General features: G+C 42.5%; 1 protein-coding gene across 2 annotated transcripts; it reads left to right on the top strand.

The window, feature by feature from the left end:
- The first annotated feature begins 17,004 nt into the window (after positions 1-17,004).
- On the top strand, positions 17,005-117,510 carry KIF26A (kinesin family member 26A). 2 transcript variants are annotated; one of them, XM_031592910.2, is made up of 16 exons: positions 17,005-17,134; positions 17,449-17,610; positions 19,297-19,548; positions 49,662-50,162; positions 67,855-68,021; positions 88,879-89,062; positions 101,609-101,818; positions 103,626-103,719; positions 104,202-104,464; positions 104,705-104,888; positions 105,174-105,333; positions 106,673-106,835; positions 107,384-110,756; positions 114,153-114,343; positions 115,222-115,372; positions 115,857-117,510. In XM_031592910.2, exons 2-16 carry the CDS (start codon positions 17,476-17,478, stop codon positions 116,030-116,032), a joined length of 6,204 nt encoding a protein of 2,067 aa, XP_031448770.2. In that variant the 5' UTR covers positions 17,005-17,134; positions 17,449-17,475; the 3' UTR covers positions 116,033-117,510. The 2 variants fall into 2 exon arrangements, with proteins under 2 accessions (XP_031448770.2, XP_089997843.1); XM_090141717.1 differs by lacking the exons at positions 17,005-17,134; positions 17,449-17,610 and adding an exon at positions 18,793-19,108.
- Positions 117,511-121,896: the final 4,386 nt, after the last annotated feature.

Raw genomic sequence — 121,896 nt, forward strand, 5'->3', positions numbered from 1 at the left:
GCTCCTGGAGCAACCTGTCTGCTCCTGCTCCGGTGGGAGTGCCTCAATCACATGCACTGGAGTCCCTTGCTGCTCTGCAATGCCTGTTCTTATGGGCATTTCCTCCAGGACCGGCTCGAGTTGCCTATATATTTATAAAGAGCCAAAGATCATAGGATCTGGAGTGCCAGAATTCATACACAGCACATATACAGCTCTTTAAACATGCAAAACACTCTATTAACATTAGTGAAGCCTCATAAGATGAGGCAGGTACACATTATCTCCTCCTCAAGGTGTGGTGAAGTGACTTGGTGAAGGCCTGAGGCTGAGTCACTGGCAGAGCAGGGCCAACCATCCACATCTTTCCTGCATCACACAGGCTGCCCTGTCCCAGCATGGCAAAGCAGAAGGCCTTCCTGCCCACCCCAGCAGCAGGGCTCCGAAAGCTCAGTGGGTTGTGTTTCATTCTTCTATAGACAAAGAGAGTGAAATTGTGAGGAATTAATGGAAGAAACTCAAAATTCAGAGAAAGCGACTCCCGGTGTTGTGGCAAGCAGCCTGATTTCTGGAAGTTCATAGAATCAAAGAATCGTTTGAGTTGGAAGGGACCCCTAAAGGCCATCCAGTCTGACCTCCCTGCAGTGAGCAGGGACACCTGCAGCTCCACCAGGTGCTCAGAGCCCCATCCAGCCTGCCCATGGCTGTCTCTAAGAACAGGGCATCCACCACCTCTCTGGGCAACCTGTGCCCGTGCCCTTATTGAAAGAAGCTTTTCCCTCGGATCCAAAAAGCCCCAGCGGTGGGGCTGTGGGGAAGATGGGGCACAGCCAGCCCTACTCGCTCAGCACGCACCACTTCACGGCATCCCTGAGCAAAAAAAGAAAACCACGCTCAGCAACATGGGGATCGCACCAAACCTGGGGGATTTTGCACGGGAGGGCATGGCAGCACACAGCAATGCCACCAGCCGATCCGGGGAGCCACGGCACCTTTCTAAAAGCGAGCATCCCCCCACCCCCCCCCCCCCCCATATTTGCTGAGGGGAAGGCGCCGAGCGGTGCCTCGACAACAACAAAAATCCCCCAGCGAACACGACAGGCCGGTTTACGACTTTATTATGATGATTATGATTATGATTATTTTAATCCCATCTGTGCGAGGCTGGCAGCCAGGCGGGGGGAAGCCGGGAGGGCGCCGAGGGCAGGCGGCAGCCGCTGTCAGGAGGGCGCTGGGTGGAGTCTGCTCCGCGCTCCCGCAGCCGCCACCTCCAGCTCAGGCGAAACCTGTTGAGCGGTTCCCCCCGGTGACAGGGGAGGAGGGCGGGAGGAAACGCCGAACAGGTTTGTCCTTTCTTCCCTGCTGACGTCGGGCCGCCCCAGATGATGATGATGGCTCGAAACAAAACCACCCCGTCAGGGAGAAGGCAGCCTGGAAAAACTGGTCCCGGCAGGGGCGAGGGCTGCATTCCTGGCCGCCGCGGCAGGGGACGGCTCGTGCCCGCGCGGGTATAAAAGCGTGCCCCGCACGCTGAGCCCGGCACTGGGGCGGGTGGTGGAAAGAGCGGCTGCGAGCTGAGAAGAATGGCTTTTTTTTTCTTTCTTCTTCTTTTTTTTTTCTTTTATAAAACTTTTGCTGTTGTTATCATTCCTTCCAAGCCCCAGCGCGAGGCCGGCGGGACGTTGGCCAGGAGTAAGTGGCAGCTCTGTGCGAGGAGCGGGGGGGGGTCCGGGTGCTCTCCAGCCCGACTGCCCCGTGTGTTTTGTCTCGTCCCCAGGTCCGCCGCGGCGAGAGGAAGAGCCGAGGCCGGCTGTTGGGAGAGAGGGGGAAGCGCGTCCCCCGCCCCGCGCCTCCTCAGCCTCCTTGGTGCAGTGGTTCTTAACAGTTCAACAGTTCTCTATCATAATTGTGAAATGTTTAGGACCACTTGACCAGCGAGGTCCGGGCATCGGGCGGCCGACGGAGAGCTGAAGCGCCGCGGGTCGGCGGCGGGGACGGGGCTGAGCCCTGAGGGATGCTCCGGCTCCGGGGGCTGCGGGGACAGGAGGCGAAGGGACAGCATCTGTGGTGTCCGTGGGGGTACTGAGAGAGGAGAAAAAAATGGTTATTGCTTGTACTGCGGCAATCGAGGGGTGTAATGTCTTTAAAGGAGCAGGTAGGGTCAGTCTGGCTCTGTGGGAGGCGTTATGCTATGTTTGATGTATAACCATTTGTTCTCTTTATTTTTTTACCCGTACATCCAGACTTAAAGGAAAACTCATGTTGGCTTTGACCATCAGCGCTGCACTTCAGAGGTTTACCACCTTTCCACTGTGATATACGTAATCAATGATGGCACTTCTTATATGCAAGTGTTTCTTTTTCTTGAATACCCTTTTATCAGGAGCAGTGCAAAGCTAAAGCTGTGGTGCTCCGTGCTTTATTCCCTGTATGTTTTTACTGCAGGCAGTTAAAGGATTATCCAGACCCCCATCAGAACGAATTCAGTGGGTTTATAATAGTTTTAAGACTGTTGCCTTGATGGTCTGATCAAAAGCTGTGGGCTTAACCAAGCCTGATGGACCTCCGATAAAAGTGGGTCTTTGAAAATACAGTTGAAGAACTTTGAGTTTTTTAAAATGGAATCTGGAAACAATGGTTTTACCAACTGTTTGTTTTCCTTTTAAAAGGATGACTTTGAAAAGTTTTTCCTACTTTCTTATTCTTCTCACGCTCGACCCACAAGCCAAATAGAATTAGAAACGTTTGGTTTTTTGTTTTCTTTTTAACCTTACATGTAAATAAAATGGTCAACAGACTAATTCATAAAGTAGAATTTTACTGCTTGAAATGTAAACTAAGAAATGTAGTGAGCCTGCCTATGTGTATCTCTTAAGCCTTTAGTGTACCTAAGCCTTAAATGTACGTAGTCTTGCCATCACTTCTGTTTTCTTCCAAAATACACTGTTTGGCATGAGATCGGGGCACAGGAATATAACAGCAGATGATCCTGGTCACGCTGAAGTCAAGAAGAGTTCTGGTGTTGCCTGCAGTCGAGTTGTGATCTTCAGAGGAGGAGCTTCCAGGAGAAGCTGAAATATTTGAATAGTAGGCAAGTCTGGTATGTAGAAGTGCTTCTCAGGGACAGTTTAGGCAAGGCATGATTTTTTTTTTTTTTTAACCTACTGCTGTAACTCAGAACAAGTTAGGCAAGGTTAATTACAGTGTAATAGGGTTTAATTTAGCTGGGAATGAGGGTATGGTGGCTGCTAGCAGTGTTTCTCAAACTGTGAGGCTGGCCTCCTTAGGCAAGCTTACACAAGCCCAAGGCAAATGGAAAAACACATTTTTGTCTGGGACTTGGCAAAGGTAGAACCCCCACATCTATTAATGATGATTCCTCATTTGCCAAGGCAAAAATTGAAATGTTCTCCCAAGGAAAAGATTAATGACCTGTCCCACTTAAGGGTCGGATGATTCAATACCATTCTGTCTCAGTTCTAATATATGGCACTCATTATCACAGTCTCTGAGCACCTCCCAAATATTTAAAAAGAAATAACACTAGTGTTCTGTACACACAGTTCTCATTAAATTCAGTGGGTGTTGTGAATGTTTAAACACAGCAAAGTAGAGCCCTGAAGAGTTGGAAATAGACTTGCAAAACATGCTGTGGGTTTGATCCACAGCTGGCTTGAATTGGCCCAGCTCTGTTAACTCAAGGGGAGTTGCACTCATTTACATCAGCTGGGGTTTGACCCAGTGCTTTTCTGCCCCGTGCCACCTCCAGCTGATAAGCCTGATCCTCCCATCTAGCTCTATCCAAACTTGTTGCTGATTTCAGGGGCAATGTGAGCTGTTTAAGGAAGGGTTTCCTGCTTCCAAGGTATTATCGTTGCTCTGTGTAGTGGAGTTCAAGGTGATGTAAGTAGTGGCTGTTTTTCCTTTGAGTCCAGTGTGCCCGTAAAAGTTTAAGATCTCTCTGATATGGGTCAGAAAATGTTTCTTTTTTTATTCAAGAATGGCCTCAGTAACTCTGAAAGAACAAACCTGGTGGGAAGGTTCTACTTAGGTGGAGAACAGAGCTGAATGTTCCTGCACTGGGGTTTGTCTGAGTCGTGGTGAAGCTATATTATGCTTGTATAGAAACTGATGCTTTGTTATAACTCTTCTATGAAATCAGAGGGCATCACAACATTTCTGAAACATCTTTGTGTGCTTTTTTTTCTGTGGTGCTTTAAAGGTATAGAATAAGGTTGACTTCTAACTGTTGTTTTTCCTCTCTCAGACTGGGTGAACTCCTGATGACAAAGCTTGTAGTTTTCATAAGCTGGCGGTAAGCCATGTCCATGAACAAACAAACAAAAATCCCCAACAAATATGCACTGAAAACCTCTGGGCAAACAGCCTTTCCTTGTGATATTGTCTAAGCTAAGCAAAAGCCTGAGGGTGTGAAGGGAGGAGACTTCTGCCAAACTTAGTCAAACGTTGCCCCGCAGTTGCAGAGCATGTCTTTAGCTCTTACTATTAACATTGCAGACAGCATTTAAGTTTCTTATCACTAGAATCTTGGCCTTCGTATAATAACACTTAATTTTTCTGCTCCCTTTAAAAATGAATAGCAAAGGTATTTTATGGTCAGACTGGAAGCAGGAATGAGTTAGTTAAACCTTTTGGTCCCCTGGTCAAAGAAGCCAGTCTCCTGTGTGTTGTGCCCAAAGAGCAGGAAGCAGCAGTGCATTCCTCCCTCCCCACCCTTTTCTGTAGACTGCTTCATGCTCTGGCAGCACCTTGCAGTTTCAGCACACGCACACAGACACACACACACACAGTGTGTTGGATGTGCTGCTGATTGGTCAGAAAGCCGGGTGGCAACACCTCATGAGAGATGCATTCAAATCAAATTCACATTTGAAATGAGGAAGGTGTGTTCAGCTTTGCTCCTTCTGTGTCATCTACTGGAGAACGCCTCTCTGTGTAGGAGTAATATGGGTTTGGTGCTGCTGAGTCCCAGTGGAATTGGGGCACTCTAGGTATCAGGCTGAAGTTCTTGTTCTTGATCAATTGGTGTTTCTCTAGAAATCCTTAACAGTAATAGCCTAAGAGCTGTTTTGTGACAAGCTAGTAACAGAAAAGGAAAAAATTCTAGGTGCTGATCTTCAGGTTTTTGTTCAGCTTCTGAGATGGTGCTTGCAATGGTATTTGCACAATATCAATAACTGGGAAACCAGTTATTGAAGCATGTCCAAATAGAGGATAACAAAGCTGGTGAACAATTTGGAACACAAATCTTATGAAGAGGGGCTTAGGAAACTTGTTTAGTCTGGAAGAGGCTAAGGGGAGATGTTACTGTGCTCTACAGCTCCCTGAAAGGAGGTTGTGGTGAGGTGGAAGTTGGCTTCTTCTCCTAGGTAACAGTAATAGCATGAAAGGCAATGGCCTTAAGTTGCAGCAGAGGAGGTTCAGGTTGGTTATTAGGAAACATTCATTCTCAGAAAGAGTGGTGAGGTACGGGCTGCCCAGGGAGGTGGTGGAGTCATCATCCTGGAGGTGTTCAAGAAAAGGGTAGATGTAGCACTGAGTGACATGGTTTAGAGCAGTCACAGGCATGAGTTGATGGTTGGACTGGATGATCTTAGTCTTTCCAACCTTAATGCTTCTGTGATTTGCTGCCAGCAGAAGAAACGTGTAGACCGGATCTGACTAAACTTTACTGACTGGGGGGGAAGAGGAAATTAACCCATCCCATAGTTGTGAATCAGTGGCCATGCTTTCAGCCTTTGTAAAATTGCTGTCTAGTCATTCATCTCTGCATAACTATACCAGCTTACCTCAATGAGGAAATCATTTCTCCTCACTAGTGTTTTTTCATCAGAACTGATGACGGAGAATTGCAGATAATTTTTGAAAATGTTTTTTCCAAATACAGCTAATTGTCCGTATTAGCAGTAATGACATCCCCATGAGATAAGTGAGGTGACAAAGTTTCTGCTTTAGACTATGAAGAAATGATTTTTTTTGCTAGCTGGTTTGTTTTTGATTTCCTTTCCTTGGCACAAGTCTATGAGAACCCATAATTTCAGAATGTGCACGACTTTCATTGTAAAAACTTCATGATTTTCAGCAGTTTATACTGGTAACTGATGAGTGCTGATGATCATTTCACCAACTGGTATTTATTCTGTTTCTGTCTGACAGACTGGTTATTTACATCTCCCCTTAGCTTACATGGTTTCATATAATCTTTTTGGTGTTTTTAGACCTAGTGCTTGGATAGTATCTTTACTGGTACTGGAGAGTACTGGTAAAGGTGCAAGTAAAGGTCTTTTGAGAACACTATCTTCTACAAGTGTATCCAGAAAGCTTGTTACTTCTAATGTTTGATCACGTTTCTTTCCTCACTTTGGTGTATGTTGAATTTGGATCTCAGGGTGGGGATGTAATGGCATTTGAAGATGGGGTAGTGATCTTCTAATTTACCTTTTATTGGGCACTTGGATAAGATTCTCCCGACCAAATGTAAAGGCAATACCTAGTTTTCTGTACTAACTTCATGGTTAGTGAAGGCAAATGGGCACTCAGGTATCTTACCATCTTAAAGTGGATGGCTGAAGACAGACTAATTCCACCCTAAAAGTACACATTTCCCACACACAGTTTGCTGTGGAGTGGCACAGCATCACTAAATCGGCCGTAGGCTTCTCCTTTGTGGGCTATAGGGACTCAAAGCCATCCTGAATCTCCCTGCAGTCCTAGTTCTGTAAAGAGCTGCTCAGTTTCTTGAGTTAGATGCATGCTCCTCCACTCCAGTTTTATTTGATTTATCTTTTTCTTGCTTCCTGGAGTGCAGCGGGAGGCATTTTTAGATCAACGGGCACTAAAATTAGAAATAATTCAGTGACACTTTTATAGTAGCCGCATGCAGGAGTGCTTGTTCTGTAGTAGTTTAACCTTCACACTATCATAAAACAGCTGTAGAGCTAGTTTTGGTGTCAGGATGAAATAAATTTATAGTAATGTTTAGTTACCATATCTCATGAGTTTTACACAGCAGTTTTTGCCGATAGGGTGTGGGTTTTATTTTTTTTTTTTTGCCTGACTTCATGAGAAATCAGAACCAAGAGAACTGACTCAAACCAAAAGTCTTTACTACTTGTTTTTTCTTTCCTTTGGGTTTTTTTAGAGAATGGTGATTGAAGTTGAAAGTGAACTCGTGGGGTCTTGTCCAACCCCTGCTGAAGCAGAGCCATTCAGAGCAGGTTTTGTTAGGAACACTGTGTATAGTTGATCTTGATTAACACATGACATGTAGTATATTGACATACTCATTTATATCAGGCAGTTTTAATCTGGTCTAGTGGATGTATCAGCTTTCCTGGGTCATACAGCCTAGCAACCCTTCTGAATCTGTTCAATATCAGTGGCTCATTGATGGCTCTGGAAAATCTATCCTGAATCCCTTCTTGTTTGGTTCCTTGTTAGCCTGTTTTTCTAGATTTTTTTTCCTTAAATCTTCAGCTTCAAGATTTGTGTGACTTAATTAAACATAACTGTAAATCTTTAGACAGTTACTAGCTCTCACTGTGGTAGAAGGGTTTGGAATAGTAATCTGATGGCACCAGCAGTACTCAGAAACTGGTAAACAAATGGAATCAAAGCCCTTTTTTTTCCTCTCGTGATTTTTGTTGTAGGGTGGGGATGAGTAATTCATTGTGCCTCTTATTTTCTTAGTGCTTGGAATCGGCAATATTACATTGTAATAAATCAGTAAAGATGTTCTCCATTAATATTATGACATCCAAATAGAAAGCCAAATCTTTTCTCTTTCACGTGGGCATAAGACAGGGAAATTCCAATTTATTTGTGTACACGGGTGGAATAGAATAAGCAAATAGAAGCTACTTATACTGCTACAACGGTCTGTGCCTTTGCCACTTCAAGTGAAACCAGAGATTCTCAGTCCCAAATGCTGTCTGGCCTAACCCATGCTCTGTTAATCCAAGTCAGAAGGCTTGTGAAGCTGCACTGGTATATGGAAAAACTACTTTTGGTAAAGTAGTAAACTTTTGGCAGTTTAAATTCTGGTAGGAGGAGGTCTGGAGAAGTGGCTCCCTGATATAAAAGATGCCTCTGTTGCTTGGGGAGGGAGAATTCACATGATGCAAGGGCAAATCTGGAATAATAAGAAGAGGATCTTTGTATGTGGTCTTTCCCTATGCAGTGTCTCCCATCTCCCTGTTGATGGACAGGGATCTAAATGATGATTTAGTTACAGAAAGAGAACGTCAAACATATTCCAGTATGTTCCTCCTACTCACTGCAGTGTGTATGTGAACTCACCTCATCAGGATGTATTTACCTGAACGTTTTCACAGGCTGATGTGGATTTGGTGACCATGCACGTTTCTTTGGGGACTGCTGTTGTCTTCATACCTCTACAGTGCACCCGCAAATACTGCAGGTTGAGGTGGTGGTACTGCAGGCTCCATCTAAGCAGATTCAGATATAAAATTGTAAAAGGCGGTTTTGTGCTCATGTCAAATTAAAGAATAGTGCTTTATTGTTTTCACAGTCTCAAAGTTTGTGAGAAGAAGAGGATATTCACATGACTCTAATTTTAGGCAGCATTTGTGAAAGCCTTATCTTCCAGGCATCTCCAGAGGGAGGACAGAACTGTAGTGAAGGGAGTATCTCCTTTGTTCTAGAGGGAGCATAGAGGACAGGCTTACAGTAAGTGCAAGTCTGTAGGCACCATGAATGCCTTTGGATAAGCTAGTTCCCCTTCTTGCATAACATGTCTAATAGGATGTCCCTGGAATATGTATGGTTTGGAGCGGAACACATCTTTTACAAAGACATGTGGTTCAATTGAAAATAATAAGGCAATTTCCAGACTCTCTAAAATAAACAGATTCATAACATATAATAATGTTGTTTGCATCTCCCCTCCCTATTTTTATTTTCCTAGTAAATACAAACATATTTTTCCCGACTTACGTGTTCTATTTTGTAATAAAGTCTTAAAGAAAAAAGAGTGACCATACTGCTTTATAAACAGCCACTGGATTTTATGTGTAAACTGTGTATTGAAAACCTACTATTCCAGGAAAGGCCACCATCTTGAGAAGTTGTGCCAGTAAACTTAGGTCCACAATCAGTATCTAAACTGAACAGTAAGTGGTCTAAATAGTCAACATGCAGGATGCTGCATCTGTCAGGCAGTTGGCATCCAGGAACGTGGATGTGTTGCCACTTGCAGTCTAGCAGTCATCATAAATTTGATCTGGTGTAAGTTTGACCAGGTTCATAACCATGTGGTTGTGAATTAGACTGTAAACCTGACAGTTTGGCTTGTTCAATCAAGTGTGTTCAATCACTGTGTTTCCCAGTTGAGTCGCTGATTTCAAATAACATGGAAACTCTCATCTTTGCAAAAATAAGTTTAGATGGCATAGATGAGGACCTTTTCTAATGCTGTCACCATCCATGTAGATGTGTAGTTACTTGACTTCAGAGTTTGGAGTGAGCATATGCAACCTTGTATAAGCTGGGGTTATTTCTGACTACATGGAAACTGAACAAGACCCATTAGGGAACTGAGAAAAATAGGCTTTTCTGGAGCGGGAAGAGCTGCTCTGTCTTGAGCCGAGCTGGGGCTCTTGCTGTTCATGACATGGGGAAATGGAGGCTTGGCAATTAGAATATCCTGCTGCATGACCTGCATAGTGAAGACCTGGCATAGGAGAGCAGGCAGCCAATGCATTGTGCCATCTTCTAGCCTACGTTTACAAAATCCTGTTCTGCTCTGACCTCTTCCTTTTGTCCCACCTGCCAGAAGGATCAACAGAGATGTAAATAACTTTTGATACTTAAAGCTGTTGCTTGTTTTTCCAGGTATGTCCCAGTAAAGGTTTAGTTAGCAAGATCAGTGGATCAGGAAGATTGTCCCTCCCAGTTATTGTTCCTTCTTCTGATGTTTCTGAATTCTTCCCTCCCCACTGGAAACAAGTTTTGCCTTTGTTTGAACAATCAATTCACATCTGGTATGTGATGGAATGCTTTGGCCTGATGTGTTCAGCAGGGCTGGCTTGGATCTTCTCAGCTATTCAGTGTGATTCATTGTCCTACAGATAATGACATGGGCCAGGTGCCTTCTGCCAGTAGAAGGAAGAATACTGGGGACTCTGGTTTGCTGTCCCTACCATTATGGGGGAGATGTGCCTGTATGAGAGAGCAACCTTTCAGCAGGGTCAGCAGCCTCCAGCTTGGCTTTGCTCTGGCAAAGGCAATAAAGGCCCTGAAGCTCATGATCTTTTTGCTATGTCTTTTTGCCTGCAGCTCTATCTAGTCAATATCTGCTTTCCCAGTATTGAGGCTGGTCAGTGTGTCCCTTTGCTTAGTTATATATAGTTATTGCTTACTGGTCCAGGATGGCCCAGAGATACAAATGCAAGGGTATGTGTTGTATTTGGTGGTAAGCATGCGTGAGCATTATGCACCAGTGAAGTATTGTAGCCTGAAAATGTCTGGGTATGAGTGGGTACAGAGGGAGTGCTTTTCCAGTTTTGTGAACCATTTATAGTTTTAAGTGTCATATTATGCAAGAATCTGTCATCACTTTTTGTGTCATAGGCTCTCCAGCAATGTTTTCCATGTGCAATACTGATGCTCCCACACGCCTTTCCCCCCTTGTTTCACAGAAAACTGCATTCATTCTGCTTTGCCTTCTTGGGCTGTCAGCGCCCTGACACTGATTCAGCTCTTCGTCTTTCATATCCTGGGACAGAGAATAAACAATACGTAGCCAACTTCAGTGCAGGCATTGAAAAACTGGAAAAAGAGAGCTTTCTGAAAAATAAAACCTTAATGAACCGGTTTGTTTAGCCACTTGATTTTGAAACTGTTTTGTTTTCTTTTGTTAAACACCCTCATGCAGGGGGGAGATGAAAGGAAAGCCATTAATGATCTATTCAGTAGTTTGTTCTGGTATGAATCTTATTGTGACTTTTTCTAATGTGCAAGATGCACAGTGATACGGCAGCATGCGTGGTGAAACTCCGATAGTTGCCGTGCATTGCCTGATACACTGGAATTTAAGTCTTCTTAGCAACTGACTTTTCTTTTGTGTCTCCCTCAGTCTGGGTTCTGAAAGAGCCTTGCAACAGCAGAAGAGTTCCCTCCTCTGGGAAGAAGTCTCCCAGGGCAGTTCCCGGCCTCGCAGTGCCATCTGCCGAGAGTGGAAAGCACAGCCCGGGAGCTGCGGGTCTGGAAGCGCTGCTCCTTTAGCGCTGCTAAATGCTCTTTGTTTTGAGTTTACTTGAGGTTTGGGATTCGAATTCCTCTGGTGTGGTCCCTAAGATCAGCAGTATTGCTGAGACAAAAAGGTTTCTGCCTGTTGCTGGTAGTGAAATCTGTTCTGAAGAGCCTCTAGGCTGGTGGGAAATTGTCACCTGCTCTGTTCTTTGTCTCAGCCTTGTTTTAGTTGAGATGTACAATTTGCTCTTTCCAATCAAGTGCCTTAAATACTGAGTTCAGAAGATGGAGTCTTTCTGCTTTGTTAAAGGATTAATAAAGCACTGAGCTCTGAATGGACTGGTGAGAAAAATACTCTCAGGATTCACTGAGGAGAAGGAAATAAATTAGCAACTTTACAGTAAGACAAGGCATCAGATGAGCTGTGAGGTGATACAAAAAGTGGAGCACTCCAAACTCTCTGGAGCATGTTGGGTGATTCTGTTCTCTATAATATAATTTTCATGTTGTATTCTCAAGTCACAAAAGCTCTAAGTGTTTCTGTGTGGCCAGCAGAGCTAACCTTTCCCTTTATGATATGATGCTCCTTTATCTTTGATGAAAAAAATGACCGCAGAGAACTTGATGTTTGCTTTTTAAATGAGTCGGTTGTCACAAAGTAGAGAAAGACCCTGGAAACGCCTGCTTGTGCACTGCTCTGGGCGGATGGGAGCTAGAAGCCAGGGCTGGGCTTTTCCCTCCCTCTTTGACCATCTCCATACATGAATCCTCCCCTAGGTCCCGATTTCTGCACTACAGGTCTTTATCATCCTGTTTCACTCCACCGACGTGAGAAAGCAGCATCAAGGGAAGATCAGGCTGGGCGTTAAGAAAAGATTCTTGACCAGAGGGTGGTCGGGCATCGGAGTGGCTCCCCAGGGCAGTGTTCAGGATCCCAGGCTGTCGGAGATCAAGGAGTTTTTGGACAAGGCTGTCCGCGCTCGGGAATCCCTTGGCTGACGCTGTACGCCCGAGGCCGGACTCCCCGCCGCTGTGCCCGCAGGAGCCGCCCGGCAGCGAGGCGGTGCGGGGGGGCGCTGTCCGTGGTGCTGAAGCGCTGCGCGCCTTCGACTGCCTCCCGACCCGCAGTCCCTTAAAGAACAACCAACATTAAAAGGAGGCAGAATTATTATTATTTTACATTCTGCGGCTTAAATATCTCTAGATAGTAAAATAGTATTAGAAGCGCAGATGTGTAGCACAAGTAAGACTGTATGTGAATGGGGGGGGCGGGGGGGGGAATGTTTCACAGAGGCAAGGGTGGCTGGGGCTTTGCATGAGAAACACCCAGGCAAGTGAGTGAGGGTTAAACTGGTATGATTAGGGTGACAAGGAATTAAGCAGGAGACCATGGATTGCATACCGTCTCTCTTTATGACTTGCAAATTAGAATGGAAATTAAAAAGCTGGAAGACACAGATCCCCACGCCTTGCAGACACGGACAACTGAGCATAAGATTGTCTGCAACTGTCTCTCATTAAATGGTGTCAGGCTTTCCTTCCCCTGACCTTCACAAGTTGTTTACAGAAGGAGGTTTGATCTGCTCTTGGAGAGCGAGGTCACAGGGAGGCAAGAGACTGAGCCAGAGCTGGGCCTGAGATCTGCTCCATGCCTGCAGGCCCAGGCAGGTTCAGCAGAACCCTTGCATCAGGTTGTTTTACCCAGCCCTGCCCAACAGGCAAGTTGTGACTCAGGGCTTGCTGAAGTCCCTGCTTTGCTGCAGGCTCATGGAATCCGCTCTGTGCCTTAATTGCCTCAAGTGCAGGAGAGAGACAGCCTTGCAGGGGCGGGGACGCCTCTGATAAAAAGAGGCTGGGCACCTCTGGGACCATGGGTGTGGAAGGGAAGTGGCAGTGTAATGAGCAGGTGGAAGAGCCCCAGCATCGCAGGGAAATATCTGAGTGCAGAGGGGGAGGAAAGCAGGAATGAGTTGGCAAGCCCCTCTCCTCCTGGAGAGAGAGTGAAAATCTACCTCAGGAGTGAATTTAGCCTCTCAGCTCCCATTTCCTGTCCTTTCTGGGCCCATCTGGTGCCCGTATATCCCACCCTGTCCTTTGGAGCCCTGAGGGAGTGGCTGGGGGCAGCTGGGGAGGATTCTCTGGGAGCCCCCCCCCCCCGGACACCAGGGGTGTCCACCCCCGCGTCCCCAGGGTGGCGGCAGCCACATCAGCATCTGAACACGTGCAAGGGTTGAGTGGGATGTGTTGGCTTTTCATGTTGGTTTCACAGATAAGATCATTATTTTCTCCACAGGCTGTGAGGGCTGAAGTTTCCCTTTATGGTCTTAACAGCCTGCCCCACAAATCAATCCCACCTAGCAGACCCGATAAAAATAAAGGTGAGGCCAAGCAAACAGCAAACAAACAAAAGCCCTCCACGCAGCCCTGGGTGGGCAGTGCCTGGTGAACGCCTCGAAACCTGCAGTGCCCTGCGGGAACCTGCCCGGGGCAGCGGGGCCGGTCCCAGGGCAGCGGGGTGGGCTCTGTAGGGTTTCCTCGGTGTAGCCTCTAAGTCGGGCCGTTCCTGCTATCGTTGTCTTTTAAGTCCCACTGATTTTTTCCTAATGATGTTTTCTTTGGCTGTTCATGAGCTCTCGGGTGTTGCAGCGCATAGGGCTATTCCTGCTCTGCTTTCCTTTCTCTGCCACCCCCCCTTTCCCTCGCATTGATGTTCGTTTGCATATTACACAAACAAGATCAAAAGCGGCTTTCCCACCTCCGCCCACCCCATGCTGCATTTGTTTGGGGCTGAGTGGGGCTGGGCCGGGTGCTGCTACCCAGCGAAACCTGGGGGGAGGCCAAGTCCGTGAACCTGAAAGTGAGCCCTATTACCACGTTATTTAAAGGTCTAATCGTGTCAGGTATCATACTGAAGAAAAATGTTAGGTCTGACAAAATGCTTATATTTTCCTGTGGTATTAATGAGAAGCTTGCCCTGGGCTATTTCCCCATCTCAGAGGGCAGCAGATGCAGAAAGTCCTTGGGGAGCAGATCTTTGAAATTTCATCAGCATTCATGGGTGACCTCGCCTTTTCAAGCACAATGATAGACATGATAAATCATCTTTACAACGAATTCTAATTATCCTCTATATGGCCGGATTGCCTCTTGAAAAGCAGAATTCTAGCACTTTTCCTCATTGCTTCCAGGTTTCTGGGAGGGCATCAGAAGTCTCGTGCTGTCCTTCCCTGCCGCGGCACGCATTGCGTGACATTAGCCCTAAACCCATGAGTGTGCAGGAGTCAAACTACTCTATTAAGTTACACGCTTGCCTGTATTGAACTAAATTTAATTCCTTTTCTCCCTTACCCAATGAAATTATGTGGCATGGTGTAAGATAGGATTAGAAGTGTATCATTATAGCAATTAATACTATAATGCCTCCATGATTAGTGTGCTACATTGAATTTCATGGATTTTTGCTCACTGTTGCCTAGATTTCCCTTGGGTCCTCTAGCCCAAACCATTGTATTCTTAGTAAATTAAATGTGAAATCACAGCAATATACTTAATAAATCCACTATCACCTGTATGGTACCTTAATGAACAAGTCCCGTGCAACCTGTGCAGCAGCACCTTGCAGCATGGGATGCTCACATTGGGATGAGCAAGGCTTTTTCACCACTGGATTCAACTGCCTGCTCTAGCCCTGCTCTTGTACTCAGCATCTCCCTGGCTGGCCCAGGGCAGTGGGACTGTGGGACCCCATCGCTCCCTGTCCCAGTGCAAGGTAGTGAGAGGATTTGGGGATTTTGGCTCACAGAGAGAATGCCTTGCCCCATGGTGATTTTTCTAGGGGGATGGGGATGCATTGCAGTGCAGTGTCCCCCACCCTGCCTGGAGATGGGAATGGGGTCCCCTGCCCTGCTTGGCTCCCCCAGCTCAGGGACTTCATGCCTTCCCTGCCTACCTTGGGGAGGGGTCTCTAAAGAGGAGCCTGTTTGAAGTGGCCCTGATGGAAATAGGTCATTTTAGAGGTAGGGTAATGGGTGTCTGGTTATCTTCAGCCAGGGCTCTGTGTCAGAGAGATAAGGTATTTATTAAGAGACCTGTTTTAATGCTTGAGGATCACTTTCAGAGGGCCCAAGAAAAATGGACTTTATCTAGACCATTATTATGTACTGTCACCCTGCTGATGTTTTACTTTAGCTGCCTTGAATAAAAGCTAATAACTTTTGCTTCAGCTGGCAAGACACCTGAAGGCAGCAGGCTGAAGTAATTTTCTCCCTTTGAGGGGTAACTGAAGAGAGACATCCCCACATTAGGGGTGAGGTTGAGGTGCACATGGACTACTGGTGCCTGCTGCTCAGTGCCCATCTAGACCCAAAACCTTGCTGGGGTCATTGCACAGAGCTGGGGAGTAGGGTCAGGGCAGAGTGGGAAAGGCAGAGCTCACAGGCAGGAGGGCAAGGGGCATAGAAGGGCCCTCTTCTTTGTCTAGCAGGGGGGCTGGAACCTCCAAACAGAGAATGTGGTAAATTTGGATTGAAAAGAAGACAAGATGTCCTTTTGTAGCCATAGAGAGTTCAGTTCTTCTCTTCTTATAGGGCAAGGGGAAATGGCTTTAAACTAAGAGAGAGGAGACTAAGAATTCTTCTCAGAGGGCACTGAAACCCTGGCTGCTGCTCTGGGTGCCCCATCCCTGGAGTTGCCCAAGGCCAGGTTGGATGGGGCCTGAGCTGGTGGTGGGCAGCCAGCCCACGGCAGGGGGTGAAATTCAAACATCCTTCCAAACGAAGCCAATCTGTGAATCTACGATCGTTTCCGTGTTCCTCCATCTCCACCCCGACGTGCCGGTCCCAGCGCAGCGCTCTCCCCGAGGCAGTGACAGCGGGGAAACGGACACGGGCCGGCAGCCGCCCCCCGGAGACCCGGCTAAACAGACGATTGATCTGACTTTCACTGCCGGCACTATGAAGGGGGATAATGCCTTTGTCAGGACGTGAGTTATTTGTTCAGCGGCAAAGTACACAGAAAGGGATTAACGCGCTGAGCGGAGCGTGCCCCTCCGGGGGGGGGCGGGTCCCCCCTGGGTCCTGAACCACCCCCGGGGCAAACGCTCGGCCCCGGGCTGGGACCTGCTTGCGGACCCTGTGTGTAAAGCAGTCGGGGGGGAGGGAGGAGGTGCGATCGGGGCTGCGATGCCCCAGTGGCAGCCGTGGGGCCTCGCCCTCCCCCAGGTGAGGAGCTCTCTTATATTTGTAGCTTTCTAGAGGAGTGAAAGGCCCAGCCCAGAGCTCCCCCAGGCTTTCCTCCCCCCCTTCTCTCCCCCCTTTAATTTCCTTTCCTCTTTTTTTTCCTTCTTATCCCCCCCCCCCCTTTTTCTTTCTTCTTTCTTTTCTTTTTCTTTCTTCTTTCTTTTCTTTTTCTTTCTTCTTTCTTTTCTTTTTCTTCATTCTTTTTCTTCAAGATCTTTTCTTCTTTTTCTCCCCCTTTCTTCCCTTTTCTCTTTTTCCCTTCTTTTTGCTTTCCATCGTCTTTTTGCCTTCTTCTACCCCTCCCTTCCCCCCCCGCCCCCTTTTTTTTCCTCTCTTTTTTTTTTCTTTTTCTTTTTTTTTTTTTTTCTCTGTGCGTGTGCATCTTTCCCCATCCTAAGCTGCCCTCACCGGCATCTCTTCCCTCCTTGCCCTTATCCCGGAGGAGGAGGAAGAGGAGGAGAAGGAGGAGGGAAAAAAAGCACACAGACCAGCCACCCTGAACCCCCCCCCGCCTCTCCCCCAGCACGGACGGGGCCGGCAGGCGGCTCTCGGCGCGGGCTCGGGGCCAGCGGGCGCATGGAGCTGATGGCGGCCGGCGACGGAGCGGCTCGCTGCCCGCCCTGCGCACCCAGCGCGGTGCCGGCGGGCCGCTGAGCGGGGCGCAGCTCCGCGCTCGTCAGGCAAAGGTGCGCCGGGGGGGAGGAGGGTTGTACAGAGCGGGGAGAACGGCGGGGAGAGGCAGGGAGGTGCCCGGCTGCGCTCTCTCAGCCCGGCGGCGCGCATCCTCTCGGATGAAGGAGTAACGCAGCCGCGTGTTTGGCTTTTTTTTTTTTTTTTTTTTCTTTTCTTCTTTTTTTTTTAAGGGTGAGGGGTGTTGGCTATTTTTCTTTTCTTTCTTTCTTTCTTTCTTTTTTTTTTTTTTTTTTGCTATTTTTTTCTCCTTCCCCCTCCCAACCCCCCCACACTCTTTCTGCATCCAAACACATCGCCTCCTCCCCAGGAGCCGGATATTTCCCACCCTCAAACTATGGCTTTTCCCAAACCTCCCGACGCGTCAACCGCCCCGAGGAGAAGCCCCGGGCTGCTGGAGATCGGCGCTCTGTGCTTGGACTCGGACATCATCTTCGGCTTCACCAGCCACCTCCTGAGGCGCAAAGCCAAGGTAAAGGCACCTCGCCCGGCCCGGGACGGAGAGGAGGGTAGGGAGGGGGGGTTGGGGCGACGGCAAACTTCCAGCGGAGCGAAGTTGGCGGCTCTGCGGGCTTTCAGCACCACGAACAGTGCGGGCGGTTCCGCGGAGCGGCGCGGAGAAGCGCGGGGGCACCGCCTCCGTCCAACCCGACAGCATCTCCGATGGAACGTTCTGCGGGAGGCACTCGGGCACGCGAAATATCCGAAACTTTGTTACGGCTCCGGGCAACGGTGCGCGGGTATCATAAAGCTGTGCAGGGGGCGAACGCGACCTCCCCAGCCCCCAGGGGACAAACTCCCATTTATATTTTTTAGAAGGTGGCTCTTCAAACACGTGGTCGGGAAAGTTTCAGCGGTGAAGAAGGTGTCTGATGGAAAGGAGTTGAGGATGTCTCTCGGGGAGGGGGGAATTAACGCGTAGCCGTGTACATTTCCCTCCCGACTCCCCGTGCTGGGCGCTGCTCCCCGCAGCGCATTGCTGTGCTCCGGTCCCACCGCGCGTAGCCGGGGTCGAACCGGGAGCCGAGCTCGGCAGTGCGGTACCGCGCCGCGGCCGGAAGGTGGCGCCATAGCCACAGCGACGGCGGAGCCGGGGAGGGACTGAGCCCCGCACAGCGCCCGCCCGTCCCGGCTTTCCACCCGCGCTCCGCGGGCAGCGGGACCGTGCTGAGGGAGAGGGGGAGGAGTGGGAGACAGCGGCTCCTGTGGCTCTCTCTGGGGGAGAAAAACTTAAAAAAAAAAAAAAAAAAAAAAGTGCTAGATACACGAGCCGGAGCGGCAGCCAAGTAGACAATTAGCTGCGAGCGTTAATTTCCCCATCTGCCGGGTCAACAGTCGCGTGTAGCAATATCGCGGCGTCCCCGTCGAGCGGCTGCGGAGCCGGCCCGGGGAGGTGGTAGAAGGCGGGGGCAACCCCGGCACCTGCGAAGGAGCGATGGGACCTTCCCAGCCCCCGCGATGCCCGCAGGGTTCCCCGATGCGGCAGCCGCACGGCACCCCGTTCCTTTCGCCCCGCTCCTGCGGAACTCGGGGCTGTCAGTGCACAACACCCCGAGCACAGCGGTTTGGGACCGTCCCGTATGGCCGCTATGAAAACAGCACCCCCTCACCTTCCAAACCCAACCCCAGCCCGCCCCGCTTACCCCACCCCGCCCGGCCCCTCCTCCCCTGCCCGGAGAGCACTTCTGCAGCTTTTTTCCGACGTGCTCCCGTGTTCCGGCTCCTTCTCCGTGCCGCCGTGGGGAGCTCACTCCGCCTCCCTCTCCCGACCCAAACTTCGCTCCGTCCGCAGCATGGGAGGCAGCATCACTTAGCACCGACCCCCGCCTCTCCCTCTGCCCACCATGGGCTCCTCGCACCGCCGGGCACCTCGCCGCCCGCAGTAGCGGAGCGGGGCCGCGTCCCCATCCTCCAACATGAGCGCGGTGACCGGGAGGAAGGGGCCGGGGCTGGAACCCCGGGCTGAGGGGGTGAGTTGTGGGAGCGCCGCTACCCGCTTGTGGGTTTTTTTGTTTGATAACTTTATTTATTTATTTCATTTTGCCGCGTATTTATTTATTTATTTTCCCCCCCGCGGGGCGGGTGGCTGAGGTGGGTGGGAGTGGTGCCGAGCTTTCCGCGATGCTCGGCGCTGAAGCTCTCTTTGCTCTCTTCGCAGGTGGCGGAGGGGAGCGCGGGGCGGGAGATCTCCCCTCGGAAAAAACCTCCGTCCGCTGCCCCCGAGGAGGAGCGCTGCGCCCGCCGCCCGCCGCCCGAAGGAGCGGGGTCCGCCGCCGTCGGGAGCGAAGCGCGGCCGCTGGAGCGGGCGGCGGCCGGGGGCTGGTGCCGGAGCTGCCAGGCGCAGCTGGCCGAGCTGAGGAAACAGGCGGCCAGGTTGGCTGCAGGCGGCTGCCCGCCCAACGCCCCGCCGGTAAGTGGGGGCTGCCGGCTCTGGGAGGGGAGAGAAGGGAGGGGGGCAAACTCGGTCCCGGGGCGTGCAGGTGTGTGCCCCGCGGATATGGCACCCCCGGCGTTTTGCGAAGCGGGAGGGTGCTGCAAAAGTTTCAGGGTTTGCAGGCGTTGGTTGATCGGAAAGTGCCGCTGCGCGTTCTCTGCGCGAGTAACGCCGTCGGCTGCCGGGATAAAGAAACTGAATTAAGAAGTGACTTTAACAGGGGCAGCGGGGCGGCACAGCGAACGCCGTCCGGGCACGGAAAGCGGCGGATCCGGGCTTCCCCTGCACTGCCCCGTTTGTGGGAGCGCACTGAGGCTGCAGGGGGTTCAGCTCGGCTCCTCCTCCCGAGGGGGGACGTGAAACGCGGCTGACACCCCCCGTATGTCCCCCATACGCATCTCCCCCGTGGTGGTGGTCGGGAGGAAGCCGGAGCGGAGCTTTGCGCGGCTCTCGCTGCTCGGTGCTCCTCGGGTTTCCCTCGGGTTCCTGAGGTCTTGGAGTCATTCAGGGTAGTTTCTCTCGAGTCTGTGCCTCGCGGTGACTCTGGCAGTGAGTGGATAAAGTGCGTGAGCGCTCCAGAGGTGGCCAGATGTGTACTGTTCTTCCTTCTGTGTTTCTGTCTATCAGAAATCTTTATCATTGCTTCTGGTGTCTGTCTTCCTTAAGTAACTGTGTGAAACAAAGCTTTCATAAGGTGATACAGGTGGAAAAACCTTCACGCTGAGCCTTGGGACCTGGGGAGACCTTTGGAGTTCAGTGATGGTGCAAAATGGAGTAAAAGACCCCGAGGTTCTGTTTCAGGGCACCAAAAACCCGTGTTGGGTTTCTGATAACGTTTGGCAGAGAGGTATTGTTTTCTAAACAATGCTTATCTGGATGGCTGCAAGAATGGGGGGAGAGAGGGGGGAGGGTCTGAAGAGGAAGCCAAACCCTATTGACCTTCATTTTCATTCAAAGATTTCCTGTATGATCTACAGCATTCCCATTGAATCTAAATATAGTTTTGTTTGGAAGTGCATTGTGGAGCAGTGTCAGTGAGGTTTGTGTTCTCAGGCCTGGCTCAAAACCCTTTGAAATCAACAGGAGTCCCTGTGCTGACCGATTGGGTCAATACGAGCTCCTCTTCTGCAGTATAAAGGTCTCGGATCAGGATTGTCAGACGTTTTGTTTTATGGATGGTTTAATTCCCATTGTGAGATCCATGCGATAGGGCTGGAGCAGTGTGCACACAACCCAATTCCCATCGCTGTGGTGGGATCCATCCCTGATGGGATGAGCTGTGTGGGGAAGAGCTGGCCAGGTGTGTGGGGAGCAAAGGGCTGTGTCTGTGTGGTCCTTTCCCTCCGGTCCTTCATAAGCACTCGATGATGGGTGAATGAATGAGTGAATCCTGCTTTTCTGCAGCATGCCTAGGAAAGTAATAACAGAGACATCATCACAGTGCTGGAACCTTGACAGGCTTAGTCACGGAGTCATGGGTACCCGGGGGTTACTGGGTGAGCAGCATACTGATACCTGGGGTCTTTTAAAACTAAGTTTTCCAGCGTGCATGAGACCTCCAGCCTTAACTGAAAGCTCACAGGCCCCTCAGTCAGGCAGTGAGCTGTTTCTCAGGTAGGAAGATGCAGCAAGCAACCCCACTCACTGTCTTCTGCCCAGCAGATAGCAGAGATACCCAGCAGAGGTTGGGGTGCTCAGCTGCAGCTTGTTGGCCATGCAGTGAGAATCTGATGCAATAAGCTGGCAGACTGAGTGCACTGTAATGTTTGTGCCAGAAAGGCAGCTTGCATTTTTTTCCCCCCTTCTTTCTTTCTTGTTTAATTATATAACAAGACATCTGAAAATGCAGCTCCTCTCGCTGAGTTTTGTGCCTGTATAGTAAAGGTCCAAAGAGTTTCTCCTAATGCACTGTCAGAGGAAGACGCAGCTCCCAGGTGAGTGAATGCAGGAGGCTGCTGCTGGAAGCTCACAGCCCTGTCCTTTGCTGTCGCAGTGAAGGGATCTTTCAGCACAGGTTGAGAAAGATTTCCACACCTGGTTTAAAGCCCTTTGGAAAGGTGGGTGGGAGCCTGGGAGATGAAAGAAGGGCCAGTTTCCTGCTGTTGATATCTGTGCTAATGAAAGGGAGCAGTTGTATTCTTCTGCGTGGGGCAGCTGACAGGGGATTGAATTCACATTAGAATAAAAAACCAAGGCACTGTTTGCAGTCTGCGGGGATAACAGATCTAATTGCTCAGGAGGGCGATGACTCATCGTTTGTGTGTTGCTGTCCTTTCAATTAGACTTATTTAAAATATATAAATAATGTAAAGTTTCGGTGCTCAGATGATGTGCATTGATTACAGAATGCTGTTCGTTGTTTGGGGCTTTTTCAAGTACTCCAAATCTCTGTTGACAAACGATATAGAGATAGACCTCTTTGCTTATGTTACAACTCCTTTGCAGTTCTCTTAAATACTGGATTTATTGCACCCCACGCTGCCAATTCCCTTCTTTTTGCTGCTGCTGTCTTTACGGTTTGCTGCCACAGTGAGGCTGTGAGCGAAACAGAATCAGCAAGGATGAGGAGAGCTGGGGGGAAAAAAAAAAAAGCAAAGTTCAATCTGAAAGTATCGCAGATTGGCATTTGGGTGTTGCAGCATCAGTTGCTGGGTCGTGCACTGAACAAGTGGAGGAGAAAAAAAGAAAAGGAAGAAATAGGTGCCTCATTTTATCCTTAATTAAAAGTTTTGCATGTGCCTTGCAGGCCGTGTCCCTGGGGAGCTGTAATGGGCTCCCGAGGCTCCGGATGTGCCTGGAAGCTGCTGCTGTTGGCAGCCTGGGGAGGTGGGTTGGTGGTCGCTGCCTGGCTGGCAAGGAGCCTCGAAAGCCACCCCGACAATTACCGCTAATTGGCATCATTGTTGGCAGTTTCACAAGAGAGGCTGAGGGCTGAATGGAGCTGTGGATTAAATTAGTAATAATAATACTTAGCACCTAAAATCATCTTCCCAGTACTTCACCAAGTGCTAATTAATTAATTTGTGTGACGTCCCTGCTCAGTAAACCTGAACGAGCTGTTGTGTCCAGAGAGGTGTGTGTGGGAACCAGGTGTGCCCCCCAGGGAAGGGACAGGCAGGAATGGTGTGAGGTGTACAGTGAGCTGAGCAACAACTGTACCCAGTTCTACTGAAATAGGAGTTTGTCATCGGGGCTAAGAGGAGGCCAAGACAAGAGGAAGTTTTCCTTGGAGGCAGCTAGCAGAGGACTGTGTCCCTCCCAGCCCAAGGATGACCCTGTTTCATCTGTCCCCAGCTCATGTAGTTCGTGCTGCACAGTGCAGGCAGTATGGGATGGGAAGACATGAGCTCTGCATTATCACGAGTTCAGATGAGTTCTCACTGTTCTACTTTCTGGGAGCTGATGATTTTCCCTATTGGGATCCCTGTTGCATTACCTTCACTGCGTACTATATGGAGCACACCACTGAAATGCTCCAGGAGTGTTTGGGAGGTGAAGGAGCGGTGTGTGCCCTTGGGATGAGAGTACTTTTCCTAATACATAGAGCCCTGGATTCCCTGTAGATCCAGCCAACCTGGTGTGCCATGGCTGGATACGAAGAGGTGTTTTAGCAGTCCTGCTCTGTTGTGCTGGTGACCAGGACAGCTCGTGCCCTTGGCTGCTAATGAGGCATGAATCATTTGATTCTGGCTCACCGTGCCCTCAGCATTCTCTGTGTTCATAGGATAATACACAGAATCATTTGAGTTGGAGGAGACCCTTAAAGGCCATCCAGTCAAACTCCCTGCAGTGAGCAGGGACAGCCACAGCTCTATCAGATGCTCAGAGTCCCATCCAAACTAACCTTGGCTGTCTTCTGGGACAGGGCATCCACCACCTCTCTGGGCAACCTGTGCCAGTGCCTCACCACCATTATTGTAAAACAACTTCTTCCTTACACCCAGTCTAAATCCCCTCCTCTTTTGGTTTTAAACCATTTCTCCTTGTCCTGTCCCAGCAGACCCTGCTAAAGAGTCTGTCTCCTTCCTTTTTACATCCCCCCTTTAGATACTGAAACACTCTCAGCTCCCCCTGGAGCCTTCTCTTCGCAGCTCTCTTAGCCTGTTCTTAGAGGAGAGGAGTTCCATCCTTTGGTGTTTGTATTACTTGGGTTGAGCTGGAGGAACCTGCTCTCTTGAGGAAGGGGAGGCTTCAGGCATGCAGCCGTGCTGCTGGGCTGCCTCCCACCACACCTGCTGCTTCCCACATCCATGGATACACCTGTGTGATGCTGATGGCATCACTTAAACAGGAAACAAAGAACAAAGTTTTGGGAACAGCATGTACTTCCCTGTGGGTTTCTCATTCATGCTAAATAACCCCATGTATTTCCACCGGCAGCAGAGCTCAGGAAGGATGTTTTGGCTGGATGAGTGCATCGGTCTTCTCCTTGGCTCTCCTTGTGCTTCTGTACTGATCCCAGGTGCATCTTTGTGCTGTCTGGGAGTTGTGGGCACTTGCTCTGAGTCTCCCACCTCAACTTCAGATCATTTGACAGGTTCCAAAGCTGTAGGGAAAGACTGAAAGTCTTGAGTCTTGGCCAATCTCTAACCAAAGGGCTGATTTTCTCTCCATAGGAGGCTGGGTTGATGAGGATAAGGGATGCTGGATGGCAGAACTGTGTCTTATACCTCTGCAGAGTAATTGAGTTTTCAGGGCTCTTTACAAGCACTGAGCGCACCTTAAAATGTTCTGTATTTAACATTTCAAAAATGCATAAGTGGAAAAGTCTCAATAAATATGAAACTACAGGGCATTTTCTGAGATGCACTTTAAATATTAAATTTTGCAGGGACTCTTGCAGGGACTTGGCTCTTGCAGGGACTTGGCTGCAGAGTGCTTGGGGCTATGAGCTCAGATGCAGATTGCAGGTACTGTGCAGTCTAATAACAGGGTTAGTGACAACACAGTGTCAGATATGTTGACGAGAGCCATTCAGTTGTTTCAGTCTGTGCAGCAGTCCCCACGCTATGCGATAGGCTGCGGAAACTAACTGTCATGGGTTTGCTTTAGACATTTAGGATTTTCAAGCGTGCCCTTTTAAAATACAGGTGAGTAGGATTATCCTACAGTCAGGATGCCTGAGGCCACAGACCTTCTCGCTGGGGGATCTGCAGAGGGGGAGCAGGGGTTGCGCAATTAGCTGGAGGTGCTGTGGTCTCCAGCTAGCTGGGGGTAATTAGTATTGCTGCGGCTAATGCCTTCAGCACCCTGCCCTATTAGGGGAAAGGGAGGAAACACATAAACCATTTCAAAATCCCAGGGGGTGGAAAAGAGCATCTGCTGCTAACATCTGAGGTTACTTTGAACCTGTTGAAATATGTAGTTGCTGCTTTATTGTTTTTGCCAAGAGTTTCCACCTACAGTGATCCCAGCCTCTGGCTTGTTTGCAGGGAGGTTACAGGAGGCAGCAGTCATCCTCCTCTCTCATGGCCAACAGCAGCTGATAATGGCTGCTCCTCTGGGCCTGACAGTGCCAGGGAACAGCTGGAGCCAACGGGGGATTTGGCATTCTCCACAGCAGAATTAACTGCTAAGTATATGTTGCTGCTTAGGTTTCCTGCTGCCTGGGTACCTCACAGCTGAATCTCTCTCCCTAGAGGTGATGAAGAGCTGTCTGGATGTGGTCCAGGGCAACCTCCTCTAGGTGTTCCTCCCTGAACAGAGATTGGACCGGATGGACCCAGAGGTTCCTTCCAAGCTCAACCAAGTTGGCTTTCACTTTGTGGGTCCAAATCCTATTTCCCACTGTGAAGATGCTGATGTAGGGAAGAACCAGCTGGGTTTTCATCTGGCTGACAACATCTTGTTATGACAAGTGAGTGGAGGCTTTGCTCCAATCTGTGTAGAGGAAGAAAATCCATATGAAATTGCATGTTTGTCCTCTGGAAGACTTTTCTATGATGATGCTGTTACCTTTGTCAAAGTTGGATTACTTTCACAAACTACATCTGTTTGGATATTATTCACAGTGAGCGTGGCAGCTGCTATAAAATTGAGAGTATCATATCTTCTTTTTATGTATGTATTTATGTATTTACTTACTGGAAATCTATGAAACTTGATTTGTCTGAATTCACCTCTGACCTCAGACCTGCAGCACCGAAATAACTGTTTTGTACTTACATTTCTAGTATACCCACTAATGGAAAGCACCTTCAGGAAGGCGAGAGTTCTATCTGTGTTATTGGCCATGCACTTAATCAGGAATAGGCTGGCTTCTTTTACAGGTGTCTATTAGTTCTGTGTAGTGTTTCAAATGAGTACCTGATGGGAGATAGCCTGGACCTTTTTTTTTATGGGAATTGAGTCTCCTGCTGCTGCCTTTGCCATTGGAGGAGTTGTTCAGACACTGGGTAGGGATGCAAGTCATGAATGTAACCCCTAGACCTGTTGCTGCCTTTATGTGTGAATTTGGACAAGCTGCTTAGTATCCATGTGCTTAACCTCTCCTTTGCCCAGCAGAGATAAATTTTTTTTATCTTTTGTCCATTTCTGGTAACTGTGGTGAGGACCCTGTCTGTTGGCTGGTATGGCATGAGCATCATTGCCTGCTGTTCTTAGGGTGACTGCTCCCATGATAACCTAACAAGGAGAAATAAGTAATAACATAGCAACACAGAAACCAGTGCATTCTGTGACCCAACTGTGAACCAGCTTTGACAACCAACTTTCAGATTGGTTGTCTCTTCCAGGGGGATTTGAGGCAGGGGTCTGTGCAACAGCAAAAGCAGCAAACAAAGCCAGAGACATCAGATAATCTGTGAACAAAATTGCCTGTTCTCCTGGAGAGGAGTGGTGAGGCTGTGGAAAGTGCTGCAGAGGATGTCCAGGCAAAGTGGAGCCTGCTTAAGTAGCAGGTATCAGATCAGCTCGGGGAGAGTGGATTAAAGCAGTACCAATGGCATCTAAAAGGGGCTTATCTGCAGGCTGTGCTGTGATCCCTGTGATGAAACCAGTAAGCTGCCTTGAGGAAATGGGGTGTGCCCCTGCAGTAAGTCAGGAGCTCTTCAGTGCCTTCAGTCCCCCTTCCGCTGCTGAAGTTCAGGCTGAAGTGTGTTACTTATTAGCTTTCATCTGAAATGTTTTGGTTTGAAATGGAAAGAAAAGATAAGTTTGTACAGAAATCCAAGAGCAAGGCTTCAAATGATTATCCCAAGCCAAGGGTGGGGCTAATGTTTCTTTGCAGAAGCAATGTATTCTTGTAGGATAAGTTTAAGTGAATGCAAGCTTCTGCTGTATGGTTCTTTGCACTGGCCGCTTTGCTTTGAAGCTGAGTGAACTTTGAGGGCGTAACTGGCAGATGTTCATTTTCATGCTGGAGAAAGAATGTTTAGCTGGTATAAATAAACCCACCTATTTTAGGCAGCGTAATGCCATTGTTGCAAGTTTGTTTCATCACTACCAGTCTGACTGTTGGATGCATCACTCAAAGGTAGGGTGAATCAGCGGAATCTCAGCACTTGATCACAAAAAAAAAAAAAAAAAAAAAGGCTTGGGTGCACACAATTAACCTTCTTTCTGAGTCAGGCCTTAAAATCAGTCTTTGATCAGCATTCCTGGAATTTGGCAGACTGCTCTCGGCTTCTGCTGGGGTTGGGCCAGCATTACCATATGTCAATACCTGCACAGCATTGATTGAAATGCTGGGCAGCTGTGGGAAAATGATCAATTTTCATTTAGCTCTTAGCAAATCTTCCCCAGCTATTGCTGAGGGGTTTTGCACTGCTGGGTGAATAGGATGGGAAGCGTTCTGTACAGCTCTGAAATGTGATACTTCTGGCTAGGCTTGGCATTGACTGGCTTTCAGCACTAACAGCCACGGTGAAGTATTAGTCCTACTTCTCACAGCTTTCAAAAGATTATGTTTAAATGTGTTTTCTGCTTTACCACGACACGCAACTTGTTACAGTGTGGTTTGTGTTGCTGTCATTGTGTGTAGATTGATCAGTGTTGATTACACTGCAAATGGGCAGCATTTGGCTTTGTGCTTTAAGTCATTTGGGAAGTTAGATGTATTCAGTCTGCATTGTACTCTCTTTATTGCCTTGTGTTGTTCCTACCTTATTGTTTGTGGTAGCATGTATTTATTCCTGTTAGCATTGCTGCCATTCTCAGAGTACAGCAGTCTCCTACAGCTTGTGTGCAGTTTTATCAAATAAAAGTTTTTTTTCATGGTTTGCCTGCTGCTTTTTCTATCTTGACTGCTGAGCAGCTGAGAGGTGAAGGCTGTGTCTATAGTCCATCATGCGATGCTGCTTGGTGTTTGGAGGAGGTAAGCCTGCAGGGGTGGCTGAGGTCAGTGGCACCATGCTGGACTAGTGGTACGTATCCCATTCTCATCCTATAGCAGTCACTGGCAGCTGCTGTCACCAATAGGCTGCACACTGGCTCCTGGAACTCTGGGATCACAGAATCATGGAATAGTTGGATTGGAAGGGACCTTAACGCCCACCTATTTTCAGCCCCCTGCTGTGGGCTGGCTGCCCCCCAGCAGCTCAGGTAGCCTTGGGCCCCATGCAACCTGGCTTTGGGCACCTCCAGGGATGGGGCACTGACAGCTCCCTGGATAGCAGTGGCAGGGCCTGACTGCCCTCTGAGTAAAGAGTTTCATCCTAAGATATAATCTAAATCTCTCTCCTTTTGTTTAAGCCCTTACGCCTTGTCCTATCACTATCAAACCATGTAAGAAGTTGGTCTCTGTCTTATTTATAAGCTCCCTTTACATACTGAAAGGCCACAAGTCTTAACAGTCTTAACAGCTGTCTGGAATATGAAAACATATGAGTTGCTCGTATGATCAGGAAATTTGGCCATCCTTGTTTCAATTCCTTTACTGCTTTTTGGACTGGGCTCTCCTGCTCTTCCCTCAGAGCACTTGGGTTCTCTTCGAGTGCCTCTGGATGAAACATGCTGGTGTTACAACAGACCCTCTCTTTAATACCGAACAGTCTGGAGTGTGTGGTGTAAAAGCAACTGCTTGTTTCTACTGCCCAGCTGCAGCCAGGCTACAGCAAACAATGGCACGCTTCCCAGGAGGAAGAGTGGCTAAGAGCCAAACCTTATAAATGTGCTTTGTCTGTGGAGTCCTTGAGAGATGCTAGTGTGGAAGTAGCTCCAGAAGCCAAGACCACTGAGAGGTCTGGGCAATCAGGCACTGGCCCAGACTGGGCACATCCCCTCATGGCCTGTTTTGTGAAAGTAAATGATTTTCAGCTGCAATAAATAGTCAGCAAAAGTTGGATTTGGTCTGTGTTCAGCAGATAAAGCTTTACCAGTGATGCCAGAGCTCTTGGCATCCAAATGACTGAAACAACGGTAGGTAAATAGTTGAGTAAGCTAATCCCTGGCAGCCAGGGTGAGGGGGATGTTGATTTCCACGTGCAGAGTATTCTTAGAACAAATGTGAAGAGAATACCAACCTCTTCCAATGCTGTGCTCTTGTTGTGTTGGTAGAGCAGCAGAGTTGTGTTTGTGTTTTGGCCTGGATTTAGTAAGAGTATTGAATATTAGAAAAAGGGATGTTTAGTGGACTGAAGAATTATTTGAGAAGTGTTGGCTGTGTTGTGATAATGGATCCATTTTGTGCTGAACACATGTATATGTGTGGTGTAGGGACCTAATTTTGTGAATCAGAGAGGAAACAAAGCTGAGTCTGTGTGATGTAGACATCCTGTAATCCCTAGGTGTATGTCCTACTGCTGGGGGCACTGTGTGGAAGAGAGATGTTCCCATACCTGCCTGGCTTGGACCATCTAGTCCTTATGAAGCAGTCGCCAGTGATGAAAAGCTACTAAATATATAAGAACTGTAGTAGGGATCCATAATGGCCTTTTTAAAGATGAGGTGAGTCAGAGGTGTGTTTGACAGTCACTTCAGGGCAACATCAGTGCTGCTTTCTCCAGTAGGTGTGCAGATGGGAGGGCTGGCTTGTCTCAAGTACTGCCTCTGGAAGTTTCTTAGCCTTGATATGGACTACGGGCATTGCAGAGCTTTTGTAAGCTGTCTTGAAAACTGTGCTGTGGGTGAAACATGGGCCAGGATTTGATCTGTAACTATTTTGCCTGTAGCTTGTAATTAAATACAAAGCTAAACTCAGAATCCCCAGTTAAAGTGTTCACATGTAATGGAGTTTGTGTAACTGAATGCAGAAGTGACACTATGCTGTCTTCTGCTGAAGGTTTTGTTGCAGAGAAAAGAGAGTATATTTGACGTTCCTCCAGCGAGCTCTCACAGGGGTAATTTTGTGTGGATGATTGAGAGGCATGGAAACACTATAAGATATTGTCCTTTTGTGGGTTTTGTAAAGAGGAGATATAGTTGAAGTAATTTATAATACGCAGAGTCTCAGCAGTCTGCTAAGATAGCTTCTTTAAGCAATTACCTGTAAGAATAAAATAAAAATCATTTATTATTGATAATTACATATTAAGAAATATTTCTTCTGGTATTGTTAATTTTTTATTTGTAGGCTCCAAAGGAGCGTAGAGTAACCCAAATGTGGTTGGGAAAGAAAAATATGAGTTAATACATTAAAGTTTACATATTTTTCTTTTGATGGATTTATGGTTTTTAATTACATCTTCATGTCTTACATTGGGATCCCCGAGGGCCCTCTCTGAATTTTATGCTTACACTCTTGTTGTAACTGTGAGATGCTTTAACCTGCCACCTTGTGCATTCTTACTGCTGCTCGACTGACCTCTGGTGAAGTTACTTTTTATTCCATTTTAATTTTTCAGACCCATACAAAGAGCAAAAAAATATTTGCATGATTTAGAGCTTCTCGAGCGAACATGTTGTACTTGGGAATCTCAGACTATGAATGGGTTTCTCTTTTTCTATGTGGAAGCATGGGCTTTGTGCTCATTTGCTCATTTGTTCAGGAGCAGCAGCACCCTGGCCCTAGCCTATGGACTTCTTGGCTCTATTGTGGCTGTTTGGCAGTGAAAAGAAGTCACGTCTTTGCTAACAACCCTTTGAAGAGTGATGGTTGGGTTTAAAGAAGAGCATCTTCAACAATATGTAGTCCTGCATCTGGCAGTAGATCTCTTTACTTCTGTCTTTGGGCAAATACAGCAGTGGATTCTCATTTCACAACAGTTTGCAGCGTGGTTCATTTATTGGAAATGGAATTGGAAGCCTGTGTTAACAGGTGGAAAATGAAACCTATTGGCTCTGTGTGTTTTCTGTTGATTTACACCAGCGAAACAGCGTTGGATCAGTGTGTGTATTTCAAATTCATTTCTCTACGTCCTTTTTAAACAACACACCCTATTCATTTTTCCGTTCGGTGGGAATATGATTACCTGAGTTGAGGAGTGGGGTGGAACAGTGCCAGGATCTGTTTGGTACAACTCACACATAGCTTATCCAAATCTAACAGCAGTTTATCTAAGAGGCAAACAGCTCAGACTGATAATATGCAGACTTTCCAAAAGATATTTGCCTTTGGACTCATTCTGAACATGAATATTCAGCCCAGCCTGTAGCATTTGTAAGCAGAAATAAGAGGGTGGCGGTCTTGTCTTTGAGAAAGCAAGGACATCTGAAGAACAGAGTTTATGCTGCACCAGCACTATGGTATCTGAGTCCCTTTTCTCAAGTTTGTGGTGTGTGTCCTTATTATTCTGGTCATGACTTCTCTTAAGTGCATGTAGCCCAAGAGCAAAATAGCTCTGATTTGTACTGTAAGGTTTTAGTTGGATTGCAGCATCCTACTGCCAAGTCTCTTGATGACATGGAAGATGTGTTATATGCGGGGCTGACTTTTCTGACGCACCCCAGCTTCTTCACTGAACTTTTCATTACTGTGATAGGACTTGACACTTGCAGGATTGGGTGCAATGAAATGTAGACAGGCAAAGAACTGCAGTGCAGAATAGCGGTAAACACATGACCCTGGGAAGAGAACACGAGTGAGAATACAGAGGCACTGTTGTCTAAGATGACACTTTGGAAGGTTGTTACTTTTCTGTGTTTTATTTTTGTAGTTTTTGTTTCAGTTCCTCTTGTTAGTTCAAGTTTGATCAATTTTCTTTCTTCTTGCCACTTGAACAACAGCCCTGTTTGTCTTCCAGTATTTAAAAGGGGAGGTTGGTGGCCTTTCCTGTAGCATGGGGTTGGAATTTGATGATCCTCGGGGTCCCTCCCAACTCAGCCATTCTGTGATTCCTTTCTAACGGCTGTGGTCCTGCTTCCTGTGGAAGCAGGGAGAGATCTGATATGGAAGGTTGCCTCATTGAGCATAAGGGTACAGAAGCAGCTTATCCACATCTAAAGGATTGAGCTGAAAATGTCTCCGATTACTCAACAACAACAAAAGTAGATCTGTTAAGTGAAAAAGCTGTCTCTTTCTATGCTTTGACAAGATCCTTTAAGTCTGTGTAAGAGCAAAGAGTTAAGGTAATCCTGACTTTTACAAAGGAGTTACCCAGGAGTCTTGTAGCTTAGCTGAATACAATGCAGGAGTGTCACCAATGTGAGATTAGAATAAGCTTCATTTTCTTCAAAGAATGTTTACTTAATGGCTTGGAAGCCCTGTTTGTAGGTAGAGGTAGGAAATAACCTCAGGCAGAGAGGAGCTGATAGCATTAAAGTGAGCAGTAGTGTTTTTCCTGCATCCTTGCATCACACCTGCTTCTCCCAGCCTGCTTGGCTGCCCGCCTGTGCTCTCGTGCACTGTTGGTATGGAGGTCTTCAAGAGATTGCTTGGATAGTTTGGGATGTTCAGCACTGAACCCAAGCAATATCTTTGCAGCTTTTGGATTACTTCTTTCTGCATCCTAGCATCTCTGGCCCTTTACAGGGCCAGATATAATTGGTCAGTCTTTAGCCACTGGCTTGTTTTTTTTTTGTTTGTTTGCCTGTAACATTCTTCCAAATTTCTGTTAATTTTTAGGATAGATGTGCTTGCAGGGTGCCTTCTGAAAGCACATCCCTGAGTAGCCACAGAACATTTGTCTGAGGAATGGTGAGGCAGAAGGCAGCTGGGTGTGCTGCTCTCAGCATGGGGCTATCGGTGGCACGTCCGTGGTGTGATGGATGTGGGATATGTCACAGTGTGTCACTGGCTCTGCCAGGAACTACATGAAGGAGTCATGGTGATAAGCATCTCTTCCCCAAACCCTAATGTGGTAATTAGCTGAGGAATCAGTTTCTGCAAATGTTTGGGCAGTATTGTATTTTTCTTATAAATGTACATCCAGAAGTTTTCTTCAAAATATTGCTCAGAAATATTTTAAAATCTCAGAGCTTTGGATATTCCAGCTGTCACTCATAAACATATGGAAGACAATACCTGGTTGGTTTAGGTTTCTGCAGGCCACTTGAGCAGGACTTGGATCTTTTCTGTCTTTCCATCTTCAGAGTTCCTTCTGATGGCAGTGAAGTTACTTCTAATCTCCAGTACAAAAGAAAAAACTGCATTAAATTTAATTTGGAACCCACTGGGATATGTAAACATGTCCCACATGCAAATGCTTAGCTCTTCCATTTTTCTCATGAGAACTTTACTGTAAAACTGGTCTTTAAAGCAAATTTATGCCTCCTTGGCTTTATTTTGAAGACAAAGCAGAGATGCAGTGTTCTAGGCAGATATATTTTTGTTCCCAGCTGTTTTGAATGTTCATTTCATGGTAAGTCTTTGTTCAAACGAGTTCTGTGTCATTAATGACTCTGGAGTAAGTAGGTATGCAGAGCTGGAGGAAATCCTGTTTTATATGTTCCTATTCTAGGAGAGCCTCAGAAAGACTAACAATAATGCTGCTTGGTGAGGTAATGGGTAAACACAGTAAGAAATAAAAACGTGCTTACTCCTTGCTGAGGCAGAAAAATAGCTTATAAAGCATAATATCGTCTTTGATACGTGTAGATAATCTGACCTGCTGCAGTCTGTGGATTAAGACATGAGCTGCAGCCATTGAAACAGCTTCTTATGAAGAACCCGTCCCTCTGGTTGTAAAGGAGTTGTCAGCAAATGCAAATGAGAATTAAAAAAAAAAATTGGGAGCCCAGTCATAACCCAGGGAAGGCACTTTAAAGGCTTGCTTTCAGCGGTCGGTTGATTTCTGTGGGAGATGAGGGCTACGTTGTGCTGCTCAGCACCGTGTGTTCTCACGAGACCAGTGCAGGCCTTCAGCTCCAGTGACGGGTGGGTGATACACAACTAGGCTCTGGTGATGCTCTGCTTTGTAGCTTTTTGTGTTCCTTTCAAGAAGCTATGGGAAAGGGAAAATGAGGGCATCCCTCAGCTTTTCTTTCCTTTTGCTGAGTGAAGTTTAGTAGGAGAGATGTATTTGTTCTCATGAAGCATTTTCATAGGAGGGGGAATTTCTTCATCAGGTTTTCAAGGAAGTCAGAGCTGCATTTAAAGCTTTTGATCTTGGTCAGTATGTAGAAAAACAGGATGAGATTTGGTAGCACTTTTGGGAAACTTTTTAAATTTTTTATTCTTAAAACATAAAATTGTGTATGATTTTTTTTTTCTTCTTCTTGAGCCAGATTCTGTAGCAGCATGAATACAGTGAAACGTCCTGCCTCCAGCCTACCAGCACTGTCTGTGCTATGGACTTCCCGAGGGGCTAGGGCAAGTCAACTAGCATTACAGTTCTAGATGCACTTACCCATTTAGCATATGCATTTTTCTCAGCATGTGATTATGGGCTGGTGACTTGCTGCATGTATACCAGGTCTCTCCAGCTGGTGCTCCTTATATATGCATCATTTTTTATGTGCATTACTCTGGTGCACTGATCTCTCTGCACCTTTATATTTTTTGAATGAGACTGCAGTGATTGCCTTTTCTTTGAGTAAGTAGGCAGAGTCGTACTTGTGGCATATTTTAAGACCACTTGGAACATATAAGCTTATTTAAACGCTTGTGATTCATCACTCTTTGTTTTATTTGATTTCTTAAATGTTAGCCTCTGTGAACAGTCCTTAGGATTTGCTCCTTTTATTTGGGATGCATCAGCTGAAGAGAAGGCAGCTGGTGCGTTGAAAGTATTGCTCCTGTAAGAATTTGGTGTGCAGTTTGTTCATCTGAGAAAAAACTCAGTGATAGTTACCCTTGGCATCTGCTTTTTTTTGTTTGTTTGTTTTCCCTCCTAAAGTTGCCATCTTGCTCATCTTGCTCTGTTGGTATAATGGTGATAATGCTGCAACATGTTAACCTGTGCAGTGCCTTCCAGGCGGTGAGAGATAATTGAGGAATGAAGAAAGCCTGTGTGTGAACTGAACTTGGCTGACTTAGGCCAATAGTGCTGGACACAGTCCCGATTGCTTTTCTTGAATGTGCATCTGATGCAGCTGTGTCTGAGATCCTTTTGGGGCATGTGCCTTCCCCATTAGTGCATGGGCTACCTTCAGTGCTTTCTGCTGTCCTATGCTTTTGGAAAAGGTATCTTACTGGGAAACTTTGTCCCAGGTGTAGGGAGCTCCTCCCTGATGGTGAGAGGGTGCTAGGCCACCTGAATTTATCACCTGTAGAGGAGCAAGCAATTATTGATCCTTTATGGGAATGGTGGTTCTGGGTAGAGTATTTAGGGTAAGAGAGTGAAGGAGCAAATATGCATTGGGCGTCACAAGCTTGTAACTACCTGGTAGAAAGCGTGTAGGAGAGGCTGCTCTGTAATGTGTGCTGGAAGCATCTCCCTCCCCCATACCCAAATAAATGCATTTCTGGCTTCAAGACGTGGGAGGGAGAGAAGCTATCCACGAACAGCTGCTTTCCAGAAACACTTGAGATCAGAGTCTAAGCGTGTATCACCTCTAGTGTATCTTGCTTGTTTCAGGTTATGTTATGATGGCAGTCCTGATCGTTATCTCATATTAATTTTCTAGAGCATGATGTATGTGGATACACCTACTGCACTCAGATTTCACTGCAAGATTAGAGACATGTTTAGGAAATTAGTAATGAGAGAAAAACGCGTAATTAAAAATGATATCAGTTTGGAAGCTCATCCATCTTCAGCCAGCTTGCTGGAACAGAAAGGAGTCTTACACAATGCTTAGTGGTGGGAAAACACATTTGGCTTTCTGCATTTTAAACAGGAAGGAACTATTTAAATGACAGACTTACAATAGTAATCAGGGCATTAACTTGGGAACATTGCATTGCATATTGTAGCTGCGTGATGCTGAGGGAACTCAGATTGTGTAAAGTTCAGCAGGATCTCATCTTACTTGTTTTCTCTTAATGATGCCTACAGACAATTGTTCTGTCTTATTTGAACCCTTTATAAAATAACTGGTCTTTGGAATGAAAATAGGATTCATATTTGAGGCAGTCAGATTTACATATGCTGAATGCTGCCCATAATGTTATGATGCTACACAGTTAACAATTTATTGTTTCCTGACATACAGTTTTATGTGAAATGTCTTGAATTCAGAGTCTGCAGCAGAATTTTAGCTCTTCATCCCCAATGACCATTATAAATTTGCCATATGCCTAAAAATGTTCTCAGCACAACTGTGATTGTTCAGACTGTGAATTTCCTCTCATTTTATGATGGGCTCCTTTGTTCAGAATAAAATTACTCTTCTTCAGTACTAGGAAAAGCACCATTTGGTTATATATGGTTCATTACAAAATGTGATAACTTTCAAACATTGCAAGCAGTGCGCTTGCTTTATTTGAGTTCTTTATGCCATTTTTCATGAGCGGTTAACAGTAACATGTTGTCATTTTTTGTCTTATTATGTCTGTAAACTTGGTTATCTTTCTCTTTGGTCCAACTTACATAAAACTGAAGCAGATGTCACAGCAATAACCAGGTGTACATTGGAATATTTTGCAAAGTTTTAAATGCTGCAGGGATGTTTCCTAGTCAAGTTTCCTAGTTAATGGATCTCTTTATTAACTGGTTCTGTCTGTTGTGCCTTACATTGTGTTTGGTATTTTTGCACTGAATCTGGCTAGTTTTTTTTGTTTGTTTGTTTTTTTTTTTTTTTTTTTTTTTTTTTTTTTTGAAACAGACTAAAAATTAAAATAACCTTGTAGAGGGACATGCTTCTTCACTGTCTGAAGTGTAGTCTGCCAAACTGCTGACTGGTCTTGCAGAACTCTGTGTAATTTGCGATTTTGGTGAACTCATTAAATATTTTAGAATTGCAAGTTTGACACAAGGGGGCTAGATCCAGCTGGGCCTCCAACTGCCATCAGTGTGTAAATATTTATCTTTGTTGCCTCTGTAAGCATTCTGGTGTAAAGCCAAGCACAGAGGCTGGTGACAGACAAGACAGCTCTGCCTTCAGCTCCGGAGTCAGAGCAGAACCTTTTTGGGTGTCTGCTGATGGTGGCTGTTGGGTGTCCGACTGTTAGAGACAATGGCTGCTGTTAGCTGGGAGGACAATGGGCATGAAGGTTTGGCAAAAAAAGACTCAGGGAAGGAAGAGAAGCAGCTCCCAGCAGTGCTTGTAGTGAGGAGCTGTTAGGTTGATGACCAAGGGGACCTCATGGAGCTGGAGGTCAGCAGCTGTATTGGAGAGGGGTGGCAGCTTCCCAGTGATCCCTGTAGTGCCCTTCTGTGGAGGATCAGCCTTCCTGGAGAGACACAGAGGGCAGCACAGTCTCTGTTAGCAGCCACTGTGGGGGCTGCAGTGCAGTGCGTGGAATGAAGAGGTGTGGATGTGTTCTGAGAATGCCTCCTACTGCCCTGTTCTTACTGCCCAGAAGTGTCTGCATGGCAGGAAGAGGAGACCCCTGGTTCTTGTGCCTGAGCAGCATTGCAGATTTGGACCCAGGCCAGGCTCTGTAGCTAGGACTGGATCCTTTATGAGCACTATTATATATCGATGGAATAAAGAGAAAATATTTTTCCAGGAATTAAATAATTGCTTTCTTGATGAAAGGACCCAACATCTGGCTCTCGTGCTTCATGTATTTTGTCATGTAGATGTAACTGTTTGCTTTGTTTCTAGCAATAGTGTTAACTTATTAATGTATGAAGCTGTTTGCAGGTCAGTGGAAAACTGCATATAAATCTCAATTACGTGTAGTTGATTGTCTTTAACTCTTTATAAAATATAATTAGCGTCCAGTAATCATACTGTGGTGCTGTGGCTGTGATTACGCTGGTAGTTAGTGTGCACTGCAGTTCTGGTTTTATAGACTGGAGCTAATGTTAGCTTGATTAGAATTAAGGATAAATATCAGCCTGTGTTGTTGGCCAGCTAATCTTCTCACCTTTCTGTGGGCAGTTTCATTGCCTACTGCAGTTCTGAGATGTGGCTGCCTGCTTCTGAATGGATTCAGATTAAAAAGCTGGGATTTTTAATACGTGGTGCCTCACATTGAAGTGGAGCCACTTGCAGTAACAGTGTCCAATATGGGAGGGAAGAAGTGGATTGCAGCAGGGTCTTCAAGGACAGTGACTTGGCACAGCACTAGTGCCTAGAGATGTTTTGATCCTATTGTAATGAATAACTGCTGGTTCCTGTTGTTGTTTCTGTTTTGATTGAGAGCCCAGCCGGTGTATGGTGGAGATAGGATGTTAGGGCAGGGAAGGGAAGTAACTGTCAAAAGTGCATCTCCCTTAGGAAAGCAAGAATGTGGAGGTATGGTACAGTTGGGGCTTAAATAGCACTTATTTTTCCTTGATTTTTCATAGTGCACTGACTGTATGCAATTTTCCACATGCTGGGTAATGGAAAGTTGGTCCCAGAGGAAGTTACTTTGTAAATAAAGTTTGGGATTATAAAATCAATCACTGTTGGGTCAGTAATTGGTGTGGAAGATAGGAATTTCCTATACAGTATGATAAGTTCATTGGCTTTTTGGCAGGGTGTGCACAGTGAGCTGTTAGCCAGCGATATTCTTTCCTGGTTCTGTTGTTAACTCAGGAAAAGCATCAGGTCATTTGTGGCTACACCCAGACTGCTGGTTTGTTTCAGAGGAGTAAGGAGGAGGGGGAAGTTTGATGTCATGTAGAATCTGCATGTGTTTTATGAAGTTTGTTTTCATGTATCTGTGGCATAATGGTGAATCTTGGCAGCCAGATAGTAGTTGTGGAGATTGATTGCTCTCAGCGTTAAGCATCTCACATCTCTGAATTTATGTCAACACAAGCCTTCTTCCAGCAGCAGCATCTGGCTCATTGGCAAGATCTGTGGACAGTTGTTCTGATTGCTCTAGAGATGCCTCTGGTTGTCATGTGGATGCTGCCTTGGCTGTGCTGCTTTGTTATTCTAGCTGGTCCCATTTTCATTTTATTTATTTTTTGGCTTACCTCTGATTCCTGATGAATTGCTCCTGAGACTGCGTTCTTGAACAAATCTTGCCTAACATCCTCGTGCAGGGACTTCCTTGAGAAGCTGATGTTAATTTATTTCAGTGAGTATCTGCTGATTGAAACTGGAGCAGTAACATCCCAATCTGTGCCTTCTGCACCAGTTTTCCCTGTGAATCACAGCATCAGCCTTGTGAAGTAAAACACACATTTTTGAGCATATTCTGCATAATGGATTGCTCTGAGACTGGAGCTGCAGGGGTAAATCAAAGGTTACCAGTACGCAGCCAGTGTTTGGGATGGTGCTGTCTCATAAGCTGGGAGTCCTGGAGTCAACCATGAGGATTTCTCAAGTTGGTCATATGGAATAAAGATCCTGGCCTCACTGATATAAGCTAGCACAACAGCAAAGAACAGCGTGTGTCAGCTTGGGATTTACATCACCTCAAGTGCTGTTGCTGTCTGCTCGATTGTATATTTTATTCATAGCACTTCAAAAATACGATTCGTTCAGAAGCACTGTGGCTTTGAAAGACCTGTGGATTGAAGTAAAAGTGAATGTTTCTTAAAATCCTAAAGTCCCAATTTTCATTAAATAGGCCTGTCGGAGTCATTGCATCTCCTGGCTGAAGTTAGCAGGGCTCTGACATGTAGGAGTCCAGATGAGATGGTTATCTTCAATGGCCTCAAGCTCTAAGGATCTGTAGAACTGCTTTGGCACTGTCCACAATTAGAGTTGTTTGACTAGCTGTCAGATTTTATAAGGATGTTGGCAAGGCATGATTACACACAATTTTCCGGTTTTAAATGTGTATTTACATCTGTAATAATAATAATAAATCACCCTGGGTAGCATGCGTGGTGTTTTTCCTGTGGTTTGCTTCAAATTTGATACAATGCTATCTGTTGCCACAAAACTTCATTTTCAAACGAAGGGGATCTTTGCATGTTAATTTAACTCTTCCCCCAGCAACTCCAAACATGCATTTCATGGATGCTTTATGATAAATGGAGAAGTGGGTCGATGAAAGTCTTCACTGTTGATTGGAAGTCAGGAATGGGGATGCATGAACTTAGAGGGAAATACTGACTTTGTATTCAGAATGGATGTTAGTGTGGCTTTTCACAGGGGCCCAGGTCTTGCTTTGGGGCTGTAATTTCTCTTCTTAAAGGAAAGCTATCTTCCTCTGTACTTGGCCTTTTCCAACAGGTGATGAGAGAGCTTGTCTTTCAAGGTCTCAGAACAGAAATTAAACTAAAAACATCCTCTTATATAGTACTAACAATTGAATGGAAGTATAAATGTATCCTGTGATGTTAAGCATTGTCTAAGCTTGTGGAATTTCTATAGAGGTGACATTAGATACTATAAATGTTTAAGAGCCCTGTAAGTGTGACTGGCTACAGCCTTTCATCTCTTTCTTGCTGGTTTTAATAGGATCTGGCTTGAAGGGTGTTGAAAGTTGTTGCCAGGTGTCTGATTGCTTCTGTGTCTCAGGAGATAAGGCTTTTTTTTGTGTGTGAGGAGCCGGAAAGACTTTGCAGAGGTCTACATCTACGTGTGTTACAGCTTGCTCTGCCCACATATTTACTATGTTCATATCCTGTGTTATTACAGAGCTTATAAACCATACCAATGTGATTTTCAAGATGCCCTGAGCACAGGCAGAGTGATTTTTTTTTTTTGTCTGCCTGTGGACATGGCTGTGTTGATCTATGTTTGCAGTAGAGAGACTTTGGGCAAAGGGAGTTAGTCCTCTTTGATTTCACAAGTTATATGGATGGAGAGGGGTTGTACAATGTGCAGTTTTGCAGGACCACTGCAGGGCTTCCCAGCCTTACTGCCATAAGGATTACAGGTGGACATTAATCACAGTACTGTTTTCCTGCTCACATCATTTGCTGGGCTGACAGGGGAGAGCAGTTTAAAAAAGTCAATTTCTCACTTGTCATTTAGGTTGCTGGGAAAATGTACAGTGCCTTTCAGTGGTCCTGTTAGGTGTTTTAAAGTATAAAGCTGATATGTGCTTGTTCACAGTTACAGTATAGCCACTGTAAGTCTTACATTAGAAAATAAGTTGTTTTGTGGACAAAATTTATCTGATAATGTTCTGGTAAGAGGTGCTGGAGAACAGTAGGATCAACAAAATGAGCAAGAAGACTGTCTTACTACTATCCATTTTACTACATTTATTTTACATAGTGTCTTGGTGTGACACTGCTACAGGCTCACGTTCCAAAATGTTGTCTTAAGTGCTGAACTTGTCATCTAAAGAAACCATTGAAATAGGAGAACCATGTAAGTACAGCGTAGCTGTAGAATACACTAGCTAAGCAGAATGGAATCAGTTACTTCTGTGCATTAGCATCTTAACTGAAACCAAACAAGAACCACGGACCTTGGTTCTCTCCATGTCCAGAGATGTGAGAGGCACCAGGGTGCTGCTTTCCAACAGATCTGATGGCAAGTTTGTGAACTTGCTGAAGTTCCTTGCTAAAAGGTGTATAAAATAAATGTGAAGCACCACCTACCTCCCCAGTCTATTCACCCCACAGCAGCTCTTCCAAACGTGCCACCAAATAAGTAAAGGAGCAAGAGCAGACTCTTCAGAGCAGTGTGTGGCCCAGTTTGAGGCTGAGGCATTGAAGGTACACTTAGTTGTTAATTTTCTCTGCTTGGAAGCTCCTTTTCTTTTGTTTTTCTTAAGTCCAAACCAGAAGAAAAAGGGAAAATTCTAACTTATGACGAAGTTGCTTAAACTCAGATGTAAAGTCAATTTTTTTTCAGCCAACAAGTCAGTTTTTGGCAAAACAATTTAAGTGAAGCACTTTAATGAAGATAAAGAATAAGTGTAATCCACTTTATTTCTGGAGACAGACTGCATGATGTGCTAACTGTGCTCTGTGTGCAGTAATTTGTAGCTTTCAGGAGGAATACACAGTGGGCAGCCCTTCCATTCTGTAAGCTAAATCGTTTCTTTATGGTCCTCAAGTATTCATTTACCAAACAAATAATTGATAAAATGAGCAAGCCAAAGAGATGCTAAGAGGGTGTGATCCAATGCCAAGCACTGGTTTTCATAGTTGATTTTAAATCTACATTATGCTAATGAATGTTCATTTGGAAGATGTGTCCACTCCCTAACTTCTGCTGCTGAGCGTGCTTTTAATTGGATTCAGATGGTTGGGCTGCAACAGTTGCACGGTTCGTATACAGCTGTCCTGAGTGCTCCAAGCATTTTTTTTCCTCTCTTCGGTTTTTCAAAGCCAACGTTGTGGTCATTGAGGCTGGAGTGCAGACGTTCCTAAAATCCCGCACTGAAGGTTTGCCTGGTGCAAATGGGCAACACTCCTCCTGAGATAAATGTCCTTACAATCATTTAAACGTGCTGAAGATCTCATCTAGAGCGTTACTCCTCTCCCAGTGCATTGGGCTGTGTGGGCTGGGTTGCTGGTCTCTGGCCAGCTCACTGGAGAAGAAATCTATCTCACAAGGCTTGCCCTTGTGATCTGATTCCGAAAATATGGGCTGTTGCCTGAATAAATGAGATAGTGCAAACAGCCTTTTGTTTTGAGTAAAATGATACCAAAGGATCACGTTTCGGAGGCATTCTGACAGCAGGGCATGTTTCCTCTGTGGTGGGTGCTGCTCAGATTTTCAGCCCTGTGCTGGGATTCAGAGGTTCTGTATGATTGGAGTGGCCTGATTGAACTCAAACCACATGTAGGGGAGGTAATGGCAGAGGACATCAGTTTCCAGAACGGTCATTCTAACACTTCTCATACACACGGAGTTTTGCTCTTTTTTCCTTTTAAAGAGAAAAGAAGTTTTGACTCTTTATGTAAGTAGACTTTTACTCTTCGGTTTCAAGAAATGAAATGTGATGAAAAACTATGATTTTTTTTTTTTTTAAATTGTTAAATATTCTCTAAATGTGTTTCTGTGAAAGTACTAGTGAAAACACTGGTGTTTTAAGGACACCAAAGTGCAGTGTGGTGATGGGATGTGCAACTATTTCCTCAAACACTTGATGCTGTGCAAAATGACAAAAAAAAAAAAAAAGGAAAAGGGGGAAAGAAAAACACAATGGATGTTAGAATACAGTCTTATCGTGTGAATAAAATCAGTTCTGAATTTGCATTGCGAAGTTACTGTAAGCCACAGACCCGAGAGGGAAAATTAAAGGATTACTTAAAACCAACAATAAACATGCAAATTAAAACACATCATTTTTAAACGAAGTCATAGACTGTTAAAAATAAGCACAAAATTACATACTGGTTTGAATGTGTAGTTTATAGAATACGTGGAATGTTAAAATTGAATCAAATTAAGAAAAACATTTTCCAAAGGCAAGTAAAATATCTGTTTAATTAGATTGTAAAGAAAGGAGATTAAAAGTAATATTTTGTAATACGATAATTACTATTTTTCAGAAGTAGTTGGGTTTCTGTGTGTTGATCTAAATTTAAGTGTGATAGCAGACCTCTTTGGGATCTTTTGTTTTGTGTGTGTCTTTTAATTGTTTTAAATCATGAGTGCTACCTTTATTTTGTTTCCTTTGCACTGAACGCAATGCGTGGCTGTTTGCTCCCATACCCTGCTGGCTCACAAACACAAATCTCAGAGATCAGCCCATACTCTCTGGTTCTGGGATGTTAAAAGCCGAATCATTGCAGGGAACTATACAGAAGATAACAGGAAAGGCCACTGAAACCATTGGGAGCAGGGTTGAGGTGCTGATGGGAGTCTGAGATGTAAATAAACCAGATTGCTCTCATTTCCTCTTTCCACTGTATTATGCATTCCAATAGCACTATTCATCTTTATGACAGACACCTATTGCTTTAACTTTACTGCGGGCCACTGAAGTACATTAAAGTGGGCAGGAAATGGAAATAAATAGAGTTCAGTGGAGGCTTCAGAATAACTAAACACGCTGCAGTCATTTTTAGTGTGGGGTCATGTGTTTTTTAGCACGTTTTAGCATATTGCCTGACCTTTGTTATGAAGATGTTTGAAAGCAAGGCAGTATACTTGTGAAGTAAGAAATAAAACGTGCTCTGATACATGTATTTTCCTCCAAACTCTTTGGGATGCCAAAGGTGAAAATAAATTGGGTTGAGACTCAGCTGGCCAGAGTCAATAGAGGATATGTCTGTGTGCTCTGCCTCGGGTTGGGGTTAGAAGCAGAATAATGGGACTGGAGATTGGAAGAAGTCTTGGTGACGGACAGCATAGGGCAAGGATTGCAATTCATTCACTTAAATTAATCTGCTTAAAGGTAGTGAGGCATTCAGGTAGAGAGATGAAATGGAATTTGGCCTTAAAATGCATCTGTTTGTTTCTTAATTCATGTGCGTTTTGCTTTGGAAATGTTGATTGCTGTCCTGCTTAGTTCAGAGGGCTAGCTGCTTCCACAGACAGCTAAGTTGCACTGCAAGTTCCACATCCCCCTGGAAGAAGGGATTTGCAGTGAATTCCCATCTTGCAAAAGCTTTGTATGTTTATTTTTCCTTGATTGTTTACGCTCTGATAAAACATAGGTCAGTAACCAAATGATCTTGCAGCATGGGTTACTTGAAGAATCAGAGCTTGTATTTTCAGTCCCTTAAGATAATTAGCCATGTGGAAAGTTTTTAAAAACAAAAAGCTATTAGTGTGTTTTTTAGTTTGATTACACTGAATGGAATCTGTAGCATGTTCTTTTTGCTTGCCTTTTTTTTCTGTCAATGATTATATAGTGGAAAGCAAGCCTCAACCTTCAACATATTTGTCAATATAGAGCATATTAGTGGATATTCCACAATGTCATGTAAGATAAAAACTAATTTGTAAGCAGCATAGCAGAAATTGGCAAAGACAATTAAGACAAAAAATCATTATCATTGATCCATTTGCGCTGGGAAAGCACATTTCATTCTCCCAAAGCATCTTTTAAAAATGTGGTTTGCCCTAGTCTGTGTTTAAGGATGTCTTTCAGTGTACCATTCAATGCTTCTTTCTTTTCTTGATTATCTTTATATCAAGATTTCATTTAATTCTGAATACCGCTGCAGGTAAACTTGCATTGCAGAAACTAGCAGCAGGCAGAATTACAGGTAATTACAGAGAGTGGTTGTTGACAATTTGACTTTTCATCATTTGTTCGTCATCGTTTGTTCGCTCTCTCTGGATAATTCCTCACTGCAAGGATTAGGTTACAGATGGGTGGGTATTACTTCAGTGACTTCTTAAGTGAGAATCCAGATGCTTTTCTACATCCTTTCCTATTGCTTAGTTTGAGAGTTAGAAGTCAGTGGCTGCAGGTAAGATTTAAAGTTTGTGTTCTTGCTTCTCTTTTGCAAAGCTTTCTGTCACTCTTTGTTGGCAAAATTTAAATGCAGACTTTAAATGCTTTGGAATTTACTGATAAATTGCAGATTACAGTAAAATTTCAAGAGAATTTGAATTTTGTTTTTTAAGTGCATGTCACTCCGTCTCAGGCTTCAAAGAGCTGAGCTCCAGCAAGGTCATTTGATGTTGCACGCTTTTGAAAACCTGCATATTATTTTTGTGCCTAAGCTGTAGTGCGGATTTTCAGTCTTTTTCCATGTCTTTGGACACATCACAGTTGCTTTGAGTATGTCTGTAGTTACAAGGACTGTGGTCTCAGGCTGTAGTAATTTACGGTTGTGAGATGCTGACCTTTCTTTGTGCCCCACATGCTTTGGTGTTAGCTGCATTGCTGGAAGCCTGCTTGGTGTGTGCTGGATTTCACAGGGAGGAACTGCAGCAGTTAAGTTTCACATCAGAGAGGGTTGTGTGAATTAAAATTACTGTTTTTATTTTTCCTTCTGTTACAAATTACTGGATGTGTTTTCAGATCTGAGCGTGTTTTCTGTACTCACTCTCTACGTTCAGAGACAAAGCCTGAAGGCAAACTCCAGGCTAAATGCAACAGTATTGAACTATGTGGGTATTTCTCTATTATTTCCAGCTGGAACACAGTCTTGGTTTTCCACGTTTATTGTCTTCCTTGGTTCAGCTAGGAAGCACTTTCTGACCAGGTGTGCATGCTCATCCTTGGGGCAAGTTGCACATGTATGATTAAGTCTCCGAGGAGCTTGTAAGGTCACTTGTGTCTGTAAGAGCCACTCGCTGGAAAATACAGACAAATTCAGGTGTTTCAGAAAACTTTTGCTCACACAGATATGTCTAATTATCACACTGGGGCTTGCTGGGCTCCCAAGTGCAGTGGTCTGTAGTAGAACCATTAATTTTGTTCATCTAGCAGTCTGGAGCGTTTGGAACTCTAACATTTGTAAGCAGAAGTTAACAGGGTGAGTCAATTTTGTAACACGGCAGACAGAAGTGGATTTGGAACACTGTTTGGATGGGTTTGTAGATTGTGTGCTTGAGTATTGTGTCAGAACCCCCAGCTTGCATGCTTGCTTTGTCTGCTCCCCTCCCTGCTGGCAGAGCTGTGATGAGGATGACTTTAACTGCTCCCCATCTGCGCCTGTAACACATTTGGTCACTCTGCTTTATTTTCTTCCTCTGTAAAACATGAGAAGGCAACTTCCACCCAGACTCGTTAGGTCACAAGCTGCTGAAACAGGGGCTCCCCAGGTCCAGGCGTTGTCACCAGGTAGTAAAACCTCTTTATTGGGACTGACTTAACTTTTAAGTTCCGCTTAATGTTTTTAACAGTAACTTGCATTTCCTCTGCCCTTCACGCCCAATCATTAGCCAGGTGTTTTTGTCACAGGGAGTGGAAAAATAAAAGTAATCTAAGCTCACAGCTGGGCCCTCTGAGAGGGAGCTGGAGGAGGGAGGGATGTCTACCAACATCAGTAGGGAGTGGGCTACAATGCTGTAGGGGCTTGGCAGTTGGAAATGAGGTGGCCTTTTATAGAAATTGGAAGGTGTCTTTTTTTTTTCTGGCACAAAGCGTGCTTATATAGTTTGTTTTCAGGTTGAACGTTAGGAAAAATTTCTTCTGAGGAAAAGGCATTGGCACAGGCTGCCCAAGGTGGAGTCAGCACCCCTGGAGGTGTTCAAGAAATGGGGAGATGTGGCACTGACTGACATGGTCAGTGTGCAATATCAGTGTTAGATGGACAGTTGGACTAGATGATTTTAGAGGGTGTTTTGTGATTCTGTGTTTTGTGTAGTCTAAATAGATCTATTTCCTCCCCTTTTTAATATGCCATCCACTTAGTTTCCTTGTAACTGCAGTACTTCCTGTCTCTGCTCTGCCTTGCGCTGTGAACTCTGTTTATGGAGCTGGAACTGGGGGCTCATTAATTTTCTTTACATCAAAAGAAAGTTGTTTCTTTCAAATGAGAAGCCTGCTTCACCTAGTGATTTGCTTTAATTGCTCATTTGAAACTTTTGACATTTGATAGCAATGTAAGCATTGCCAGATGAGGCCCAGGTCTCAGCAGGAGACACAGGTGCTTCATAGGGCCATCAAGATTGGAAAAGGCCTCCAAGGTCATCTAGACCAACTTTCCACCTACCACCAATTTCCCCACTAAACCATGTCCCTTAGTACAACATCTAAATGTTTTGTGACTCAACCACCTCCCTGGGCATCCAATTCCTGCCTGTGGTCCCCCTTTTGGGGAAGAAACTTTTCCTAATATCCAACCTGAACCTCCCCTGCTTGATGCCATTCCTTCTAGTCCTATTGCTAGTTAGGGCTTCCTTGAGTGCCAGGCCACGACCTGGTGGCGTGGAACTGAGCAATGGTGTTTTTGGGGGCTGTGCAATCTCTCATTTGGAGGGGTTTCTGTGAAGTGTGGGCTCTTTGTTTTTCTTGTGAGGCGTAAGGAATGGTCTTTGGTTCGCCTGAAGCATAATGGTGCCTGCAGGGCTGTGTTGTGATAACTTCCAGTCTAACCACCTTTCTGTGCCTTTCTGCTGTAGTGCCACTGGCTTAGAAAAAAGTTTCTGAAATATATATATTTTTCCTAATATTTGTTAATTTAGCATTTTTGACTTCTGGGAGACTTGAAGGGAAAGAATTTTCTTGCTCAGGAGGAGAGGCGAAGGGAGCAACTTCAAAAGCATTTTAAGCCTCAATAAAGAGAAAAGATGCAAAGATGAAATACTGTCTTTGACTTGAGTTTGTAAATTCACTTGCTAGTGTGAATACAATGTATTGTTCAGTCAACAGCAGGAGCAGCTTCCTTTAGCCTGAGAGGTATTTTTTTCCAGTAAATAAACAATAATTTAAATTACTGTGGAAAAAGTAACTTTTGTTAATGGTTTTTGGCTGTGGAGTGATGTGATGCTATACACAATGGTTTATATTAACACAATACTGCATTTTATGAGATAGATCAAAAACTACTGCAGGAGCAATCCAGCAGCTAAAAACAAGCTAGAATCCCTGCTGCTGGTGGAGAAGTTGGGCAGTGTTTGAGGATTTTATAAATTCAGAGCAAAGGGAAATGGCACAGTTGAAAGAGAATAATGAGCAAAGCCAAAGTACCAGTCCCTAGACTTCTTAAGAGTTTTATTGATGTGTGTTGTAATTAAAACCAGAATGAGTTAGTTTTCTAATAGGGCATTCATTTCCTAGAGAGCAATTGCAATTTGGCATCAAGTAATACGATTTTAAAAGGAGTACTGATCTAGGGATACCCCAGCGTATGCAGGGTGGCTGACGTACTAGCTCTGCATGCCCTCATTATGAACAAGCAAATTAAATATTTTCACTTAAAATAATTACACAAATAAACCTTTGGCTGTGATTTCATTAAAATTTTAATTGTTTAGAGAGCTGAAGGAGAGTGTGTAAAGTTGGGTCAGTTTTACTGCACGGCATTCATCTTGATAGCAGATTTACAGCAGGGCTGGATTTAATCTCCTGGCTGATCTTTACAGTAGCGTGCTGGGGATGGGAAGGCATTGGTGTGTTTCAGGAGATAGGTAACTCTATCTCTGAATTGGAAACACAGAACAGGGTTTTAAGATTTCTGGGCAGCCTTAAAATGAACTGGCAAGGTGGAGGAGGGGGGGAGCAAAGTAGGTGTTGCTTTTAAATCAGCTTCTTAGTGTGCACATTGTCACACCTTCACACATGGCTGTAGTTTCAAATCTATTTCTCATCAAAGCAAGTGTAGTGTGAGGGAATATTGCTACCATCTGGGTTGCACAGATCAGAAATAACAGGCCTAGCTAGCAGAGGTGCCAGTTTTTGAGCACTACCATGTAAGCTGTTTTTATGCTACTTGATTACTCACCTCTGAAGGTGAAGACAGCAAAATGTTTACCAGGTCATGCACTATTTTTTTTTTTTAATAATCTGAAATTTTATTTTCCTGGTTTAAAGGTGGTGGTATGCCTTTGAAATGCCTTACAATACCTGTAGGGTCAGCATCTCAACTAATGTTGCTTCTGAGCATGAAAAGCAGAAGCATGTTGGATGTCTCCAAAGGAGAATTAATTAGAAGAATAAGTAGATCAAGTGCACCACAGCTCTATTGTTTAATTTGATGAAAATTTTCATGCTGGGTCTCATACAAATGAAGTCACTTATTTATTAGTTTATTAGTCACAGAATCACAAAATTGTAGGGGTTGGAAGGGATCTCCAGAGATCATCGAGTCCAACCCCCTGCCAAAGCAGGTTCCCTACACCAGGTCGAGCTGTGACCTGAAAGTCTTTTGGGGTATTCAGACAAAAAAAAAAAAAAGCCCTGGTAAATACCAGTAGAGATTTAAGGGGTTTCCATGGGTGGAACTTTATCTTTTTCTCTTTTTGTGTTTTGACTCAATGCGTTATTTTCGTGGTTTTTTTTCTGCTTCCTCCCTCCTCTCTAGGACCCACGATTATCAGCTTTAATTTTTGACAAGCTTCAAGTGCCTGACTATTTACAGAAAAACAGGAATGAAGGAGAGAGTAGATGCGAAACTTGTGCCACTCACTTGAACCAGCTGAAACAGGAAGCCATCCAGATGATGCACACCCTCAACCAAGCCAGCTACTCAGAAATGCCTGACCTCCCACCTGGTGCCACAGCAGTGACCAGCATGGTACCCAGGGTGGTCACAGTCTCTTCCCAGCGGGACCTGCCACTGATTACTGGGCAGGTGGGCAGGCAACCTGGAAAATCACCAAATCTCTTCTCTGGGACAGAGAGGAAGAAGGGACTTGGATGGTCTCAAGGCACAGGCAGTTTTCCAAACTCCAGCGTTCAAGTCACAGTAGCCCCCAGCGGTCTCAGCGGTGCGCTGAGTTCAGTCACCATCCAAGCTCAGCAGTACCTCGAGGGCATGTGGAGTATCTCCAGGGTGAACAGCTTCCTGCCTCAGGCTTGTCTAGTAAGTCTTGATAATGCAGATGCACAACTTTTGTTTACGTGTGTGTGGATAAAGAAAAAATGTGAGATGTATGCATATTTATGTTAGAGAGGATCAGCTAATGGTATTCTAAGCCATGTTTCAGGAACTGTATAGCTTAAAAAGAGCTTTGAAGGATGTTCTGTCAGATGTCACAAGTGATTTGCTTTCTTATCTCAGATGGTGACATCCTTTCCTCAGATGTTTTTTGCGACTATTGTAGCTTTGTGGATGCAGGTGATGTTATTTGGCTGTCAAATACCTGGTGACCTCTTCAGAAAAACATAAAAGGCCAGGTTTGTTACATAAAAAGTTCGGGGGGCTTCATGGGACCTGTATCAAAGATGAACTTGACCCTCAAGTTTAGTGCTGAACTTCTAAGGCTGTGTTCAATTCAACAGATGATGTTGGTGGACTGCGATGAGGAGAATTAATCTTCAAGTTAGGTGTGTTGCAAAACAGCTTGCTGTGCAGGAGGATGTTCAGAAGGTAGCCTCTGTGCCACACTTCTGTAAATACTGCTGCGCTTGGATTCTAAGCATTAAAGTTGGTTTTAAACCATTCCTGTGTTTGATATATAAGAATTCTTGTGAGAAAGGAAAAATCTTAATAGAGGTGCACATCACATTGCCAACCAAGTTCATTAAACATTTGTGACCATCTATGGAATGCTGCTGAGTACAAAATGGTACACAGACTGATTTTGACTAATGTATAAGCCATTTTCCCTTGATAGTGAATAGAAGTCATGCTTCTGTACTGCAACAGATCTTTGAAGTCCAGGGACGCTGTTGCTAGACAGCTTTGAATGTAACATAATGCCCTATGTGCTGTTATACATAAACACTACCAAATATTGCTTGGTAGCATCAGCTGGTTGAGCTCCAAGATCATCAGTGATAAACATTTTAAGAGTGCCATTGTATAACGTTACTTCTATGGGGAGGCTGCTGTATTTCCTTCCAGAAGAGTCTTGAGAGACATGATTCCTCCTTCCCATACTTTTCTTTCACATGGAAATCTGTGAACGCTTGCATGTCCCACCACTGAGAGGCCCCCATTTATATCTGGCGTATCTTTATTGATGTATTGATCTCTAATGATACTGCCTTTAAAAAAAGGGACAAAAAACGTTCTATTCAACTGTTAGGAGGAACTGCTTCTGTGAGTCCTGTTCTCTAAAATGCTACTGTTTGGGATCTCTATGGCCAATGTTAGGGCATGTGGCATTGAAGTATCTTTTTAATTGAGAATATATCACAGAAATGTAGGAAAATGAGAAAGCTTTTGACTCAAGAGGCCTACAGTCTGTGGAAGCACAAGTATTTCAATTTCTCTACTCTTTTCTTTCCTGCCCTTTTCATGTTTTAAATAATTTACTAACTGCCAGCTCCAAATTTCTTTCTGCTTAACCATGCTCACTGATAGATGTGGTTTCCCCTAACCACTGCGTTACCCTATGATAAAACTGAGCTACCTCATTTAACCTCTGTGAAGTAAAACTGTGTGTAATGCAGCAGACCTGAAGTGCAATCTAGAAATGTGCAAAACAGCTCAATAGCCTGGAAAAGTGACCTTTAAATGAAAGGATAGGCAGTGTTAGAGTGTTGGAGGTTGCTTGGATGTGATCCAGTCATCTGCAAGAACAGTTTAGTTTTAGAAGCAGCTTCTGGAGAAAAGCTATTTTTTTTTCTTTTATTTTTTATTTAAGCCCAACTCTGTTCATCTCTATCCACAATATCCTTAATGTGTCTGAATTCTCCTATTGGCTTCTGTTTTATTAGGAGCTTGTGTCTGATGAAGCTGTTTGGGTGGGAACAGTGGGAAAGTGCCTGCCATTGCTTTTCCCCATAGGTTGGATATAAGGTTGGAGGGACTGGCTGATCTAGGACAGCATTCATTGCAGGGCATTCTTGTCCAATGCTTGTTTTACTTCATCCTACAAATTTGTCATGTTTGAGATTTCACAAGTTCTACTGATCTTCAATTCTCAACCTCCTTTCTCATTAGAAAGGTCTTTTGAAATAAATAAGCAAAAATTAATCTCCACTGCTGCTTGTTAAACCCATTATTCAATTGCTTGTTAGTGTAGCTGGAGAAGAGTTTATTCTGTTTTTTCATAGGTTTTTCTTTTCCTTTTCTATTTAAAGTTTGTTGTCACGTTTCTGATCTTCACCAGAAAATAAATCAGGCATTCAGCCATGTCTTGTTAGTAATGATTTCTAGACTTTTGATGACTCTTGTATCTCTCTCTAACTGGCATCTTTTCATCCCATGTCAGTGGAAATGCTGATGTTCTTGCAGGATATTTTCTTCTAGCTGAGGTGTCATTGAAATGAAGAGTTGAGTGGATAGTTCAGGTTTGGGTTACCTCCTCAGTTTCACCAGAGTCGAAGTCAGAGTGTTGTAGCAGCAAACCTCCACATATGGAGCCCATGTAAGATGTGAACTGGTCTGGTTAGAGGAATTCTAGAGCAACGAAAACAAATGCAGTGAAAAGGATAGCACTGAATTATTTATTACATGTAACATGACTGCATCTTGGAGCCCTCGTGATACTGCATAAATGCAGAAGAAAAGATAGCTCCTGCCCTGAGGACTTCACACTCTTACTTGTGATGTTATTTTGACTACTCTGCAAATGTCCCTGATTCACTTGGAACCTGCAGTTTTCCCTTTTCCTTCCAGCCCCCCTCAATGGAGGGTTTTTTCTTGAAGCAGTGCTGCACTCCTTGCTAGGAAACTGTTTTCTAAGTGCTTTACATCTCAGTGATATAACTCAGTGCTGCACTTGAAGTGAGCATAATTCATTTTCTAAAGACTGGATGACAGATGCAGATGAAGGCTGGGATTCATCTCAACTGTTTTCAACTGCCAGAAAGACAGGTGTTTATTCTAAGCTAATTACAGAGCCTTCCTTTGTAGCAGTGGGAGAGTACCAGGCACCTCTAAGAAGTGCTTTATTCCTCTCATGTTAGTTGTCTGTCCTGGCTCATCTTAGACATCTATCTTTACTCACTTCAACCGTTGAAGATGTCTGTTGCTTTCTGCTGGGTGCCTTGAAAATGCTTAACACCACATGGCTGCCAAACTTTGGGAGACCTTGTATCTACAAACTGTTCTCCAGGTTCCTTTTTTTTTTTTTTTACTTTATTATTGTCAGTTTTAACAGCAGTAGCACTGCAATTGTCTGCAGAGATAAAAAGATTACTTGATTTCTGCTCTTCTCATCTCTCTCCTCAAACTTGCATGTATTACCTTGTAATGTCACTTACATTTATGAAAACACTTCTGAGCTGAATGTTTGGGGTCAGAAGTGCAGTACATCGTAAATTTTTAATAAATGTTTGGAGTTCAAGTGTGAAAATCCATTATATAGATTATAAATTTTTTTGAACAGGAATGTGTCTTCAAAGCATAGTGTGAGTGCTGCTCAAACTGAAATAATAACAGTGGTCTTCAGGAGCTGTGAAAAGGAACAGTAATTAAGGATCTGGAGGAGGGTCCAGGGAGGGTAGGCTGAGGATTGCAATGAGAGTGCAAGAGGTGAAGATGTAATCAGTGGCTTTACCCAAGTGGCCTGTTGTGAAAAATTACACAAAATAATCACCAGTAGCAGTGATAAGTACTTTGACCAGGCAGTGAACACTGTGGAGGGGAGGGAGCTGACATAACTCCATGTAAGACAGCTGATTTGCAGTGGACGACTGACAGCTGTAATTAGTACATAGTTTTATATTGATGTTTTTAATTCTAAACCTGACAAATGAATACAAGGTTACTACTCAAATGAAAAAGCATGCCAGCAGTGCTTAGCATTGGTACCACACTGTTTAACATAGAGAAGGAAGGGGGGATTTAGTCTTCCTAGAACTGAGATCCTGCCTGAGATGGAGAAAATGAAAACTACTAAAAATACATTGTACCTCTATTAGAAATACCTGCATATATTGCTTATTGTAGGAAAAAGAGGTTCAACTGCATGCTTTGAATTGACTGTTATTAGTATGCAGCATTATGTGCTGAATAAAAGTGGTAATGTAGCCATGCAGTGTAAAAACATCACAGTGAAATAGAGCTTGTTTTGCAAATTGCTTTTTCTTTCATCTTATGCAAAATGAAATCTTTGCCACGCTTTATTTCTAATTTGAATATTCATGAATGGGGCTGGTTATAAGGCAAACTACTGTGACTTCGTTGCATGTTTACTTGTATTTAACTTGCTTTAGAAATGTATTTAAGAAGAAACCTACTCCATTAGGAAACTAGGAAAGCTGAGGTACTGGAGAAGTGAATGATTTAAAAAGACTTTAAGGCATAGGTATATAAAATTGTGAATTTATCAGTAGTCCAGTGTGTCCTTGAAAGTATTAAAAGTTCAAAGCTTTATTCATGTCTAGATAGAGTGAGGTTCTTCAACTGTGGGGTTAAAAAGTGGGCATGGGTGTGAATGGGTGCATGTCTTCATAAGTTCAAGGAGTTCTGTTAATTTTTGTTATTTGAAAAGATTCTGAAAGCTATTTTAGTCAGACTTTAAAATTTCCTGGAGTTCTCTGGGTAAGAAGAAGATATATTCCTAATGTAAACCAGGTGGATTCATCTGAGGGTTGCTCAGCCCTTGACTTTCCTGAAATCCTTTTCCTTTGTTTGAAGCAAGGATGACCTACATTTTGCTTAGAAGATGTAATAGAAACTGACTATGGAAAACAGAACAATGAGAAGATTTACTTTTCAGCAGTTGCTTTTTTACATTGATAAATGTCATACCAAATGGATTTTTAAAATCTTTCTTGATAGCTTTCTCGGTGACCTTTTATTAATACTATGTGTGAAATATATTTTGTAACGAAACAATTAAAATACAGTGCTTTGACCATAAATCTTGTCTATAAGACATTTGGATGACTTTGAGCTTTGGGATGTTTCTCAGACAAGATGGATAACAACCTGGATCTGCATAAGGCAATAGCAAACCTCAGCCTAGCAGTGGGGCTAGGACTGCATAGAGACTTTTATGTATTCTCTTTAGCTTTAGAGATGCTGGTGCTAAAGAGATTCTTCAGAGGAGGTACATCAAGGAAGGAGAAGAGGAAAGAAAGCTAGAGTTGGTCGCTCTCCTTAACAAGTCCAAACAGTAAAAGGAAACCTTTTGATCCAAGTTACTAAATGCTCTCTCATATTAACCTAATTTTATAGTTCTTGTGTGGAGGGAGATGTGAGAGGATGACACTGTCAGCAGTACCTTACATTCACTTACATCTAGAGTTGCAAGGTTGACTTTATCTCAGCAGCCAAGTAGCAGATCAGCTTAGAAACTGTAGGTTAGAAATTTAGTGTTGTACACACACAAAACACATAGATATATGTTAATTAACACACTGTTCTGAGTGATTGCTAAGAACTTCATGGTAACTTATATATATATACATATATTTTTTAGATTGTTCCCAGTATGGGATGCTGAAGGTGAAAATGAGCTGACTTTTTAAAGTATAGCTCCAGGTATCAGAGTGACTTATGACAAATAAGCAGAGTTGGTGGAAGGGGTATTGGCTCCAAGGTGAAAATAAACATTTTTATAGGTGAAGGTGTGGTTTGCATCCCTTTATATTGTGTATTTGAAACTTCTGCCATGGTGTTGGTTTTATAGTTGTGGGACAGGGCAACTATCCTCAGGACTGAGACCCTCTTGGTGCTCAGATTACCACCTGAAAGCCTGGTTCTTTTGATCCTTCACCCCTCCAGGCTAAGCAGTTATTACAAATCTCAGAGGGAAACAAATCCATACTGGCCTTTGTTGACAATTGCAGTCAACAAGCAATAATAAAGAATGTTGGCCCAGACTTCACCTATACTAATCAGGGGTGGATTTAAAACAAGCAGACTTCAGAGATTATTTGCAGATGATAATCCACAGATTCTACCTTTGTTGGGTCTCAGGTTATCTCAAGGCCTGTTGCTGAGGTTAATTGCCTTCAAACTCCCAGTAACTCTGAAAACATCTTTAGTTTATGCAGTGTCTTTTTCAAGGTAATAGGGGTTCACAGGACTCTAATCTGGAAAATGTATCACAAACTACACTTTAAGTGAAAAATGTCTCCCTGTTTTTTACCCCAGGTGTTTAAATTTTCTACTCCCCCTCTGAATAAGTTTCTTTGATTTGGCCTTTTCTGTTCACCCATTTCACTTCAGTGTCTTTTTCTTAGTACATTTAAACCACGTGTATCTGATTTGTTAATTCATGTATCCCCCTCCTCCCAGCACTAGCAATCACCTTACAAGAAAGGCTCTTAGGTTTTGGCTGGAGCTCAGAAATGTCATCCAGTAGAGCAAGACTATATATCTAATCTAGAAGGGCTTTAATGAGGCTGCCATTGTTCTGCACTATGTTGGTTAAGGGTGGGCTCCAACTGAATGATGCCTCTCAGTTTCAGAGGTGAAAAGCTGAGGAACCAGATAAATTCCAGATGAGCTCAGACCTTAGTCAGCTGAAGACAGATGGAGGAAAAATATTTTGTAGAGGTCTCTATACCCCATGAAAGGAACTGATCTACATGGCTGGATACAAGTGTGAATTACCCAGTCTCCCTGCTTGCATAAAATAAGACTGAATACAGTGCAATTGTTTGGAAAGCACTTTAACATTTGCTCTATAGGCTGAATACTGCAATGATGACATGTCAAGGTTGTGGGATTCCAGGTAGTCACTGGACAGGGAGAGCATCTCCTATTTTGTGATAAGAACAGCTGAGCACGTGGCACGTGTTGATGTTCTTTGTTACTTGCAACTGGAATCATTGAAAGACCCTAAGAGGCAGCTTCTGAAAGGAGTTTTAAAAAGCACTTATATAAAATGTATCTACATTTCTGTTTGAGCACTTAGGAGAAAATTTGTGATAGAGAGTTCGTAGATGTTTCAAGCATTTCATGTGTGTGTGTTTAATGGAATGGATTGCCAGTTTGCTGAACATAGTATCAGATCGGCTCTGTTAATTGAAAAAGATTTTTCACATTATTGCTAATGATGTGACACAGTTTTGTTAGAGATGGTGCATAAAATAGTGCTACTTGGAATGACATTAACGTATGCATTTAAATTCCTTCTTTTCCATTTATGTGCATTATTGATTTTATTTCATTGCTGGGGAGATAATGGATTTATAATTAGGATACAGTCACCGTAATCAATGATGAGATTATTAGACTTATAAATAGAACTTTAAAACTGCTATGAGGTAATTTCCCAGTGTAACGAAGGATCAATAATTAGAAGTTCGCTTTGGATCTTACAGCAATACTTGTGAGAGTCTGGCATGAACCACTTTTAGGGAAATGAGTCTGTATAAATCATTATACAAATTGATGTTGTGGTTTGACGTCGTGCGAAGTTGGCCTGTTATTATTTTAGTTTGGTGCCCAAGTGCTTATGAGTTAATTCCTCTGGGTTTGCACAGCTGGCAATCTCTCAAAATTGGATAAGTTTGTTCTTTCCTGGTATCTAATTTGGAGGAAGCATCTGAAAGGAGCCTGCTGCTGTATTTTTGATACTGTTGGGCAAAAATAATGGGTCTGCTATTCAGAACCTCCCACTCCTCAAAAGTAAGGGTGGTCAAGGTGGTTACAGCTGCTGTAGGAAGCTAGTGGAAAATGAAGGGGAGAGGGTACCCTTAGGATGACTGGCTTTGAGCATGGTCTGAGTTTAGTTGGTCTCTGCAGAATAGCTGTGCAGATATTGCCTCTGTTCTCAGCAGCCTCTTTGGGTGACTCTGAAATTCTTATGGGGACCTAGGGGAGTATCACAGCCTCCCATTACTAGTTAAGATATGAAAGATCAGTGGAAACATAGATGTGAGTTATAAGAATGTTAGAAATATTCTACTGGGTCTGAGCTGAAGCTCATTATGTTTAGGGTTGTCTCCAGCAGTGGTGCTATTAATGGTGTTTAGGGAGAGCTGTGGAGCCTGGCTACTTTGTGCAGTCTGCTCATAGTCCTCAGCATGCGCAGCTGAGGAGGTCTCAGGGGCACATCTCTCTCTGTTTCCTTTAGTATCTGTTTATATGCCAGATATCCCAGAATTTATCTAATGCCTCTTTGAGCCTGCTGACAATCTCTGCCTCCACAGTCTCCTGTGTCAGCAGGTTGCAAGAGTTCATTACTCCTGTGCAAAGAAGTACTCTCTGTCATCACTTTTAAACTTATACCCCATCGGTTTCATTGACCATCTCTTGTACCTCATAATACAGGGATGGGTGAACGGTAATTCTTCATTTAGTATATTCACTACCTCTTTGACCTTGTAGCTCTCAATTAGTCGCCTCTCGGCCTTCATCTCACTAAACAGTAGTCCCAGCCTATGTCATCTCTCCTAAAACTGCTGCTTTGTCCTCTTGACCGTCTGACAAAGTCTTGCTCATCTCTATTATTTCCCTAACTCCTCTACCTCTGTCTTCAGATGCAGGACTAGGACTTCACTCAATGTGTGGACAGCCTCCTTCTTATTCTCAGTACCCTGTTTTGTGATGCTGAAAATCTGGTGGTTTTAGCTGCTATTGCATCTTGAAACACTGGATGCTTGGACTGCATGATCTTTTAGGTCTTTTCCAACCTTGGTGATTCCATGATTCTCTGAGTTGTAACTGCCAGTTCTGAGTTCAGTCTGCATAGAATATCCAGAGTTGGAAAGGACCCACAAGGGTAATCAAGTCCAACCCCTGGTTCCACGTAGGACCACCCAAAATCTAAACCGTATGTTTGAGAGCAGTGTTCAAATGCTCCCTGAGCTCCCAGCAGCTCAGGGCTGTGCCCACTGCCCTGGGCAGCCTGTTCCATGTCCACAGCCCTCTGGGGCAGAGCCTTTCTCTACCCCCACCTGACCCCCTTCTATGTAGCCCTCCTTTGGGCACTCTCTAACAGCTTTACGTCCTTGTAATCTTGTGGCAGACACCCTGCACTCAGTGCTCGAGGTGAGGCTGCACAGCACAGAGCAGAGTAGGGCAGTCTCTCCCCTTGTCCAGTGGCAGTGCTGGGTCTGGTGTACCTCAGGGTATCATTGACCCTTTTGGGTGCCAGAATACACTGTTGACTACCACTGAACTTGCCATCAGCCAGAACCCCTAGATCTCTTTCTGCAGTGTTGCCTATAGTTCCCCAATCTGTAAATAAAACCAGGATCACCCTTGCCCAGGTGCAGAATCCAGCATTTACTTTTGTTAAATTTTCTGTAATTGCTAGCTGCCTAACCCTCTAATTTGTCAAGATCTCTCTGCAAGGCCCCTCCACCCTTGAGGGAGTCAGCAGCTCCTTCTAATTTAGTATCATCTGCAAATTTACTTAGTATGCGTTGTTCAGGTGCGTCTTAGGTTACTGTTATGTGTGTCAAACCTCACTCTGCCCTTCTTTGCCCACTCATGTTTGGGAAGTTCTGGAGTTCCTCATCATTGGCACAGCATTTAGCATAGCTACCTGAAAGAGCTTTGGGACACCTGCAGGGAATCATGGCTGTCTGTACATCTGAGTTGCAGAGTTTCAGCATGGGAGGATAAGCAGTGAACAGCCACGAGGAAGAAACAGCAGCACCTGCATATCTCCTTCCCTAATTTGAAAGGTTGGCGTCCTTCACCAATTATCACATAGTCTGAACTGTCCCTTGGAAACTTAATGCTGCTTAAGAAGCTTGCTGGCGATGAGGCCATATGCTTTAGATTTTGTTGTACTGAAGACCCAGCCATGTAACTAGGGCTTGTATCTCTTCAAGTGAGACACACTAGTCAATGGGTGCCTTGCACTTGGTAGCTGTCAGGCAAATTAGTCATGAGGGATGTTCTCTTTAAAGTAGTTATGTGTAATATATAAGCAGTTCAAGCATGATTGAAAAAGAAATTATCTATGACGGTCTCTGGCCACTTTTGTCTTTTATTTGGTGACATTGTATGACAATCAGTGTCACAACATAATTGCAAAATAATGTAATTAAAAGGAGATACAATTCTTGGAAACACGATGATTCCATTTTACAAAATAGAGAAGGCGAGACACAACTTGGATTGAGTTGCCTGAACTCACAGAGAGATTTTCTTGCAGCCTCAGGAAGGCACTGCAGGTTCTGCTTCAAAGATTTGTGTGTGTCCTGTGTTTTGTTGCTAGAGACTCATCTGGCCTGTGGAAGTCGGTCCTAATGGAAAAGCATTTGTCTTCTGATAGAAAAACAAATCCTAAGCTAACAGAAATTTGCATTATTATGAGCTTGTTAATGAATTCCTTTGCTTGCTCATATCAGCCTCTGACAAAAGGCAGGGATTCAACTATATATTTGTCCATTCGAACAAACAGTTCATTTTTAATTTTGACCACAATGGTAAATTAAAACACCCCAAGCAGTAAACAGCAATATTTTTTTTTTTGGCTTTGGAAGCTGTAACTATTGCATTGTCAGCAGGGATGGTTCCGAGCAACATTTTCTGATGCTTGCCTGGAAGCATTAGAAGAAACCGTTCCTTTAGTCTGGCTGTTTTGAATTGAGTGTACGTGGAGGGTCCTAACTTTGAGAGTGTGTAGGTGTAGCAGAGTCTGTGCCTTTTCTGACCCTTTCATGTCCCCCCAGCTTTCCAAGTGGTGGTTTTGTGTGTACGGATAGGAGAGTAACATTTGCATGTTTGGTGGTCAGAGAGCTGTGAAGAAGGAAAAAAAAAGTTTTAATTGCTGCTTATTTCTGTACTGCTGTTTCACACGGCTAAGGTGTGAGGTCACCTGCGTGGGTACTGAAGGCTGCATGGCTGTGGAAGGCTGAGTCAGAATGAGAGGATGCTGTCACTGCAAAGGTGTGAATGGGAGCAGGTGAGCAGCAGGTTCATTGGTGCCCCCTGGCACCTTTGTGCTTTCAGATTCTTGGCTGCACTCTTTCTAGGCTGGGAGCACAGGCAGACTGAAGGAAGGAATGGACACTTGAGAGACTAAGGAGGCTAGTTCAAGATCTGCGCATAAGTTTAATAAATCTCTGGGACTGAGGAGCATGGTTTATGTGAGAGATGGGCCAGGGTGAGATCAGGAGCCCCTGGCCATAGGTGAACTTTCTTCTCCATCCTTGTACTGCAAAAGGCATCAGCACTGAAAGCATGTTTGGTATCCATGCCCATTCATTTGAAGAGTGAGGACAGTCCATGAAACACATTCTGTGTGATTTTTGGTAGTAAAGATACAAATCCTCAGTGTGTGATAGTAATTCAGATAGTAAACCAAAAAGTAAGAGCCCCGAGGTTGCCTTTGGATCTCCTACAATGTTTTCCTGTCTGGCAGGCCTTCCTGTTTCTATTTAATTCTACTTTTTTGTGATCTTTTTTTTCTCTCCCCTTCTGCCTCATCTTTAAAGATAAAACAATAAGTCAGGCATTAGCAACTCTTCTAGCTGTAAACCTATTTCAGGAAAGGGTTATTATGCTCTGTGTTTGATTCACACTGAACACACAATGCTCATAAAAGTCTGAATGTACAGGTTTAGGCATTCTTGTTACCACTTTGCAGCTGCAGGTTATGAAGCAACTACAGTAGTGTACTGTGGTTGTAAACTACCCTGGTTATTTTATAATGAGCCCCAGCAGAAACATTATCAAAAGGTAGTATAAAGTTTGTCCAGAACATGTTTCATTTCAACTGACGTGTGCTGCATGGTTAACTTTACGTCATGCTAGTCAACCTGAGAGGAAGGCATTTCACATGGGAAGCATATGCTTGGGGTATAGGAGGGTTTATAGTGTAAGCGTTACCCAGGTGGAGATTTATGCCATGTTTCCTCCAGTTAGTAGGTCATAGAACTTTGGTATAAAACATTTAGGGGGGAATTACTGTTTTTTCATATACGAGCAAGAGCCTTAACAGACTGCAAAATCATTAGATCAAACAGTTCTTACAGTTCAGTTTGCTGTGATGTTGTAGGCCAAAAGTGGAAAATAGCAAGATAAAGCAACTACTTAAATTCTGCCTTTTGGCCTGCAAGTCAGAAAGGGGTAAAAACAGCTTGGTGGTGGGAAAAAGAACAGTCCCAGTAGAGTATCAGGATTGATGTTGCTAGAGCTTCAACTGCAGTTTACTAGTGAAGTCCTGCTGAATGCATTCCCAATGGGACTAGTTTGTGGAAAGATGATGATATTGAGTTTTGATTGCACAGGTGTCTACCAGGTATGGGGTGGTGTTTCTGTAATTTTTCTTCCTTCCCACTTCTGTGAGTTTGTCCTTAATACTTGCATTTAGATGTTGAATTTGATTACTTTCGTCTGCAGTTCTCTTTAGCCTTTTGGTTTTCTTTTACCATCATAGTGCTGTCTATTTTTTTGATCTATTTTTCTCCATGTAGATTTTTATATTCCCATGTTTGCTTCTTGCCTGTCAACAGGCTTGTGTTTTGTACAAGTTGCAGAGGTGAAGTGGCAGCACCTAGCTTGGCTTTTTTGAATCTGTGGACAAAGGTCAATGTCCAGAGAATGGAAATACTCAGAAAATTGAAAACATTTCAGCTTAACTTTTGGCTATGTACTTCAAACTTGTTAAGAGCTTGCTAGGGTTGTAATTGTCCTTTAGATGGTAATGACTTGACAGCATACTATGTACCTGGAAATTTAATCTACGTCCAGCTTCTCTATAGTGCGATTTTAGACAAGTCTGACTTGTTTAAACATGGACAGATGTTTCCTGCCATCTGGTCACAGCAGGGAATCTGTGTGCTGGGAACTGGGGATGGGACAGGGGATGCCCTTGCCATACCCAGCACATCTCTGCAGCCTGAGGATGTCAGGTCACTTCTGTGTCTCTCTGTCCTCGCCCTGAGCTTTCAGGAACTTGGACTGGGAGCAACAAGTGCTACAGTTGTTTGTTGTGGCCCTGTCAACCTTGGTTGTACGTGTAGATGCTGCCTGACAAAATGTAGCGCATCCAGCGCTGCTCCCACATCCTCAGGATGGGCACTGGGACCCCAAACCAAAACCCTTTCGTTACTGATGTGCTCAGACCTGCAAAACACCTGGTGTGACGTTCTCAGCTCTTGCCTTTGCTATGCTCTTACTGGCACCAGTCCCTGTATGGCTTCAGAGAGAAAGTAAAGGGAGGCGGCACTATAGAGCATTTTTGGAAATCCTTCCTTTGAGGATTGGCTGTTTTCCAGAGAGGTAATGGTTTTTATCACCTCCAGATTTTTCTTAGAAAATTAAAAAAACAACAAGAACAACAAAACAAACAGACAAAAAAGAAACAACAAAACAAAGCAGAAAAAAAAACACCAAAAAACAACTCAACACATTAATTTCTGGATGGAGGCCTGTGACATTTAAAATATTCAGCAACTCTTCATAGTGACAAGTTTGTGATTTCTGCACTTGGATTTGAGTGATTTATGAGAATGTAGTAAACAGAAGCACAGTTCTCTTTCAGCCACATGCTGGAGTCTTTTCCCTGTGCAGAATTCTGTGCTTAAAAAAACTTTGCAGAGTTGCTCCTGTTGTTTTAGAGAAATATTTTCCATATGTAGTCCCCAGAAGAGAATGGACTGAGGTGAGGCACGAGGTAATTCTCATGCTTAAATTAAAAACAAAGCCCACTTATTTTAGTTGTACCCTTCAGCATCCATAGGCGATGCAATCTGAAGCAGGAGTGTGCAAGAGAGTCCCATAATCTCTGTTTAGTTTTCCTGCTTCAGGGCAAATGACTTGGACCTGAAAAATTTCCTCATACTTGAACTGGATTTTCTTGAACTGGTAACAGTCTTAGTGTGTGACTGCAAGGAGGGATGTACCCATGGAGCTGTTTCTCCTAAAACTTTGAAGTTGTCCTTGGTTTGCTATTGTCCTCAAGTATTCTATTTTCATTTCTTTCCCATGATCCATCTTCTCTTTTCTTTGCTGGTCTCCCTGTGCTGAGGTGCCAGCCTCTGATATTCCATTTTCCAGAAGTACTGGTGGGATTCAGGAACCTAAATCTAAGAGGACTTTTGTGGGATTGCAGCCTGGAAATGCCTCAGGGCATGTCCCCTTGGGCAGGTGTGTGCCTGTTTGGTCCAAATGGGCTCCCTGCCTGATTTCCACCAAACATGTGGACAATGTGCATATGGTGCACATAGGTAAAAAAAAGAAAAAGGGCAAAATGAGAACATGGCCATCAGTGTATGACTATGTAGCCATCTTCATTTTGGAAAGCTAATGTGCATTCCTGATTTACTTATCTGTGCTGAAAAATTGCTTTAGCTAGGGATACTGCATGTACCTGTAGGAAGGTTGACCCTGTCCTCCTCAACAGCTGAGATGTAGCTGTATCCTGGAGAGCTGAAAATGATTGTGCTGGAAAATGCTTTCACCCTATATAGTGCACACAGTCCTTGAAATTAATCCTAAACTTGGAAGAGCTTGTTTGGCTTTTTTCACAGCTGAAGGTATGAATTGTCTTCCACGCTAGGCTTCTGATGAATTTATCTTGCTTGTCTTATTTCACTTTTTCCCCTTCCACAAGAGTTAATGGTTTCCCACTGTCCTCATTCAATGTAAATTTCATGCAAAGAGCTGAGAAAAAATACTGTCAAATTTACCCAGAAATTGCAGTTTAAGTTTTTAAGTGTGTGTAATAATTCTGGGAATGGCAATTTATCGGCATCCTGGGCTGTTCTATGATTCTATGATCCAACTTAGATATGTTGGCTAGGAAAAGAGTGTTTGAAAAGTATAAACCATCTGCTATCTGAAAAATGAGTTTAGATTTGGATGTTTTGAGCTAGGTGCCTGATATGTCCACAGTCATTGGTCTCTTTTAGAAATGTAGGCTTTTAAGTTCTCATAGAAATGAAAAAGTAGTGAAGAAAGCATGTGTGTTATCTGTTGCTCATGTTTTTGTTAAACGTGAATTGCTTTTATGGGAATTGACCTGTCAGAAGATGAGTGCTTACAAAGCAGCAAAACCTGATCTTGTTAACAGATTCCAGTCAGTTCTTATAAATCTGGCATACTTTCCTGGAGAATTCCCCAAACTTTTCTGATAAATACAGTTTTTATCTTCAACTTATGCATACATTAAAGTATTATAGGTTAAGAACATGCTGCTTCTTCAGTATTCTTTTTTCAGTATTTTGCTTAAGTGTAATTTCTTTCCTTCAAAATCCTGCTATCTAATGTTGTCCTGTTAAAAGCAAATGGAAAAAATATGTGTACATTTTGGGAATTCAGCTTTACCCTGCAATTTTTAATCTGAGACAGTGCACGTGACGAAGCGTTGTGGTTGTCTTCCTGGCAGAACATAAGGGAATATTCAAACACTAATGCTAGGAGTGGCTGCTGGTAGAGTTTCCTTCCCTCTTGTGCTGGCCTCTGGGCATGCCAGTCCCTCAGTGTACCAGCTGTGGAGTTTCTCATCCCTTCTCTCCAGGAACCAGTCTTGATCCACCCCACTTCATCACTTTGCTGTGTAACTCTACTTTCATCACTCAAATTGCTTAATTAGGTGAAGCCTAGGGTGAAGTGTGGTGCTGTGTGCCAGTAACCACACAGGGCAGCTTGGTGTTACAGCTGATGCAGCAGCTTAGGTCAAAGATCCAAAGTCCACCTTTTCCTCATTGGCATTTGATTGTTTCTATGATGTGTCATGCGTTCTTTTGGTTATTCTCTTATGCATCTGGTGTATATTTCCTAATCCATAAATTTCTAAGCACTCAGTAAGCTCTTCACATTAGTAGCATTTTACATCAGTTGAGGTAACTCAGAAGATAGCACATTTGGATCTTTCCTAGTCTGCATATTTTTCCCTGGGTGCCACATACTTTCCACGGCTGGCATAGGTCAAGACCATACACTTTCCTTTTCAATTTGTTCATACTCAGGCACCTGCTTTATCCACCACTTCATAGTCCTCTTTACTTCATCATTCAGTTTCAAGCAGCTAACCACGTGAGCAGATTTCATCCTTCTCCACTCATCTCATTTCTTGGCTGTCCATGTGATGGTTCATTTTCAGTAGCTCATGGCTGGTGTAGACAGACTTCATTTTCTCTGTTTGTGTGTTACTGGTGTACCATTTTTTTGTGTCGTTCTTGACCTCTAGCAGTGCTTGGTCTCCTGCATTGCTAAGAAATCTAATCTTCTGGGACATGTGTATTACAAAATGAAGGATTTTTGTAAAAGGTTATTTAAATCTTCAAGTTAGGCTTTCAGCACAAGTAACTTCACTAGGATTAAGTTAATTTGTTCGTGTATTCATCTGTCTCAGCATCAGATCTCTGGAGGGTGGTCTACAAAAGTATTTTTTGTTGCAGCACTGTATGGTGAAGCATTCGTCACCTCTCCTGTTACGATAACAACGTTAGCCTTTGAAGTGCAGACATTCTGAAGAGCTGAATGCACTTCCTCCTTGTTGACTTCTCTGGGAACTAGGAATTCAGCAGTCAGAACCTATTGGAATGAGTCCAAATGAACCTCTAGACACTCAGCCAAGCACTGCGTGGTTGGCAGTTTTCCTGTGTTTCATACCTAATAACAGGGTTGCCTCAGTTCGTATGAGAGCAACTCTGTTTTTTTCAGTGTATGAGAAAGTTTATTGTCTGTATGTAGCTGGGAGAGCCCTATTACCATGTTTATATATCTGTAGATGTAAAACATGATCTATGGCAACGCAAAATTTAAAATTTGGTGGCATCCCAGGAAGTACTTAATTGCATTTGTGCTTCATTACAAGACTGTCTCCTTTTCTGGAATTTATTTTAGCTAATTAGTTGGAAATGTCAAAGTAGCATTTCAGATGTCAGAAATATCATATATTATCATATGTGAAGCAATTACCTCTTTTGACAAATATTTATTGTGGTGTCGTCTTTAATTAAATCTTCAGTACTCCTAGACTCCTAGACAGAGAGCAGGTTCTTCCTAAAAGGAGTCCTTCCCAGCACTGCCTGTGAGTGTGTGACTGTGGGACTTAATTGAGCTTGGTTCTGAAAGACTTACTTGCTAGGGAGGATGTATCGACATGATGCAGTTTCACAATACCAATGTCTGTCATTTTGGCAAAATTGTAAAACAACCACCTCCCTCCAAACTCAGTCTCAGATGTCGCAGATCCATTATGCTGAAGAAGATGCAGCTCCTGGAACTGTTTATAGAAGACAAAAATGCCATGTACTTATCCATCTTAGCTGCACTATGCAGAATCGCAGGCCTGTATACACATTTTAAAAAAATCAATTTTTTTGTTTGTTTTATTGAGTACCTGGAGTTATTCTTGTGGAAACTTCTTACAAATATGATTCTTTGGTTATTTCCTCTTAAACAGATAGGTCCTGTAGATGATGTGCCACTGAGAAATAATTTGTGACAGTTGTAACTGAACCAGATAAACAGTTCTGCCAGCTCCCAAATAACACTGTAAAACAAAAGGGTTCTGCTTATCGTTCTCCATTTCTTCATGCCTGTCAAACTATTTAACTGTGCATTACCCGTCACAAAAGGTTTCTGTGTTTTTCTGCTTGTCTGCTGCAGTCATGGCTTTTACCTTCTCTGTTGGAGGATCTTCTGTGGTACGCTTGTCCAGCTGTATCTCTTCTCAGCTCATCTTTGTGTTCATGCTCGCACTCTTGGGAAACACTGCATGTAACTGTTCCCCATCATGGCCATTCAGCAAGAGCATTAATCTATATATTTCCTTTTATTTCTTTTTCAGGCAGAAACAGCACCAGAAAGTGTCTGGGATGGTCCCAGTGTTCAGGTTAGCTCAGGGCAGAACAACTCCGACCCCACAGGACCCGGTGGCTCAGCAGCTTCCCAGAGCTTGGTGGCTCCAGCTGGGGTCTCGGCAGGTGCCTCGGCTGCAGCTTCGTTCTTCATCAGGTTTGTCACCTTTCTGTTTTTTGTAACTGCTTGTGGATTTCCAAATGGCTGTGAAATGTTCTTGAGACTTTTTTGATGGGTAGAATGTGAAGTGTTTGGTGCTGGTTGCTGAGAGGTAGAGTTGGTCTCCTGTGTCTTTACGCTGCCACTGGGGAGCAGGGATGTGACACTGACATCCCATTTCTCTCTCGGCAGACTTGAGCAGGAACCTTAGTTGACCAAAACCCAATTATGTGCCTGTTGATCTTTATCTAGTACCTTAATGGACATTTCTACCTGTAGCAAATCTGGTTTTCAATAGGTTTCTTTTGAGCAAAAGCTAAAGTAACAAAGTTTTTACACTTGGATCAAAACTAAAAGAGGTTTTTATTTAGATTTTTTTTTAAGCAGCATGGCCACATGTACATAAACAATTTTTTTTTTTTCATTTTTTTCCCCCCCTGTGTTGGTAACGACAGTTAAAACGGTTTAAGACTTTTATAGCACTAGGACAGTGCTAGAACAATCTTCTTTTTTTCCCTGTTCTTGGGTCTTATAATGAAAATAAACTGTTAGTTTTGTTTGTAAAACTTTTGTTGTAATTAGCACTGTTGACTAAATGCAATACGCTGTCAAGCAGATGGTATTTAAAGCAACAAAATTCAGGGCTTTGTGCTTGCATTCCAAACTCCTTTTCAAATTCAGAACTGAACATGTTTTGAGACAATATTGAAAAAAAAACATATGTCTGTGAGTGACGTTAAAGTAAAATTCATGCATTGAGGATTCTTTTTATTCTTGTAAATATTGTATTGTTTCTTTCTCCTTAATTATTTTTTGCAACATTTGAAAAAACAAATTTTAAATTGTAATCTCAAGTCAACAAGAGCTCTTCGTAAAGTAGCACTTGGGCAGATGAATTTGGTATAATGAATCTGAAGTATGAGGAACCTATGTACCACTATGCCTCTGTATGCAAGAAGTAGGGAAAGGTTTGTGCCAAGTGTTGTGTGTGGAAACTCGTGTTGTGGGACTGTGCTGCAGGTTTGAAGTCAACATAGAGAAATGTTGCTGACAGAGCATAATGTGTTTCGTTTTAAGATAGTTATTTGAAATTGGTGTGAGTGGAAAGTGAGGGGAAAAGCTCAAACTTTTTTCTTTTAGTTAACTGAAGACAGGTGAATCCTTTCCGTAATACCTACAGTGGCCAGTTGAACAACTTTTATTGTAATACTGGGGGTATGAACAATCTGATTTAATCTACTGGAGTAGATTAAGCTCAATGCTTTCCCTGGAGAATCCAGAAAATAAAATAACACATTTAAAACTGAGAGAAAGAAATCAGTGCCTAGTAATCTGAAAAAAAGATCCCAAATCTTTTCCTCCCAATGATGCTTCTGTCACTGGTCAGCAAAACGCAGTTCTGGTTTTATTGTAAAGAGACAGGTCCTTGCTAATGATTGTCATTGGCCTGACTGAAAGATTCTTCAAGTCCTCAGTCTTGAAACAAGACTGAAAATGACATGACTGTGTGTTGGATCAGGCCCTAATTGCTTCACATGAGTCTGTCTCTGCCCTGACTGAATCACAGTTTTATAGCTTTAGCAGCCATGTGCTGGCTAAAATGTTTTAAAATCCATTAGTACTTTGCTTATTCCCTACGCATTATCTCTGTTCAAAATTCTTGTCATTATTTTAACCAAAGAATAGGGCCGGTTGATTTAAAAATAAATATATATATATTTTTTTTTTTACAAAGCACTTGTTTCTTTTAACAGTTACCCAAGTTAGTATTTTCATTATCTTTAACTAATACTGCTGATAAATGCATTTCAGCAATCATTTCTCAGTCTTCCCAGAGCCCCTCTTTCTTATTTTTTATTTTTTTGATCCCTAAAAGCAAGTGTTCATGGACAGTCTGATGAAGATAGGAGGAGAGGGAGTTCCAATTTGATCCCTGGCAGTCATATATTTTGAATATATACATTGAACAAGTCCTCAGCTGGATATCATTGCCTAATCCTGGCCAGGCAGATCCCTCCCCATTAGCATTAATCTCCGTCTCCCATTGTTCCCCCTTTGCTTCTAATGTGACCTGCTGTGAGAACCTATGGATCAAGCTTTCAATGCTGTCTCCTCCTCTTGTTGCTGAAGTATACAGCCCTTCTGAGGAAGAGGAGGAAGTCTTCAGAGATGAGATGAGAGGGAGACAGGTGCTGGCAGAAGCTGGGGTAGATGTAACTTATTCTGGAAGCGTTAGGTATTAGAATCAACAATTCCAGCAGTTTTTCTTTGGTCATGGTGATCAGGATTGATTAATCTAACCTTTCCACCCTTATGCCTTTGTCCCTTTGCACCATCCGACTTTGAGCAGGTGGTAGAAGGTCATCTCTGCCTTGAATCCTTTGTAGCAGCGTCTTCTCTGTCCTTCACCTCTCATTCAGCTAAGCCTCTCTCAGCAACCACCTTGAGATAAAAGAGGAGTCAAAGCACTGGCAAATGCTGCAGTCCCTATTCATCATATTTTCTGATTATTCCCTTATGATCTTTCTCTCTGCAGCCACTTAAACTGTAAACTTAATAGCAGGGCCAGTCTGTTATTTGAGTTATGCAGAGCCTGGAACACCTTTTTCCTTATTTGTTTCCAGAATAAATACATTAATATATTGAAGATTTCACAAGCGATCTTCCACTCCCTCCCCCCCCCCCCCAAAACATTCCCCTCTTTTTGTCTTCCTATTGAGTACTTCCATCTTTACAGGAGTCCTTTTTAAAAAGTGGCTGTGGATGGGTCTTTTCCTTGGGAAGAGGGCTGTTTTGTCGTAGAACTAAAGTAGCTAGGCAAAAATATGCATGTATATTAACTTTCAGTGTATGAGGGTGCAAGGTTAGTTATTTCAGAAGACAAAGCCTTTGTAGCTTGCTTGTGGAAAATGCGTCTGTGATTTACTTAGCAGTGGCAACAGTAGATCATGAATAAAGGCTTCCAGTCTTGTTCTTCATGAAGCAGCGTTAACTGTGTTTGTACAGGTCTGAGCACAATTAGCTTTTGGGTTGTGGCATGATTTGTTGGCAGCACATAAATGTCTTCCAAATTAAAACTAGAATCTCTATGCAGTGAAATGGCACCCTTTGACTCTTGCTTGTGGGCTGGCTTGTACCTGTGAAGTCAAGTCTGTGCAACTTTTTTGGTTTACTTGTTTGTTTTTCACTCCAGTTTATTCCTCAGTGACAGTCATAGTTTGTAAGGTCACAAATTCAGAACACAGTAAAGCAATATTCATATCCTTATGTGAAAAAAAAACCTAATAGCTGCAGCAGTGTCTTTACCTGGTGATAAAGAGGTACGTGGGGTTAAAATGAATGTCTTTAGGATGGTCTTTATAGTGAGTCATTGATTCTGCTAAGTGCATGTGCAGCCCAAGTTCATGTATTCATCCAAAGCTCTTTTTCATTTGAATGTCATATTTAATTTCTTTAAGCTTAATTATGCTCTGCTTTTCAAAATAAAGAAAAAAGAAAAACATTTTATTCATTACATAGAAATGCAGAGTCGAGTGTGGAAGTGCTAAGTATTCAAAATCAAAGCCAAATATTAGAACCAGCAGACAGAAGTGTATTAAGAAATTAAATCAGTTTTAAGCCTTTTTCCCTCCCTCTGATCTGTCATAGAAGGAGAAAAAGCTTTGATTAACAGCCGAATGCGCCACACAAGCAAATTGCCAGACATTACTCAATGGTCATGTTACTGAAGGGCTGTGGAGGATTTAGCAGAAAATGCAGTTTCTCAGTAGGTCACTGTCAGAATGAGAATGCTGGAGTAAAAAGTGCAGCTCATCAGCACTGTTGGCTGTGAAGAGGCTCCCAGTTGATCCTTACAGTGCAGGTGAAGCTTTAAGTGGGCATTCCTCAGGTTTAGGAAAAATGCAAGTGGGCTTTGCCTATTGGTGTGGACTGAGCCATGCCTTGCTGTAGTACTCCATACTTTGTATGTGTTTCAAGAGTCTTTTTCTTTTTCTTCTTCTTCTTTTTTTTTTTTCTGTATAAGCAACCTGAACAAACTTGAAATTACCAAGGGAAAATATGTGAGAAAGTTGTAGGACCCTTGTGTGAACTGAGTTCTCTTACGCTTTCAACTAAGTAAATATTGACTGGTTTTGGTGGAAAGCTGTAATAAGCTGTTAGATTTTGGCAGCCGGACACCTGGGAAGGGGTGGAGGTGTTGTATCCAAGAGTAGGCAGAAAGACAGCGAGGAGGAGGAGAATGAACTTGGGAAGAGGTTAATTGTCTAAAAAGAAAATACCGCTCCCTCGAGAGAAAAATCAGGGCCCCCTGAAAATGAAGCCATTGCTATTAATTTGTGATTATTATTTTTTTTTTTTGCCTGTTGGTGGCCAGTGACAGTCATAGCAGTGCTGCCTGTACCATCACCTGAAATTTTGTTTTTTTGAGTTTCTGGCCTAGGTATCCAAAGCGGGGTTTAAGCAGTGATGGGGTAGCTAAGAGGAATCAAAGCTGCGTGGAGGAAACTGTGTATAAAGCCAACTGGCCCTGAGCAAGATTGAAAAGAAAACAAGCTGTATTGCATCTTAAATATTAATATTCTTTGATATTGGATTGTTTTTGTGTCTTTTCAGGCTGGTTTGGGCACAGGGTTGCACTTGCTGCTGTGAGACTATTGCCTTCGAAGCAGTGATGAATTACTCTTCCAAACACAGCACTCACTGTGCACTCCCTGGTTTCTAGGTCTCTAAATTATTTGCAGTGTTGCTGAGCTTCACTAGATTAAAATCAGTTAAGTTAATAAATCTGGAGAATCACAATGGTGAATCACACCCATTATCTTTCCACTCATCGTATTTCTGCATGTTTAGGAAAGCTGTGTCAATTTAGACATGACATAAAACATTACACGAGATGCTTTTTACAAGCAGCTTTCTTAGCAAGACATAACATACAATCTCTGAGTAATGCAATTGAACATCTTATGAGTTAAAATAAGCATAGTCTTTTCCTAGATTCAGGATATTCCATCATATTGTAATGCCTGTGAGTTGTGGATTACAGAATCTAATTATTCACTAATGAGCAGTAATGGTACATATAAACTAAGGGTCACTATCCTATTACAGGCACCTGATGGTTCACTGATAAGCATTTGGTCATTAGATTGACCATAAAATATAGTCAATAATTGAGGTTAGTCATAGAGCAGACACCTTATCAGCACTAGGCATGGTGGGACAGCTTGTCAGTACTCTGTGTACTGATTGTGCTGTGACTGAGCATATGATTAGGGTATTGAAGCAGCCTGTATCTAATGAAACTGCAGGAAAGGCATAGCAGTATTAGCACAACCACTAAATGACTAATGCGTTTTTGTTCCAAGCTTCAGACACTTCAATTAGTTCCAATAAACTCTGATCTAGTGTAGCGGTAGGCAGAGGATTCAGATATTTTGTGTACATGCTTTCATTACGCTAGTCAAAATTTGTAATGTTTCGGGGACAGATGAAATCTACATGGCTCTGAATGAAAAATGATGGAAATAATAAAGGCTGTCATTACCGTTTTTACTTCACTTTTTCAGTTTTATTTTTGCATTTTTAAAATTCAGATTTCTTACGGAGACAATAGCTGCTGCCTGATTTAAAAGATGAAGCTGACAGTAGCAAATTAGATGTCTACATGTTCTGCTTTAAGATTCACTCATGCAGTTCATGTAGGCTTGTGCATATAGATCTAAACTTAGAATGCGTTCCTTAGCGTTTTGTACCGTGTGGAACATTAGTCAAATAGTCTACCTCTTGAAGGCTTTTGAAGAGATATTGATTTTACTGTGCTTCAAACTGTTGCTGAGAAAATAACCTCAGAACCATTCTTTTATGATTTCTTTCTTTCTTTTTTTTTCTTTTTTTTTTTTTTTCCATGAGGATGCCTTAACTTTCATAAATTATTTAATACAGTGAAGGATGCAAAATGCCTTTTGTCTGTCTGAACTGCTGTTCAGGCGTCTGTGATGCGACCTTGGAAAGTAACCATAGAAACACGTTAAAAGCATCAACCGAAAATCAGTAGTTGGGTTTGACAGTGATGCAAATTCTGTGAAAGAAGATTATGATGTATTAGGAACACTTGAGGCATATATTACTGCTAACCTGTTAAACCTGATTATTCCATGTCAATCAGTACTTTCAGAATTTAATACAGGGGGAAAAAAAAAGAACAACAAAAAAAAAACCCATACTTTTTTAAAACTTGCTGTGTTTAAGATGTTTCCAGCTAAATCACTTCATCCTGCCATTCTCTGTCCTTCTAAAAGCAAGAATTATATTTCTGCTAAGCTCATAATGTAGTTCACCAATTCTCTGTATTTAATAGCTGTAAACTTTTGCCCTGTACCCTGCTGGGATGTGCTGGTATCCTGGCTTTGTGCAGAGCTGGCATAATTTAAATCTCTTTGACAATTTAAGTAGATAACTGGGTTTGAGTAAGTAGTAGTTCACCAGAAGGTGAAGAAAACGTGTGACGCATTGGATCCTGAGCCAGACCTTTTAGTGCTGAAATGTGGTAGCCAGGCCAGTTTGTGATGTTGCAGCAGAAGTGCTTGTGATGATTACGGGTAACTATAGTAAATTTTTGGTGAATCACAAGTCAGAGGAAGAAGCAGAGTCAGTTATATCCTCATTAAGGATAGTCCACATCCAAGAAATTTTATGTTGAAGTGTCAGAAAATGAAATTTGAATTAATTACCTGGGAAGGTGGAATCCCGGCTTTTCCTGGCCTGGTTGACAGAGGTAGCCAAAGAGCTGTGCATGGTTTGTCTCCTCTTTGTGGGCTTGTGGCAGTATCATGGGAGCTCTGGCTCTGGCTCTTCCAGGGGCAAAGCAACTGATTGACATTAATGCAGCTCAGCAGCCGCTCGGAGCATCAGTCCTTCTTCATTAAATCCCCACAGTGTCCTACTTCCTCCAGTCATTGTTGGAAGCCAGTTGGGAACGGTGGCTGAGCAATCTGATGGCCAGAGCATCCAGATGTTTCAGGGGGTGCCAAATGTGTAATTCCCATTTTCCCCTCAATGAATCTCTCCTCAGAATCTGGTGAGCTGGAGCAGCCTGATCTCTGCAGGGTGTTGTCCCACCACAGGGTACTGGAAGTGTAAAACCTTTGCAGATACCTTTTCCGTGATGTTGGCTATCAGGTTGGATATTAGGAAAAACATACTCTCCAGGAGAGTGGTCAGGCACTGGCACAGGCTGCCCAGGGAGGTGGTGGTGTCACTGCCCCTGAAGGTGTTCAAGAAACGTGTGGATGTGATACTGAGGGACATGGTTTAGTAGGAAATACTGGTGGTAGATAGACAGTTGGACTAGATGATCTTAGAGATCTTTTCCATCCTTAATGATTATGTGATTCTAGGAAACTTTCATGCAGATGTGCAAATGGAGATGGACTGAGTGACACTGGAGGGCTTGCCTCGTCCTGCTGGTGCTGTGCTGCGACTGCTGGAATGCTGTTGCTAGCAGACCCTGGTGTGTAAATGTGACCTGCATATAGCCCAGTGCTATGCAGGGACAGGAAAGGAGGCAGGGTATGTAGCATTGTGTAGTATCTTGTATCATCTTTGGGCAGCTTAAGCTTTCCTAGTTGCTGTGGCAGCATAATAGTGCCTATAATTAAGGACAAACGAAATAGTGTATGGCTTAGGTAGATCCTGTTTAGCTTTTGCACATAAGGAGGATAAATGAGAAGATAATAGTGAATTTAGTAGGCTTTGTTTGTGCAGACAGAAATGGCTCTCAAACAGTGTGTTTAAGAGCGGGACATCATTACTGGTATCATTACTAATACTGCACCATACCATATGCTGATAAAGCACTATGTAAATTAAGCCAGGTTCCCTGCTATGAAGAGCTTGACTGTGAGACTGATGGGGAAGACAGCTGGGGACACGGAGCTGTGGTTCAGCAAAAAGAGGAGGTAGAAAGAGGAGGTAAAGAAGCCAAAGTAATTGAGAAGAAAGGGAACAGTAGAGTTTTTTGGATATTCGCACTTCTGAGTTGATCAGTACTGAAAGTGTAAAGAGGTGAAGTGTGAAGAGTCTCAGAAGTCAGCAGATTTGAGATCGCAATATGGCTGATCAGTATGGTTAATTAGATTGGGGAGGGTTTGAATGATCATCTGTGGTGGAAAGCCAGTGGTGAGGATTTGAGAGAGCCTTGAAGGGAATTGGCTGAGAAACTGGGTTCGTGTTGACTAGATGAAGTAGCAGCACTGGGCACCTAAGAGTCATTGCCTTGGCAAATGAAGCTCCCCCGTTTAGAAGACACGTGTTCATGATTCAGACCAAGGAGGGATTGTGCAAGGAGGCTGGGCCATAGGGGAAGTGTGGAAGCAGGGTAAGCTTTGCTGGAGGTGGCAAATGCAAGGAGGGAAGCTGGTGCCAGCCAGGATGGCAGGAGGTATAAGAAGGAAGGGAGAGGGAGTGAAAGAGGGGAAAAATGAATTTAGTGAGGTGAATACATTGTAATGGAGAGGATGTTCTAGGTCTTTACTCTTTCATAGTAGAAGCTAAATTAAGGCATACCAGAACACTTGCAGCGCTTCCTGCTGACCATTTGCCTTTAAGTTCTTTTTCATGTGAGGCTGTCCTTGGGAAAGGCTGATTTTTGTGAGCCCCTGAGTGCCTTGATGGATAATACAGGAGATTTTGGAGCACCAGAGGCAGCCTCCTTAGGAGATGAAATGACTTTCTGAGCTGCTTTAGGTGACTCTGTGCAGACAGTATTGAGGTATTGAATTTGCACTGTGTTCTGAGATGTTCATGATGCCCAGGAGGAAGAACAAAGCAGAATAACTTGAAACAGATGTGTTCACAAATACATGGTAGGACAGAATTGGTGCCTTCAGAGCTGCCAAAATTTGAATTTGTAGAGATACAAGTGATTGATAGAATGTGCACGTGTGTGGGGTAAATGGTGAATGGAATTATAAACTAGTGAAAAGCCTGAAGCATTTATAGATGATCTGACTGGAGTCATGCAGATGCTTATTTTCTTCCTCTCTGATCCTCTGCTTTCATGAATTTAATATTTTATCATCTAATTAAGGTTTTTTTCATATGATCTTGTCTGTACTTCCTTATTCATCCATAGCTGCATGTACCTCCTTATGCAGTTCATCTGAACATACCCCTTGTCAAGAGGAACAGTTCTTCCACTTCACCCATCCCAGCCGTTTCTGTCTGTCTGCTTTTCTGCCTACTTGACTCCTGAACATCACTTCTGGCCCCATTATTTGGGACTTCTCAGCTTGGCGGCTGTGGCAGCTGCGCTGGTAGTTTTGTTGCAGCAGGAATGGGGCATTCCATTGGTAAAATGATAATGGTGACTTTCCTGCAGGGCTGTAATTTGACAGTTTGCACCTGTCTCACAACTTTATTGGTGTCTTTCAGGCTCTTTCAATAACATACTTAACTATTTTAATGCTTTATATTAAGGCATGACAGACTTAGCAATTGAAATAGTAAAATTGGACAGATAGTAGAGCATTTAGCTCTCGTGGGTGATTTGCAGTCACTCTGACACTCAGTTTACTGAGTGTTGTATGCAGTTTGTAGGGTGTGTGCATTTTTAGCTGACACTGGCTGTGTTCTGAGCTTGACTGCTTTGCTTGCTTGTGCTAGTGGCAAAATGAAATGCTTTGCATTATCATTTATAACAAAAATGAAATGTCAAGGCAAAATAAAGCACCAGCACTGTAATTGTGGAGCTTGACCAACTGCAAGATTTCAAAACCTCCCTCATCCTTCCTGTTGGATGATGGAGGGTGTTTCCAAGTGCAAGGTCTTGCACCTGGGTCACGGTAACTTCCACTATCAATGCAGCCTGGAGAATGAAAGATTAAAGCACAGCCCTGCTGAAAAGGACCTGGGGATAATGGTGGATGGCAAGCTGGACATGAGCCAGCAGCGTGCCCTTGCAGCCTGGAAATCTAACTGTATCCTGGGCTGCGTGAAAAGAAGCATGGCCAACAGGGTGAGGGAGGGGATCCTGCCCCTCTGCTCTGCACTGTGAGACCTCACCTGGTGTACTGTGTACAGTTGTGGAGGACAGGAGGGATATGGACCTATTGGAACCTGTCTGGAGGAGGACTGCAAAGATGATCCAGGGGATGGAACACCTCCCCTGCAAGGACGGGCTGGAAAAGTTGGGGCTGTTCACCCTGGAGTAGAGAAGGCTCTGGGGAGAGCTGAGGGCATTTCAGTATCTAAAGAAGGGCTTTAAGAAAGAAGGGGACAGACTCTTTAAGGCCTGTTCTGATAGGACAAGGGGAAATGGTTTCAAACTAAAAGAGGGGGGATTTAGACTGGATTTTAGGAAAATATTTTTATAATAAGGGTGGTGATGTACTGTCACACGTAGCTCAGAGAGGTGGTGGGTGTCCCATCCCTGGAGATGGGGCCAAAGTCAGGCTGGCCGGGGCTCTGAGCACCTGATGGAGCTGTGAGTGTCCCTGTTCAGTGCAGGGGGTTGGAGTAAATGGCCTTTAAATGTTCCTTCCAACTTGAACAATTCTATGATGATTCTATGATGATTCTTTTGGCATGACACTTCCAAGCTCAGCCAGTACATTGCTCAGCATTGGTGCTTCTCTGCCCATCGCTCTTGGCTTTGCTTCACTTATTAAGAAGCAGTGCCCTATGGAGTTTTGAATATAAGAAAATGACTCAGTGGAAGTTAATCAGCATAAAATGAATCTAATCTAAAAGTTATTAAGGAAGTTAGTTGAAGTCCAGAATCAGGTTTAAGATATTCCTTGATAATGACTCTCAAGCTGGACTTCAGGAGTTCCTTGTTTCTCCTGAAGTTTGAAGTTAGTATTTTTCGGTCAGAAAAAGACAAATTTCTCTATCTGCAACAATATGAAAACATGTTTTATATTTTCCTATAATTTCCTGCTAAGTGCTGTTTTAAATGGTGCTGAAATTTCAGCTCACTGCATCTCTGAGATGTATTGCTTCAGGACTGATGTCAGTTAAACAGACCACAGAAATGCTGGACTTCAAGCTTGTATATCTCCTTTGTTTAAAAATACTCATTGTGTGGGCATAAGACTTTGATTTTCATTTAATAGTGTCAGTGCATTTAACTCTGTAACGCTAGGCATAAGTAAATACCCACCCCCTGTCTCCCCAAGAAGTTATTTGCTTGGCAGTATAGATGTCAAGCCTTTGACAAAGTATCTGAAATAAAACCTGGGTGAAGGAAGGACCGACCCTCTGTGGATTTTCTAAATATGCACTGATATGTGGAACAGAGGGAGCTGAAGGTAATGAGAAAGTATGTCTGTGGGCTCATGTGCTGGGATGGAGGAAGATAATCTAAAAATATAACCATCCCCAGAGTTAATGGAGTCTTTACAGCTGGAAGTGACCAGAAATGAGAAAATCTTGCATTAGGGAGCCCTAGTTCAGCCCCTCCTGTGCTTCAGATGTCCCCCATGTTAGCCGTGTCCTGCATCTTATCTCTCATCCTTTTCAATCACAGACATGCCTGTTCTTTCCTGGGAGCAGCCTGAATGAGCAGAATGTTTTTGCTTTTCATACCAGATTGTTTTTGATGAATAGCATGGAGTGCAATATCCTTTGTAACAAAAATAATGAATTGCCTGATAAGTCATTTTGATGCTGGCTTCCTTCTGTATATCGAGAGCTGGTATTGCAGAGCAAAATGTTAAATGATCTATTAAAGTAATTACTTTAATAATGAATGACTAGTTAGCACCATTGTTTCTGTTCCATTACTTTTTAGTTTTAAAAGTGGCTTTATTACTTTTTCTTTATGGAATACAAATGAGACTAAAATTTAGTTTTTCTGAACCTGTTTCAAGAGTTTGTGTCCTGCTGGCAAATAAATCCAACTGTTTTTGCCTAAGGTGTGTGCTTAGATTGATGTGGTTCTGCCTGCTTTAGCTCAGTACATGAAATAGAGCGAGACAACACTGCTGGCAATCAGGTAGCCGTGTTTTCAATACAGAGCTATCTGTGTTGTGTGTGACCCAGAAACTGGCATATTTCTATATTAGGTGTTGACAGTCTTGCTTACATAAAGATTAACCTACATGGGTTTTCAGCAGTTTGTCATATGGCACAACTGTAAACAGTGAGCATAGAAGTACAGCAGTGTGTGCAACTGCTCCCGCTTTGTTTAACCCCATTAGTGAGCAGAGCTGGAAATGGTACATGGCAGGCTGTGGTGCCTAGCTGCTACCCTGCTGTGTGTATAAATAAGTCCATTCTTGATCCTTGGTCCTGGCTGTTGAAGCAACATTCCTTGGCCAAAGAAGTGTCTTAAATCTGCATACTGAGAAGAATATAGCTCTGACATCACTCATAGCAATTTCGTAACAGTCAGCTCAGAAACCACTGTTTTGGGAGAGGGGATAAAACAGTTGGAGTGTAAAAGTCAGCAAATGCTGCCTTTTGGTGTTTGGTAAATTTTGGGGAAAAATTACAGAGAAGAGCTATGAGAATTCCTTCTTGAATTCTTCTTTGGAAATCGCTTGGTTGGCTGCTTCTGTTTAAGTAGTAATGTGCAGCTGAGAAAACGTATCATCTATTGGGTCTGTATACCATGGGAAAGCTCTTCTGGTGTCAGCTGTAGTCCGCAGGTTTATTTTAACCCGTCATCTCCCAGAGATCTTTCCGAGTTTGGTAGAGAGTGGCTCTGTCTGGTCTTCCAATGAGGTGCCTGAATTCAGGAGTATCTCAGCTATTGCACACTTGTCCATCAGGCCTTGATTCTATACGTGGTGAAGATGTGAACAGGGTAGGGGGAGAGCAACGAGGGTGTTCAGAAATCAAGGGAACTTGGTCTGTAAGAGGTTAGAAGAACTGGGACTGTTTTTGTCTGGAAAGGAGAAGGCTGAAGGATGCTTGCAGTCTTCATACAGGTAACAGCTGCTGCAGCAGAAGGAAATAAGCTCCTCTGCATGTCTTCTGGGGAAATGTTGGGGATAAGGAACATAAATTACAGCAAGGCAGATTTATGAGAGAGACACGAGGTGTGAATTTTCTAACAGCAAGAATAGCTAAAAGCTAGAACTGACTGCCACAGGAGGCTGTGACTTGCTTTCCATGAAGTTTCTAAGAACAACTTGGGCAAATATATAATGGAAATATATTAGGTAGAATTCATCCATGGGAAAATGTAGAAGGTAATGTTCCTAATATGTCAGTGTAGCTGATATATCACAGAATCACAGAATCACAGAATTGCCAGGGTTGGAAGGGACCTCAAGGATCATGAATCTCCAACCCCCCTGCTACACGCAGGGCCACCAACCATTCCACCTAATGCTAGACCAGACTGCCCAGGGCCCCATCCAATCTGGCCTTGAACACCTCCAGGGACGGGGCATCCACAACCTCCCTGGGCAGCCTGTTCCAGCACCTCACCACTCTCTCCATAAAGAATTTCCCCCTGACGTCCAACCTAAATCTCCCTTCCCTCAGCTTAAAACCATTTCCCCTTGTCCTGCTGTCACTCACCCTTTCAAAGAGTTGATTCCCCTCCTCTTTGTAGGCTCCCTTTAGGTACTGAAAGGCTGCAGCCTTCTTTTCTCCAGGCTGAACAAGCCCAGCTCCCTCGGCCTGTCCTCATAGGGGAGGTGCTCCAGTCCCCTGATCATCTTTGTGGCCCTCCTCTGGACCCTCTCCAACAGCTCCCTGTCTTTCTTGTACTGGGGGCTCCACATTTGGACACAGTATTCCAGATGGGGCCTCACAAGAGCAGAGTAGAGGGGAACAATCACCTCCCTGTCCCTGCTGGCCACCCCTCTTTTGGTGGAGCCCAGGATACCATTTGCCTTCCGAGCCACAAGGGCACACTGCTGGCTCATGTTACGTTTTTCATCTATCAAGACCCCCAGGTCCTTCTCCACAGGGCTGCTCTCAAGGACCACTCCTTCCAGTCTGTAGGGATGCCTGGGATTCCTCTGGTCCAAGTGCAAAACTCTGCACTTTGCCCTGTTGAACCTCATCAGGTTCACCCGGGCCCACCTTTCTAGCCTCTCGAGGTCCCTCTGAATGGCATCCCGTCCTTCAACCGTGTCAACCACACCACTCAGCTTGGTGTCATCAGCAAACTTGTTGAGGGTGCACTCGATTCCGTCATCGATGTCATTGATAAAGATGTTAAAGAGCACCGGTCCCAAGACAGACCCCTGGGGGACGTTGCTCGTTACCAGCCTCCACCTGGACATAGAGCCATTGATGACCACCCTCTGTCTGCGGCCTTTCAACCAGTTTCTTATCCATGGAGTGGTCCACCCATCAAATCCACATCCCTCCAGTTTGGAGATAAGGATGTGGTGGGGGACCATGTCAAAGGCCTTGCTCAAGTCCAGGTAAATGACATCGGTCGCCTTTCCCTTGTCCACCGATGCCATCACTCCATCATAAAAGGCCACCAGATTGGTCAAGCATGACCTTCCTCTGTATATTTTTTTTCCTGCCTTTTAGATTTTAATAGGAGATAGTAAGAGAACATTGAGGTCACTCAAAGCGAGAAGCTGAAATTCAAGCCTGCAATTCCAGCTATGTGCAAGGTGCAAGGCTTGAACTTAATCTCATGTTGAAGATACTTTCTTTCATAATGTTGGCTTGGTAATATTGCCACAGTATTAGATGGAGCTTGACATTTGTAATGTTTTAGAATGATGTTTTTCTATTGAAATTTATTTCTGTCACCCATTATAAAAAAAGTCATTGTTTGAGGCTGCGCATTGTAATCCGAATTATTTATTTGTTGAGGAAGGTAAACCACTGAAATAAGGAACATTTATTGTTCCTCCTGGCAGTGTGTCTGAACAGCAGTGCTGGGATGGCTAAGCAAACAAAGGTTTGGTGCTGTACATGTATAATGACACTGAAGTGAGGAAAGTCAGCACATGCTCCTGAAACTAAGTATGCATCACAGAAACCCAGTAATGTTGTTCCAGGGGGAGGAACAGGACATAATCTCAGAATGTAATTCATACTTCAGAAGAGATGCCTTGGGCAAAATTTATTGCTGAAATACAGATGGTGACTTTTTTTTTCCATCAAGGCAGATTGAGACGTTCCCAGCTTTCTGTTTTAAAATCACTTTTTCTGAACCAGTTTTATTTTCCACGTTAAATGGTGCCAGTGGAACCTGATACCTTGCTTATTTCTGAGTTTGTATGGTGTTTTGGGCAGTGACTGTATTGTTTCATTGTGCTGTCTGTCTAATTTTAGAACCACAAATCAAACAGTAATAGTAATAATAAAAGTGATAATGCCAACCAAGCTTATTCTGTTAATCGCGGAAGGCTCGGGACGGAATGCTGGAGGGTGTATTGTAGGACATCCGTCTATTTGTTGTCTGTATTGACGAGTAATTAAGGAAACAATAACTGGAACTGCAGATACAATGACAGACTGGGACTTTCCCACTGCTTCCTTTGGAGTTGGTTTGCAGTGGGAAAGGCTTTGGTTATGTGATGAGGGGCAATGACTGTGTTGGGCTGGGAGCTGAGAAAGTTCAGAAGGATCCTTCTTAAGGGTAAAGACTGATACCCAGGGTAAGCCTGCATTCAGAATTCTGCAAGCTTTGCAGAAGGTTCAGTATCAGGATCAAGTTGAGTCTTGAGATATCTGTCAAGGTTTGCTGTAGATTTTAATGTAAACTCCAAAGCTCAGGATATTTGAGACTTGGACTGTGCACTACTTTGGCTTGGTAAAACCCTAAGAAATTTTCACAATATGCTTTGGCCATGACTTGCTCAATAAAACCCTAAAAAAAAGTCACAATCTGAATGACAGTGATAAGGCCGGCTAAGGATGCTGCAACTATGTTAATACATAATGGCTCGTGCTGAAATGAATGTGAAGAAGTTTTCTTTTATTATTTTCTCAGTGGAGCTTAATCTGACTTGTGTGGGTTTGTCTGCAAACCCACCTTGTCTAATTAAGTCCAATGCATCTGTCTCACTTGACTCATTTCTAGCATGTGTCCCAGACTATATTTTGCATCACTTTTCCTTGTGAAGCTTAGTAAATGTTAGGATAGCACTTTGTGGAATTTTGTAATTTTGCATCATTATAAAAGCTTAAATTCTAGTTTTCTGTTTCATGGAGAAATTATACCTAGATGGAACACTGTTCTTTTGGGATTTAAATTGCACTGTTTACTTTCACAGCTATAATGTGCAGAACGTGTATAGTGAATGTAATGTAGAAGCAGCTTGCAGTACAAAAGAGTATCTGAAATGTCATGCTAACTACATAAAAAGAATATAAAATAAAAAATTGTATTATTTGATTTTACTGGTCAGGCTTTGCAGCTGCCACTGCTGCACACACACATTCCCTAGATGCTGAGAATTTTGTAATTGATCTGGCTGTGCTTTTCTTCACTGGTCTCATCCGTGCATGGCAGAAAAATCTAGTAATCTGTAAATTGTGTTGGGGAAAGAACAGGTTAGAGACTGTCCCTTTGTCATTTGATATTTGAATGCTCCTGCATGTGCCATATATTAGTTTTATTTTCTACCATGACACCTAGCTATGAGAAAAGAACTCTCCAGAGTATCTTAAAAGACATCTTCTATTAGAGATGGAAAGAGTTAAGCAAAATGCAGGCAGTAGATCTCACATCTAGAGGTAAAAATAATATATGCATGTGTCTCTGGAGCTTTAATTGGAAGAGAGGCATAATAGTGGAGCTTAGCTTCCCTTGCAAGAATGCTCCATAGACGAGTGCTTGAAGTTGAATGAGGAAAGCCAAAGGTAGGTGGAAAGTATGCAAGTGTCAAAGTTGTGAAGAAATACTTGGAAAATAGCCAGAAAAACAAATTAGTCTAACACTTAAGTTTTGCACTGTATTCTTTAGAAGTTATAATTTTCCCTTTGAAGAAAAAGTGTCTGATATTGTAGAAGTCCAGGCAGTCCACCACAGTGGTGAAGATGAATTTGAGAGCCTTTTGTCTGAGAGATTAAAATTGAGGGAAAGATGCAAATTGAGAGGAAATAGGCACAGCACCTGCAGAAAGTGGTTTGGTATGATCCCAGTTTCAGCCTTTCTGGTGGTGGATAAAAAGGGCACAGTTTATTATAGGTTGGCCTTCCCTGTGGTCATGGGGCAGATTCTTCCAGAGAAACGGAATGCTGGAGAAAAAAAGGACTGGAAACTCAGGTGTAAATTCACTAATGATTTGTTGAGTAAGGACTGCAGGAAATCCAGCATCTTCATGCATCTCAGAAGTAGCCCAGGAGTACATATTCTCATGAATTTTCCTGAAGTGAGGAATTTTGTGTAGTTGGATTTTATTTCATTTGGTTGGGCCCACATCCAAACAAATACAGCCTACATTTTGGTCTAATGAGTACTTGGCTGGGATACCACCAAGTATATTCTGGTGTTGTAAGAAGTGCAGAAGGATTGATGAACCCTTCTGTGGTTTCCTTGCCTGGACCAGTCCAGGGGCCCAAGTACATCGTATGAAGGCTGCTGCCCAGCTGGATTTTGTAGCAGTTAAAGAGTTATGCTTTATGTAAGGTCTGAGGATGACAGTTGCCTACATTTGTATTCAAAGTCTAGAATTAGGTTTATTTTGTTTTCCCCAATTCTTAACTCCATACATTTTCCCCTTCAGAAAGAAAAGAAAACAAACCAACCCAACAAGCTGTTTGATACTGCTTGTGCAAGATGTCTGTGATGTTCCTGTTCCAGAAATAACCTCATTTTGATGTCAAGTAAACACGGAGAGGTTACAATTAAGCTTTGTGCTCTGCTACCTGAGATGAGATAATTTTAAATATATCATTATTAGTGCAGTTGGCCTGTTGCCTGTCAAAGCACCGGTTATTTTCTACAACAACTACTCCAGTTCCTCTGCCTTCTCAGTTTCCTGTTATCCTACATGGACATCTGCAGTCCCTTTGCCAAATTTCTCAGCACATCGTGATACTTCAAACTCATAGGAAAAGGAGTTATCAGCACTCTAGCAGTTAATTGCTTTAGCTAGCATATGGCACCGTACTTTGAACTGTGAAAGTCTATAAAGTGTGGATACTGCTAGGAGTAAATCAGTTTGAAAGGTGGTCTGTCTTGGGGAAGTTAAGACAGCTGTTAGTGGGTTTGGTGTCTTCTACCTGCTTTTTATAATGGTACAAAACTGCGCTACTGATCAATGTTGAGAGATGTTACACTTTAATAAGGCTGATTTTTTTTGTTTATATGTTTATGTGCTGCTTAGCTTGGACTTTGTGGGTGCATTTACTGGTGGTTAGCACTTTGTTAGGTGCTTCGATAAACTACTGAGCAAATTTGTTCTTTGTATCTTTCTCTTTCCTCTATTTTTCCCAGAGGAGCTCCTTCAGCCAGATATACTGAAGGAATAATTATTTCATCAGGATGTAATGCATATCTTGATTCCACTTTGAAGACATTCTCTTGAGGAGGCTTTATCATTTCAACAAGGGATCATAGCATGTAAACAAGGAAATAAACGTTACCTTTCATATTAATCAACAAGATGATTAAATAATAACCAGAACTGTTAACTGGTACTTGGAGAGGGAGGATAATTACTATCTTGAGTTCCACAATGAGAGCACAAATGGGTAGATAGACTTTTCTGCACAACAAAGCTGCGTATTTAGGAGGCATTATAGTTTTAGTGTGCAGCTGCAACCCCAGCGAAGTTGTGCAACTGTTTGCCTGGCATCCTGTTTCAGGCGTATGTTTTCATACTGAAAAAGATATTATCAAGACTTCTGGGGTTTAGACAGTTAAATCAGTTCTCATTTCCACTGAAAACCTGAAGTTCTGTGCGAATTCATGCTTGCAGTGTTTTCCTTCACCATGGGAGACAGTTCCTGCTGGTCTCAGGGTGCAGCAGGAGTCAAAAACTGTTTCTTTGCTCAGAGGCAAGAATCCAGCTTGCTTCTCACAAGACGGTGGGTTCTGGCTCCGAGTTTGGAACTAGAGTCTTATCTTTTCATCACATGACTCTGTTTTCTTATAAATATTGCAGTTTTTTTAGAGGGAGAAAGAAGCACACAGGGTGTCTACATCTCTTGATGCTGATGAAGAAAAGGGTCCAGGAGTTTAACTTACATGTTGGGCTGTATAGAACGTTGAGCTGGGAAGTCTGGAGGTCTGTAATTCTTGTTCTTAGCTGTGTAATCCTGACCCAAGTGAGTAATTCTGATCCTTGGGCACAGCCAGGTCTTTGAACTGCTGCTCACTTGATGCTAACAGTAGTGTTGCTGGAAGAGACTGTGCAGCTCTCCTGCTTTCATTTTGCTCCTGACTCACTGTAAATAGAAGCAAAGGAAGAATTTCCTTCACAGATCAGCTTACTAAGATGATGGAACCTGAGGCTGAATCATCACTAGATTCATGGAAAAGTAAGAAGTCTAGTTTTACCCTGAGTTGAGGATGACAGCATAGCACTGCCTCAGTTTTTCCATGTGTCTGTTGCTTGGAATACTTCAGAGATATTGATGCCAGCTCATTCTTGCTGGAAAGTACTTTGAAATCCTGGCCTGAAAGTCATGATGAAAATATAAAGTAGCTGTTGTATAAGGAGACTTCTTATGGTCATATATTTGTAAACTAATTTACCCAAAGTGACGGGCCTTTATATCACAAACATGCACCAGAACAGTGCTTTGCTACCCCGGGAAAAACTGTTGGTATCAATAGCAACTGCTATAAACAGTTGTACTGAAGTAGCAACAGAAGTACTGTCAGTAGCATGGTCTCAGATCACCCACAGATACTGGTAGTGTAACACTTTGTGCCTTTGCAGGCTTAACACTCATTCAAAGTTATAATAAAAAATAGCATGTTGGATTCTTTTATGATATGTATCTGAAGGCTGTCTATCTACAGATAGGCTTAAGGTTCATCACATGTGTTCAAGTGGCGAAACGCTTCTTGGCTTTGGCAGAGCTGAGATTTCACCCTCACAGCCACAGCTAATTACCTGCTGTGTACTCACTTATGCAGATACGTGTTCTACATAGCTCTATAGGGTATTTTTTTCCCATGCAGGTTTTGATGTAGAGTTGAATTTCTGGTTTTTATTTTTTGGTTTTTTTTTTTGCTATACCGTTTGGTGTTGCTGGTGGAGAACAGCATAAAAACTGATTCTACTGCTATTCTTAATCACAAGGAAGAATGTTACAATTTTAATTGTATGTTTTAATTTTTCCTTCATCTTTTATGTTTTGAAATTCTGCATTTCAAAAGCAGGATCATTATCATTTTAAACATTAAAGCTTGTCTCTCTAATAGCTTTCCCTTTTCATGTGGAAAAATGGATTTGAGGAGGAAAAAGCCAATCTTTCTTGAAGGAAATTTTCTGTTATCTGAGGATTTTCAGTGTAGGCAATAAGATTGGATCTAGGCTTAGCTGACTTGAAGTGTCATTCTGTGTCTTGAGTAACTTGCAGTATACAAAGCATTGCTTCCATAATGTTGTCACCTGCAAAATCCATCTGGTCCTTACAGTGACAAGGGGATTATTTCAACTTTTTATTACATCAGTGAGATTTTAGCGTTTTAGGGTTCAGCTGTCAAGCTGTCGGGGGGAGGAGGGGAAAGTTAGGTTATAGTTGAAACTCTATTGAGGGAGAAATTAACTGAATACCTCACTCATAATTTTTCTACCCACATTTCCTTTTATTAGTCCCCTGATGTTTTGTCCTTATTGAATCAGATTAGAATGCAATGACTTGATTTGTTAAAACAGGCAATGATGACAATGAACATCTGTTTGTCTGGTCAGGATTGCCATTAACACCTAGTAACATGTCCTTTCTCACTATTACTTTTATACAGAGCAGCACAGAAGCTTAACCTGTCTTCGAAGAGAAAGAAATACCATCCACCCCTGCCACACACACACGACTTCTCTATTTATGCTACTAACTTTAGTGGCATCCTGCAGCTCTGTCCTCCCCCAGCACCACCATGCCTTCTGAGAGCTGTGTCCAAAATCAAGGACAACCCTGGCATTGGAAAGGTAACTTTGGATTTCAGTTTTTTAAAATAGATGTCCAGATCAATTTTAATGGGGCTGGAAGTTTTCAACCTAGGGCAGGGTTGGATAGGCTCAAGGGAATGGTTTTGGGTGAGAGAGGTACATGCATCTGTCTGAATATGCCTGAGAGCTGTTATCATTTGTTGTCTTTAGGAAATGTTTGCAGCCTCAGAGCAAAATTTTGGCTATGCTGAAACCAGCTAACATCACTGACAACAATACTGACAGAGGTTATTTTGTCCTTTCCTCTCTTAAAGCAAGATTCTTATCTTAAAGCAAGAAAAGAATTTCTTCTAACTTCTTTGGTCCAAAACCAGTGCACATACAGGTGTCACCTTTGGCAGAAGCAGTCTCTTAGTTACCAGCAAGGCTCAGCTGCTGATGCTGTCTGTTTGCAGTGAGTAAAGGAGATAGCCACAGGTGTTTGGTTTTCCTCTGCTTCACATGTCAGTGTAAACCGGGAGTAATTCTGTAGAGATCAAATGGCTAGAGAGAAATAGATGTGCCTCCAGCTTGGGAAATCTAGCACCTTTCAAACTGTAATATTTGTGCTAATTTTATTTAAAATTAATTAAAATACAACCTAATTACTTAGAGCTTTATTCATATTTATAGCAGTTTAATCACCTACATGACAGTCCGAATACTTATGTAAATAAGTTACAAGTGATTGGTGTTTGAAGATAGAATTGAAATGTTTAATGTGCATAAGAAAGCTCAAATAGCACCTTGACTAACCATAGAAATCAGCATTAACATAAAGAGATTGTCAGCCTAAATTCTTGTAACTGACATGCTGTTACTCTCAGAGAATACTTTGTATTCTCTTAAGCTGGTGAGTTTGTGATAAATAGAAAACAAAGCAGTAATTGGGGTTATCATTAAGCAGGTGGAAATGTGTACATGAGAATGTGGTTTCTGCTCCTATTTTAAAAATGTGTTAGAAAAACGATGCGGTATTAAATGGTGGAATGCAGGAAATGTGACACAGTAGAGATTCTGAGGTGGAAGAAGAGTTTGTCAAGGAGCATCCATTCTGTGCTTATGTTTTAGCAGAGCCCATTAGAGCCTGCCTATTTTCCCTGAGGCTTAGCACTTAGCTGTGGCATGAGGAGCGATGTGGAGCATTGCATTTCTGAGGCTCTTGGGCTTAGGAAGACCTTTAAAGTGTGCTTACATCTCCCTATGTTAACAGCTCAAAGAACTGTCTCTGTACCTCACCACACTCACACACCTACAGCTGTGTGTAGCTTTTCTCTTACACCTTGACGGTGGTCAGTGGAGCTTATCAGCATGACTTGTGCCTTGCAGAAAACTCTGGTTTAGCTGACGTCTTCAAACAGGTCAACGAAGTCTAAACATCAAGTGAACGATCCCAGATGGTAGGAAATCATGCCTTAGGTCATGTGGTCTACCAAGCTTTTTAATCGGGGAGCAGAAAAAATGTCTTTCAAAGTCCTACTAGTATGCAGCAGATCAAAGCAGGACCTTGCGCCAACCCACAGACCAGGGCTATGCCCACCTGCTAAACTGCATGAGCTTCTCCAGCATGGAATATATGTTTCACTGATGGAAAAGGTAGATAGACCACATGTTCCAGGGCATATATATAGAGAGAGAGAGAGCATGCTGGCAGTGTGGCTTGTATTTCTGTCTTGTCTGGCAGATTACACCAAAGAATTCTCAGATTTTATGGATCAACGAGCTGGTGTTTGACCCTCAGTTGTGTAGCTGCTGGCTGAAAATACTATTGAAAGTACTGTTTGTTTGAGCCCAAGATTCCAGCTGTGGACTTTTCATCATGTACTTGACCAACATTTGGAAAGCCCTTGTGCTGTGCTGGAAATAATTCTGCTAATAGCATCTTTCATGAGTTAAGACTGAAGAGTATCAAAACGGTGATGGGGTGTGCTATTTCCTAGCTTTAACACTCCTCAAAAAATAAGGAAATAAAACATCTTCTCTAACTCGTGGTTTAAAATATGCAATACATCTTAAACCCACTTAACCTATTCATTTTTTTTTTTTTGCAACTTCATAAATTATAACTCAACAATGTAGGGTTTTTTTTTGTAAAACAAACAAAACAAAACAAAAACAGCAGAAATGAAATGTCGTTTATTCTAATTCTTAGATGTTATGGTCTAAGGAAAATTTCAGTACTACGTAGAACATTCAGTTCTTTAGCACTGAATACTGAGTTTCACCTTTTCAGAACAAGCCAAGTCACTTTTGGTAACATTTAGTTCATTGTTGTAATGTTTACATTCTCTGTTTTACTTTCTTCTTAACCAGTTCCTGCTAATCAAGATTTATCCAGCCTAGTATCTCCTTACAGTAATGATAAGAATAAAGTAACTACCATTCTTTCTTACTTTAAGTATCATTGCAACTGAGAGAGCAATTGACAAATGCTGGCAGATGTGCTGTGATCCTGTTACCTTTTGTCCCTCCTCTTCTAACAGCTTTTCACTTTACACTCCTCCCGATTGTCTCTTTCCTCACACTTTTCTTGCAGCCTGTCCAATAGTAAGTACACGTGGATGGAAGCAGAGCTGGATTCTGGAGTCAGTTTTTCCTACTGCAGCAGCTGTGGCTGTGGCTGGCTTTTTCTTCGGTTTGTGTGATTGTTCCCAGGTCAGCAGTGTGCCTGGTCCTGTTATTACTGTGCAATTACAGTAGGTTAGGCAGCTGTTGAGGCAATGTTTTCCTTTCTCACCTCCCCCCTTGCCGCTGTTTTGTCTTTCATGGTTATTTTTGATGTGGAGGACTGCTTTCTTGCTGGTATCTGCTGTGTAGGTGAGAATGCAGCCGTATTGATGGCTGCCTTACTTAACCTTACTAACCTGAGAATGACCCCTTGAGGACCAGTCCTTACTTTTTTCAAGAGGCTGATTCCTCTGAGCACAGATACCTTGACGAGTTTTAATGTCCCTCTTGTCATGTGGCTTCTTTCAGAATATGACAGGATACCGTACAGCAGTACAACTTTTTGTATTGTGAAGGGGATGAAGAGAGAACATTTAAGGGGAAATGTATATGTTATGTGAGAATGAAAAATGTAGAAACAAACCCATCAAGTGCTCAATGGGAGCAGCATAGCTCCCTTCATAAACAGTTGAAGTGGTGAATGATACATCAACTATGGGGAAATACCATTTATATTAAGAGGGAGCTAGTGAACAAAGCCAGGATCCTGCAGAGTAACTGTTAATCTGTTCTGACACATGCTAGGTAGTCTAATTTCTGTTGTAATTCTTTTGAAAGCTTAGAGCAAAGTACCTGTTTAAGTCAATGCTGAAACATTTAACAATGTCCATTATGATTGGGTTCCTATATTTCCCCATCTTTAGTCATTTTTAACTACTCCCTCCACCATTGTTCAAGATTATCTCTTATCTGATATTCAGTGCAATGCATTTAGAAGATGCATAGGAAGAGAGTGTAGAAAATATGACGTCACTTTGAAGGTAGAAGAGAAAAATGTTCTCCAAAGGGAACCTGGAAACAGCAAGCCTGATTCTCAGGCCAGGCAACCAGGCAAAGTTGCCTGGTTATTGAAACAATAATAAAGATCAAAATTAGCAAGGAAGGATTAATATGATACAATAGAGATCAGTTGATGGGGCTTTTATGGTCGGAACACATGTTAGAGCTCTACAGAAGAGTCAGCAAGCATTTGAATGGGGTGATCTGGTTGATTGAGCGTATTTGGGTTTTGAAAAAGCTTTTGATAAGTGCCCTGACCTAGATTTCTCAGAAAACCCTAAGCTGTCATGTATTCTCTAGTGGCTTAATACTGATAGGAAAGAGGTCAGATTCAGCACTGGAGCAAAGTTAACCACAGTGTCAAATGGAGGTCCGTGCTATTTGTTGTCTTCCTAAATGATTTGTGTAAGGTGGTGAAGCTACCTATTCAGGCTAGCCAAAGCTACAACTGACGGTGAGAACTTGCGAAAAGATCGCATCGTGATGAGATTACTGGGAGGATAAGGAGGCAGATGAACTTTAAATATTAACTAACACAAGGAAATATATATAGGAAAAACAGATCTAACTTTGTATGCGCAAATGCTAAATTGTAAATAAATCAGTCATGACTGTATTCGTTTTACCAGCCATCATGGAAACTACAGCATTATTTTTGTTATTGTGAATCTGGGCTTCTGAAGAAATACTGTATTTGACTGTTCAGGAGGCAAGAATAAGCATCTTTAGTTGTAAGGGGGTCTCTGAAAGTTTGATATAAATACATGATCGTGTATTTGAACAGCCACTCATTGTTCTCTTTACTGACTTTCTTCCTTGATGTATTAACTTAGAAGAAATTTAATAAGAACTTAGTAAGAACTAAGGAAACATGATGGTTTTCCCTACTCCCCCTCTATATGTCTCCAGAGAACCCTCAGAGGTGAGCTGTTCCTGTTGCTGGATCTAATACCACTGCACACAGAAACAGTAACGTTGTGCTTTGCTGCCAGCACAGGCCTGGACCTAAACCTCTGGAGAATATAAAAGGCCTCACCAAATGTTAGCATCTGTACCTGGAATTTTAAGTTCCTTATTTGATTTTTCACTTTCAGATCTGCCCTACCATGAGTATTTGCTTATCCTGTCAAATAAACTTTGCTATAGCCAAAGCACAGGTTCAATGGAGAGATTCCCTATGCATTAAATCCTTTCAATTGGTTTCAAAGTTAAACAAATGAGTAAGAGTTACTCTGAACTGGGTAGAGGGCAGTTAATCTAAGGAACTCACTGAACTGAGCATCAGCTCAGCAAAAACTTTAACTATGTATTGCCAGAACTTCTGGAGGGAGCAGGAATGTGAAGACTGTATGGCCAGTTCTTGCACTTGAACTCAATTACTGATCGTGTGAACCCAAGGTTTAAATTTGTTCTTATCTAACATCATCATCTCCATGCATATCATGCAGTTCTACTGTGGTGAAATGCAACTATGTGGCTTTCACAGAGATTGAGTATGTTAGTGACTTACAACAGCAGAGGTCCTATGTGTATGTATCTTTTGCAATTTGTTTATAATTTCTCATTGTTTCAAGTAACGTCTTGGAATGTTGGTTGTAAATATCTTATTAACTTCTTTCACATTTCATGAATACCAGATTATCTATTATCATAAATTCAGCAGTGTGTGGATTTATCCTGTGATACAAATCTTTAATTATGCCTTATGCTTGCTTTTCTTTGCTAAGAGTGCAAAAGGTTATGTACTCTTACGGCTGCTTGCAGGGTTTTCGGTATTCAGGAATACAAAGCAGTAAAAAGTTTAAAAATAAAATAAAATTAATCTGAACTTTTAAGTCTGTCTGAGACATGTGTTTTATACGATCAACAATTATCAAACTCCCATGCACAAAGGAAAATCCCATTATAAATATAAGCTAAATATAAAAGGAATTTTGTTCAGTACCAATAGATGTTACAATACAAATTTCATACCTTTCACTTGAACGTGCCAAAAATGTCAGAGTCCGAATCATTTAGCTGAATCCTGCTTAAAAGGCAATGATCCAATACACTATGATTCTTGTAACTGAATCATTTTTGTGGTCTCTCTGGGTGTTATTAAATTTAATGTCAGAATAGTAGGAAAGACGTCTGAAAGCCATTTAATACTGTCACTGGAAAGAAGTTAGATTGTGCTCGATTTCTGACATTAATGTGCTACTTAAGGTAATTTATCATATTGTGGTATTAAAAAAGACATCCTTTTTACAGTGGCTGCTGTGTAGCATTCTAATTTGCTATTTTTCTTTAGCATGGTAGGAAACCTTTTTCATGCAAAATGTTTTTTCTGGAGTTCTATTCAGCTCATTCTTTATAATACCGCATCACTTACAACAGCAACTTTAAGTGCTTGTCTCTTTCAAGGATCCTTCCTTTTTTTTTATATTAGAATGACAGAAGCCTATGTGAGACAATAGAAGGGGAGCATTTATAGAGAACCTGAATTGTATATACCTGTCCAACAGACACATCTGACATATTGGTCTCCATTTATGTGTTTTAGACGTCTACTTTCTTTTATGCTTTACCAAGCCAAAGCTTATGTACTGCTAATATGATTTACTGATCATGCAGGGTTTTCTTAAGTGTGCTGCATGTCCCATTCACTGGTTCTTACGATGGTTTGATGACAGATAACAAATAGGTACTTAATTTTGTCATCTTTATTGCTGCTTGTTTCCTAATGACTAGAGTGTTATTTCTGATATAAATCACATATCGTACTAAGTACTTTTCAATCCACACATGTAGCCCTATATAGTAAAAAAGTATGTACCTCCCTGCTGAAATGCACTGAACTACTTAAACAAAAACGTCAAAGATTAGATTAAAATACACTATTTCTTCTATTTTGTTTTTACCTTTTAAAAATAAAATAATTTTCTTCCTGTCTCCTGGGAGTGGAGAATCAATTCTTCTTTAATAGAGTACAATACAAAAGTGATTTTTTTTTTTTAAAGGTTCTCCCAGGGGAGCTAAATGGTCTATGCTAGCATAGCAATTTTGCATATAAATTTGCCATCCATCGGTAGTGGCAGCAAGTGAAAGGCTTGTAAGAACTACCAATTTAGCAAGGGTTATATATCTGTCAGTTACAATTAAATCCATGAAAAATATTGGCTCTGAACTAAGACTTTTCTAATTTGATTTAGACTGTAGTGGAGAAACAAGTGATTTCATTGGAAAATGGCCTTTATTCAACTGAATGTGAATTCTTTGTAATTTCTTGCTGAGAAATCTTAATTCAGAATGGTGGATGATGTCTAAACATAGTTATTTAATTAACCTGCTGTTATACGCCATTTTGTGAACATTGGACAAGATTAACTTCCTGGCTGTGTGATGCCTGTCAAAGATGTGTGTTTCCAGGGAATATTTAGTGTCCATTCAAATTTGATATAATGACATTTATTGCTAAAGACCAAATTGCTTGTTCATTTAGGGATTATGATACTGTAGCAGTGTAGAATACAATCAGCATTTTGGATTCCAGTATAGTGCCAGCACTTTCCCAGATCACAGAGAGATAAAGTCAGGGAGCTTATTTTAACAAAATAAAAAATAAAAAAGGCTTGAGCCCATGTATTTTAAAATCTTACATTCTTTTAATACATTCCTTCTGCTTTTTTTCCTTCTTGTTCTGTTTGATTTGAAACTTAACTGTGTAAGCATCAAATGCTAACAAAGCATCACCATAAACACATGAACACTGCACATCCATTGATTTCAAAGGAAGCACCATATGTTACAGTTATGCCTCTGTTAACATACTTGGCTGGGTCAGGGTCTTAATTTCCTCAGCATTCAAAATGGCATGGAGTATGATAATTACTTGGTGAATTAGTAGAGTTTTTTTCTGTCTACATGTCTGCCCCAAATTAAACTCTGTAGATTATTTGGCATCCTTTGCTTCACTGAAAGATGAAGGATCATCTTGATGATATATGCTGTAATTTTTGTAAACATCCTCTGAAACAATTTTGTAGGAGTCTACGGTAGTATTAGAGATGGAATCCAAATACTCTACTTCTTTGTTTCAAGTGTGATAGTCCTTCCCCTTCCTCTGTTATCAATGTTGATAGCCCTTCCATCTTTCTTGATTATAGGGTAATAATCAAAGTGAACCTGACTGTCCTAGTCTCTTGGCTGTTTCTGTCTAAAATTGTGTAGGTCTGTGTCATTCTCTCTGTTATCACTGGCTCTTTTCTCTTAAAAAAAATCAGCCCTGGATGTGATTTCTTCTGGGATGATACTTGCCTCACTGGTCTTCGAGGAGTTTCATGTTCACTGATGCATGGCTTTGCTGTATCTCCATTCAGTTCAGCATATCCAAAATATATGGGATGTATTAGGAAAGACTGTTAGCTTGCCTCTGGCCATCAGTCTCACATTCATGTCTTGCTGTCACAGAGTTGCCTTGAAATTTGGTTTTCACGGTTTCTTGGTCTGTCTCTTGCTTTTCCCAAACCTGCTTTTTGACAATGATGTATCTTTGATATTTTGTGCTATCTTGACCAGTCCTGCAGCCAGCTTGCTACTTAGGTTGCTGTCACTCCCTCATCCTGCTCTCTTAACTCCATCTGGTACATTATGTGGAGTCTGGAGGTCACCAGCTCACGTGAAGAGGATGTGTGGAGCTGGTGCTCCTGGAAGTCTCAGCATGGGAACAACATGGGGAGAGGGCAAAAGGTCTCTGGTGACCATTGGATGTGAAATGGGGTAGACAGTAGTGATGGCCTGCAAGAGGAGAAAGAGTGGTGCCAGCCAGGATGTATTTTCCTCAAGTTCTGAGGAGATTCGGTGTTTAGGTCAGAATTGTTAAATATGCATCTATATTTAACTTTTGAAATGGTCAAAAATGTCAAAGGCTAGAGCTTTGGCTTAGGATTCCCACAGATTACTGATATTTGAGTGTTTAACAGGATCTGTGGTTCTCTAGTGGTCTCATCAGATGTTTCTAAATCTATATGGGTCTTAGTCATAGCCATTGTACCTCACATAAGGGTTTTTTTTTTCCCTCTGACACTGTGAACGAGATGTTTTTCTTCATAAATCTGCCTTTTGCCAGCTTGTCTCAAAATTCTTTATATATACATAAAACAGTGTTGTGATATTTGTTTTATGCTTCAGTATCCATCTACTGGGTTTACCCCATGGCTGGAGAAAAGGAATTCTGGTTTGCAGGTGTGTGCTTTCAGAGCACTAACTTCCACTGTAGGAAGATAAATTTAATAAAAAAATAATAATAAAAAAGACCTTGATTGCTATGAATCTTTCTTGCCAGTGACAGCTTACATTATACCCATTGTTGTCTTGAGTGGGTGGACTTGTGACCTTATGCCACCCATTCCCAGGACTTTTCCAAATTCTGTGCTCATTTATTTATTTATCTTTTAGCAGCATATTCAGGATGTTTGCCATCTTCTTTTCCCAAACACTTTTGATTTTAATAGGATTTCCTTCAGCAATTCTGCTGACCTCCTAGTTCCTGTGGAAACATAAGTCTGGAAAGTCCAATTGGGTGTTAACCCCAGTGTACAAAACCCACAGGATTAGAGTCAGTTAATTACTGAGTCTCTTAACAATATTCGGTATCTCTGTGAATGTGTATGTAAAAATTCTTGCATCCTTTTTGGTTATAAGCTTTATTCATTTTCTTATTCTACATCCTTGTGTGACATTGAAGAAGAAAGAAAAGAGCAGTGCAACGAGTTACTAAGAATTCCTATTTATAACAAGGAGGTTCATCCTTGTCACAGGAGGCATTTGCCATTTTAGCTCTCTTTATGGAGTCTAAAAGCAGCTGAGGCAGAGATGGTCTCAGCCTGAGATGACTCTTCTGGGATCACGTTATTTGTATTACTTGTTTTTAGCTCTCTTCTTTTTGTTTTTTCTTTCCAACTTGTCTTAATTTTCTGTTTCTTCATTTCTTCTTTAAATGCCTCCTCTTGTTGTTTCTTTGCTTCGTGCAAATGTTACCAGCAGCTGGTACTGTTGCAGTTGGATCTCTGCATCAAAAATGGCCATACTGCTGAACATCTGCCAACAGAGGATGTAATCCTGAGTGGGCCTGAAATTAATGTTATTGCATTTAATTCTTGTCATTAATTTCATAAGCAAAAAAAAGCCCACATTTGAGTGCAGTGCAGATATTGCCCCTGTGCTCTCTAGTTATATTTCTCTTGGAAGCTTTCACTGTAAAGATGAATATGACCATTGAAGGATGTTAGGTGTTGGAATCTGATCCATGATGGGAAGAAATTTTGGTATCTTTCTGTTGGTCTCAAAAAGCTGATTTGACACGCGCTGTTTTTCTGGGACTGAAGCCATCTTTTTAATAGAGAGTAGAACACTCTGATGGAGGAAACTTGCTGTTTGGGTCAGGAGGAAACCAATTTTCCTCTTATCCAAGCTCTGGCTGGTATAATCTAGTAGTAAGTGTAAGGGAGAAAAGAAAGTACTGTTTAGGAAAATTCTTTGAAAATAACGTATATTTTAAAATTATTTTTAATCAAGTAACCTTGAGGCGGGCATTTGTGTTTTCTGTAAATACATACATATATATGTATTTCTCTTTTTCCTTAGGGTGGTTATTTTTGGGTGTTTCAGTTGCATGTCAAGGTTGGGCTAAGAGGCTAATGCACAAAACTGCCTCCATGGAGCTTTTATAGGGAAGCAACCTTGAGTGTGTCACTTCTGATGCACTTTGCTTTTGAAACAGCTGTTTCATTTGTTCTGAGGTTCAATTATTTTCCGGCACTGCATTTTTATATTTATATCAGTATAAAAGGGACAGTACTTTCATACTCACAACAGTGTAAGTGGAAGGAAAAGAAGAGGGGATTGCTTGAGTGAATAGATGGAAGAGTTTGCTGCTGTCTTTGGTGGAGCCTCCTGCAGTGCTTACTGGAGGGGTCAATTGTTTCTTAAACTCTTTGTTAGAAAAAAGTGTTGGGGGAAAAAGCTTTTATAGCTGCTTTCTGAGAATACTTTGTGATGACACTCAGTCATACCCCTGCATGGCTGTGCAGGTGGTGCCTGTGTGCACCTCAGCTGCCACAGAAAGGAGGAGATGGAGAAATGGAGCAGTTAAGGAATGAGATGAAAATAATCACATTAGCTGTCCTTAATGAAGGCAGGGATGGTTTGTGTGGTGCTTAGTGCTGCATTCACTTGTCCATTGTGACTCCTCCTGGTCTGGGCACTACATTTCACTTGTGTGTGCCAAGTGCCAGGGGTATATGCTGTTACCATCTCACCTTGTCAGGTATGAATGGCAGTCCTAGAGGTTGGCTCAGCCTGCCCTGGGGTCTGTTCCTTGCAGTGCTGGGGTGGACCAACATTTCCCAACCATGCTATGCTGAAGCGTGTTTTCAACTTCAGGTCTTTCTTTGCCATTATTTTTCAGGGTGCAGGACTGATGGGGGGGTGGTAACTTCAAACTGCTTTTTTTTTTCTTTTTTTTTTTGCAAAGACAATGTGGCAGTAATATAAAAACACATGACTTAGAATATTCTCAGGCTCTTAGACACAAATTGCTTGGACAGTTTTAAGATTAAATTTAGCAAAAGCAAGTTACTGGAATGGAGGCTCTTTCTTTATTAGAGATGCACGCTTTCCAACTCATCTTCCAATGCAACATCCAGCACGGGCCTAGAGCTAAATATTAAATCAGCAAATGACTCTGCATTCTCTGTTTGGAGGGGTCATCTGGTGGATTTGCAGCAGAGAGGTTGCTATCTTTCACTCTCCATCCAAACTGGATAGAAGTGCTATAGAAGGAAGAGTGGGTATTTTGTTTGGGTCAGTAGTTGCATTACAGAATATACAGGTCCTGATGGGTGCTTTGGAGAGCACAGGTGTGGATTATTCCAGCTCGGCTGTGGAGACTCCTCACCCAGCAAAACTAGGTGTCCCACTGCTGCTGGGAAAGTCATTTGTTAGCTAGAAGAGTATGTAATACCGTTGTTCAGCTTGTTTTAGGAGCTTTTTATATTGGCCAGGGAGAGTTACTCTGGCCAAGAATAGCTCTCCTTTAAGTTTGATCTGCTGGGCAGTGCAGAATTGATGATTAGCTGAGTGACACCGCTCCTGTAATAGTCACTTACTGCAGTGCCAGGTGTGTAAAATACACTGGTTCTGACCTGGGAGCATTTTGTAAGAATAAATTGTTGTAAATAGGTGTGAGGCAGTATTTCATGGCTTTTCAAAATAAGAGTATGACTTCCAGGAAGTCTAGAAGAAGCAGGTGTGCAGCCTTTGCTGAACTTAAGTGAGACCAGGTCACTTGGCTCCCATGAGCTGCTTGGAAAATCACAGCCAACGTGTCTGAAAGTGCTGCCTTAAAATGCTGTATGTAGGAGTAAAAATGTACTTTGTGAGTAGTTTCCTTTCAAGCTTCTAATGTTTGTTTTTTTTTTCTTCCCTTCTTTGAGACTGCCATTAAATCTTCAGCTAACCACCAAGCTGCCTAGTAATAACAGCATAAAGGTGTCTGCCTGGGAAAGCTATAAGAGAGGCACCTGTTTATTACAGTAATGTGGAAAAGAAAATGAAATTTTCCAGATTCAGTTCAGCTTGAATGTGCTAGCTCTCTCACCTTTGAATTATTCACATGGATTTTTGGAATGGTTCAGGTTCTACTTTTGGTCACATTAAGCACATAGAAGAGACCAAAGTTTTGTTTTCTTTAGGCATGGTGTTACGCCTACAGTGGATTATACCTGCAGATCAGACATTTGGAAATTGAAACTTTGAAACTGGAAGTGTCAACAGTAGGGACAAAGTGCACCTTTGAAAGCTAATTTAATGAGAACCCCCAGGTGGAAACCAGCCTGAAAAATCTGGCTCTGCTTTTTGTCCCACGGTTGTCCTGACACACCTAAGTAATACAAATGATCGTGTCTTGGGAGGGGGAGCACATCAGGGAGGAATGCTATGCATGTGTTTATCTCTAGCTTGGAAATAAAGTTGTCACTTTCTTCTGAATATTTGCAGGTGAAAGTGATGGTAAGAATTTGTCCCTCTCAAGGAGCACATGAAACGTCCGAATCCATGTCCTTCCTAAAGGTAGATCCTCGAAAAAAGCAAATCACGCTTTATGATCCAGCGGCAAGCGTGCCTTCCAATGGAGGTCACAGAAGAGGTATTGTTGCTGTCCCAAAGATGTTTGCCTTTGATGCAGTTTTCCCACAGGACGCTTCACAGGTACTCAAGTCACTTGCATAAATCTCTTGAGTCTTTTGCATTTGATTTGCCTTTAGAGTACTTTCTGTTTCTACGGAATTTTATTTGAATGAGTTGCCTAACGCTTGGAAAAAAAAAAAAGCCACATACAACAGTAATTAATAGACACTTTCAGTTTAGCCAAGATGTAAAATAAAGGGAAATGGATTTGCTGACTGCATTTTCTCTTGTTAGTGAAAGACACAGCCAATTTGAAGCTCACTTTTCCATCCAGTTAAGTTTTAACCCATTTGATGTCACAAAGAATCTCCTTTCCCACTGCTTTCAGTGGGTAATGAGCATGTACTTAATGTTAAGTGCTAAATGCTGCTGTTAGGAGAAGAGATACAGCTAACCCCATGGTACTGCTATACTGAAGTAGTTAGGGAGCTTTTATGTTTTTATCACCTTTTCCAGTTTGCTTATTCTACGTTCTTGACCGAGTATTTTATCTTGATGGTGGTGCAGATGGTGTGTGCCTCTCATGCCCTGCAAAAGCTTCTGTTTCTACAGTAGTAGCCCCAGGCATTAAATCTGATATGTAGATGGCATGGTGAGTATTTGACAGGACTTTTGTTGTCAGGGAGTTATTATTAAAGTTAGGTTTTATTGAAAGGAAATAAAATACAAAATATTAAAGGTGATAAAGATATACTAATGCTGAGAAAAGATATTGAGATGTAGCTCAGAATCCCACACTCATATCTTCTCCTAGGACTTTATTGACTTTTTGGGTTCCAAAGTAGAGATACAAAAATATCCATGAAATCTAAGTTCTAGCCAGCACTGAAGATGAAGAATTTGTCCTACACAGATCCATTCCTAATGCAGTCGTAACTACACCAGTAGTCTGGTGTTGAGGTTCTGCATAAACCCAAACAGCGTCTTTGTGCGGAGATTTGCAACCGTAATGTCAACATTGGTCTAGAACTGGAAATGGCATTGTCTTACAGATACTGAAACTCCTGTGGTCAGCCCCTCCTGCAAGGTGGCTGATCACAGCCAGCTGCTGTGTTGGTTTTGACACAATCCCTGTGGATCACTGCCCCCTGGTTTGGGCTAGGCAATTTCAGGTGCTCGAAGTGAACCATTTGTGGTGTTTCTTGGTGATGTTAGCCACTTCTGTGCAGACATCATTCCTCGAGGCAAACTCACTGCCAAGAACCTACAAACAGCTTTATCATTTCACTGTAGTTACATATTTAAACCTTTCCCTGCCTCCACCACCCCACGCAGTTGCAGTACATAATACATCATGTTGTATATTTGAAACCTTCACTGATGTGGATAAGCAGGTTTTAGTACACTCAGGTATTTTAGCAAGTTATTGATGATACTGTTTTCCCTGGAAAAGGAAAATGTGATGCTATGAAATCTTATTCAGGGATCTTAATGCATTTTCTCCAGTATGAATGTCTTTTTAATTTCTGTGAGCACTCCTGAGTAGCTTAATTTCAGTGGAGTTGCTACTATTGCTGAATAGCCTTGGCGAAGCTATTATACCAGCAGGAAGCCTGGTTGGATAGCATTCAGTTTGGTACATTAGTCATAGAATCAATATTCCAAGAAAATTGGTTTAATAGAATTGAAAACTATTTTAGGCTGTAGTAGCAGTTTTTTTGTTGGTGTTTTTTTTTTTTTTTTAAGATAGCATAGTGACTGAAATAATAGGACTGATACCATAAAAATGGGAAGAATATAAAAATATTGAGTCATTTCATACAGAAGAGTAGTGAAAAACATAGCAGTGTATTCTCTTCTACTTATTTGTCTCCAATCTTTCTTTCAGGCGGAGGTATGCTCTGGAACAGTAGCAGAAGTAATCCAGTCTGTTGTGAATGGTGCAGATGGTTGCATATTTTGCTTTGGTCACGTCAAGCTTGGTGAGCTCCCAAATTCGTTACAGTTAATTACTATGTCAGTCTGGTAATTACATGCTGTCAGCTCCTGGAACAATAAACCTGGAGTATATGAATAGATTAGAATTTCTTTTTAATTAGCTTTGCAAACTTATCATGGTTTATTTCTACACTGGGATTGTAAGTTTTAATTTGAAAAGGTAAAATGTAACATCAGATTAGCTTATTCAAGAGGAAGTTTTTATATAGGTGCATTGTGATGAAAATCAAAAGATCAGAGATGTTTTTAAGATCTAATTTGCTGTAGGTCAGAGTTACAAAAATGGCAAAACTAATTGAATAAATAGTAATGGATTAATAATTAAGTACTTGGCATTTTTTGCATCTGTTATTTTCCGTTATCTGTGCAGCACATGGCATTGCATATAATGTGCAACGGTGATATGTAGAGAAACTGTCCTTTACAAGGAAGGTGGATTAAGTTCACGTTTGTCTTTTCATTCTAGGAAAATCTTTTACGATGATTGGGAAAGATAGTTCCACACAAAGCCTTGGTATCATCCCCTGTGCAATTTCTTGGCTCTTCAAATTAATCAATGAACGTAAAGAAAAAACTGGGACTCGTTTCTCTATTAGAGTATCTGCTGTGGAGATCAGTGGCAAAGATGAAAACCTTAAGGATTTGTTAGCTGAAGTAGCCACTGGCAGCCTTCAGGATGGCCAGTCTCCTGGGGTTTATCTAAGAGAAGATCCAATATGTGGAACCCAGGTATAATGGATATCCCAACATAGATTTTTTGAGTCTGAATTTCTTCAACTTTTTAATTTTCTTTCATCTGACAGCAATTATGACAACTTTTAAGATGGTTAAAAAAAAAATAATTGCTTTTAATCTGTTAAGTCATACTCCCATATTTGTTTCTTTTAGTTCTCAAGAGATATAGCTAATTCAGAAAGAAAAAAATAAAAGCTCCTGTGCTAATTAGGCATTTTACTGTTTGTATTCCAGCTTCAAAACCAAAGTGAGCTAAGGGCTCCGACAGCAGAAAAGGCTGCCTTTTTCCTTGATGCTGCAATTGCTGCCAGAAGTACCAGCAAACCTGAATGTGAGGAAGAAGATAGGAGGAATTCACACATGCTCTTTACTCTTCACATATATCAGTATCGCATGGAGAAGAGTGGCAAAGGAGGAAGTATGAATCTTCACATACTCTTCATTTTTAAACGACTTGAGTTTGGGTTAGCTTAACAGTAATTTGCAATAAACTTGAAAAAGTGAAGTGAACCCTCAAGCCAGTCTACCTATAACTTCAGTAGCTGTGGCCAATATCTGTTTTTTCTTGCTATTAATATTTAATTTGGTCATTAGCCTATGCTGTATTCATTATTTTCTTCATTTGAATAAGTTCTGAATACCCAGTCTGGCTGGAGCCCATACAGGCACATGACATACAACTGTTTTTCCCTTTTTGTTTTAGTGTCTGGAGGACGCAGCCGTTTGCATCTCATTGATCTAGGGAGCTGTGAAAAAGTGCTGAGCAAGAGCCGAGATGGAGGAGGCTCTCTGTGTTTGTCTCTCTCTGCCTTGGGCAATGTAATTTTGGCCTTAATTAATGGTGCTAAACACGTGCCATATAAGTAAGTCAATTATTGCATGCATTAGCTTAAATTTGTGGCTGGTGTTACCTGAGCAATGAATTGCATAAGCAATTTACGCTGCCTAAGATGAAATTAAAGGAAGTTCTGTCAGAGAGGGATGTGTCTTAATATTACTTATGTGTTAGGTACATACGTATGTTTATCTACCAACATGATGTTCTTACTTAAGTGATCAGAAATTGTATGGATATTGGTATATGCTTAATTTGGGTGAAATGCATATGTTGAAGAGAGTTTGTTGAAGAATGCGGGAGGAAAGGCATTTTCTGTTTCCTTTTCAAAATTTAGAAGCTGTTTTAGAATTCCAGAAAATATTAGAATATTTATAATATATGATCATCAAGGGGTTTTATTTCACTATGCTATTTTTAGAGGTACATTCTAATTTTTTCAATTAAAAAAAAAACAACTCAATGAGAAAAGGTGACCATGTTGCACATTTGTTTAGCAGAAGGGAACATTCAGGCATATTGCTTTGTAGAGTATGCTTGACAGTAATGTTATGCCAAACACATCTGTGGGGAGCCCAGCCTAAAGACAACATTCACAATGTAAACACCCCTGCCAGAAGTTGGCCTTCTGCCCTTAAGTTTAATTTCTGCTTGTCTTTTTAATTTCGTGTCTTCATTATCAATCATGTCATTTCACTTATCTAGTGTTGCATCTCAAACAGGTGTTCCTTCTTTCTGTATTAGGCTGAAAGTAGATCATTTCCTCAGGCTAGTTGCTAGGTTTGTAGATGGAGTACAGGATGAATAGGTTAGAATAGGGAAGGGTACCTACTACGATTTCATGAGCACAGACATGATAGTAATTCCTACACTTAGGTCCAGCTTAGAGTGGTGATAGGAAACAGCCTCCAAAGAGCCTTGGGTAGATATGTTGGAGACCTGTGGATGACAGAATGTTAGCTATCTTGTCAGCTTTGCTCTCCATAGCTAACAATTGCATCACCTTCTGAAGGAATACTTTCACAGTGAATTATAGCTTCCCATTTGCCATGTCATAGCAAAGCAAAGCAGTATGAGCTAAGTGTGAGGTAACTAAACTAGTTATCAATCCTTTTACAGCTGCGTTGCATAGCAAACAAAATGAATTAGACTGCAAAAAGCACAGATAAATTGTCCAAATTTTGGTATATTTGTCTGTGTACAATTTGATACATTTTTAGTATAGGCAAATAATAGGAATAGTTTCTGATCGACATGTACCATAAATGAGTATATCCTTTGAGAATAAAAGTAAACCTGTGGTGTAAAAATCTGCAAAAAGATTGTGATTTCTTTAAACCATATTAACATTCTCATTTGTTACACAGAGACAACAAGTTGACAATGTTGTTGAGGGAATCACTTGGGAACATCAACTGCAGAACTACTATGATTGCGCATATTTCTGACTCCCCAGCGAATTATGCAGAAACCCTCACCACCATTCAGCTTTCATCACGAATCCACCGAATGAGAAAGAAAAAATCCAAGGTTGGTACACAAACATGCCACAATTAATCCATTTGAAAATGAGTTTTTCTAACCTCTTGGTGGGGGAATATGGGATTTCTCAGCCGTAAGAAGTAATACAAAATGCATAAAAGCTCAAGAGGAGAACTGACAAATGATTTGGCATCAAGCCATCATCCCACCCCCAATCCTTAATCCTGAAATTCCCGTTCTGTTTGTTCCAGACACGAATCCTTTATTTGCTTGTATGTGGAACTATCTCAAGCCTCAATTTGTGTTAATTAAAAACCAATAACAAAGGAACAGAAAACTGTTGAGGACAAAGAGAATGTATAATATTTAATGTAAACTGTCTGAAAAGGTGTGATTTATGACTCCGCTAAAATTTGTGTAGCATGACCTTGTTACTTTAATTCACACAGTAATATTTTTGCACTAGATGTAGATGTGATGGTACACACAGAGTGCAGAGTATATTGCAAACCTGCTCTTTTTATCAATTACATGCACATATATATACACATATATCAATTCATTTTAATAATTCTTCCCCTGTTGATCATTTGCAGTATGCATCCAGCTCATCTGGAGGAGAGAGTTCATGTGAAGAAGGACATGTCCGAAGACCGCCCCATCTTCGACCATTCCACCCACGAACTGTTGCCCTTGACCCTGACCTTCCTGTCCTGAGTATATCTAGTGATCCTGATTATTCCTCTAGCAGTGAACAGTCTTGTGATACTGTCATCTATGTTGGTCCTAATGGTGCAGCTTTGTCTGACAGGGAATTGACAGATAATGAAGGTCCTCCAGAGTTTGTTCCCATAATCCCATCCCTCAACAAGAAGAGAAGTAAAGACAATTCTGCTAGTGGTAGGAGTTCTGACAAGGACCATTTTAAATGCAACACTTTTGCTGAACTGCAAGAAAGGTTAGAGTGCATTGATGGAAGCGAGGAACCTATCAAATATGCTTGTGGAGAGACTTCTGTTACATCCAGTTGTAGTCCAGTGCCTGGAGGTACAGAAAACACACAGTCTAAATTGATAAAGGAAAAACTGTCTTCTCCTTCTGGAGGATTTAAGAAACTAGTTTCACAAGAAACTGCATCTCCAAAAAAAGGGCATAATATTCCTTTCCAGAGTATTGCACCAAGGGGTGTCAATGGTAATTGTCACGAAAAGAGCACACCTCACTTGAAAGCAGAGCTTTCTGTGCCGCAGAGCAGAGCTGAGAGCAAACTACTGGAGGGGGAGAGAGAGACAATCACTGATTCCCTGCAGTTGTCGAGGTGTAGCCCTTCAAAGAACCCAGAGCAGAATAAAGTCACAGCTGAATGTGTCGTTAAAGAAAAGTCTTTGTATGTGAAGAGGCCCTTGCCAAGCCCAGCACCCCCACCTCCACAGCAGAAAGAGCAGATGCCAAGTTCCAAAGCTCAGAGTTTGGAGCTGGACAATAGCAATGCAGTTCGGACTCCTCCTGTGGGAATGAGCAAGCAGATGGCAAACAAACCTGAGCAAAACTCTGTAGGAAGCACATTTCTGGTTGGTAGCAATGGCCAGAGTCAGTCAGGTGCTATAGAGGTACACAGCTTCCGATCAGCATTCAGAGGTAAATGTTTTGATCGAGATATACTAACCACTACAGTGACTTTACAGCAGCCTGTTGAGCTGAATGGAGAGGATGAGCTTGTTTTCACTGTGGTGGAAGAACTGTCCATCAGTGGGATTATGGATAATGGAAGACCTTCCAGTATCATTAGCTTTAACAGCGACTGCTCCCTTCAGGCTCTTGCATCGGGTTCAAGGCCAGTTAGTATTATCAGCAGCATAAATGATGAGTTTGATGCTTATACCTCACAGGAAACTTCTACTGGTGTAAATATTGATATTGTTGTGCCCTTCACTAAGGATCCCTTTACCAGCAGCAGACGTTCCTCCATCAGTTCATGGCTCAGTGAAGTCAGCATTTGTACAATTGAGAGTGATGGAGCTCAGTCAAGTGACAGTTTTGTAGCTCAGACATCTTACAGCTGTAATAAGTCTGAAGATCCCTTCAACTTGGATTCACCCAATTTATCTGTCCCTTTGAAAAGCGCTCTGAATGACAGTGGATTTTGCTTCTCTGAACTGGACAGTGAGAGCATGAGTTCTAGCAAGCTGTCCTCAGGATTTGGCAAAAGCCCTCAAACCTCTGAAACTACCAAAGCATCTCAGATTAAAAGTGCTTTTTGTGTCTCTGATCAGCCTGTAAAAATAAAATGTAATTCTCGTGATACGCCTGTAATAGAAACAATACATTCTAGTCTTCCTAGGAAAACAAAAACTACCTCGTCTCCAATCCACAATAATACTGTCATCAGCTATAAAGACCTGCAGAATCCACATGGTGTATTTGAAGATCCCTGGCTGCTACGTACAGATAATCAGCTGGAAACAAAACCCACAGATGCATTGCTGTCTCCAAAATCTCACACATTTGGTACTGACAAGCAGCCAGGAAAAGCTGCCCAGTATTTTGGCACATCATCTGGGCCAACGAAGTCACAAACTATGCTTGCCTGTTCGCAGAGGGTTGTGGATGGTTGCGAAATGGCCTGCAAGTCCTCCAGTGGAGCTGCAAAGAAGTCAGAAGCTGTGATGAAGGTGCCACAGCTGAAGAGAGGGGCCACCACATTGGGAGTGATGCCAGTATCACATGCTAATAACAGTACTTTGTCAGAGGCCATCACCAGAGGGAATTTGGATGCTCCTATGGCCACTGGCAGCTTGAAATCTTCACTGGGAAAGAAGAGCATGCCGCAGAAGTCAAGCATGTTGCCCAGGCCAGGCGGGCCAATGCCTCCAACACCTCCCGTGCGCAAATCAAGCCTGGAACAGAAACCTGTTGCTCTGGGAAATGGTGGGGGAAAAGCCTCCAGCCTAGAGTTTGCCAGAACTTCCACACCAAAGGCTGAAGATGAACTGGATTTGCGGTTGAAAGCTGGGTCTTATTTCAGTGAAAGTGCCAGCAGTAGAATGAACCTGAAAGGTGATCACTCTTTGCCTAAGATGACATCAAGCTTGAAGGCAAAGGCATCAAAGAGTGAAGCCGTGCACCGCTATGGGAGCCACATGTCTCTGGAGAGGTGTGACAGCCTGACGTCAGTTGGATCCAAAGCAAACTTGGCGAGGGAAAATGGGAGCACTGGTAACGTCCGGGCAGGACGCTCTGTCCCTCGGCTGGGTGTTCCCCCTGTTGCCTCTGGTGGAGCTTTACCATTGACCTTCAACAACCCTGCACCTGGTAAAAACAGCCAGGCAAAACCCACAGCTAACCAGAAGGTCCAGGCCAGCGGGAATAAAAACCGGAGCCTCTCCGCCAGTGGGTCAAAGTCTCTCAGTTCCTCTGTGAAGTCCCTGGCACAGCCAGTGGGGAAGAGCTCTGGTGTGGCTCCTGGAGGGAAGGCTGCACCCCGATCCATGCAGCCTGTTGGTGGCAAACCCGGCCGAGGGACCATCATGGGGACCAAGCAAGCCATGCGGGCGGCCAACAGCCGCGTGAACGAGCTGGTGTCTGGTGGCTCTGCCAAGGTGGGCCACTTCCGAGGTTCTACCGACTCTGACAGTGGCAATGACAGTGGCATTAATCTCAGTGATGAGAAGTCGCCAATCCCAGTGCTGCCATCTCCGTACAGCAAGATAACAGCACCCCGGCGGCCTCAGCGGTACAGCAGTGGGCATGGTAGTGACAACAGCAGTGTTCTAAGTGGGGAACTGCCGCCGGCCATGGGGAGGACGGCTCTGTTTTACCACAGCGGTGGTAGCAGCGGCTATGAGAGTATGATTCGGGACAGTGAGGCCACTGGCAGTGCCTCTTCTGCGCACGACTCCATGAGTGAAAGCGGGATGTCCTCTCCAGGCCGGATGAGGAGCCTCAAGTCCCCCAAGAAACGATCTACAGGTGAGGAGTAAAGGGAAGGTGTCCAGGCCACCGGCGCACTGCTGCGTCCTGGAGGGTGTGAAATTTTCATAGCACCTCTGACAGAAGTGGGCTGGGGCAAGCTTGAAGTGGGGACTGCCTGCGTTGCGCTTGTGTGTGCACGTGTATTGCTGTGACAGCAGCTACTTGTCATTTATTTCACTTCAAAGCTGCAGGTGTGACACAGGTGCTGCGGCAGAGAGGGCAGGAGAAGGTGCTGAGTGCCCTGGGGCGCTGGCAGCTTCCATGTGAGGGAGGAGGCAGCAGGTGGCTGCCGGCAGATGGGGACCTTCCTTCCTCAGCAGGGTCAGCAGCAAGTACAGCTCAGATGAAGAGGGTGTTACAGATGGGTTGGGAAGAGTGAAGATATTGAAAGTATTTTCATGAGGATGGAGAGTGTTTTTGTGCAGGCTGGGGAAGAAGGGCAAGGAGGGGGGGGGGGGCAGTGAGGAAAGGAGGTAGTCTGCTGATGGGAAGTTTCTGTGGAGTAGGCTGAGACTTCTGTTTGGAAACAAGGGAATAGGTCTGGAGTGGAGAACAGCATTTCTGAATTAATGAAGATTTCTGGACATGCAGTAGATTATCCAAAAGTAGGGCCTGCAGGCAGAGCGGGAGAATGCATTAATACTGTCAGCTAACTGCAAAATTACTGCATTGCACTGTAGAGGAGGTTTCATGAAAAATGTTTGGAAGGTACTTGTGTAAAAAGAATAGCAAACCAATGTGGAAGTTGCTCAGAAGTGGTGACTCTCATTTGCATGCAGTGCCAAGGCAGACACACCTGACTGCACCATGCAGAGGTGGGCATATGAATGCCAGCTCCCCTTTTCTGCTCTTCAGTGCCTTTCCTTGTTGCTCTTGCAGGTGGTGCTCATCTAAGTGTCCCTGATTGTAACCAGCTTCAAAATAAGGCTGGTGTGACTGCTGGTACAGTAGTCATTTTTATCTATCTAGCTTGAAGACATGTATTATAAAGAATCAGTGACAGTCAGTGCCAGCTAAAGACCAAATGCTCATTCAGTAATCTAAGCGTGCTGCAGTAGAGCAGGAATGGATATCAGTGAAGCACTGAATCTTGAGTTGGTTGAGTTGGTTGGCAAGGGGTAATTTTTTGCAATCTGTAGAGACAGTTATGATACACAATTCTGGAAGTAAAATCAAATGAGTTAAAGTGATGTGGATCTATGGTCAGAGAAACTGAGTTGATTCAGTTGGGGTTAAATCAGTTTGGAAACTTAGTGCAGCATTTGCTGCAGTTCTCTTTCCATAGCGTATCAACCTCTTAAACCTTTCCAGCAAATCAATATTAGCAGCTGTATAAGTTGTGCACATATTGAGAAGGCACTGCCCAATGATGGATTTCTATTTGTTTTTGCCCCAGGAAATGCTTATAATGTCTTTAAAAATGACAAACTATTTATTTTTCCAATTGAAATTGCTCTATATCAAATTATTTTTGGAGTGCTTTAGACTTTCAGACCATGATGTATCCTATCCATAAAATAAGGTTTCCTGGGAACTTCATGAAATATTTCTTAGACAAAATGTTTGATGTGCTCCCATTATTACCCTAAAATATATTGTTATCTTTGCAAAGTGTTAGAGATTCAATTTACATTGCTCCCAATTATGTCGTAGTCAAGTGACAGATATCTGCATTTACAGAATCTCTGGAAGAGAAACCCATCCTGTAGACAGAACCTACTCCCTTAGGTGTCACTGGAAACCTTGTTCTCTTATCCTTTAACTTTGTCCGTAGAGAAATGATGTTGACGTTGGCTGGTTCAGTGGAAAGATATGAAGTTTGTCTCCTTAGTGTATGTGTTTTACTACTTCTATTCAGTGTCGTCTTCAGGGGATCCAGATCTCACCAATGTAGTTCAAAGATCAGAGTTACAGTGTGTGGTTTCAGTGGGCAAATAGCATTGATTCAGGCTAAATAAATTGAGAATGTGAGAATGATAAGCAAGTGTTGGAGAAGTAGAATCAAGTCTTACCCTTCCCAAAAATATTCCCTTTGTAATTATTGTTATTTAGAAATTAGCAAGGATGGAATTAAGAGTAAGGGATGTTTTTCTTAGGTACGTGTAAACTCATCAGGTATCGGTGGAGGTGTATTGGTCTCATAAGGTGTTTGCTGGGGTTTTGTCTCCATTTCATCTGGAATTTTTTGACAGGGCTCACCTGACAGACTTAACTTGAATTTTTCCTGTAGAGGTCTTGAGCCTAGAAGATTACCTTGGGTGCACTTTCCTCTGAGAGCAGTGCCTTGTCTGTTTGATACGCTCCCTTTAGCAAGAAGACTAAAAGTAATAAAACTCAACTCTGAGAGTTGGTTTTCAATAAAAAGAGGGAGATTTGTCAGCAATGAATTTATTTATTGCCACTACCCAGCCAAAGCTGCTTGTACTTATTGCTAATGTGATCTTTCAGCTTGTTTCTGGTGGCCTTCAGCCCTTCTATTTACCCAGGGACTGCACTGCAGCCTTGTTTTAACCAGCCCTATGTAGGTGCTCACTCATGACATGTGTAAAGTTCTGCCTTTGAGAGAACGAAGAGAGAGACTTGTGACTGAAAACTGCTGGACATCAAAGTGTCAACTTTTGTATACAAAAGTACTAGCATTTTTGAAGTACACCAGTCGTTTCTGCTGTAGGAAGCTTCTTCTCCCGGGAATTGTGTCAGTGTGGTGGTTTGCTCTTTATTTGTGGAAAAAACAAATCCCTGCTGTTGAGGAATTCATGAGGTTTGTCATACTCTGACCGGTGTGTAAATGAGCAGTGATAGGCATAGCTGTGACAAGTTGCAACTTGATTGATTACTGCCTTCTGAAGTGCCAAACATCTTCTAATCGTTACAGTGTCACTGAAAACGCTGACATTTACCTCCCTTAAGTACTGGTTGTGTGGCTGTGTGGAGGGGGCTGTGTGCTCCTGCGAAGAAGTAATAGAATTGAAGGGATCTTAGCCTTGCTTGGCTTTAACTGGAGGAGGAGATACTTGTCAGCCATTATCAGCATTAGTGGGAAATTACTCTCTATCTCATTTCCATTGCAAGGTAATGAATACCATTAAAATCCACCAAAGAGAAATGAATCTAGGAAAAATGTTTTTCCAAGGAGAGAATAAACAACCAGTGCTCAGACATCTGCTTGGGGAATGGAACTGCTGTTACTCCCATTGACAAACCAACAGGAACATATTTTGTCAAGGCAGTAACTCAGTCAGCAGCCTGAGGGGAATTACTAAAAGGAAAAGATCAAGAAGAGCATTTCTTCCTAAGTTTCCAGATAACCTAGATCTTCAGTTTGCTGTAATAATGTTCTGCAGTCTGTTAGTCTCCTTGGAATCTGAAGATCACTTGTCTTTGTTATTATAGGTCTCCAGCGTCGTAGACTGATTCCTGCTCCGTTGCCAGATGCTGCCTCCCTAGGAAGAAAACCCAGTGTCACTGGCCAATGGGTTGATCTACCACCTTTGCCAGGCACTTTAAAGGAGCCATTTGAAATTAAAGTTTATGAGATTGATGATGTGGAACGATTACATCGACACAGACAAGAGGAAACTGAGGTCAGCACATATTTTACAACAACTGTAGACATCTTAAATTACAGTGCACAGGCAGAATCCTTGCTTGAATGCTGGAACAGTGTTTGAGAAATAGATTGCAATTAAAGCACTATAATTATTAATTTTACAATTCATATGTTGAGGTACCCTTAACACAGAAAATGAAAGTGATTACTATCTAAAATTAATTGTGTTTAACGTGACTGATGATGTAAATGAAAGTTACCAATGAATACATTATGAGAAAACTTCATAATCTTAGCCAAGCTGATGAAACCTTACAGCTTCTCTCAACTGTAGGGTCATTAACTTTTTATGTAAATGACAGGGTTCTATTAAATCAGGGATACACTGAGTTTAATTTACTTGTAATTGGAAAACACTTCACCTAATTCTATTTTAGAGACCAGAATTCTGTATTCTTCTGATGCCTTTTTCCCATTTCTTTCATAATAGCCTTTCCAGGATGTTGAGAAGGTAGGAATACTTTTAAGAAAATAAGAATTCACATTTCCTAGGATTGATTATAACTCCTCCATCATTATTAGGCTGTTTTGATTTTATTTATTTATTTATTTTGCACTACTGGAAAAAGAAGTTCTCTACAGTGGTCATTTCAGAATGTATTGGAGGTGTTTGCTCATATAGAGAAGTGCAACAAATGCTTGAGTGACGTAGCATGCTGTTCCTCTAGACTGGAATCCATTATTGTGAACTTCAAATAATAATAATAATAGTAAAAACAAAACAAAGCAACCAAACATAAAACTCATCAGCCAACTTTAATAGGTAGTGAACCGGGAGCAATTTATGTCCAAATGTCAGAGATCAGCTCATAACAGGCAAATTAATGAAATGTTTTTTCTTTGTCTTTAAAGGGTCTGATGTATTTCCACACCAAGCTGAAGATACTAGAGAGGCGCCAGCAGCGGATCAGAGAAGTAAAGGCAAAGCACGAGTTTTTGAAGGAAGAATTGGAAGAGACAAAATGCAGGTTGATGATGGACCCGAATAAATGGAAGGAAGACTGTAAGAATTTTTGCAAAATAGTAGTATGATGGACATGTAACAAATTCTTAGCATGTGAGCAGTCCCTCTGACAAAGTTAAGCACTTGCTAAGATACTTTGCTGAAAGGAGACCCAAGTCTCAGTGACACCATTAACATTTCTGTGATACAGGATTTTTTTCAGTGTTTAATAGTACCAGAAATGGAAGAAACAAACAACAGAGACTCGCTGTGATTCTTAATATTAAATATTCATATAGTCTTTTATTGTCCTTCTTTCCAAAGAAGGAAATGTATTTTCAAATGTATGTTACAGTTGGGAAACTGAGGCATGAGATTTGTTCACAGACTCAGTGATGTAATTTTCAAGGTTAACTGTGGAAAAATGGAACTGTTTTTTAGTTGAAGAGAAGTAAAATGGTCTTTTTTTTTAACCTCGTGATAGAATAATGTTTTCTTGTGAGCTTCTTATCCTAACATGTTTTTTTTTTTTTTTTACTGATAGTTGAAGTGGATCCTGATCTCGATAAGGAGTCACAGGAGTACCTGGAGGCACTGGAACAAGTGACAGAGGAACTAGAGCAGTGTGTTAATCTGTGCAAGTCGCATATCATGATAGTGACGTGTTTTGATATTGGAATAACAGATGCACAAGATGGCGTAAGGGAAGTAGAGGTTTGAAGAGAGGTTTTTCAAGGGGCTGAAGGAAGTGAAGCTGGATCGTCCGACATGAAGAAGTAAAGAGATAAAGTAGTTGGGAAGTGAAGGAGAAAAAGTGAAGACTAAAAAGCAGCAATGAATGTTGTAGGAGAAAGAAACGGCTGAGGGATGGGAATGTTCATAAATCATTTGGTGCCTCAACGTGACCTGAACTGTACAAAGAGAAAAGTAGGAACAAGTATTGCTTCTACCAGAGGGAAGTGAAGAAATTTAGTACAAACCAAGACATTTAAAAAAATCAAACAAGCATACAATGGAAGTGCCTTTAAAGTTCATTTGGTCTTCATTTTTGTATTTGGTGCTACAATTAAAGCCAGCAAACCTAAGCAGACTACAAAATGTATTCCTACGAAGTATTTTATACTGTATAGTGTATTTATGACTATATGTAAAAAACAAACAACATTGTAGCAAAAGCAATAAGTAAATTATGTTTTCATACCTGAACTTGCCTTCTTGTTTCATAGAAAAGCTGTTTTATGTAGCAGAATTAAAACTGTATTATAATTGTTTTCTTGGTTAGGGTTCAAGATATTTTTATGAACATTTATCTATTGAAAAGGTGTATTATGGCATTTTGAGATGATTGTTTTACCTTCAGGTTTTGTATTATTACTTTTTCAGATCAAAATAAATGTTTGTTTGCCATTTTATATATTCATATATAGATATATATTAACTGCTTACTACTTCCTTGGTTAATAACCTCACTTCTCACAGACCTGGTCTTCTTTAGGGTGAGGAAGTCTACAAAGGGCACTGTGGTTTGTTTTTGGTTTTCTTTTTTCCTCTCTGACTGCAGGAATTGAGAATTATGTTTATTACCAAAACCCTAAAACAAAAAAAAAAAAAAGCAAAAACTTTTTGTAAATGTTAAGTTAGGTCCATATTTTTATATAGTTTTGACTATAAATATAGCATTTGCATTTTGAACTTTTAAGACAGATAGTATATCTTTTTACAGTTTTTCTAAGGAAGGCAAACCCTCAGGATCAAGTTTATACATGCTGCATGAGATTTGTGCTTTTTTGAAGGAGGCCACATAGGTGTGGAAACTATTGATAAATTGTTGCCAAACAAATACTTTTGAAAAGGTTTAATAGTGTATGTAATACCACATTTCATAATGAATCATATTTTCTGATCATCTTCCTTTTTATGGTTTTTTCAAATCCTTTGTACAAATATGTATTATAACAGCTTGCTTCGGTTTTTATCTGTGAATAAAAGATACATCTATTGTTATGATTTCTCCTTGCTATGTACATGATATTGATGTTAGGAAGAGAGACGATGGCCTGTGGTATGCAGCACTAAATGTCATGTTATATTATTTGCTTTCCCAGGAGAGAACTTGTAAGAGAGTCTTGACATTAGTCATCATAAACCAATCAGAAAAGAGACAAAACACCAAAGGGCAAAATAAAGAGTAATGATAAAACTGTTAGCACTTCACAGTTTACAGAACAAAGACCTGTGGTTCAGATAACTTGTTTCTCATGATGAGACAAAGCAATTATAAGTGGGTCTACAAACACATGAAAGCTTCAGGACCCGGAATTGAGCTCTGCGCCCTGTTGGTTCATCATTGCAAATCACTACACCTATTTCTGACACTGCTGCATTTGTTCTGTTGTTGGACAGTAGCTGTGCCTGGTCCTTATCTTCCACTGATGCCAGCTGTAGTAGCTCCAGACAGATTTAATGTAAAGCTAATGTTTCTAATGACACCATCTCAAGTATTTTCAAGCTATTTGGCCAAACAACCTGTAATGTGTAGCATTTTCCCATCTGTCCCTCCCTCCCTCTTTCTTTTCAAAGCCCTTACAGCACAGCATCCAAGCACCACACTCTGGCTCTCAGGAGGGGTCTGTTGGTTGGGGTGATAAATGCTTTTCTCCTCATTAAATAGCTGGAGGAGGTGGACAGTGAGAGTGTGAGTCTGATGCTAAAATACCTTTATGATTTTTGATAAATTGCAAAGGATGCCCTTCCGTTATCAAAGTCCCTACGGTTTATTCCTGGAAAAAAGCTGCACCATGTTTCCATATTGGAATTTGGCACTGCATTGGGTTGTATGCAGGGGAATGTGACATCTAGAATTTCTGGAAGGTCCCCTTGCTGATATCCTTGACTATCAGATATATTTATTTAGCTGTACTTTTTTTGTGCATGTGTGCAGAATTACACAGTTCTTTCAAACACAGCATTGAAATCAAACCTTGAATCAATGCATTGTGGATTTTCCAAAGCAAGGATCAGAGAAATACCACCAAAACAAAGAAGGTAGCAGAGTGCTGAGGAATGAGTATCTCTTAGCAAAGTTGAAGGCCTCCAAAATACAGGGCTGAAGGAGAATGCATCCGTGGGAGCTCTGAAATGCAATGCTAAATTTGTTAGTGCTGCCATTACACTGTTGTGTGGAGATGTGCATCTTAATGGTGCTGCTGCAGCAAGTTGAGTTGACCAGTGATCACCTCTGAGCAGTGGGCACAGCGCGGCTGGGCTCACATCTTTTCAGGGTGGCCTGTAAGTCGCTACTGAATGGCTACAGGAGTTCTTTTATTTGCCAGCTGCTTCATTCTCTGGGAGGTCTCTGTTGCTTTTCGCCAACTCCAGCAATATTGTTATACTCTGAGATAAAAACCAAGCCATTCATCATCTACCCCAAATTACATAAACATTATTTGTTTTAATATTCTGCCATGCAGTGTTTACTGTCAGTCTTGCAGCTTTTGTCACTTTTTTTTTTTTTTTTTTCTTAATCTCTATCTATGGTTATGTTTTCCTCAAAGTAGTGAAAGAGACATTTCAGGGCTGCTTAGTTCCATGTCAACATGGGAATTGCATACGTATTAGATGCATTTAGCCTCTGGCTTGGTGTCACAAAACAAGAATGAGATGTAAAATAAGGTGAGGCAGTGATGGGTGAAATAGCAGACGTTTACTTATGCAAATAGTGTTCTTTACTGGTGGTTGTGGATAGTGAGGTATGTGTTGTATCTCAAGTCCTCACATCCTGTAATATTCCTTTCTTTTTGGCTACTTTTGCAGTCCTGTCCAGTTAAGATTCATGCTAACGAATGCTCAGTTTATAATAAATTGTAAATGGCCTAATTGCAAAAGGTTTTAATTGCAAAAAGAAGTTGGGCGCTTTATTTCATCAATTTTCTTTTGAGATTTAATGATCTAAGAGAGCCATTAAACTGCACACTTAAAGGGATGATCTTGTTGAATTTGTACAGTATCAAATAAAACCATAGAATCCCAGTGGTGCTGGAGAACTCTTGGAGTTACTCTTGGCAAGCCTCAGCCACAGAACAGTGCTTTCTCTTCTGGTTGCAGATCTTCCCATGAAATTCCTCAGCTCCTTCTTCCACAGGGAACCCTTTCCTGATCCCTTCATGGCCCAATCGACCAAGGAGCTCACGTTATGCTTATATCCAGGCAATAGGATTGCTCCCAGCCCCACAAAATGATAGTTGCTGTATTTTTAAATCAATGTAATGGTAACTCAGTAAAACCTCAGAAATGAAGTGAGAAACCAGGCTCTTGTCTGGTTAGTGGGGTCTCAGGAAGCTGAGGAGAACCTTGGATTCTTGAGATGGCCTCCAAGCTTACTTTTGCATTTTCCCATGGATGTGGGCCAGTTAATTAAAACTACTTCTAAGAAGTGGGATTTCAACTTGCTTGTGAGAGTTTACAAGCTAGATGGATGAGGTGGTGGTCACTTCTGTAAGCTCTGTTGCTGACCAAGTATTAAGAAGTGTACATGTAAGGGGCCATTTACATCTTTGTAAATGCAATTATTACAAACACAGATTCCCTACAGACAGATCAAATGCTGTGTAAGCAAAACCTTATTCAGTGTATATGTTAAACCTTTTTTATTTTTTTTTTTCCAAATAGTGCTTCTGGTCTAAGCTAAGGCTTTTCTAGGACACCCTAATTGCAGTATTGAAACATCAGTAGTAGTAGACAGTGCAACAGAAATATGAGATTATTTGTTCTTTTCTCAGCATGCAGTAAGTGTTTCATTTATTTCTATTTCAAGATGCTCATGTATTTTGTTCCTGGTTATAAACCCATGTTTTCCAGTCACTTGCATTTTATTTTTAAAGTTACGTGTGGAACATAACTCCACCAGCAGCTGTTCTATATTGAGGCTGTAAGCAGGGTTTAAGGCAAAAATGTTGGCTCTAAGATGACCTCTGTATCAGCTGTCCAGGCTGGCAGAAATGGACACAAATAAAAAATGGTAGTGTATTTGGGCCCTGGTTCATTAGAGCACTTAGGCACCTGCTTAAGCAAACAAGTAAATCTGGTTTGTATCCAGCAAAACACTCCAATTTTGGCTTACGTCCCATTGACTTGGATTTTTTGCTCCAGGGCTTCAGACAGTGTTAATTGCCTTAGCAGTAGTTCAGTGGAGCTATGTAGGTCCTGCTTAAAGTGTTTTTTACTTATCAGTGGTATTTGGGAGAATGGAAAGAATAATTCTGTTGATGTGCAATGGTATCACGAGTGCAAATTAGAAAGCAAAAATTGCCTTCCAGGCTGCTCCTGTGTGTCTCATGCCTTCATGCAGAATTTGACTTGCAGAAATCTGTTTGTGAAATGTAGAGAGTAAGACATAACTCTTGACAGTGTAGGTGTTCAGAGAGATTTATTACAAGAGCTGCAGGGGAACTGCCTGAGGATTGGGTGTACTTAGCATTACAGTAGCTTTACAGCAGCATACTTAGGAGATCATTATTTCATTTGCTGTTTCTCTTCCTAAGACTCTTCCCAAAAGCTGAGGGGGCTGCAGGAGTGTGGTGGCAGAAGGATGGGAGTCCTTCAGAGCAATCCACACAGTGATTAGATGTGATAGAAGGTGATAGACACCTTCAGTAGCTTGGTTTTGCCACTTCCATGCCTTTTGCTTCTGACTATTGCCTTCAGCTTGAGAAAGGTTATTCCTGAGCATTTTCCCATGGCTCCTGAATGGGAGGAAAGGGCAACAATCCTTTGGCTACATCTCATCAGAGGATGGATTATAAAGCAGTGTTCATGTAGCGAATACATGCAACATTTCTGCATCTCTCCAGTGCATTAGCATACCTTCAGTAACATAGTAGGGCCAAGATGGAATGGCCTCAAATTGCACCGGATGAAGTTCAGGATATCAGGAAAAATTTCTTCTCAGAAAAAGTGGCAATGCATTGGCACAGCTGCCCAGGGAGGTGGTGGAGTCATGGTCCCTGGAGGTGCTCAAGAGCTGTGGAGATGTGGCACTGAATGAGGGACATGGTCAGTGGGCATGGTGGGGTTGGGTTGGAGATGGACTTGGTGATCTCTGAGGTCTTTTTCTTAATCATTCTATGATTATATGATTCATTTGCTGTATATTTCTATCAATATGTGTTATAGGTATTATGACCTTATTAAAATCTTGGTGAGGTCTTTATGAGACATCTTTTGTTTGGTTGAACTGTCTCAAATGGACAAGCCAGATCCTGGAGAGAGCCAGTGCAGCCCAATTCTGCAGATTTTGTTGCTTCTTTTTTTTTTTTCCTTTAATGTAAACATTTCCATCAGAGCTTCCTTTCAGGTGTGGCAAAGGAATGCAGCAGCTCACGTGGTGCTCCTGGTCACCCTGGGATGGCTGAAGAAGCGTGTCCTGACTTTTGGAAGCATGAGCCTGCCTGTTACTGAAACTAAATGAAGCTTTGCTGCCGACTTCAACAGGGAAGTACCAGGTCATTAGCTAATTCCTGGCATCACAGCCTGTGCATTGCATGGGCAGAGGCAAAGCCCTCAGTCCCAGGGTAGTGACAAAGTAG

This window comes from Phasianus colchicus, chromosome 5 (assembly GCF_987193195.1).
Source record: "Phasianus colchicus chromosome 5, bPhaCol1.hap1.1, whole genome shotgun sequence".
NCBI classification, from domain to species: domain Eukaryota; kingdom Metazoa; phylum Chordata; class Aves; order Galliformes; family Phasianidae; genus Phasianus; species Phasianus colchicus.

Excerpts from the sequence above, each read along its gene's own strand:
- KIF26A (XM_031592910.2), top strand. The coding sequence starts at position 17,476 with ATGGCTTTTCCCAAACCTCCCGACGCGTCAACCGCCCCGAGGAGAAGC. Across the intron at positions 19,549-49,661 it reads GCCCGCCCAACGCCCCGCCG|GACCCACGATTATCAGCTTT; the intron begins GTAAGTGGGGGC and ends CCTCCTCTCTAG. Across the intron at positions 106,836-107,383 it reads TGAGAAAGAAAAAATCCAAG|TATGCATCCAGCTCATCTGG; the intron begins GTTGGTACACAA and ends GATCATTTGCAG.